This window comes from Lepus europaeus, chromosome 10, assembly GCF_033115175.1.
Source record: "Lepus europaeus isolate LE1 chromosome 10, mLepTim1.pri, whole genome shotgun sequence".
Lineage (NCBI taxonomy): Eukaryota > Metazoa > Chordata > Mammalia > Lagomorpha > Leporidae > Lepus > Lepus europaeus.
In genome coordinates, this window is record NC_084836.1 from 3,780,877 (window position 1) to 3,891,908 (window position 111,032).

General features: G+C 58.3%; 2 protein-coding genes across 5 annotated transcripts; one reads left to right on the forward strand and one right to left on the reverse strand.

The window, feature by feature from the left end:
- The first annotated feature begins 642 nt into the window (after window positions 1-642).
- KIAA0930 (KIAA0930 ortholog) lies at window positions 643-35,794 on the forward strand. Its single transcript, XM_062202703.1, has 10 exons — window positions 643-748; window positions 24,517-24,668; window positions 29,072-29,197; window positions 29,276-29,353; window positions 29,563-29,664; window positions 30,460-30,600; window positions 31,154-31,348; window positions 33,863-34,025; window positions 34,538-34,696; window positions 35,015-35,794. Exons 1-10 carry the CDS (start codon window positions 685-687, stop codon window positions 35,053-35,055), a joined length of 1,221 nt encoding a protein of 406 aa, XP_062058687.1. The 5' UTR covers window positions 643-684; the 3' UTR covers window positions 35,056-35,794.
- A 7,232-nt stretch (window positions 35,795-43,026) lies between these two features.
- On the reverse strand, window positions 43,027-60,902 carry NUP50 (nucleoporin 50). Of its 4 annotated transcripts, none has more exons than XM_062202707.1 (8): window positions 60,564-60,902; window positions 56,023-56,101; window positions 54,224-54,307; window positions 50,381-50,564; window positions 48,510-49,145; window positions 45,854-45,932; window positions 44,212-44,330; window positions 43,027-43,486 (listed from the first exon to the last, which is right to left on the reverse strand). In XM_062202707.1, exons 2-8 carry the CDS (start codon window positions 56,089-56,091, stop codon window positions 43,284-43,286), a joined length of 1,374 nt encoding a protein of 457 aa, XP_062058691.1. In that variant the 5' UTR covers window positions 56,092-56,101; window positions 60,564-60,902; the 3' UTR covers window positions 43,027-43,283. The 4 variants fall into 4 exon arrangements, with proteins under 4 accessions (XP_062058691.1, XP_062058688.1, XP_062058692.1 ...); XM_062202704.1 differs by lacking the exon at window positions 60,564-60,902 and adding an exon at window positions 58,650-58,752; XM_062202708.1 differs by lacking the exon at window positions 60,564-60,902 and adding an exon at window positions 57,875-57,972.
- Window positions 60,903-111,032: the final 50,130 nt, after the last annotated feature.

Below are 111,032 nucleotides of genomic sequence, written 5' to 3' on the forward strand. Positions count from 1 at the left end.
GCGTGGGGGCGCCAGAGGCGGGCCGCTCGAGGGGGCGGGGCCAGACCCCGGGGCGTGGCCTGCCGGCGCTGGGTGGGGCTGCCGGGCCGGGGGGCGGGGCCTTGCCTGAGGGTGGATCAGGGAGTTCCGGAGGCGGAGACTGGCGACGCGGGGCAGGGGCGGGGCCAGACCCCGGGGCGTGGCCCGCCGGCGCTGGGTGGGGCTGCCGGGCCGGGGGGCGGGGCCTTGCCTGAGGGCGGATCAGGGAGTTCCGGAGGCGGAGGCTGGCGACGCGAGGCAGGGGCGGGGACTGGCGCCGGGAGGCGGAGCCTTCCTGGCTGGGGCGGGGCCGGCAGCGGGCAGCGGCGGCGGCGGCGGCGGCGGCGCGGGGCTGAGCTCGGCTCTGGGCTCGGCAGGCGGCGGCGGCGGCGGCGGCGACGCGCACCAGGGCGGATTGTGGCTTCGCTGGTGCTCGCGGCGGGCGGCGGCGGCGGCGCGGGCGCGGCGGGGCGCGCCGAGGGCCCCCGCGGGGGCGGCGCGGGCGATGAGCCGGAGCCCGGCATGGCCTCCGCGCGTCCGCCGGGCCGGGCCTGCGCCTCGGCGCCCGCGGGGCTCCGGGCCGGGCCGCCCGCCCTCGCCGCTCCCGCCGCCGCGTCCCCGGAGCCCGCGGGCGGCGCGGAGGCGGAGGAGCGCTCGCTGCAGCACATGCTGCGTGCCATCGCGGAGGAGCGCGGCCGCCTCAGCCTGCGCCGGGAGGTCTGCGGCCTCGGTGAGTGGGGCGGCCCTGCGTGTCCGCGAGCCTCCGGCCCTGCGCGCCTGGGGGCTCCCGTGTCCTGTCCTCTGGGCGCCCGGGGGCTCCCCGTGTCCTGTCCTCCGGGTGCCCTGGCGTCCCTGCGCATGGGTCCTGTGTGTGTCCCTGGCCCTGGGTCGGGGCCCCGGAGCGCCCGCATCCTCTGCCCCGCAGTCTTTCCGCGCCTCCCGGTGTCCGTCCGTCTGGGTGTGCGTCTCCTCCTCTTCCTCCTCCCTTCCCTGGGAGTCCCAACCCCGGGTTGGGGGAGACCCCCAGCTCTGTGCCCAGCCCGGTAGCCCGAGCCTTTGTCTTTCTGCCCTGCCCAGGGACCTGTTGGGCCTCGGCACCCTGGGCCCACGCCGCTCGGGGCGTGATCTTGCTGGGTGGAGTGGGCTGGGGGTGCCTCCCATTGTCTGAGGTGTGGGACTGCAGGTGTGGGAGGGGTCTCCCGGCCTGGCTGGCTGTGAGGTGATGTGTTCGTGACCGCTCGTGCTCGGGGCCGAGCTGGGGAGGAGCCCCTCTCCTGTAGGCTCGGGGTTGCCATTTAAGCACGAGAAGACCCCTCCCTCCTCTGTGCGAGGAATGACTTCATACCACATTGTCGCCGCCCCCACCCCACCCCCAGTCTGGGCTGGGGATTTCTGAAGGGGCCGGAGCGTTGCTGGGTGGGGCGTGGGGGCCTTCCAGGTTCTGCCAGTGCCCCCTGCATTCACCGCCGGGGAAACTGAGGCCCGCAGAGCCAGGGCGTCTGGCAGCACCAGGGACGTGGCCGCCCCAGGCTGTCCGGCCCCCACCCCGCAGGCCACACCCGGGGGGCTGCGATGAGGGGATCGGATAAACGCGAATCCTTTATTCTGTGGCACGCGGAGCAGGGCCAGCCCGGCCGCTGTGGTTGAAGTTTTCCTCGTGGGCAGGGTGGGGGGTGTAGTAGGGGATGGATGGGGACACAGGCTCCAAAGGCACGCATTCTGGGAAGATTCCGTTTGAGCAAACACACGCCGAGTACCTGCTGTGTGCTGGCCTGGTGGGCGAACCGGACACCTCGCACAGAATGTTTGACCCGGGAGGGGCCTGGGGGCCATCTGCTGAGCAGCCCCTCCCCACACCCCTGTCCACCTGCCCCTTCTGTGCTGACGTGGGGTGGCCCATGGAGCGGAAGGGCCATCCTCTGAGACCAATAATGACAGCACCTGTTCTGTCCGTGAACTCTGACACAGCCCAGGTGTGAATGTTATCTCCCCGTCCTGGGGGAGGAGCAGAGAGGCAACAGGCCGAGGAGGTGGCACAGCCGGGCTTGACCGCTGGCCAGTCTAACCCCAGAGCCTGCCCCTCCCGGGAGCCCCCGCCAGGCCTGCCGTGCCCTGACTTCTCGGGCATCCCCGGGGGTCTCCTGCCCTGGCCTCCCTCCGTGCTCCCAGCCCCGCCCCTGTGGTCCTGGAAGCTCTGCCCTCTATGCTGTTTGCTGCCCCTGCCCGTTTTCCGTGCAGGTGGGAGTCTTCCATCAGGTGTGGGCCCCCATGCTGCCTCCCCGGGCCCTTCCTCCACTCCTGTCTGGACGGTCAGCAGGCGCGTGGCTCTGTCAGGGGCTGTGTGGCTGGCTCCCACTTGGCCAGTGAGCCCCCGAGGGCACACTGCCCCTGTGGCCCGCTCGGTGCCTAGCGTGGGGCACGTCCGGGGTGCTGTCCCAGAGGCAGCACAGTGGTGAAAGAATTCGTTTCCAGGCGGCTGAGGAAGGGTGTGGGTGGCCAAGGAGACCGGCATCTTAACCCTGAGAGCAGCCTTGCCTGTCTCTGGTTTTTCAGATGGGGAGTTAGCTGTTCAGAGACCTTAATAGGGACTTCATGGCCCAGATACTGGTAGGACCCCCTGGTTGGCCCAGACCGGTCTCCTCTGATGTCCGCTCAATCATTCAACCCTCGCAGGCCCTGGATCCGCAGCCGCAGCCATGGCAACCTGTTCGATGCAGGGAGGGATCTAAACCCTAGATTTTTCTCTGTTTAGTCGGTGCTTAGGTTACGCAGAACCTTGCTGTGTCCTGAGGTGGTCTTCAGGGGCCGGGGGAGCCTCCGGTGGAGACTCCCGGCTTTGGGCACAGTGTCGTCCACTCTGAGCTGCTGGCTTTCCCCGTGCAGGAATCGCTGCTCCGCCCTCGTGGTGCATGGCTCCTCGTGGATCCAAACCTGATTTTTGAGTCTCGTTTATGCAGTCTGTGCAGAAGAATTTTTTTTTCGGCAGTCGCCATGTGCCAGGCGTGCTCTGTGCACGAACACGCAGGTGACTGTTGGCTGGAGGCCGCTGGGGCTGCGGCCGCCCTGACCAGGACTTTGGCACTGCTGCCACAGACGCTGCTGGTGGTTCCCGTGACGATGGACCAGGCTGGCCAGCGGAGGGGGCTCGTGCAGAGCTCCAGGGTCCCCGAGCCGGGAAGCCCCAGGCCGTGCGATGTGCAGACGCACGAGGCAGACCCTTCCTCTTGGGGTTCAGGCCTGCCCCTGCACCCTGGACGTCAGCCTGTGTGGGGGCAGGCTGGGTTTCAGGAGAGGCAGCACCTCTGCCAGGTGACCTGGCCCCAGGACCTGCGGGAGGGGTGCATGGGGAGGGGGAGATGGACTCGTGCTGCTGCACTGAGTATCCTGGCAGCGCGTCTGCCTGAAGTGTCCCAGGCTGGAGGAGGGTCTGGGTTCCTTCCCTCTCACCATATCACGCTCTCCTTCTTGTCTAGAGGAGGGAACACAGGTTTGGTGGGGACGGACCTGGAAAGTGGCAGAATCTCTCTGAGCCCACACACGGTCCCTGCTCGGGCCCGCACACGGCCCCTGCCCGGGCCTACACAGAGCTGAGGCCCACCCCGGGAGGAGCGCCACAGAAGAGCCACAGTGCTGTCTGTCCAGGGGAGCTTGTCGCCCACTCAGCCTGAGAGCAGGGCTGTGGCTGGGCGGGGCCGGCCCAAATAGAGGGGCAGAGAGAGGCTCACGGACCGGTGGGGGGCCCCCGGGGCTGCCGGTTCCGTTCTGCCGCTGAGAAGTTGGGACTTAACGGAGCCGGGCCTGGGGAGCTCTGGGTATGAGCTGTGGGAGAGCCAGAGAGCCACGGCTGTTAGCACAGGAGGCTGCCCATCTGCCGCGGGCCAGCTGCCCTGCACCTGCACCTGCAGCTGCAGCTGCCGTGTTTCCTGCCGTCCTGCCCTCGTGGAGGGAGGCTTTGTCATTGCCCCATTCTGCAGGCTTGGAAGCTGTGCTTCAGGCAGGAAGGTGACTCACCAAGGCCATGTAGCTGGGCGGTGGCCAGGCTGGAATTCCAGTGCAAACAGCCGTCCTGGATTGCGGGCATGGCATGGGTCAGAGGAGCGAGGCGAAGGCTACCTGCCAGTAGGCCTGGCTTCTGGACTGCCCAGGCACAGCGTTCCAGGCCCCCAGGACCACCTGTGAACTGGGGCAAGCTCTGTACGTCGGCTGGCCCTCTGCTGCTGTCCTGGGCACGGTGTGGCTGGGCGTCCGTGGCGGGTGGGAGACGTGGGAAGAGACGTGGTAGAGAGGAAGAGTGTGGAGGCAGTGGACTCCGGGAACGTGGGACTGCAGAGACAAGGGGCAGGTAGTGAGTGACACACAGCAGGTGCAGCCCGGCACGAGTCCTACGCTACTGCTGCCGCTGTTGTCCAGGAAACACAACATCTGGCCCGGCGCCTGCTCTTAGAGGCACAGCTGTGTCAGACCGCTTTGCAGTCACCCGGGACGATCTCCCTGGGTCTGCTGGGCCCCGAGTGGCCCCAAACCCTAAGGCAGTTGGAGCTGGTTGTCGGCTACTGCGGTGGGGAGGAAGTGTGGCTGTTGGGAGCAGGGGAGTGGGGCCTCTTTCAGTTCCTGAACCTATTTTAAGGGTTCCGGTCTCTCTTGTGCCGGGGCTGGAACAACTCAGGAGGCTCTCCTGAGCCAGGGACTCTGTGTCCCTTTGGGGAAACTGAGGCCAAGGGCCCCAGCCCCAGGGTGGTCCCTGCAGCCGGCTGCTGCGCTGTCCTGCTCCCCTCTGGCGACCAGCCTGCTCACCTGGGGGTCCCACCTTCATGGGGCGGGGCCGGCTGGGGGTGTCACTAAGCCACCAGGCCACTGAAGAAGCCCCAAGCAGGCACTTGTTAGAAACACCTTCACCATCCCTAAACAAAGGTCACATGTGTATCATAGACACTGGAGAACAGCAGGGGGGAAATTACTCATATCTCCAGTTACCCAGAGACACTCCGTTAGCTTTGCAGAGTCTGGGCCTCTGACCTTTTCAGAGCTTTTTCAAATAATATTTGATATTCAATATAGAAAATTTTTAAAGATTAATTTATTTGAAAGAGTTACAGAGAAAGAGAGACGGGGGAGAGTTCCTTTTTTTTTTCCCCTTTAAGATTATCTTACTAATCTGAAAGGCAGAGACAGAGGTATTCCACCTGCTGGTTCATTCCCGAGCTGCCCGTGACGGACTGGGCCAGGCCAGAGCAGCCAGGCCGCAAACCAGCACTCCTGCGAGATGTTGGTGTGGCACGCAGTGGCTGGACCCACTGCCCCGCCTGCCCCCGAAAAGTAATCAGGCCTTTCAGTTAAAATTCTTCAAATATTTTCTCTGTTGTTCAAGCCCCGAACATTATTTAAATGCACACAAGTTGAATGGACATGACTGTTTACAGAATTGGTCCCACATCTCCGCAAACTTAGCTGGATCCAGTTTTTCTCTGTTCTTTACATTTGGATTCATTCTCTCTCTCTCTCTCTCTCTCTCTCTCTTTCTTTTTTTAAAAGATTTATTTATTAATTTGAGGAGTTATAGAGGAGAGGCAGAGGCAGGCAGAGGGAGATAGATCTTCTGTCTGCTGGTCCACTCCCCAGATGGCTGTGACAGGGCTGGGCCAGGCTGGCGCCAGGAGCTTCTTCCAGGTCCCTCACGTGGGTGCAGGAGCCCAAGCACTTGGGCCATCTCCCGCTGCTTTTTCCAGGCCGAGTTAGCAGGGAGCTGTATTGGAAGTGGAGCAGCTGGGACTCGAACCAATGGCCATACAGGCTTTACCTGCTGCGCCACCGCGCCAGCCCCCAGGACTCTAGACATCGTGCGTGTTGGCTCAGAATCCTGGAAAATGCCCTCGCACACTCGGGACGTGACCGTGATGAGCAGAATACAATTCGGCTGTTCTTCAGGCCGAGAACAACAGCCCGGCTTTGACAAGGTGCTCCCTCCTCTCCACGCTGTCCTCACACAGAGGGCAGGAGGGGTGTTGTCCTCTGAGGGAGCGGGGAGACACGGGGAGTGCGGCAGCCCTGGGCTGGGCATCTGTCTTCCAGTTCTTTCTAGAACATTGCTTCATCGGCACCTCTACAGCATGAGAATCTCGTGCCTCCTCACGTCTCACCTCCTCCGTGACTGCTGCCCCCAGCGCACTTTGTGTCCTTGCGGCCGTGGTCACCTCACTCCTGAAGTAGGGCTGTCTCTGCCTCTGCAGAGCTGCCAGGTTGTCGGAGGCAGAGGGTTCCTGCCCCAGCCCCGTGTCCTGTCCCTACCACCGTGGCACCCACCCAGACACTCCTGGGTCTCCAGGCCCCACTGCCAGTAGAGGGGCGAGTGGTGTTTTTTCTTCCCATTTTAGTTCATGGCCAAGGTCCCTATAACAAGAGGCAGACTAACATGAGGAAATCACACACTGATTCGGTGCAGGGTGTGCCTGGCTTCCCAGAGCATGGCCGGAGCCACAGGGTGAACGCCAGGTTTGGCGCATGTGTGGATAGGTGTGGCGCGGTACTGGGTGAACCGGCGCGAGCTGGCCTGTCTCCTCCGAGCCTTCCCTGGGTCCCTGTGTCTGCAGATGAGGACCTTCTCTTCCCCAGGTGTGTGGACGCACCTGCTCCTCTGGGGGGAGGGTCTCGGGTCCTGCTTCGGGGAGCAGGGCGGGGCGGGGGAGGAAGAGTGGCCTTTCGGCTCCCACTGCCTGCTCCCTTGCCAAGGTGCGTATTTTGGGGGCGGTGTGGCCCGGGTCCTACTGCCACCTGTACTGGGAGATCTTTGTTCACCTGGGTGGGCCACAGGTCGCAGCAGCTCAGCCTGGACTCATTACCAGGCCTGCACGTTCTCTCACTGCGAGCTGCGAAGGGGGCCCCCTCGCCCCTGCCGTCGGCTGCACTGGTCCTGGGCCGTCTCTGGGCCGTCTTCCCGCCCCCACCTGCCTGGCCCTGCCAGATCCACCGTGCTACTCGCGCCTTTGATGGCCTTTTGGATCCCACAGAGCAAAAAGCCTGAGACCCCTGGTGACCTGCCCCTGCCGCCCAGCCGGGCCCAGCCACGGAACTCCTCCCTGCTGTGCCCTCTGCCTGGAGCTGCCGGCTCGCCTGGGTCTGGAAGCCTCGACTCGCCCTCCGCGGCCTCCTCCTTGCCCCTTGATGGAGTCGCCCACTTCCTGCATCTGTTCGCCGGCGGCCCCTGTCCGTTCCTGCCGCCAGCCCTGTGACTGCGCTGTCTCCTCTGTGCGGCTCCTCGCTCTCGCCCTGCTGAGCTCCCCTCCAGGACCCACGCGGCACTGGATGTGACCCTTGTCCCCGCTCAGAGCGAGCCCACAGGAGCAGCGCGGGGCATGCCGGGTGATGGAAGTGAGAGCCCCCACTCCCTCCACGTCACGAGCGCTGGGACTGCACCCCGAGGGCCCAGGTGTCCACACTGGCCCCGCTCGGTCTGCGGGTCCCGGGTTGGTCTCTGGCTGCTCCTGCCTCAGGCCACCACCAGGCTGCCCACCTGTCAGGAGCGGGGGAGGGGCTGGGATTCCAGGGTCCTCCTGCCCCTGTGCACACTGGGTACCTGCTCTCGGCCCTGGGAGCCTCCCTGCCTGCAGCAGACCCCGGTGAGGTGATTCAGCCAGAGCTGTGGTGCTGCTGCAGGTGTGGGGTGAGGTCACCGTCACCCAGAGGCTGCGCCAGGGAGGCTCTGCATCCAGCAGCCTTCCCCGAGCCCAGTTCTCTCCCAGGGACGCCTGGAACCAGAGCACCCGGTGCCGCCTCTTCCGGGGAGCCCAGCACTGTGTCTGGAGCACCTTAGACCGCCGGCGGCCCAGGTCTGGGCGTGCAGACCTGAGACCCAGGGAGGTCGGGTGTCACAGCAGCAGTGGGGCTGGGACCTGATCGTCCTGGCCGGTGGACTGTCCACACTCACACAATGCGTCCACAGAGGGGACAGCTGTGCTCTGGTGGGTGAGCGAGAGCCTGGTGCCCCCAGGAAGGAGGTCTTAGCAGTGCAGATCAAGGAGGGATGTGGAAGAGGAGTGGGTGTTTCTGGGGAGGAAGCTGCATGGCAGAGCCCAGAGCTTGAGCGTGGAGTTGGAGACCCCCAGGTGTGAGGAGCCAGGGAGAGAAGAGGCCGCCTGTGGGTGGGTGTGTTTGGGGTGTCTGGCTCCTGGAGGGATTGGGGCAGGTCGGGGAGCAGCTGCAGGGCGGCACTGTCCCCTGGCGTCTGCCCACGGCCCAGAAAGTGCCCACGGCTCCTCGTCTCGTGTGGAGCGTGATGGGCTTTGCATCTGGCACGTCGGCCCCAGCGCCGAGAGCCTGCAGTGAGCGAGTGCTGGCGCAGCGTGGACACGACGGGCGCACGTGTGGGTGGATCTGTCCCGCCTGTGCCAGGCTCGCAGCTCTGAGCCTGGTGCAGTGAGCTCGGGAGGGCGGCTCTGGCTGGGCAGCTGGGGAGCGAGGGCCCATGTGGAAGCTGACCGGGATGGGGGACGTGGGGTGCCTTGTGTGGGTGCCAGTGGAGGCCTGGGAAATCACTCAGAGCAGGCGCGGCAGCTTGTCGTGGGGGAGAACACGTCTGGCAGAAGAAATCCGTGGACTGGGAGTTGGAAGGAGGAGAGCTGGGGTCTGGGGCTGCCGGTGTGGTTCGGTGATCCAGTCGGGAGGGTGGGCCCGGCTGTGGCAGCGACGGGGCAGGTGCTGGGGTTTTGCGGTCATTGGTACCGTGCGGGGATCCTGAGGACCGCTTTCTGGAGACGGTGACCCGGTGGCTGCTCTGTGAAAGGGTCCTGGAGGTCATGGTCGGGATTCATTCCTTACCACACTGCCCCACGCAGAGCCGGCAGCAGAGCGGGACCCGAATCCCAGCTCCCACGCCGAACCGGCTGGGTTGCCGGACGTAAGGGCCTCGGCTTCCTTAGCTGTGAAGTGGGTTATTAGGGAGGTCACAGGTGTGACACGAGGGTTGGAAAAGCACTTGAAGGATTTCACAAGGGAGCCTGGACTTACTGGCCGCCTCTGGTGGGCCCTGCCCTAGGCCCCTCCCCCGCCCACCAGCAGGGAGGGGAGTTAAGAACCAGGGAGCTTGGTGCTGAGCCGAGGGTGTGGCCCTAGGGGGGCTGTGGGCCGGCCCTGCCCTGGCCTGGCAGGTGACATCAGCCGGCTGCCCTCAGCCCTGGTTTCCTCATAGGGGGATCAGTGAGGCACACGGGTGCCAGGGGTCAGGTCTTGGGTGCAGGTAGCACGAGGCACACCTTGCAGGGTTCCAGCTGGGGGTGGGGCGGTTTATGTGGACCCCAGGTGGCGACAGGGAGGAGGTGCAGGGAGTTTGGTTGGGGGAGGGGGCCAAGGCTGGTGGCCTTGTTGGGGACCGCACAGCAGACTTTGGGGGCTGGCCCGAGGGCCCCGCCGGCCCGACCGAGGAGCCTGGACTTTTTCCCGTAGAAGCCGGAACCGGACGGGGGTTTGAGCTTTGTCCCGTCCGCCCCTCACGTCCTGGAAACCCCATGCTTCCCTCAGGCCAGGGCAGAGGACGCGATTGCTCACGTGGGGCCCGGCTGACCGGCTCTTCCCAGGACCTCGTCAGGGCAGCCGGCCTCCCCAGCGCCTCTTTGTCCTTTGTGCCCGAGGCACTGAGAAGCACGAGTGAAGAAAGGCCCATTGAGGCGCCAGAGAGGCCCATTCATCCTGCCCTGGCCACTCGGACACCTCCCCAGATGCCAGCTGACCCCTCACCCTGGGAGGTGGCCGCCGAGCATGCGTGCTGCGGGGAGGTGTTCCTCATGACCCTTGGCCCACATAGCCCCGGGTGGCCTGTGCTGGGCACCCGGTGTAGAGAAGCAGGGGGCACCCTCTCAGCCCCTCCTCCCAGGCCCTGAGGGTAAACACCAACCCCTGCCCCCGGAGGAGGCCGCGGGGGCGGGCCCGGAATGCTGTCCCCAGCCCCTGCTGCCCTCACCCTTGCCTCCGAGCCCCTGGCTGAAGGGCCCCTCCTCCAGGTGCACAGCTGGCCCTGCTGGGTCTGTGTTACTGACAGCTGCTGCCCTTCTCCCCGCCCCCAGCTGCACCCTCCGGGCCCAGCACTGGACCCAGAGCCTGCGGGCGTGGGTACTCATGGGCGGCTCAGCCGACTGAGGCTGCGTGGGCCATGGGTTCAAGTCCCAGCTCACAGCCGTGTGGGCAGCCGCCTGGCTGCAGTGAGAGTACCTCCTGCTTCAGGGACGGTCGTGAGGGTCGTGAGGGTCGTGAGGTCGAGCCGGGGCTGTGCTTAGCAGGCTTTGGCACGCAGGAAGCCCCCGGCCATGCACTGCCGGTGTTCGGAATTCCTCTCCCTGTAATACCACTATGGGCCCAGCCTTTTGGCCTTTTGCCGTTGTGGGCCCTTGCTGCCCCTGTGCCCCTGGGGCACGTGGCCTTCGGGCCACCCGCCCCATGCTTCCTGGCCAGCATGCTCCTCCACGTGGCTGGCTCCTGGGGCTTGGTGTGAACCCAGATGTCCCTGTGTCTTAGACAGGGCCCTCACTCTCCTATGAATTTCTCTCACTGTATAAAAAGCTTAAAACCTAAAAAAAAAAAAAAAAAAAAAATTCTACTATGGGAGTTTTGCTGTGTGTCCTTCAGTTTTTATTCCTGGGCACTTAAAAAGAAAGATTTATTTATTTATTTATTTGAAAGGCAGAGTTACAGAGAGGTAGGGGAGAGAGAGAGAGAGAGAGAGGGAGGGAGAGGTCTTCCACCCGCTGGTTCGCTCCCCAGATGGCCTCAACGGCCGGAGCTGCGTTGATCAGGAGCCAGGAGCTTCTTCCAGGTCTCCCACGTGGGTGCAGGGTTCCAAGCACTTGGGCCATCCTCCGCTGCACTCCCAGGCCACAGCAGAGAGCTGGACAGGAAGAGGAGCAACCGGGACTAGAACTGGGGGTGCCAGTGCTGCAGGCAGAGGATTAGCCTAGTGAGCCGCGGTGCCGGCCGTGGTTTTACTTTCAACGCTGAAAGTTTAGATCAGTTCAGGTCCCCCATGGCTTGAGCGGGGGCCAGCCAGCTGCTGGTCCCGAGGAACCAGCGTCGTCGGCCTGAAGCCCCGCCGTGGTGCGCGTTTTGGTTCTGTTTCCACACTTCCTCCCCCGTCGCATGGATGGTCTCAGCGTGTCCCAGCAGTGTCGTGCTTTCATTACTCAACTCACTTCCTTTGTGTATTCAGTTGGTGGATGTTTATTGTTTCCTGTACACGAGACGCTGTTCCAGGGTCTGAGTACACAGCAGCGACTTAAACGGTCAGAGAGAAAAAGTCGCGAGTGTGGCGGGGCAGGCGCTGGCACCCTGTGGCCCCAGGAGAGATCTGGGCTATTGCCCATTGTTTTTTTTTTTTTTTAAGATTTATTTTATTTATTTGAAAGACAGAGTTACAGAGAGAGGTCTTCCATCCACTGGTTCACTTCTAAGATGGCTGCAACGGCTGTAGCTATGCCGATCCGAAACCAGGAGCCAGGAGCTTCTTCCGGGTCTCCCACGTGGGTGCAGAATCCCAAGGACTTGGGCCATCTCCCACTGCCCTTTTGGGCCACAGGAGAGAGCTGGATCAGAAGAGGAGCAGCCAGGACTAGAACCAGTGCCCATATGGGATGCCAGCACTAAAGGCCAGGGCGTTAACCCACTGTGCCACAGTGCCGGCCTCGCCTGGTGGCCTTGCCTGTTTTTTTTTGTTTTTGTTTTTTTTGACAGGTAGTTATAGTCAGTGAGAGAGACAGACAGAGAAAGGTCTTCCTACCATTGGTTCACTCTCCTAATGGCTGCTACGGCCAGAGCTGCTCTGATCCGAAGCCAGGAGCTTCTTCCTGGTCTCCCGTAGGGGTGCAAGGGCCCAAGCACTTGGGCCATCCTCCACTGCCCTCCCAGGCCACAGCAGAGAGCTGGACTGGAAGAGGAGCAGCCGGGACTAGCACCGGTGCTCATATGGGATGCCGGCGCCGCAGGTGGAGGATTAACCAAGTGAGCCACGGTGCCAGCCTTGCCCATTCTTATAAATAAGCTTTCACTAGGCCCCGGGCCCTTCTCAGTGTGCTGCTGTGGATAAGTTGTGGCTGAGACAGGCTCGTGGGCGCCCAGAGCCTGAAACAGGTGCCATCTGGACCTTTCCAGGAAACCGGCAGGGGGCACTCGGGCGGGAAATGAAGGTTCTGTGAGTTGCACAGGGGCCGCGCTGCTGCGAGTGGGGCAGGGAGCGTTGGGGTGTTCCTGCAAAGAGCCTGGAGGGGTGAGGAGAGAGGCACAGTGGAGGTTTGGGGCCAGCACTGACACATCTGACCTGGGACCGGGGCAGCTAAGGAGACCCATGAGCAGGCAGCCACGTAGGCTGGGTGGTGGCGGCCGAGCCCCAGGCGGGTGGATTCTGGGTTTGTGAAACCGTGCAGGTGTAGCCGAGCCCGAGCAGGGCGAGGGGACACCCGGCGATGGAAGTGAACAAAGCTGTACAACATCCGGGCTCCGGATGGCGGCCAGCCAGGGCGAGGTGTGGTTGAGGGAGGTTGCTGGGTTTAGGTCTTAGAAGTCGGTGGGTCTTGAATTGGTTAGGAGACTTCTGGTTGCCAGCAACAGAAGAGCAGGAACCCCCCGGCACTAAGGGCTGGTGGGCTGAGCTCTGTCGGCAGCCCCCTCGCCAGTGCCCCCTGGCCCCTTTCTCTCCTGCTCGTCCACCCCGTCCATGCGCAGGGCGGGGGCAGCCTGCAGTCCCGAGACTTCCCCATGACTGTGAGGGTGAGGGAGCCGGGGCTTCAGTGGTGGGAGGCTGTGGCGTGTGGCACGATCAGCCCTGGTAGGAGCCCCCAGCTCACCTTCTGATTTCCCTGGCTCTTCTGGAGTTGTTTTTTTTTTTTTTTAAGACATTCTTTTGTGTGTTAAATTAGTAAAGCAAGCTAAATAGAATTGTTCCCTTGATCTGCGTTTTCCCAGCTGAGCACCTGGTAGACATGGTCATTTGTCCAGGTCTTTGTCTTGTTTAAGTTCTACGCCTAATGCCTGGTGCAGTCATGTTCCCTCACCGAGGTGCTGGTTTGTAGAGAAGCCGTTGGCTCTCCACGTGCTGAGACCTTTGTACAGGCCTCGGGGCGCCCCATTGTCTGGAGGGAACTTTACCTCCATCCGTTCTTGTGTTCCAGGCCGGCTGTGTATCATGTTATCCATAAGCAATGTTACTTTTACCTTCCCGTTCTAACTTCTGTGGTCCTGGACACCTTTGTGTTGTCTCTTTAGAATGGTGCTGATGGCAGTGGGTTCTGGTAACACTTAACTTGTTCCCTTTTCTGGTTGAGACGTGCGTCTCGTTATTTGTTCCCGTTTTATGGAGACTTGAGAAGAGGACCCAAGAGTAAGCGTTGACTTTTATTGCATGTTCTTCCAGCCTTGGTGGAGATGATCGTGTGTTGTCTCTTTCTTGAGCTATGAATGAATGTATTAATAGACTTCCTAATATTGGACTGTTCCTGTGTTCCTGATTAAATCCTGATTGCCCCATGGCAAATCTCTTTAATAGATAGTTGGCTTCTTCTTCTTTTTTTTTTTTTAAAGATTTTATATATTTATTTGAGAGGTAGAGTTACAGACAGTGAGAGGGAGAACAGAGAGAGAGGTCTTCCATCCACTGGTTCACTCCCCAAATGGCTGCAACAGCTGGAGTTGCACCAGTCTGAAGCCAGGAGCCAGGAGCTTCTTCCGGGTCTCCCACGCGGGTGCAGGCGCCCAAAGACTTGGGCCATCTTCTACTGCTTTCCCAGGCCACAGCAGAGAGCTGGATCGGAAGAGAAGCAGCCAGGACTAGAACCGGCTCCCATATGGGATGCTGGCACTGCAGGTGGAGGACTAACCTACTGCACCATGGCGTCGGCCCCTGGATTTATTTTAATAACATATTTGAGGCTTGTTGGAATCCATCTATGAGATTAGCCTGTAATTTCCTGTGTGTGTGTTGTCTGTGTGTGTTGTCTGTGTTGTCTCTCTGTGTGTGTGTCTGTGTGTTGTCTCTGTGTGTGTGTGTGTGTGTTGTCTCTGGCATCAATATTCTGTCTCATCAAAAAGAATCTCCAAATTTCATAAGTTCTGAAAATATATGAGCAGCCTTGGAGCTGTTTCTTTTTATTTTTAATAAATAAAGTTCTTTTTACTTTGATTTTATTTGAGAGAGAGAGAGAAACCTTCCATCCTCTGGTTCACTCCTCAAATGCCCACAACAGCTGGAGCTGAGCCAGACCAAAGCCAGGAGCCCCAAGTTCCATCCGGATCTCCCCGTGGGTGGCAGGGCCCAAGCACTCGACCCATCACTGCCTCCCAGGGTGCACCAGCAGGAGGCTGGAATCTGGAGTGCAGCTAGGATTTGAACCCAGACACGGGATGTGGGCTCCCAAGTAGTCACTCAACTGTTGGACCAAGTGCCTGTCCCCACCCCTGCTTTTAAAAATTGACTTAGTGGGCCGGCGCTGCGGCTCAATAGGCTAATCCTCCGCCTAGAGGCACCGGCACCCCAAGTTCTAGTCCCATTCGGGGCACCGGATTCTGTCCCGGTTGCCCCTCTTCCAGGCCAGCTCTCTGCTGTGGCCCGGGAGTGCAGTGGAGGATGGCCCAAGTGCTTGGGCCCTGCACCTGCATGGGAGACCAGGAGAAGCACCTGGCTCCTGGCTTCGGATCAGTGCAGTGTGCTGGCCGCAGTGCGCCAGCCGTGGTGGCCATTGGAGGGTGAACCAACGGCAAAAGAAGACCTTTCTCTCTGTCTCTCTCTCTCACTGTCCACTCTGCCTGTCAAAAAATAAATAAATAAAAATAAAAATTGACTTAGTTTTGTTTTATTTGAAAGAAAGAGAGAGGCTGGCGCCGTGGCTCAACAGGCTAATCCTCTGCCTAGTGGCGCCGGCACACCGGGATCTAGTCCCAGTCGGGGCGCCGGATTCTGTCCCGGTTGCCCCTCTTCCAGGCCAGCTCTCTGCTGTGGCCCGGGAGTGCAGTGGAGGATGGCCCAAGTGCTTGGGCCCTGCACCCGCATGGGAGACCAGGAGAAGCACCTGGCTCTTGCCTTTGGATCAGCGCAGTGTGCCGGCCACAGCGCGCCGGCCGTGGTGGCCATTGGAGGGTGAACCAACGGCAAAGGAAGACCTTTCTCTCTGTCTCTCTCTCTCACTGTCCACTCTGCCTGTAAAAAAAAAAAAAAAAAAAAAGAGAGAGAGAGAGATGCTCTGTTTTTGGGGGATCTGACAGAATTGCCCTCCTAAGTGCATCCTTGGCTGGCGACTGCTCTTATGTGTGTGTGTATTTTTTTTTTTTTAATTTATTTATTCACTAGGCTAATCCTCCGCCTGCAGCACTGGCATCCCGGGTTCTAGTCCCAGTTGGGGCGCCGGATTCTGTCCCGGTTGCTCCTCTTCCAGTCCAGCTCTCTGCTGTGGCCCAAGTGCTTGGGCCCTGCACCCACATGGGAGACCAGGAGAAGTACCTGGCTCCTGGCTTCAGATCAGCGCGGTGTGCCGGCTGCAACATGCTGGCCTCAGCGGCCATTGGGGGGTGAACCAATGGAAAAGGAAGACCTTTCTCTCTGTCTCTCTCTCTCACTGTCTAACTCTGCCTGTCAAAAAAAAAAATTATTTATTTGGGGCCAGGACTGTGGCATTGTGGGTAAAGCCACCGCCTTCAGTGCCAGCATCCCATATGGGTGCCGGTTCTAGTCCTGGCTGCTCCAATTCCAATCCAGCTCTCGCTGTGGCCTGGGAAAGCAGTAGAAGATGGTCCGGTGCTTGGGCCTCTGCACCTGTGTGGGAGACCCGGAAGAAGCTCCTGGCTCCTGGCTTCGGATCAGCCCAGCTCTGGCTGTTGGAGCCACTTGGGGAGTGAACCAGTGGATGGAAGACTCTCTCTCTCTCTCTCTCTCTCTCTCTCTCTCTCTCTGTGTGTGTGTGTGTGTCTGCTTCTCTATAACTCTGTCTTTCAAATAAAATAAATAAATCTTTAAAAAATTTTGTCTATTTGTTTGAGAGGCAGAGTTACAGACAGAGGGAGAGGCAGAGAGATCTATCCACTGGTTCACTCCCCAAATGGCTACAATGGCCGGAGCCAGGCTGATCTGAAGTCAGGAGCCAGGAGCTTCTTCTGGTTCTCCCACACAGGTGCAGGAGCCCAAGCACTGGACCATCTTCTACTGCTTTCCCAGGCCAACAGCAGGGAGGCAGATTGGAAGTGGAGTAGCCGGGATTCGAACCGGCGCCCATATGGGATGCTGGTACCCCGGGCTCTGGAGGCTTAGCCTGCGCCACAGTGCTGGCCCCTGTGTAGCCGTTGGACAGTTTTATCTTTTGACATGTGACTCCTTTTTTTTTTTTTTTATTCGTTCATTTACTTGAAAGAGTTAGAGAGGGACAGAGACAGAGAGAGAGATCTTCTGTCTGCTGTCACTCCCTAAATGACCAGGAGCCAGGAGCTTTTCCCAGGTCTCTCACATGGGCGCAGGGGCCCAGGCACTGGGCCGTCTTCCACTGCTTTCCTTCGTGCGTGGGCAGGGAGCTGGATTGAAGTGGAGCAGCTGGGACATGCGGGATGCTGGCATTGCAGCAGTGGCTTTACCCACCATGCCACAGTGCTGGCCCCGGGACTGTCATTTTTAATGGCTGCAAACTCTTTTAGGGGTTTTACCATGGCTTTCCCAGCCTGGGTGGTTTAATGGCCTGGAAAAGACTGGTATAGGTTTCAAGGAATACCTCCTAAAATCCGGTCACTGTTATCGCCAAGGTCTGGTTGATGGAAGTGAACAAGTTATTAATAGCAGCAGCTTGGCAGTTGTCACTCCTGGAGTGTTTGGAAAGTGCCCCTTGCTCTCCTGAGCACCTGTGGCCTCTCTTTTGGTTGCCATAGCAACCACGGGAGGTGCCTGTTCTGCTGTCACTGATGGGAGCTGAGGCTGGGAGATGACGTAACCCGGCCAGGGGCAGGGGGTCAGGAACTGGGTCAAGCTGCTCTCAACTCAGGTCTGTCCGCTGTGGCATTCCTGGGAAACGTTCCTCAAAGAAAGCTTCCTCCCTGGGGCCGGCGCTGTGGCACTGTAGTGCCGGCATCCTGTATGGACGCTGGTTCAAGTCCCGGCTGTTCCTCTTCCAATCCAGCTCTCTGCTGTGGCCTGGAAAAGCCGTAGAAGATGGCCAGAGTGCTTGGGCCCCTGCACCCATGTGGGAGAACCTGGGACAGCTGGAGGCCCAGGGCACCGGGCCGAGGGGGCCCGGCTTAGCGTGCTCTCCCTGCTGTGTGCCTCTCCCACTGTCCCGGGAGCCCCTGGTCTGAGGGCTCTGCCGGTTCAGAGCGGCAGGAGCAGGTCACCCTGGGGCTGGGGAGAGTCAGTGTCCCTGCTACAGTCCCCCCTGTCTCCTGTGTTTGGGAGTTTGCCTGCTCCGTAGCCCCAGACTCAGCACTCACGGCGCTTTCGTGGGTAACAGGGACGTTGGAGTCACCTGGCACACGTTGTCCCCCGCAGCTGAGCAAGGTGACCTCTGCTCATGTTCCAGCCTCATCCGGTCCTTCCTGCCGCGCGGTCTGGTGGTTACTAAAAGGGTCCAGGGTGCAGTGCGGAGGAGGGTGCCCCCGGGGAGCCCCGCGTTCGTTCACTGCTGGGGCCGCCTGTGTAGCGCTGTGGGATCCGCAGTCGCTCTTCAGGCTCCCCAGCTGGAGCGCAGAGCTGTCCGTGGTGCTGCCCGAGTGAGTGCCCGCTGCTCGCCTGGGTCTCTTCCTGACTGGCTGGGTGGGGTGGGGGCGACCTGCAGCCCTGGCCGACCAGGTGGCAGGGCGACAGGGACGGCGAGTGTTCTGATCCTAGAGTGCTCTCTGCCGGAGTGGCAGCTCCTGGGGCTCATGACATGCAAGGCAGGCCTGGAGAGGATGAAAGGGGCCTCCTCCGAGAGAGGAGGGAGGGAGGGAGGGAGGGAGACGGCTGTGACATCACGGGCCACACGGAGGGCCTGTTGCCCCTCGTGTTCATTCGCAGGTTTGGGGTCCAGTGGCCTCCTCTGAGCCCACAGAGATGTGCCGAGCAGCGCAGCAGGGGGCCCCACAGGACCGGAGCTCGCCAGGGGCTCTCCAACAGCACCCCCCCCCCCCCGCCAGTGCTCACTGCTGATCCCCGAGGGTGGTGGGCTTGGCCCTGGGACAGATGGCGTCGCTGAGGCCCAGAGAGGTCGAGTGGCTTGGCCGCCTGCGTGGGTGGGGAGAGGAGCTCCTCACATGTCCTGCCCTGGGCCACAGGGTCAGGCCGTGGGTGAGGGCCGCGGCAGTGCTGGCTCCTGTGTCTGCACATGGAGTGTGTCCGTCCCCTCCTTCCTTCTCGGAAGACTGGAAGTCCCTCCTCCCCGCTCTGCCCCTCTCTCTAATAAGCCTTATGATACTTATCACACCTTCACGGGGAAAAGTAGCATAATTTTGGGGCCGGCACTGTGGCTCACTTGGTTAGTCCTCTGCCTGCGGCGCCAGAATCCCATATGGGCACTGGGTTCTAGTCCTGGTTGCTCCTCTTCCAATCCAGCTCTCTGCTGTGGCCCAGGAGGGCAGTGGAGGATGGCCCAAGTGCTTGGGCCCCTGCACCCGCATGGGAGAGCAGGAGGGGGCACCTGGCTCCTGGCTTCGGATCGGCGCAGCACCGGCCGTGGCGGCCATTTGGGGGATGAACCAACGGAAGGAAAACCTTTCTCTCTGTTTCTCACTGTCTATCGCTGCCTGTCAAATAAAAAAAAAAAAAAGTAGCATAATCTCGTTATGGAAAATATTCAGAAAACAAGAGAAAGCACACCGATAAATCCGACCACTTGCGTCTTTCTGATGTGCTGACCACAGTGTCTCTGTGTGACCTGTACGGCCCTGGCCACCGCCCCCACAGCCGGAGAAGAGGGCAGCTGTCAGGGTGCTGGACCCCGTGTGGGTCTGGTCGGGTGGCACATCGGTGCTTCAGCCTGCTAGTGGGGGGGCGGGAATCGGAAGGTGAACTTACTTCTGCGCAGAACAAAACAGAAATCCATGCAGATTCGTGAAAAATGTGTATTACCACAAAGCTAGGAATGGATTTTTTTTAAGGCTTGTTTATTTTATTTGAAAGGCAGAGTTAACAGAGAGAGGGAGAGGGAGGGAGACAGAGCTCTTCATCCACTGGCTCACCCACCAGATGGCCGCAACAGCCAGGGCTGGGCCAGGCTGAATCCAGGAGCCAGGAGCTCCAGCCGGGTCTCCCCCATGGGTGACAGGGACCCAAGCCCTCGAGCCGTCCTCTGCTGCTTTCCCAGGCTTGTTGGAAGGGAACTCGAGTGGACGTGGAGCACTCAAACCCACGCTCACAGGGGCTGCTGGTGTCCCAGGCAGCAGCTTAACCCGCTGTGCCCGGCACCGGCCCCTCCTCTGGTTTCCGTTGTGCCTCTTGGGCGTGAGGGAGTTTTCAGTTTGTGCGGGGCAGACCCTGCCGTGTCCTTGGTGTTCCTCTTGTTCTTGCTGGCGTGTCGGAACGTGCAGGCGTCCCGCGTGTGCTGTGCGTGGGGCCCCTCCGGGAGCGCCTGCCCTCTGTCAGAACGTGCAGGTGTCCCGCGTGTGCTGTGCGTGGGGCCCCTCCGGGAGCGCCTACCCTTTGTGTGTGGGAACGTGCAGGCGTCCCGCGTGTGCTGTGCGTGGGGCCCCTCCGGGAGCGCCTGCCCTTTGTGTGTGGGAACGTGCAGGCGTCCCGCGTGTGCTGTGCGTGGGGCCCCTCCGGGAGCGCCTGCCCTCTGTCAGAACATGCAGGCGTCCCGCGTGTGCTGTGCGTGGGCCCCTCCGGGAGCGCCTGCCCTCTGTCAGAACGTGCAGGTGTCCCGCGTGTGCTGTGCGTGGGGCCCCTCCGGGAGCGCCTGCCCTCTGTCAGAACATGCAGGCGTCCCGCGTGTGCTGTGCGTGGGGCCCCTCCGGGAGCGCCTGCCCTCTGTCAGAACGTGCAGGTGTCCCGCGTGTGCTGTGCGTGGGCCCCTCCGGGAGCGCCTGCCCTCTGTCAGAACGTGCTGGCGTCCCGTGTGTGCTGTGCGTGGGGCCCCTCCGGGAGCGCCTGCCCTCTGTCAGAACGTGCAGGCGTCCCGCGTGTGCTGTGCGTGGGGCCCCTCCGGGAGCGCCTGCCCTCTGTCAGAACGTGCAGGCGTCCCGCGTGTGCTGTGCGTGGGCCCCTCCGGGAGCGCCTGCCCCCTGTCAGAACGTGCAGGCGTCCCGCGTGTGCTGTGCGTGGGGCCCCTCCGGGAGCGCCTGCCCCCTGTCAGAACGTGCAGGCGTCCCGCGTGTGCTGTGGGTGGGGCCCCTCCGGGAGCCCCTGCCCCCTGTCAGAACGTGCAGGCGTCCCGCGTGTGCTGTGCGTGGGGCCCCTCCGGGAGCCCCTGCCCTCTGTCAGAACGTGCAGGCGTCCCGCGTGTGCTGTGCGTGGGGCCCCTCCGGGAGCCCCTGCCCTTTGTGTGTCAGAACGTGCAGGCGTCCCGCGTGTGCTGTGGGTGGGGCCCCTCCGGGAGCGCCTGCCCTCTGTCGGAACGTGCAGGCGTCCCGCGTGTGCTGTGCGTGGGGCCCCTCCGGGAGCGCCTGCCCTTCCGGCTGTGTGTGGGAACGTGCAGGCGTCCCGCGTGTGCTGTGCGTGGGGCCCCTCCGGGAGCGCCTGCCCTTCCGGCTGTGTGTGGGAACGTGCAGGCGTCCCGCGTGTGCTGTGCGTGGGGCCCCTCCGGGAGCGCCTGCCCTTCCGGCTGTGTGTGGGAACGTGCAGGCGTCCCGCGTGTGCTGTGCGTGGGGCCCCTCCGGGAGCGCCTGCCCTTCCGGCTGTGTGTGGGAACGTGCAGGCGTCCCGCGTGTGCTGTGCGTGGGGCCCCTCCGGGAGCCCCTGCCCTTTGCGTGTGGGAACGTGCAGGCGTCCCGCGTGTGCTGTGCGTGGGGCCCCTCCGGGAGCCCCTGCCCTCTGTCAGAACGTGCAGGCGTCCCGCATGTGCTGTGCGTGGGGCCCCTCCGGGAGCGCCTGCCCTTTGTGTGTGGGAACGTGCAGGTGTCCCGCGTGTGCTGTGCGTGGGGCCCCTCCGGGAGCCCCTGCCCTTTGTGTGTGGGAACGTGCAGGTGTCCCGCGTGTGCTGTGCGTGGGGCCCCTCCGGGAGCACCTGCCCTTTGTGTGTGGGAACATGCAGGCGTCCCGCGTGTGCTGTGCGTGGGGCCCCTCCGGGAGCGCCTGCCCTTTGTGTGTGGGAACGTGCAGGCGTCCCGCGTGTGCTGTGCGTGGGGCTCCTCTGGGAGCGCCTGCCCTTCCAGCTGTGTGTGGGAATTGCCCACCCGGGAGGGTGTTTGTGAGTGTGTGGTCCCCTGCTGGTGACATCCGTGATCACAGCCATGCGGCAGCCCCTGTGCACAGGGAGTCCTGCAGCGCTGTCTCAGAGCTGGCCTGCACCGTGTGGGTCTGGTCGGGTGGCCTCCTGGTGCCGGATGGCAGCAGGTGGTCATGGGGAGTGACCTGTCACGGTGCCCTCTCTGGCACACCACCTCCGGGCAGCCCAGGGTGATTTCCCGCCGTGGCAGAGGGGCCCTGAGGTTAAGCGGCCATGGCTGAGCACCAGCCTCTGGGGTGCCATCCTTGCTGGGCCCTGCCTTGTTGTTAAGTTGGGGTAATGCGTTTGTCCAGCCTGCATGTATTGAGTGCCTGCTGTATGCCTTGGGATCTAATGGTGATTAAGGCCAGGCTGTGCCTCCCGGAGGCCTTTGTGCAGTGCGTGGATGGGAGGACTCTGACTGGGGGTAAGGGGCCACTGTGATGGGCAGAGAGGGCCTAGGGGCGCATTGAATGACGGCCAGGAAGGGCTCTCTGGAGAAAACATTTGACTGAAGCTAGAAGGAACCACCTGTACAGAGGCCCAGAGAAGGAAACGAGGTTGTGGGGCAGGTGCGGGAGTGTGCCCGGTGGTCCCCGGGCAGGTACAGGAGTGTGCCCTGTGGTCCCTGGGCAGGTGCGGGAGTGTGCCCTGTGGTCCCCGGGCAGGTGCGGGAGTGTGCCCTGTGGTCCCCGGGCAGGTGCGGGGAGTGTGCCCTGTGGTCCCCGGGCAGGTGCGGGAGTGTGCCCGGTGGTCCCCGGGCAGGTACGGGGAGTGTGCCCTGTGGTCCCCGGGCAGGTGCGGGGAGTGTGCCCTGTGGTCCCCCGGCAGGTGCAGGAGTGTGCCTGGTGGTCCCTCTGGTGGTCCCTCCGGCTGTGAGTTTTGACTGGAGTACCTGTGGGCGGGGCCACCATGAGGCCTGTCACGCTGTACGTGTGCCCTGGCGCTGTCCCCCTTGACCCGCAGGTGGGTGGGGGCCTCTCTCCCTCCCTCCTGGCAGCCCCTGCCAGGCAGTTGGATTAATGATCTGGTGCCCTCCTCTCAGCAGGCTGCTGGGGGTGGGGTCTGCTGCGTGGGGGAATCTGGAGACCTGAGGGCCTGGTCAGCTTCGAGCTCTGAGGGCCAGGGCTCGCGCTTTAGCCTCTTGGGAGCCACTCATTTCTTCTGTGCGCTGGGCAGTGAGACTCTAAGGAGGCACCAAGGGCAGAGCTTGGCCGGAGCTCTGCCTACGACAGACTCAGCAAACCGCGGCTGTCGGTGGTGTTGTCCTTGGCCTCACGGCCACCGCCTGGGTGACCTGGGTTCCACGTGTCACTCTTTCCACTACTTCTGGGGAAGCGCAGTGCTGGAGAGCTCCTGCCTCGCTGTCCCAGGCGTGGGGTTTGAGTCCTGGGCCCCTGAAACCTCCGGGGGCCGAGCAGCAGCCCTGGGGTGCGCCTTGCCGAAAGGCCTCTGTCAAGGGGAGGGGTACTTGGCAGAGTCGGCTGTACCCGGGAGCGGCCATGGCACCCTTGCCTGATTTTACAGGGGCCCGTGGCAGACACGGGGCAGGGCTTTGGGCACAAGGCTGTGGACAGTACACGGTCCATCCTCCCGGTAGCCCCCTGAGGCTGATGAGGCTCCTGCCCCAGCCCCCTCTTCCTCCCTTCACTGCTGGAGCAGCTGAGCTGGGTGGGCATGGGAGAGGGTCAGAGGGCTGAGGTCAGCCTGGCCCCGAGCCTGTGTTCTTTGGTTAGTGGTGTCCCTGGGGTTTCCCGCGGTGACTCAGCCCGATGGCCGGCTCCCAGGAGGAGGGGCACCTGACCTAGTGGTGGTTGGGCCCTTGTAGCAGGGGTCCCAGCAGGGAAGCCCTGGGTCAATGAATGGACTTAGATCAGGGAGAGCTGCAGCTGCCCGGGAAGCTGGTTGGATTGGTCAGGAAGGGAGGGAGCTGAGGCCTCGTTAATCTGCAGCCACATGGGGGGAAGCCGTGGGGCAGCTGCGGGTCACACAGCAAAGTGGAGCGGGGTGGAACCCCAGCGCACGTCTCCGAGCCTGGGCTTTGCTGCCCTTGTGGAAGATTGGGAAGAAATGGCGTCTGCAGTGAGGAGGAGCTGAGCGTGAATGGGCGGGCGCAGGGCTGGGGGTCCGCGTCTCCCGCCTGCCCGCGGAGACTGGCTGCAAAGGGGCGGCTGTTCCTTTAAGTGGGACTCTCCGTGGGAACTGCGGCAGCCTGAGGGGAGGAGGGAGGGATGCCTGCAGAGGGTGGTGCCTGCTGGGGTTCTGAGGATCCCCCTGCCCAGGGATCTGAGGACCCCCCCCCCCGCTGGAGATCTGAGGATCCCCCCCTGCTGCACAGCCTTCCCTGCCAGGGATCTGAGGATCTCCCCCTATGCCCGGGGATCTGAGGATCTCCCCACCTCTGCACAGCCTTCCCTGAGGGTGGTGTCTGCCGGGGATCTGAGGATCTCCGCGCCCCCCCGCACAGCCTTCCCTGCCGGGGATCTGAGGATCTCCGGCCCCCCCCCCCCCCCGCACAGCCTTCCCTGCCAGGGATCTGAGGATCTCCGCCCCCCCCCACCCGCACAGCCTTCCCTGCCGGGGATCTGAGGAACCCCCCCCCCCGCTGGAGATCTGAGGATCCCCCCCTGCTGCACAGCCTTCCCTGCTGGGGTTCTGAGGATCCCCCCTACCCAGGGATCTGAGGACCCCCCCCCCGCTGGAGATCTGAGGATCCCCCCCTGCTGCACAGCCTTCCCTGCCGGGGATCTGAGGATCTCCGCCCCCCCCCCCCCCCCCCCCCGCACAGCCTTCCCTGCCGGGGATCTGAGGATCTCCCCCCTATGCCCGGGGATCTGAGGATCTCCCCACCTCTGCACAGCCTTCCCTGAGGGTGGTGCCTGCCGGGGATCTGAGGTCCCCCCCCCAACAGCCTTCCCTGCCGGGGATCTGAGGATCTCCCCCCACACCGGGGATCTGAGGACCCCCCTCTGCACAGCCTTCCCTGCGTCTCCTTGGGCGTCTCCCCTCCCAGCGAAGCTGCTGATTCCCCCCGCCTGCTGGAGCCGGGCTTGGTGGTGGGGCTGCCGCCGGGTGGGGGGGTGGGCCTGCTGGGAGGGGTCCTCTGGCCTCCCAGAGCCCTGTCCTCAGGTGAGGGACAGCGGCCTCTCGTGGCCCTCCGCAGGCTGTCTGAAGGATGACCGCATCGTCTTCTGGACCTGGATGTTCTCCACCTACTTCATGGAGAAGTGGGCCCCCCGGCAGGACGACATGCTCTTCTACGTGCGCCGGAAGCTGGCGTATGCGGGCAGCGAGAGCAGCCTGGACGGCAGGAAGGTGAGGGCCCCTCCCGCCCGGCCCCCCGCGGTGGTCCCCTGCACCTGCCCTGTCCCGGGAACAGCAGGCTGTAAAATGGTTAGGCCACCTCTGCCAGGCCCTCTAGAAACAAAACACTGGTGGTGGTGGTGGGGGGTGTAGAGTCAGGGCCCTGTGACCCAGCACCGTGTTTGTCCACTGGGACTCCTTCCCTGCCACGTGCCCACGCTCCCACCCCCGCTGGAGCGGCGACCTCCCTGCCAGGCTGGCCCTTGCGTGCAGCCCGAGCCACTGGCCAGACAGGAGAGGGCGGGGGCTTGGGGAAGTGGGTGTGGCCGGAGGGGCTCCCTGGAATCTGAGAAGGAGGGTGCCCAGGCCTAGCCCTGCCATACTGGGGGCGGGTGGGTGGGCACGGGAGCCACCCAGGCAGGGAGGGAGGGGTGCAGGGAGGCGCAGGTGCTGTGTGGGATCCTGAGCCGAGCACCCCTGGAGCCTGGCCCAGGGCCTTGGTGCTGCCTGTCTGGGCGTGCAGTCGGACACAGCGTTCTAGGCCAGCTTTGTCCCGGCGGCGAGCTCTGTGACGCTGTCAGCCATCGCCTCTCTGGGGCTCAGCCTCCCCTCCCATGGGGCACCCCCTCACGGACACGCGGTACAGGGATGTTGAGGGTTGCCACGGCTGTGCATGCCATTGGCAGAAAGGTGGCCAGTGCCCGGGGACCGCCCCCTGCCCGTGACCCCGTGCGGGCACGTCTGCTCTCACGTCAGCCCGGTTCTGCGGTGGGGGCTGCACGCTGAGGCCGGCAGGGCTCCCGCCTGCCGAGGGGGAGCCGCCAGGAGGTGCCAGGCTGTGGGCACACCTCCACCCAGCCACTCGGGCTCAGCCCCTGCTGGAGTCCAGGTCAAGACCCTTGTGTGGCAGAATGAGGACTTTTCCCCAAGGCGGGGTCTGCAGGGACCGGAGGCTCCCGGGAGAGGATGGCGCGCAGGACAGGCACTTGGTCCAGGAGGGTCACGGCCCCGGCCTGAAGGGAGAGGACAGCCAGGACAGGGGAGAGGAACGGCAGACAGCGGCTCCTGCGTGCAGGGCAGAGCTGGGGAAGGTGGGGCCATCCTCAGGAGGCACCCTCCAGTGCAGGCACCAGTGCCGTGGTGGGGAGGGCAGCCATGGTCTGAGGACACCACGGGCCGCAAGGGCACTGCCAGACACATAGACACACATGACAGCGCCAGCGTGGCACCCTGCTGGACTGAGCCCACCTGGCAATGTCCCGCCAAGTGGGCAGGGCCCCTGGCCACCTTACTTGGCATTTTTTCCAGCTCCCCTGGTGCAGTGTGGAGGGCAGCCTGCAGGGGGCGGGCTGGAGGCACAAGCGGGGAGAGGTGGAGGCCAGCGCTGGGCTGATGGGGCGGGGACAGTGGTGCCTGCGCACAGTGAGGCCTCTGCAGCAAGCATCAGTCTGCTCACGGCCCCTCCCCCTCCCCATCCCGGGCATCTGATCACCATGGCAACCAGTGCCTCGCAGAGGAGGGAGGATGGGCAGGGTCTGGAGCCACAGTGTGGGTGAGCAGAGGAGGACACCTGCCCCATGGACAGAACGCTCACTGCTCCCTGGCAACCCATCTTTTCCTTGATAGCCAGGGGACCTGGCATGTTTGGGGGCCTGCTCTGTGCTGGTGGCCCAGGCTGTGTGCGCTGTCACACTGTTACCCTAGGTCTCAGCAGTCCTGGGGTACAGCTTTTCCTGACCCCTGCTCTCAGAAGACCGCAGCTCCGAGACGGGCGGGATCTTGCCCTGGTCCCACGGCCTCCCCACCGCGCTGCTGCGCTCCGGGCTTGGCTTGGTTTCTTCTCCGGTAGAATTGCCTTTAAAAAAATTTTTTTAAGATTTTATTTATTTGAAAGGTAGCGTTAACATACAGAGAGAAAGGTGTTTCCATCACTGGTTCACTCTCAGATGGTTGCAACAGCCGAAGCTGAGCCGATCCGAAACCAGGAGCCAGGAGCTTCTTCCGGGTCTCTCTCGTGGGTGCAGGGGCCCAAGGACTTGGGCCATCTTCCACTGCTTTCCCAGGCCACAGCAGAGAGCTGGATCGGAAGTGGAGCATCCGGGACATAAACTGGTGCCCATTTGGGATGCAGCGCCTACTATGCCACAGCGCGAGCCCCAGCCTTTTTTTTTAATTTTATGATTTATTTGAAAGGCAGAATTACAGAGAAAGAGATAGATTGAGATCTTCCAGCCGCTGGTTTACTCCCCAAATGGCCACACGGCACTTGGGCCACCTCGGCTGCTTTCCCAGGCCGTTCGCAGGGAGCTGGATCGGAAACAGAGCATCTGGGTGCTGGTGTCGCAGGTGGTGGCTGAACTCGCTGTACCACAGTGCCGGCCCTGCGGGGTGGCGTTTCTTCACTTGAATAGACGTGTAGAAAAATGCACATGGCTGGTGCTGTGGCATAACGGGTTAGGCCGTCACCTGCGACGCTGGCTTCCCCTACGGGTGCCGGTTCAAGTCCTGGCTGCTCCACTTCCAGTCCAGCTCCCTGCTGATGTGCCTGGGAAAGCAGCAGAAGATGACCCAAGTGCTTGGGTCCCTGCACCCACATAGGAGACCAGGAAGACGTTTCAGGCTCTTGGCACAGCCCTGGCCGTTGCAGCCATCTGGGGAGTGAACCAGTGGATGGAAAACCTCCTTCTCTCTGTCTCTTCCCTCTCTGCCTTTCGAATAAAAATAAGTCTAAGAAAACTGCACAAGCAGGTGTACAGCTTGATGATTTTTCTCTGTGTGAGGACCTGGTGCCACCAGCCCCCAGATCAATAGACCAGAAGCCCGAGGCTCTGGGCCCCTGCCTGTCCCTGCAGGCCTGCACGCGAGGGGCACGGCTGGGGCCCCGCATCTGCGCCCCCTCTCCACGGTGCAGCTGAGAGAGTGATGCTGCTGACGCGGGGTGTGACTTGTGCAGGTCACTCGTGGCCGTGTGCTGCAGCTGTGTGTGTGTCCCGGGAGCACACGCAGGCACAGCGCCGATGGGGAACCTCTCCTGCCACTCTCCAGTGTACCCTGTCGCCCGGCCCCACCCATGCACTTGTCATTCGTGGAGTTTTGTGGAAAGCCCACCTGCTCCCTGCCTTTCTGCAGCTGTGTTCTCTGGGAGACCAAACAAGATGATATCAGATGCCAAGTGGGAGGCAAGCAAAGCAAAGGGCAGGGCGGGGAGCCAGGGGGACAGCGGTCCTGCGGGCTGAGGTCCCTCTGCTCGGCCCTGGCTGGGGAGTGGGGTGGAAGCCATGCCCCTAAGGGACGTCTCCCACTCTGAGGCAGGGTTACCCTCCCGCTCCTCTCCCTGGGGCTCCCACTTTGCCTCTGGGGTGCACGGTTCACGCACCTGTGGGAGATGCCAGCATGGCTGGCGGGGTGTGGCCGCCACCCCCAGGCCTCCAGCCCAGACAGGCTGTGTCAGATCTGCTTTTTTTGTGTGTGTGTATTTGACAGATAGAGTTAGACAGTGAGAGAGAGAGACAGAGAAAAAGGTCTTCCTTCCATTGGTTCACCCCCAAAATGGCTGCTACGGCCGGAGCTACGCCGATCTGAAGCCAGGAGCCAGGTACTTCCCCCAGGTCTCCCAAGCGGGTGCAGGTGCCTAAGCACTTGGGCCATCCTCCACTGCCCTCCCGGGCCACAGCAGAGAGCTGGACTGGAAGAGGAGCAGCTGGGACTAGAACCCGGGCGCCCGTATGGGATGCCGGCGCCGCAGGCAGAGGATTAGCCAAGTGAGCCACAGCCCGGCCCCCAGGATTGCTTTTGACTTGCCTTAACTAAGCCTTTCCTCCCGAGAAAGGTGAGGACAGATGCTCGGGTCCCTCCCTGAGTTGTGTGTTAACTGATGAGTTCTCTCCTCGGGGTCAGCACTTGGCACGGCGCCTCCCACTGCCTGGAACGTCGCATCCCGCGTTGGGGCGCTCGGGTTCACGACCCGGCTGCACCCCCGATTGCAGCTTCCTGTACTTGGGTCCTGCCATCCATGTGGGAGACCCACCTGGAGTTCCTGGCTCCTGGCTTGGGCCCGTCCTAGCCCTGGCTGTTGCAACTGGGGAGCGAACCAGTGGGTGGAAGAGCTCTCCGTCCATCTTTTTCCATCTCTCTGCCTTTCAAATGCATTTCAAAAATTAAATTAAAAATAAGTGAGTAAGACTCTGGTCCTGTTCTACGCGGGGCTGGTGATGCCCGCCTGGAGGGTGACAGTCTGTAGCAGCCCGGCCCCTGCCGCCCGCCGCGCGCTCCGTCAACGTGTTGTCCATGACGGCACAAGCCGACTTGTCTCAGCACCACAGCACAGAGGGGTGGTGTTCTTACCGCACGGCACAGAGGAGCAGAGCGGGTCATGTGGGGGTGCCCCGGCCGCTCACTCTGCCCCGTGCCTGCAGCTGCCCGAGGCCCAGCCCGAGGTGGAGGTGGAGGTGTACCGGCGGGACTCGAAGAAGCTGCCGGGCCTGGGGGACCCCGACATCGACTGGGAGGAGAGCGTGTGCTTGAACCTCATCCTGCAGAAGGTACACGGGACGGGTGGGCGCGGCTGGCAGCAGCCCCAGGACCGAGGGCCCCTCTCACTGACCTGTGCTCCCCGGCAGCTGGACTACATGGTGACCTGCGCCGTGTGCACGCGTGCCGACGGTGGGGACATCCACGTCCACAAGAAGAAGTCGCAGGTGAGCCCTGCGCAGGAGTTCGCTCGGCCCAGGGGTCGGCCCTGGGGTCGGCCTGCAGCTCTGTCTCCTCCCCCTCCATGCCGTGACTCTGGAAGTCCACGCAGCACCCGGAGCCCCTGGCCGGGGCATCCCAAACGGCCCTCGGACCCTCTCGGGCGGCTGCGTGGGAGGCGCCGCCCCCTGAGCGCTTCTCCTCTGCTCTCCCCCAGCAAGTGTTTGCGTCCCCCAGCAAGCACCCCATGGACAGCAAAGGGGAGGAGTCCAAGATGAGCTACCCCAACATCTTCTTCATGATCGACAGCTTCGAGGAGGTGAGCCGAGGCCCGAGCCGCCCCTCTCTTCTCCACGTCCCCCCTTCTCCCGCAGTCTCCAGGGGACTCGGCTCCCCCGACCTCTGTGTCTGCCTGCCTGCGGGCGAGCGAGTTCACCCAGCACCGAGCCTCCGTTTCGCCTCCGCAGGAGGAGCCGGGGCCTTGTCTCCAGCTCCAATGTCCGGGTTGAGGGTCGCGCGGCCCCTCCCCGGGATGCGGCTGCCCGGCAGGGGAGTCGTGGTGACTGCTGTGAGGGTCTGCCGGCTGCCTGGGCTTGGCCCCCAGGTGGCTTCAGCAGTGCTGTAGGTCAAGGCCTTGTGTCAAGGTCGGGAAACCTCGCTAGGGAGGCACAGGACACAGGCCCAGCCAGGAGGGCAGCCGGGCGTCCCCTTCGCTCGTGGTGGTCCTTGGGGACCTGTGACCTCGGTGCTCAGCCCCTGGGAGCCGGCACTGGGAAGGTGGCAGGACAGAGTCATTCCCTCTGAGTCCAGGGCGGTTGTCCCAAAGCTGCCGGTCGCCTTTGGTGGCCGTGAGCCCGGCCAAGTTCAGGGCGGAGTGGGGCACTAGACTGCGGGCTGACAGTCCTCGCCACCTGCCTCGCCCCTTACTTAGCACAAGGAAGCGAGCTGAGGGCCCCAGGTCTCCTAACCCGGTGCGCAACCCCGTCCCAAGGGAGGCCGCCCTCGGCTGCGGGTCCCTGAGCCCGTGCCCTCGCCTGCTGGGTGAGGGTCCGGGAGCGCCCCCGTGGCCGGGCCAGGCCGTGGCTGACGGCCCTGTGGCCGCCCTGCCTCGCAGGTGTTCAGTGACATGACCGTGGGGGAAGGAGAGATGGTGTGCGTGGAGCTGGTGGCCAGCGACAAAACCAACACGTTCCAGGGCGTCATCTTCCAGGGCTCCATCCGCTACGAGGCCCTCAAGAAGGTGTACGACAACCGGGTGAGTGCGGCCGCCCCTGTCCGTCACCGGGACTGCCCCGCCCAGGGCACTGCCGCCCCCGGGGTTCCTCTCCGTGGCCCGTGGCTACCTCATGTCCCTTCTTCCAGTCACCTGGGCTCACTCCACCCTTCCCTTCGAGACCCGAGTGGCGCTGTCCCCAGGAGGTGACAGAAGGTGGTGCTGTGGACCCTCCCTTTACTCCTGGAACTGGCCTGGGTCCAGCTCAGCTGAGGAGAGGAGGCCTTGACTGCTCCCGTGCCATCGGCACCGCCCTGAGGGCAGTCTCTCTGAGCCTGGGCAGGCAGGGCAGTGCCTCTGTCCTGGGCCTGGTGCACCCCGGCCGAGGGTGCGGGCCCTCAGGGTAGCGAGAAGGGCCGTGGCCGGGGACCGAGATGTGTCCCAGCACCACCTCCACCCCTGGGCTTGGCTGGGCGCCAGCTCCAGACCCCTCCCAGGCACCCTCGGGGACGGTCACCCTGGCTGGTCGTGTCCTGGGGAGGAGGCCCGGCATCCCCACCTGCGCTGACCCAGGCCACGCCCCACGTGCCGACAGGTGAGTGTGGCCGCACGCATGGCGCAGAAGATGTCGTTCGGCTTCTACAAGTACAACAACATGGAGTTCGTGCGCATGAAGGGTCCCCAGGGCAAGGGCCACGCCGAGATGGCCGTCAGCCGTGTGTCCACTGGTGACACGTCCCCCTGCGGCACCGAAGAGGACTCCAGCCCAGCTTCTCCCATGCACGAGCGGGTAAGAGTGACACAGTGGGGGGGCCTCTGTCCCGGGGACGCACTTCCTGTCTCCCAGACCCCAGGGAGGTAGGTGCTGTGGTCCCCACCACTCTGGGGAGGAGACCAAGGTTCAGAGAGGGGAGGTGCCTTGCCCAAGGCCACACAGCGGCCTGGTCCCTCTGGGCCACAGCTCTTTCTACCTCGTTGAGCTGCGCTTGCACAGCCACGCTGTGTCCACGGCGTAGTTTACAGGAGAGACTCACGGAAGCTGGCCTGGCTCCAGCGCCTGCCCCCAGGGACCTGCCGGGGCGTGTGGGGCTGGTGAGCACCCAGCCTGGGGAGTCCGGCAGGGGTGACGACAAGCAGGCCGCCCAGGGGCTGCCTTTGCCTGGTCCATGGCAGCGGTGGGGTGGGGTGGGGGGCGCGGTTCCCACCCTGGGAACCTGGGAACCCTGGCCACTGCCCTGGGCCGGCGCCCTCAGGGGCTGCCCCGGCCGGGCTTCCGCCTGGGGCCCAGGCTGGAGGGGTCTCCGGGTGGAGGGGTTGGAAGCGGACAGGTGAGGGAGTGCTGGGGGCAGCCGTTGTCTGGGAGACACGCGTGGGCTGGAACCCTGGCTCTGCCGCCCGTGGGACCGGGGACGAGCCTCTGTTCCCTCATCCAGAAATTTGGGATGAAGACAGCTCCCCCCCCGGGGGGGGGGTGCAGGTGTCTGAGCCACTCCCAGCGAGACTGCGTGGGGCGGGGCCTCAGGAGGGGCCCCCGAGTGGCAGCTGCTGCTCTGCCGGACCAGTGACGTAGGACGGGGCGCTGGTCGCCGCCGTGCCCGGCGTGGGGGTGCGTCTGCTGTCCTCACACCCGGGGCGCGAGCCTGACCACCCCCTGCTCAGGTGTGGGCGTGCTTTCTCCTCTGTGCGCCTCCTCCTCCTCTTTCTCCTCTTCCTCCCCCCTTCCTCCCCCTCCTCTTCCTCCCCCTCCTCCTCTTCCTCCCCCCTCCTCCTCCCCCTCCCCCCCTTCAGTATCTCCTACAATCAATGTGTTTCATAAGCCAAACAGAAGTGCGGGGTGCGATTTCGGCGGATGGCCGGGAATTCCGGCAGGGGCTTCCCTTGGCCTTGGGAGAGATGGTTCGTGTCTGAGGTTGAGGGGCCGAGGTCCCCTCCCTGTGGGCCTGCGTGTCTGAGGTTGAGGGGCCGAGGTCCCCTCCCTGTGGGCCTGTGTGTCTGAGGTTGAGGGGCCGAGGTCCCCTCTCTGTGGGCCTGCGTGTCTGAGGTTGAGGGGCCGAGGTCCCCTCCCTGTGGGCCTGCGTGTCTGAGGTTGAGGGGCCGAGGTCCCCTCCCTGTGGGCCTGCGTGTCTGAGGTTGAGGGGCCGAGGTCCCCTCCCTGTGGGCCTGCGTGTCTGAGGTTGAGGGGCCGAGGTCCCCTCCCTGTGGGCCTGCGTGTCTGAGGTTGAGGGGCCGAGGTCCCCTCCCTGTGGGCCTGCGTGTCTGAGGTTGAGGGGCCGAGGTCCCCTCCCTGTGGGCCTGCGTGTCTGAGGTTGAGGGGCCGAGGTCCCCTCTCTGTGGGCCTGCGGCAGGATGCCTGTGAGGTCCTAGGGAGGCTGCGGCCCGGGCTCCCGCCTGGACAGATGCCCCGCGGCTGCCCTGCGCCGCCCGAGCCTGCGGCCGCCCATCCGCCCAACGGGCCCGGGGCAGGGGCAGCCAAGCTCGCCGTCCCGCGTCCACTTCCCCAGGGGCCCCGGGGCCAGTGAGGATGCAGGCGGACCGTGTGTGCCGGGGTTCCTGGTGTTTGTCTCTGACCTTTAAAACCTGCCTGGCCTGTGGGAGCACCGCCTGGAGCCGAGCAGCGCCGGGACTGTGGACGTCGGAGCTGCGCAGGCTGAAGGTCTCCCGGAGCTGGGCCCCAGCTCATCGGGCTCTGCGGATTCTTGTTTGCGTGGGGAGGAGGGAGGAGATGGGCCAAGTTCCCTCTGCCTGGAACGCCCTTCCCCCCCTTCTTCACCTGGCGAACTCCTACTCGTCTGTCAAGACCCAGCTCCAGCGGCACCTCCTCCAGGAAGCCTTCCTCGACTGTGCCCTCTGTCTCCGCGCACCTCGCACCCTGCTCTTCCCCTCCTCTGTCTGTGGTTGTCACTGAGACTGGGAGCTCCTTGCGAGCAGGGACAGCGTCGTGTGCCTGTCTGTCCCGGGGCTGTGTCCACCTGGCCCCTCGTGGGTGTGGAGAATGTTCTGTGAACAGCACCCAGGGTGCTCAGAAGGGAGGGGCGGGGCCTGAGGCCTCAGCACGCGGGGACAGAGCTGGGTGCCGACCCGCTGGGTGATGGCCCAAGGCAGGTCAGGGTCGCTGTCCTGCCCCCCATCAGCCCGTGGGCGGTGACGGCAGCGTCACTGTGGCCTTAGGAGCCCATGTGGAGGCCTGGCACGGGGCCCCTCTGCTGCTGGCGGGGGTGGGGGGGGCGCACATTCTGCCCCTGGGTCCGATGGCAGGGACCTGCGGCTGCCCCTCCTGCCCTCTGACAAGGCCCTTTGTCCCCAGGTCACCTCGTTCAGCACCCCGCCCACCCCGGAGCGGAGCACGCGGCCCGCCTTCTTCTCCCCGTCGCTCAAGAGGAAGGCGCCGCGGCACGGGATGACCGAGATGAAGAAGTCGCACTCGGCCAACGACAGCGAGGAGTTCTTCCGGGAGGACGACAGCGCAGGTGACCCTGGGCGCCGGGGCTGTGCCGGGCCGGGACCCCTGCCCTGGGCCACCTGCCACCTGGTGGCGGGGTCCCCGTGACCGGGACGGCTTCCCCTGGTGGCCAGTGTGGGTGTCCGCCACCGACCTGGAGATGGTCTCCGGGCTGGGGTGTGCGGTAGAGCTGGCCCCGTCCCCAGGACCCTCCACAGTGTGCTGGCCGAAGGGAGGGGCGGCAGCCTGCTCCTGCCCCCAGGTGCCTGCCCAGGTCTCTCGCCACAGCAGGAGCAAGTGCTGGGAGCCAGCGGGGCCCTGGGCTGGGGGCGGTGCCAGGTCATCCCAGCCTCGCCACCCGATGGCACTGCACAACATGGGGTGAGCCCTAGCCAGGAGGGAGGGGCTGTCAGGGAAGCCTTCCTGGAGGCGGAGGCGTGGGGGTGGGGGAGGAGCCAGGAGCAGCGGTGTCGTGGCCAGGACTGGGTCCTCTGCTCTCGCGGCCCTGCAGCCAGCCTGACCCGGCCCTCTCTGCCGCAGCCGACCTGCACAACGCCACCAATCTGCGCTCCAGGTCGCTGTCTGGCACGGGCCGGTCCCTGGTCGGGTCCTGGCTGAAGCTGAACCGAGCCGACGGGAAGTTCCTTCTCTATGCACACTTGACCTACGTCACTTTGCCGCTGCATCGGATTTTAACAGGTAACTGGGAAACCACTCCCGCTTCCGTGCTGTCGTCTCCAGGCCCCGGGCCTGCGAGCGGGGCCCCTGAGGGACCCCGGCCTCCTGGTTCGGGTGGGCAGACCGCGGCGTCCCCAGAGCCAAGGGTGCCCCTCTGTGGCAGCCCCGGCCGTCCCTTCTCGGGTGTTCCTGGGCTGGGGCTGCGGCCGGGGAGGCGGAGTCTCCGTGCCCGTGGGGGTGGGCGGGGGACAGTGCCGGCTTGGGAGCTGCAGGGGAGAGGGTGGGGGGCCGCGCGCTCGCCTGCTAAGCTGAGGCCCCCCACCCCCCCGCCGGGCCCAGACATCCTAGAAGTCCGGCAGAAGCCCATCCTGATGACCTAGCCGTGTGCAGAGCCCGCCCAGCCCTGGGAGTGCTGCCAAGTGCCTACTGTCCCCGCCACCGGGCTCTTCTGTGACAAGCCAGCGCCGAGCCGCGGCCGGCCGGGGCCGCTGGACTCTGCCAACACCAGCCACACGGAAGTGCCTCGTCCTGCCCGCCCACCAGCCGGAGGGCGCCGCGGAGGGGGGCTGTGACGCCAGGCGCTTCGGCTCGCCCCTCCCCTGCTCGCCACTTGGTCAGAGCCGGAGCCGGCAGCGCAGGGCGCTGGCTGTGCCCCGGGCTGGGACCCCTCACCCCACGCCGGCACCCAGGAAAGGCCTCCTGCTTCCAGCCAAAGAACACCGCCACCCTGCCGCCCCCGGCCCGCGGACTCCGGCCCAGATGGCGACCCAAGCCCCCCGTGGGGTTTGCGTTCTGAGGGCACCAGCGTCCAGAAGGGCCCCCCAAGCCTGTCCGGCTCTCGTCCCGGCTCTCAGACCAGCTCACTGAGGCCGAGGGAACAGGCTGGCAGCCCCGGGGGAGGGGTCTCCATCTGTGACCCCTCCCCAGGGGGAGGAAGCTGGACGTGGGGTCTCGGCTGCCGTGGATGTTGTTGGGCGTCAGGGTCTCCGTGGGCAGGAGCGCAGGCGAGGAGCGCGCGATCCGTCCGTTTTTACTCCGTGGGCTCCGGGGACAGGGGACTACGTCGGGGCTCTCTCCAGATTTTGTATGTTGTTATTAAAAGCGAGCTATTGCATTTCATTCTGCCTCAGTTTGCCCACCTGTAAAATGGGGCTGCTACCACCTACCTCATCGAGTCTCCAGGGTTCAGCTGCACGACCAGGTCGGGGCACGAGTCATTCACGGAGCGTGGCTCGCGTCTGCTGTGGGCGAGAGGGGTGCCGCCTGCATCGCAGCCCAGCCCAGGGGGTGTGCGGGGGGCCTCGGGACGCTCTCCCTCCCCCAGCAGTTCCCAGCCGGGTCCTAGGGCAGCCCTGAGTCCGGCCGTGCCCCAGGCGTCAGGACAGAGCTCAGGAAGCCGTGGGCGTGGCCCCGCGGTCCGGGACACTGGTGTCCTCCAGGGGTGTCCGAGGTGGCCGGAACTGCTCTCCTGGACCTGCTGGAGCTGGGGTCTTGGGAGAAATGGCCCTGGTGTGACTTGTGTGTGGCAGGCCCCGGGGCAGCTGGGCCCGGCTCTATAAGCGGGACGCACTGCAGCCTGCCATGTGGACGGGTGTGAGCTCACACCTGCTGCTCCACGCAGTGTGCGGGCGGCACACCCCACCTGTGGCTGCTCCACGCAGCGTGTGGGCGGCACAGCCCTCCTGTGGCTGTCCCACACTTAGCACTCATGTAGCACCTGCTGCGCAGGCCCTGACTCCCACGCTACAGACGAGACCCCCAGGCATGGGCCCCCGTGTTCTCTCCAGACCGTGCAGAGCTGTCCAGGTTGGAGGGACAGCGTCTGTGAGTCCTTCTCCCACGGCAGCTCCGATTCTGAGGTTAGGGCGTGTTCCCCGGCTCCCGGCGCTGGGATGGAGGAACGGGGGGCTGGGCCGGGGCCTAAGCCGCAGCTCTTGGCGCCCATAGCTCCGGGTCTCCTGGGAGCTCGCTGGCTCGGCGGCGCGGCCCTGGCCCTGCGTCCGTGCCTCGTAGGAATTGGACGGAAGTGGGGTTCTTCCTTGAGGAGGGCAGGGCGCCCTGAAGCTGCACTCACTCCAGTGGGGGGGGCGCCCCATCTCCGCGACCTCTCACCTGCACGTGCAGGCAGCGGCAGGCGGCAGAGGTCAGAGGCGGGACAGGACGGTGGGGGCGCTCGGAGCGGGTGGGGCCCTGTCCACGCGGCGCTGGCACGCGTGGGCCGCTCCCGTGGTTCCCTCTGCGACTGACGAAGGGCTTCGCTTTAGAATGGAAACTGAGAAGGGATTTCTCGCTAGAAGCCGGGCCGGGGGTGCCTCTGAGACGGACTTTGAGAACTGCGCGCTTGGCGGTGGCGGCTAGGGGCCGCCGCTCCGCCGCCCTGGCGGACTCGGCTCTGAGATGCGCTGTCCAGCTGTCCAGTGTGGCTGAAGTTTGTTCTTCCCGCTCGGGCTGCCCTTCCCGTGTCCGTGCGCCCCAGCCGGACAAAGGCTCAGAGAGGAACATGCCCTGGGCCTGAGCCTGACCGGAAGTAGCCTTGGGGAGCGTCCACCCAGCGCTTCCAGGGGAGGGGGCGAGGGCCCTCCTCTCCATCCGCTTCCTCTGAGCCGGAACAGGCAGTGGCCGTAGGCGGCCCGGGCGTGTGGACTCTGTGCGGGTTCCCGGGGCAGTGGGCGCGTCTTCCGTGCGAGGATCCGGGCACTGCACCCACCCTCCTGGGTGTGGAGCCCCGGTGGGGAGGTGCGGTTTCCAAGTCGGCTCTGTTTCTTGCGTGCAATTCGGTCAGCAGAGGACTCCTGGGGTCAGTCTTGGCTCCTTCGAGGCCCATCTCGCGATTTCTACTGGCGCCTGGGGGTCCTCTCCCGGCAGGACCTGGGGCCTGCTGTCGGCTTCGCTTTCCGGTTTCGCGTTTCTTTTGGAAGCTGATTTGCATGTTAAGTTATTAAATCTTTTTCTTCTGTGTCTTCCTCTAATGCGTGTACGGTGTTTTTCTGTAGCAGCCACATCGGCTTAAATACGGGTATGACAGCAGAGTGGCGGCCTCGTGAGCACAGCTGTGTGCCCCCAAAGATCCCTCGTGCTTTTTGTTCTTTTAAGATTTATTTATTTATTTGAAAGTCAGAGTTACAGAGAGGCAGAGAGAGAGAGAGAGAGAGAGAGATCTAGAGAGAGAGATCTAGAGAAAGGTCTTCCATCCGCTGGTTCACTCCCCAGATGCCCGCAACGGCCAAGCTGTGCCGATCCAAAGCCAGGAGCTTCTGCCGGGTCTCCCACGTGGGTGCAGGGGCCCAAGGACTTGGGCCATCTTCCACTGCCTCCCCGGGCCACGGCAGAGAGCTGGATCAGAAGAGGAGCAGCCGGGACTCGAACCAGCGCCCCATATGGGATGCTGGCACTGCAGGCGGCGGCTTTACCCACCACGCCACAGCGCCACCCCCTTCTCACACATTTCTTGGCACCATCACACAAGCTAGCCTTTTGAGGTGGCCCAGGCCCAGGGGTGGACGGAGACCACACTGCGCTCTCGGCCGTCAGCTTCAAGGGGTCTGGGCGGGGCCGTCACAGGAGCTGCTTGGGCTCCCGTGCACGGCAGATACCCGTTCAGTTTGGTCAGATCACCCAAGGTTTTCCTGGAGAACCCCCGACAAAATGCCCGAGCGGAAGCCGGGAGTGCCGAGTGCCAGCTCTGGGCAGGCTCCGGTGAGCTTAGCTGGTCTATGGAAGCTGAGCTGTCAGACCAAGTGGGAGTCCACGTGTGGGCGCCGAGCGTGGCCCCGTGTCCTGCCTGGCCCTTGCAGCGCCTGCTCTCCGATGTCCCCGTGGGTGGAAGCAGCCTCCGGTCACCTTTCACACAGCGGTCACTCAGCACGCGTTCACCATGGTGACGGCCTGGGCCGTGGACGCTGTAGGAAGTCACCAGAAAGACGGACACACACACGCATGCGCGAACACACCTCTGGGAAGTGGGCACTGCCTCAAACACCAGGCCGGGATTCTGGCACGTGCCCGGGGGATGCTTAGCAAGGGGGCGGGGTGGCAGGCAGCCCTGGCTGTCCGGAGTGGAAGAACACAGTAGGTCGTGGTTAGCTTGGAAGCTGCCGGCCACGTCCTGCGTCCCCTCCCTGGCGACCCACCGTGCCATGCCCGAGCTTGGCAGACAGTGTTGCCTGGGGCTGTCTCCTGGGAGGAGACAGGCTCTCTGAGAACATGATCCAGGCAACCCCAGTGCTCGGGGTGTGCACACGTGTAGGCCAGGAGCAGGCGGTGCCTGGTGGCTTGGCCGGGAAGTGTCCCCAAGGAAGGGGACGGTGAAGGCACCGTGCGTGAGCCAGCAGGGCCACCAGGGATTCCACTCTCAGCTGTGTGGATGAGGGGCCTCACCTTGCAATTTGACCAATAAAACAAGTAGGCTGCTTGGTTTGAAATAGCCAAGGTTTCTAGGGAAACTCAAAACGATTTTGCTTGAAAGATTTCAACCAAGCCTGGAGCCAGCTCAGCTCAGCGAACACGGAGGCGCCGGCCGCCTTGGATGCAGCCCTGAGACCGGCCGAGCTGTCCCGCTGCGGAGCCAGGGCCACCACCTGCCTGTCGGCGGCTGCGGCTGAGCTGACAGGCAGGCAGCCCAGGTGGCCTGCGGGGGCACCTGCGTGGAACCGGGGGGTGACGTGGCTCTGGCTCGGTGAAGGCGCCGACAGCCACTCAAACGCGTTTCCAACGCAGTGTGTGCTGTCGGAAAAGGAGCTGCCTGGGCCGCACCCGAGGCTGTCGGTGGAGCCAGGGCCTGCATCCTGCCAAGTCCAGGGCTGACGTCTCGGCCCGGCTGTGCACCCGACCACCTACGGGCTCATGAAAACCGGAATCAGATGTGGCATTGGTGAGCGAAGCTCAGGGAAAACTTTTCGCATGCTAGGAAACACCGCGGGCCTCTGCATTTTTTTGCACCAGAATGAAACTTCTTTGATTTTCCATTAATTTTTTATGTCCCCTCATGGTGTAGGTGTGGCTGTTTCCACTGATGTCGCTGGGTAACTCACACCCAAACACTTGACAATCCGACCCAAATCATCCCATCCAACCTGGCAGTGCTCTGGTGGGGATTTCCTGTCACCTGTAAAGGCCTGAGCCAAGCCCCCCCCCCCCCCGGCTCAGCGCGAATACGAGAGCACCCAGCACCTGAGCCCCCCGCCCCTGCTCAGTGTGAACACGAGAGCACCCAGCACCTGAGCCCCCCCATCCCCGCTCAGTGTGAACACGAGAGCACCCAGCACCTGAGCCCCCCCACCCCCCCCGCCCCCGCTCAGTGTGAACACGAGAGCGCCCAGCACCTGAGCCCCCCACCCCCGCTCAGTGTGAACACGAGCGCCCAGCGCGGCCTCGCAGGCTCCGCTTATTCACATCGCATGGACCGGCACACTTCCTCCCCGGGGCGTTCGGAACCCCTACAAACTGAGATGCCGCCCCCACGGTTCAAGTACTTCAGCTTCAGCTTCAGAAAACAATTTCCTATCGAAAATAAGCAGCAGACACTTTATCCATCGGACCGCTAGGAGTTACAAGCGTGGCTGCATCACGTGGCCAGGCCCGCTCCCCGCCGTGGTGGCTCCAGGCGCTGCTGGGACGCGGAGCAAAGGGCTCCTGGCTTGCCTGCCCGCCAGCCCGCCGGTCCTGCAGGACAACCTGCCGCTGTGTCAAGCGTCCGCGTCCACCAAGACGACACTCGGGGCTGGGATGAGCACTGGGTCTGCAAAGTCCAAGGGCGTCGCGCTCCCGCCCGGACGCCTCTGAAATAAGGGACCACGGACAGATGCCGAGGCAGTGCACGCCCACGCACACACTGCACACTCGCACACACACCGTGCACGCACATACAGCACACACACACCGTGCACACGCACTACACACTGTGCACACACACACACCGTGCACGCACACACACTATGCACACACTACACACAGCGCACACGCACACACTGTACACACTACACACTGTACACACTACACACTGTGCACACACACACTCTCACACCGTGCACACGCACACACACCATGCACACACTGTACACACACTACACACTGCGCACACACACCGTGCACACACACACCGCACACATGGACGCACTTCACGTTTAAAACCAGACTGAAAAGGCTCTCGTTTTGAACTTGAATAAAAGGAGAAACATCAGGGCTGTTTTTCCCGCTCTACCCCAGAACGGGTAGAACTTTTTGGCATGCAGCGTATAAAAAATATGATTTAGAACTGAAACTCTGGAAGCGAATGAGCCCGTGGACCCGTGGACCGCGGCCTGCGCCTCGTTGCAGCTCGGTTCCCGGGGACGGTGCGAGGCGCCATGGCCTGCACACAGGGATGAGCCGGCCGCATCCCTCCACAAAGGCCACGGGGCCACTCGGCATCGGTCAAGCCACGACTTGATTGGAAGTTATAAACAAAACAGGCCTCACTTCAGGCCACACATAGGACACGATTTACAGAGTTCTCTAAATGTGAAATTCCAGCTCACGTGGGACGTGTCACAGTCTAACCCTAACACGCTGTTAGAAACCAGACTAACATGACCCTGCTCAGTCAGCCGCGACCACACAGGGACACTAGCGGCCGGGGGCCTCCCCGAGCAACACGGCTGTCAGACTTGACCACACCCACACCGTGGCCCTTCCACGCTAACAACGGAAGCGGAAACCCCATTCCTAAAGCCTGAGAGTGGCTGTAAGAACGTCGCGTTTTGAGCTATGGCACCATCCCTTCTCCTTGTGACCGTCACCGTGGCAGCGACAGTCTTAGCGAACTGCTGGAATGTCAGAGGCCACGAGCCACACCCCTCACCGATACCACCTGTCCCCACCTGCTCCCACAGGTGCCCTCAGTTCCCACGCTGCGGGGGGGCCTGGCTGCCGCCTGGCACGGCACAGGGGCGGTTGTTCATGCTGTTTCCCTTACCTAAGATTCGGTTTCACCCACTTCGAACAAGGCAGGGCCACTGTGGTTTTCAAACACTAGCAAACTCCACGTCCAAACACTCAGCACCATTCAGTCCTGAGCTGAACGCCACCCTGCCACTTCGCCCCGGCGCGCACGCGCCCTCTCTGAACTGGGCCAAGTTCTCACTGGAATCTCAACTAGGACAGAGCACAAGAACCCCATGGTCAGTCAATAGCATTGGCCGTAAAACCACTCCTTCTCCATCCGGAGACGGCGTCTCACAATCACTCCACCCGTGGCCGCGCCAGGCCGCACCACGAGCTGGGGCTCATGGTGTAAGGTGGGTGGTTCCAGGACCGTGCCTCCTGCAGAGCCAAGCGGACATTTAAGCACAAAGTCACCTGCTGTGTGTGCAGCGTGCTCCAGGACACGCCAGCTGGTGACGGCCGGCTCTGGATAGGGGCTCGGTTCCAGATGGACACGGTGGTGTCTCAGGAAAGGGACACTTCAGAGACAAGTGTCTACCAGGCTGCCCACAGCTGAGGGCAGGACACACACAGCCCGCGGGCCCTCTGCCCCTCCCCCCAGGGCAGCCACCCTGCCCATGGGAGCCGGAGCTGCCCCAGCCCTGCGGCCACCGCCTGTCCGCGTCCCTGCCGACGTCCCCGTTTCTTCACCGGGGCTTCCTGTCCAGTCCAGAAAGCAGCAAGCCACCAAAGCTGTGCTTTTAAAACCTTTCCTGGCGGCCGGCGCCGTGGCTCACTAGGCTAATCCTCCGCCTTGTGGCGCTGGCACACCGGGTTCTAGTCCCGGTCGGGGCACCGATCCTGTCCCGGTTGCCCCTCTTCCAGGCCAGCTCTCTGCTGTGGCCAGGGAGTGCAGTGGAGGATGGCCCAAGTCCTTGGGCCCTGCACCCCATGGGAGACCAGGAGAAGCACCTGGCTCCTGCCATCGGATCAGCGCACCTACTGCGGCGGCCATTGGAGGGTGAACCAACGGCAAAGGAAGACCTTTCTCTCTGTCTCTCTCTCACTGTCCACTCTGCCTGTCAAAAATAAAAAATAATAATAATAAAAAAAAACCTTTCCTGGCAATCTCCTCCACCCTCATGGTCTTCCCAGGATGAAGTCATGGCGTCTCACAAAGTGAAACCACAGAGCCACCCTCCACAGCCACTCCGCTCCGCTTCAGACGAACAAGCGGTTCCTGAGTCGTTACCGCAGCCCCGAGGCCCACGGCCAGCGCCTGCGAACCCTGCGAACCAACCCTAGGTGGTGACGCTCCTGCTGGAGGCGGGTGCCAGCACGTGTGTTCCGGCTGAAACGACAGCTGACCAGGCACAGGGCCAGCCCGCGGCACGGCATGGCACGGCTCTCTTGGGAAGCAGCCGGCGCTGCAGAGCGCCCACGGACGGAACAGCCCTCGGGAGCGCATCGATACCCTGATTCCAGTCCATAAGAAATCACTTATGGTTAGTTTAATAGAGATGAACATTTAAAAATCTTCCCCCAAACGTCACTCAAGTGGCTTTACGCAGTGGTTCTCAAGAGGGGAGAACACGGTTTGACACGGAACGTTCCAAGGTTTATTGGCCTTATCGATCGTCCTCACAGCAGTCTGAAGTGATGGCTATGCTGAGGACGTCAGAGCAGGAGGCGGCGCCGGGGGCGGGGCTCAGGCGTCCTTCTTCTCCAGCAGAATCCGGTGCAGTTCGTCGGCGTCCTCGCTTGTCTTCACCCGAATCAGCATGGTTGCCGGCGTGCTGGCGCTCTTCTCGTCCAGGGGGGGGTTGGGGACGCAGACGATCAGCACATTGTTTTTCCCTGTCCGGCTGCAGGGCATGTTGGGTAGGATCAGCACATTCAGCAGTATGTTGCCTGCATGGAGACGAGGACAAAGCCCATCAAAACGGCACCCGGCACAGCTGCAGGGGCAGGTCCTCAGCAGGCCACCCCCCACTTCTGATGCAACCTTAGTGGCCCGAGGCTGGGGAGCCTCCGGGAGTCCCCAAACCAGGCCCTGGGCTTCAAGGGCACAGAGGGCAGCTGCGGCGGCCAGAGCCCCGGCAGGAGGAGTGGCCTCCTGTGACCCCTCCCTCACTGCGAACCTGCGGCAGGGCACAGGGTGGCGGCACTGGCACCTCTGTCCCGGGGCCCAGCATGGCTCACAAGGCCGCAGGGAGATCACCGGGTGCCACGCCCATCGGCCAAGCCCACGCGAGCTAAGAATGCCCCCTCCCCCGAGTGTCTTAGGGCACACGGCAGAGTCCACTACCCTGCTGACTTCACCTCCAGCCTGTGGCGCCGCCCCCAGCACTTCCTCTCTGGGGACGGTTTCCAGGGTCACACGCCGGGCAGGGGATGGGTGGACAGCCACGTGTCAGTGACCACTAGCCATTTAAAAAGGACTCCCGTCAATGGTTCACTCCTCTTGGTGTGTATTAAACCCCTAACCTACTCTGCCAGCTCACGTTTAACAAAAGGGGAACTGAGAGCTGTCCTGGAGACAGCGCAGGATGACCTTGGCCTCGATGACCGCTCAACACAGCCGTGAGTGCACCAGGCCCCGGGCCCCCGTCATCGCGGCCGCCTTGCACACCCACCTAGGTTGGTGTCGGCCCGCACCAGCAGCTGTGTCTTCTGATTGGCTGTGGGCTTCAGATGCAGCGTGCCCACACCCTTCTCCTTAAACTCATTGTCTTTCTTGTAAAATAGTTTACACCTGTGGAGAAAGCGCGTCGGCATGAGGAGCCACTCAGCAACAAAGCACGTCCCGCGGTCCTCTCGCGGCCACCACGCGCGCTCCTGGGGACACGCTGCAGGCTCAGGACACAGCTGGAACGTTCCAGAGTGACTGGCTCTGGGACGAAGTGAGAAGCCCTGGCCAGGTGTTGCAGAGCCCCTCCCATCCTCTCAGAGCAGAGCCCCACAAAGCTCCCGCAAGGACATCTTAAAACCATCCTCCCTCCAGCACGCCCGGGTCACAGCCAGGCGCGGCCCGGCTCCCCGCTGCTTCTCTGGCCCTGCTGAGCTCGAAGCCCAGGTGCAAACAGGCGCTCTGTGCGCCTCTCCCCCAGCCCACCGTCACCCCTCTGTGGAACTTCTCAAATTCTCCTCAAGGCACCTTCAGCGCTGATGTCCCCGCATGCTGACATGAATCTGAAAAACACCCTTAGGCAGGGCCCCGCTGGCCAGAGCCGCCAAGTGGCTCCAAGCACCCACGGATCTCCTTGGGGTACTGGTTCACAACAACACCAGATGCTCGTCTGATCGATGCCAATTAGAAGAAATCAGCCACTCCTCATGTCCTCTGTATCATCAAACTTTTTTGACAGTGAGAGACAGAAAGGTCTTCCTTCCGTTGGTTCACCCCCCAAATGGCTGCAACGGTCGGAGCTGTGCGGATCTGAAGCCAGGAGCCAGGAGCTTCTTCTGGGTCTCCCATGCGGGTACAGGGGCCCAAGCACATGGGCCATCTTCTACTGCTTTCCCAGGCCATAGCAGAGAGCTGGATCAGAAGTGGAGCAGCCGGGACTCGAACCGGCGCCCATGTGGATGCTGACACTGCCAAGCAGCGACTTTACCTGCTATGCCAGAACGCCGGCCCCAGTTAAAAAAAAAAAAAAAAAAAAGTGATCGGGGCTGATTTAACATGTGATGAGGTCACTCAACTTTCTTTCAGGATTCTCCTGAGACCAGCAGCTCTCACTGGAAGCAAACTCCACACCAAGCCTCACAGCAGCTCTCCACAGCACAGCAGAGGACGGCTCAGGTGCTTGGGCCCCTGCTCCCATGTGGGAGATCCAGACGGAGCTCTCAGCTCCTGGCTTCAGCCTGGCCCAGTCCCTGCCGTTGCAGCCATTTGGGGAGTGAATCAGCAGGTTTAAGAATCCTTTCTGTCTCTCACTCTCTCTCTAACTCTGCCTTTCAAAAGTAAAAAATAAGCCTTATAAAAACAAATCTTGGAACCGCTAACAGGTGATTTTCTTTGTGGGAGTAGTGGGGTGGGGGAAGACAGGATGAGGTGAGATGAGGCTGAGGGGGGAAGACCGTACCCCCTCCAGCAGGAAACGGTCAGCTACGCCCAGCACATTTCTAGACCTGGTGTGTGTCAACAACAGGCCAAGAATTCCCGCACAGCGGGCCCCAGGACAGAGGGGACCCTGCCAGCCATGCTTTGGTCCAGTGGCCCACCCGTCTCTGCAAACATCCCCGGGAGCTCCTGGTGGTCTGGTTGTCACTTACTTTTTGGAGTAAAAAGCATCTTCCTCCTTCACTTCAGTAACTACTACTTTGGGCGGCTCATCATTCTCTTCTTCATCTCCTTTTTTGAAAACAATGCAAGCTCGGTGAGAGTCACAGCAAGAACTCAAGAAAGTGACAGATACTTGTCACCTACCACCCCAACCTCAATCTGGAACATTCCACCCTGAAAATGCACACCTGGTTTGGGCTGCAGGCACTGGACTTCATTTTGTGAAAAATAAAAATGACTTAAAATGGAAACATCTTTGTGCATTCTAAAATAACTTTCAATGTGTAGACAGATACTAGAATAGGCACCAGTATTGTGGTGCAGTGGGTAAAGTTACTGCCTGTGACGCCACCATCCCATATAGGCACTGGTTTGAATCCCAGGTGTCCCACTTCTGATCCAGCTCCCTAATGGCCTGGGAAAAGCAGTGGAAGATGGCTCAAGTGTCTGGGCCCCTGCACCCACATGGGAGACCTGGGAGAAGCTCCTGGCTTCAGCCTGGCCCAGCCCTGGCTGTTGCAGTCATCTGGAGAGTGAACCAGCGGATGGAAGATCTTTCTCTAACTCTGGTGAGAGGAAGGAGAGACAGAGGAAGAAACAATGCTCATGCTTCTGACGCTGATGGAAGAAGTCAACGCTCAATTATGTGCGTTCCAGTTACCCACTGGAAAAGTAACGCCTCCAAACGTTCTCATGGCCGTATCTCATCAAGCCCAGGAGTAACCACTATCAGCAACGGCCAAAGATGGGGCACATTTTTCACAGGGCAAACTGACAAGAGAAACCGTTCCAAAGCTAAGTGTGAGCAGCTTCAGCTTTGTGTGGACTGACGGCCCACTGCTCTGGCCCCACGGCTGCCCGGCACTGACCAAGCTGGCAGCACCTTCATTCACTGCAGGCAGCCACAGAGGGCGCTAAGACATCAAAACAAACACAAACAGGAAGGATCCTCTTGAAGAGAAAGCCAAGTGCACCCTGGGATTTAAATTTTAAGGTGCTACTTCAGGGCGGTGCTCTCAAAGCTCCTCAGGAGTGATTTTACAACACTCCAGATCTCCAGAGTTAAATGCTCCAGGCCGGCCCCAGGCACGGGTGTGACAACCAAGAGATAAGAGGTGTTCTTATCACTGTGTCCCTGACTGGCAGAGGACCAAAGTCTACTTTCATCTGTTTAGCAGGGCAGAGAGCAAACACAAGGAGAGACCCTTACTCTGCCCTTGCCTCGAGGACCCTCGGCTGAGGACACACTTGAAGAGGGTAAGACAGAGCTATCTCCAGGCAGAGAAATGGAACACTTCAGCGCCCGACTGACAGCTGCAGTTTTCTCGCCAGGATCTTAGTAACTTTTTTTTTTTAAGGTTTATTTATTTCAAAGGCACAGTTGCAGAGAGAAAGATTGCTCTTCTATCCACTGATTCACTCCCCAAATGGCCACAAAAGCCACGGCTGGGCCAGGCTGAGGCTAGAGCTCAAGGTTCAGCAGGGTCTCTGACGTCGGTGCAGAGACCCGAGCACCCACCCTCCACTGCTCTGCCAGGAGCATTAACAGGGAGCTGGACTGAAAGTGGAGCAGCCAGGACTCAAACCAGTGCCCATGTGGGATGCTAGGGTAACAGATGGAGGCCACAGTGCCAGCCCTAAGTTAGTAACTCTTGAGAGGTTTACTTTCAATTTCTTAGATGTGAGGTGTCTCCCCAGACATCATATGTCCACAACGACCAAGCCAAGGTATTATGACCTAGCCCAATTTTTTCAGAGTTAAGAACACAGGGAGTGGAGGGGCTGGGACTAAGGTCCAGCCTTCTGCCTGGTGTGGAGCTCAGACGCTACAGAGAGTGGAACAGTCACACAGACACCATCAAGACCCGTGTGGGCAGGTGGGCTCCGTTTCAGACCTGTAGGAGACACATTCCTCGTTTGTTCTCTACGGCTTGGAAAAAGCCTATCTTGTTAATTTACAGTGGAGAGCTATTCTGCCATGTGACTTTATCCACAAGCAAACCTGAACACAAATCAATGCAATGGGTATCTGAAGCTTTTCCACAAAATACAATTTTCAAAAATCATCAATTCACTTTATAATAATCAAACCTACAAGGCTGGAGCTGTGGTGTAGTGGGTAAAGCTGCTGCCTGCAATGCCAGCATCCCAAATGGGTGCCAGTTCAAGTCCCGGCTGCTCCACTTCCGATCCAGCTCTCTGCTATGGCCTGGGAGAACAGTGGAAGATGGCCCAAGTGCTTGGGCCCCTTAACCCACGTGGGAGACCCGGAAGGAGCTCCTGGCTGGCTCCTGGCTTCGGATCGGCTCAGCTCCGGCCATTGCAGCCAATTGGGAAGTGAACCAGAGGATGGAAGAGCTCTCTCTCTCTCTCTGCCTCTCCTCTCTGTGTAACTCTTTCAAATAAATAAATAAATAAATAAATCTTAAAAAAAAAAAAAAAGCTACGTGTCTGATACCTTTCAAAGTCATTTTTAAGCCTTTTGACGTTACAAAACAGGGCTTCCTCCATTGTATGAATAAGGGAACGGAGGCTGAGCACACGGAGCTCAGTCACCACAGGGGCCAGACCACCCAATCAAGTCTGGCTTTTCCTGCAGAACAGAGAAACTTAGACATACACCTCGGTGACAGACTCCGTGTTTACCTTTGCTTTCATTACTGCCACCTTCTGCTTGGCTCTCTAACGTTTTAGTGGAAAATGGCGAAGCAGCGGGTTTACTCTGGGTACCATCTTTGCTGAATAAACTGGAGTTTCCAGGGGAAAATGAAAATCCAGTCAGGGCACCAGAGCTCAAGGAGCCCAAAACAGAGCTATCAACTTTCTTGCCAAAACTAAACGAGGCACTTGTCGCTGCCAGTGGCGTCTCCACCTTCTTGTCAGACGCGACCTCCATCTTCTTGTCGGACGAATCCTCAATTTTGTTGCCAGGAAACAAAAATGCGGATTCTTGCCCTACGTTTGCTGAATCAAACAGGGAAGGAGGCTGTGTGTCAGCCGACATTCTGTTCATTTCATTTTCGGAATTGCTCCTGCCACGCTGCTGTTCAATATTCACCAAGTATTTCTCGTAGTCTTTGAAGATGGGGCTCAGGTCACAGAGCGGGTTTGTGTTCACGTGCTTCACTATCCAATCCCGAACAGAGCAGTTGAGGGCCGCCAGCTGCTTGTGGTACGCGCTCGCCGCCACGCCGGCAGGCAGCTGCGGGCTGTCGCCGTTCGTTTTGGGATTTGCAATCTTTTTATCGAGCAAAGCAGCAGGGCCATTTGCAGTCACAGAACCTACAGGAAATTAAAGTTTGAAGAATTTATTTTGAAGGGATTTAATTAAACCATCTAGACTTTTATGCCATGCTGTCTTCCTACTTTCTATTTTTGTCAATTTTTGCAATAATGCAAAAAGTATGTGTTCAAGAAGCAGTAGTATGAACTGGTTGTCATAAAAAGCAAATCAAACTTTACCCCAGCACAGCATCCATTACACGGTAGAATGGAGCCTCTTTGTTTTAACAATCTTTTCCTTCAAAAAGACCTATTCTCAAGCCACTGTTAGAATATACTAGCATAAAATATAAGCTCTAAAAGTTGTTGAGACCCACTAAGGCAGCATTTATACATTAATTATATATTAACCTATTATCAGAAAATGCTATTTTAAAATCACACTAAACACGCTGCTTAAATCTAATGGTACCCTGCTCAGATACAACTAAACTGAATTCGGCCAGTCAGGCTCCTTCCAACATTTAACTACGACTGCACTCTCTGCAGCCAACCCCGAGACCTCAACTACCTCCTCACACGGGACCGGGTGGAGGGCAGAGGGTGCCGGCACGTGGCTACGCACCCCGGGGACACCAGCATCTCGTACCACAGTGCCTGGTTTGAGCCCCAGCTCTTCACCTGCTGACCCAGCTTCCTGGGGCAGAGGACGACGGCCTGAGTTCTCCTGTCACCTACCACCCTTGTAGGAGACCCAGAAGGAGCTTCTGGCTCCTGGCTTTGGCCTGGCCCATCTCCAGCTGTCGCAAGCATCTGGGGAATGAACCAGCTGATGGAAGATCTCTCTCAATAAATAAATCTTAGAAAAATTTGAAGCAGGGCCGGCACCCCGCATCAGAACGCAGACTGGAGTTCTGTTGCTCTGCTTCTGACCCAGCTCCCTGTTAATGCACTGGGAAAGCAGCAGAAGGCCCACGTGCAGGGGTCCCTGCCATCCACGTGGGAGACCTGGTTCCAGCCTGGTCCAGCCCTTGGGGAGTGAACCAGAGGACAGAAGATTCTCTGACTCCCCCTCTCTTACTCTGCATTCCAAACAAATTAAACCAATCTGTGAAATAAAAGCCTATGTCCTATCCACGTAACTCTAGGTAGCCAACATCCCCTGAGCTGTATCCCTTCATTATTACTGTTTTTGCTTAGTCTCAGGACCAGAGTAAGTCCAAGAAAAACGTGCATGCAAAGTTGTTTCCAGAGACATATTTAAAGACACGGCTGGGACAGGGCTGTCTACTTACCAAAGACCGCCTTGGGCTCTGCTGCCGCCTTTGCGCTGGTGAGCGGAGGGGCACTTGTGCTGTTTCCATTGGACAGTCCTTCTAGGGGCTTCCCTCCAGGGCCTCCACCAAAGCCAGAAAACCCTCCTCCTCCGGAAGGCACCACCAAGCCTTTAAATCCTTTAAAGGCCCCTCCAGCATCTGGCTGGAATGGGAAGGGGAGCACACGTTAGCAAGTCCGCGCCATCACCCAATGAGTGACACTATTACCCTGGCTAAACAGGAGTTAGACTGTGTATGCGACCTGCATTAGAATGGTACCTTCTGGCACAAGCAGCAACAAGAAACGAGACACAAAGATTGTATTTGCAAGGACAGCTCTGCAAGGGAAAACACTCAGAATTTACGGATACAGGTACTCTTAAAACCCACTCTCCACGCCTAAGACACAGGAGATAAGAGAGACTCATACCAGGAGTCATGTACACACCACCCAGACTCAGTAACTGACAACACTCGACACAGCTCGGCCCCTACTGGGAAACTTCTCATAGGTTCAGCAGACTGCCTAATGAGATCAGATACCCCACCATCCACCCTCCACCGCGTCTCCCAGTGGGACCGTATCCTCCACCCCACCATCCGCCTCCCAGTGAGACCACACACCCCACCATCCGCCTCCCAGTGAGACCACACACTTCACCATCCACCCCACCATCCGCCTCCCAGTGAGACCACACACCCCACCATCACCCCACCATCCGCCTCCCAGTGAGACCACACACTCCACCATCCATCCCACCATCCACCTCCCAGTGAGACCACACACTTTACCATCCATCCGCCTCCCAGTGAGACCACACACTTCACCATCCACCCCACCATCCGCCTCCCAGTGAGACCACACACTCTACCATCCATCCATCCGTGTCTCCTGATGACACTGCACACTCCACTGCGTCTCCTAAGAATGTCAGTGGCTTTCAGTCCACACCAACTCCACTGCGCTCAAACCTCAGATCTAATTCCTGCTAACTGAGCGAGCCAGGGAAATGTCACTCTCTCTCTTGCTGGGTCTTTCTGGTTGGTTTCCTATTGTACTAAGCTTGCTCACACCTCCAACCAGAGATGTTCTGGAAACGTCTGTTGTTACGCATGAAGTCTGAGCTGTGCCTGCTCCAGGAGTCTCCGGAGAAGGCTCCTCAGGTCACAGTGCTTCCCTGAACTCAGGATTTTGTAAAATCTTCTCTTCATTCAAAGTAGTGCTTACACCACAGATGATAATCTGCCTCGAGCCAAACCCCTGGGAGTTCACACATCCCAAGATCCCACACAAACGAACTATAACCATGACCTCACCAAAAATTTAGTTAAACTGGAACCTCTCCTGAGAGCCAGTCTAAATATTATTATCTACCTTTCCAAACACACAAAACTTTCAGTGACATCTACAGAATTTCAGACGTTTATTCAAAATTGAAACTATTGGGGCTGGTGCCTTGGTGTGGAGGGTAAAGCTGCCACCTGCAACACCAGCATCCTGTGCCCATTCAAGTCCCAGATGCTTCACTCCCCAAACAGCGCCCTGCTAACGGCCCAGAGTCTAGACCTGCCACCCCTGTGGGAGACCTGAAAGAAGCTCTTGGCTTAGGCATGGTCCAGCCCCGGCCACTGCAGCCATCTGGGAGTGAACCAGTGGATGGAAGATCTCTGAATTTCAAATAAATAAATCTTCTATACACTACTGATTTCTGTCATTTTTTAAAAGGTTTATTTATTTATTTGAAAGTCATACAGAGAGAGAGGAGAGGTAGAGAGAGAGAGGTCTTCTATTTGGCTCACTCCCCAACTGGCCGCAACGGCCAGAGCTGTGCCAATCTGAAACCAGGAGCCAGGAACTTCTTCCGCGTCTCCCATGTGGGTGCAGGGGCCTAAGGACTTGGGCCATCTTCTACTCTTTCCCAGGCCACAGCAGAGAGCTGGACTGGAAGTGGAGCAGCCAGGACTAGAACCAGCACCCATATGGGATGCCAGTGCTTCAGGCCAGGGTGTTAACCCGCTGTGCCACAGCTCTGGCCTGATTTCTATCATTTTAAAAGAACGATTCATGGATAAGCTGTCAAAATGCAGCAGCCAAGGCTGGCGCTGTGGCGTAGCAGGTAAAGCTAGCTGCTCCTGCAGCATTGGCATCCTCTATGGGTGCCAGTTCGAGTCCCGACTGCTCCACTTTTGATCCAGGTTCCTGTTAAATGTGCCCTGGGAAAGCAGCAGAAGACAGCCCAGATACTTGGGCCCCTGCACCCACGTGGGAGACACAAAGAAGCTCCTGGCTTCAGCCTGGCTCAGCTCTGGTTGTTGCAGCCATTTAGGGGAGTGAACAAGCAGATGGGAGATTCTCTCTCTCTGTCTGTCCCTAACTCTGCCTTTCAAATAAATATATATATATATATTTTGACAGACAGAATTAGACAGTGAGAGAGAGAGACAGAGAGAAAGGTCTTCCTCTTCCCATTGGTTCACCCCCAAGTGGCCACTATGGCTGGTGCGTTGTGGCCGGTACACTGCGCTGATCCGAAGCCACAGTTATGCAGAGAGGCCTTCCATCTGCTGGTTCACTCCCCAGATGGCCGCAACAGCCATAGCTGTGCTAATCCGAAGCCAGGAGCCGGGAGCTTCTTTGGGTCTCTCACATGGGTGCAGGGGCCCAAGGACTTGGGCCATCTTCCACTGCCTTCCCAGGCCACAGCAGAGAGCTGGATCGGAAGTGAATTAGCTGGGTCTCAAACTGGTGCCCATATGGGATGCTGGCACTGCAGGCGGAGGCTTAACCCACTGCGCCACAGCGCCAGACCCGTGATTTTTCTTACATGTAAGTTCAGATGAGACTCAAGGCTGAAAGCAAGAGCTAAGCTCACATGCAGACCTCAACTGCGCACGTGTTTCCCGTCCCCTCCAGTCCAAGGGCTCCTGCCTCCTCTGGCACTCAGCTCAGCTTCAGACTGCTGCCCGGGCCTCTCCGTGACCAACGCGCCTCTGGACCCTGCCTTCCCTTGGCTCGTCTCTCATACTCCGGCCACTGCTTCTCCCTCCTGTCCCCTCCCCCCCAGGCTCCTCCCCTCCACTGCCAAGGCGACAGCTCCCACAGCGGCCCTCGCTGCTATTCACACCTGGTGCTGAGAGCCACACTCACATGTACCTCACGTGGCGCTTCTCAGTGACAGCGCCAGCTAACGTCACTCAGCTCCACACTGACCCGCACCAACCAGTCATCAGAAAAACAAGGAATTAAAAACACCAAAAACGGACTTGGAGACCCCTGCCGTACACTGCTGCGGTGACTCTGGTTAGCAAAGGCACTGGGACTTGAAAACTGCGAGGAGTTCAGTGTGTGAGGCCCCCAGGGCCACACTCGCAAGTCTGAGGGGACGAGATCTTGGTGGGGACTGATGAGTGCTGACCACCTGACTACAGCTCATCTGTTTCTGAGCACGGAAAGGAAACACCACTGTACACTGCACAGTACAATCACTGAGGAAGACATGCACACACGTGTGTACACACACACACAGCACCGCGCATGCTGGACTCCGGACGCGCCAGGCAGTGCACTCAGATGTTCTGACCCCTACCTGATGCCACATCTCCTGCCTTTTGTATTGCTCTACCCGTTTTCCTCTCCATGTCTGATTCGTCTATGCGAATCCCATTTCCTCAAATCATCAGCTCTTTCTTGATTTCCCATGACCCACACACAGGAGTTAACTGCTCAGAAAGCATCCGTGGCGTGCCTGCTGCCTGGTGGCAGTGTCCTGGACCCAGCAATCACGCTAGTGTTAACAGCAGAAGCTGTGAGAAAGCACTCACTTCAAATCCAACATTTCTACGCTTTGCTTTCTTTATGGCTCTATTCTTCAAGACTTCCTCACTGGCCACTGAGAACGTCCCCACCTGTAAGAACGCACAAATTAAGCACTGGAAAGCTAAAGCCAAAAAGGAGATTAAATGCTGAACCAAAAAGCAAACATCTAATTATTAGTTGGGTTTAAAATATCGTCAACGCTGCAAACAAAAACCGTGGGGAAAGCTCACAGGGCAGGTCCGGACACTGCGGCCACTCGGCGGCTCGGGATGCCTGCGCCCATGTCAGCGCTCCAGTCCAAGTCCCAGCTGCTCCACTTCTGACCCAGCTTCCTGCTAATGCACCCGAGAAGGTAGTGGATGATGGCTCAAGTACTTGGGTCCCTGCCACCCACTTGGGAGCTGGAATGGAGTTCCTGGCTCGGGGCTTTGGCCTGGCCATTTCCAGCTGTTGCAGCCGCTAGGAGAGTAAACCAGTGGAGTTTCCCCCTCTCTCCCTGTGTCACGCTGCCTTTCAAAAAAATAAATTTAAAAAAAAAAAAAAAAGTTTAACTATATTATCTTGTAGATTTTAATTCTAGTTAGGCAAATCATGACTCTTCCAGATTCTATTAACCCAGCCTTCAAACCCCACTCCAGATGAGCACAACACAGTTTTGGAAAAGCTAAAGGCAATAAAAACTTAGGTACAAAAATATCCATGATCAATTCTACAACTATTTTGTGTACATTCTGAGACATTGATAAAGTTTACAGAAAACCTGGCTGTAAGACGCACAGGCCGTTACCTAAAGGCTGGAAGGTGCTGGAAGACCACGAATAGCTGACCACCAAAACCGAGACCCAGATGCCTGGATCTACTTTCACTACTACAGCTGTCAAAAACAACCTGTATTTTTTTTAAAGATTGCATTTACTTATTTGAAAGGCATAGTTACAGAGAAAGAGGGAGACACAGAGAGATCTCCCATCCACTGGTTCACTCCCTAAATGCCCCCAAAAGCCAGGACTAGGTCAGACCAAAGCTAGGAGCCTGGAACTCCAGCCAGGACTCCCACATGGGAAGCAGGGGCCCAAGCATCTGCGCCATTTTCCACTGCTTTCCCAGGTGCATCAGCAGGGAACTAGACCACAAGTGACGCAGCCAGGACTCAAACCAGTGTTCATGTGGGATGCTGGTGTGGCAGGCGGTAGCTTAACCAGCTGCACCACAATGGCGGCCCCAAAAATAACTTTTGTATTTAACATACCCATTGTGTTTTAAGAGGGCTGCCCAACTTACCAGCTGTCCAAAAGGCCAGGAAGGCACTTACAACTCTAAGTGACCCATGTGGAAAACTACTACTCTTTCACGGTACGCTAAAAGTACTGGGGTCTATGATCAGAAAATAGCTGAAAAGGGTTGGAGTTACTTCAATCCTTCTTTTATCCTGTAAAGTTGAAACTAAATTATGCCCTGTATAAAAATTCTCATCTATTGTTATTCAGGTCATGTTGAACTTAAAGGGACCCCTACACCCCATCTCACAATTGCCCCAAATTAAAAATCACCCTTCTACACGCTCATTTCACTAGAACCTGTTGATTCCTAACCATCGCCACATCAGAGCAAAGCACTGTGGGAGTCTAGCTCTTACTCTCGTATTTGTGCTTCACGCTAGGATAAATTCTGTTCCTATTAGCACAGCGTCCGTACTGTAAGGGGAGATCTAAGACAGTGATGGTGCGTGGCCTTCCTCGAGGGCTGTGCTAAATTCATGACTGCACCACCAGGACACTGGTCCTTCAGGGGAACCATTTTTTACCTCTTCAGCTTCATCCTCTTGATCCCAATTCTTGTCTGTCAATTCCTTCTCGGCAATTCTTTTGGCCATTTTTTCGATCCTAAATTATAGAAAAGAGAAGTAAAAAGTTCACTTTTATAAACCAGACAAAATTCCTACAAAAATTTTTAAAATGGGCTGATACAAAATGAGAGAAGCATCGCCCACGCTGGTGTACAATGCTTTACCGAGAACCACGCAACACGCTGTAGGTCTGTGTCAGCAACTCAGTAGCAGGTGATTCCCAGAGCCGGTGGGAGATTCCTAAGGAAATCTTGGCACTCTTTCTGAACACCACTCACCACCTCTGTCCAGAACTGCAGTGGAACACTGGCTGATTTTCTAAAATCTGGACTCTAGCCCTCTGTACTACACTTGTACATATACAACCAACAAGTCCTTAACTTATTCCATGCAAACCACACTTTCTGTCTTGCCATAAGACATATTTATAACTTAAAGTTCTTTTAAAGATGATCCATTAACGTTTACCCTCAGTTAAGAATTCTAATAATGCATTGGAAATGCCTCCATAACACACATCCTTTTCTCCAGGGATGACTGATAGAAACAAGTATTTCCCAAGATAGATCTCTTAATCGCCCTCGAATGCACACAGTGCAGACACCATTTCAAAGTGTGATGGATGTGTTAACATTCCGAGAGCTTCAACAACCATCGGATGAACTCTAAAATGCCAACGGGAGGGGCTGCTCCACTTCCAATCCAGCTCCTGCTCAAGCTGCGTCCCTGCAGTCCAGCAGGGAGAGCAGAATGGAGCTCCAGGCTCCTGGCTCTGGCCTGGCTCAGCCCTGGCCACTGTGGCCATTTGGAGAGTGAACCAGCAGATGAAAGATCTCTTTCAAATACATATATAAAAGCTTTGATGTTAGGGAACGGGGCAGTATTATCTCCACAGTGGATTCAAGCACCTGTCCAGAGAGGTGTCTGTATCCATCCCCTAAAGTCGGCAATTTATTTCCTAATCCTAGTACCAAGTTCTTTATTAAACAACCAAAACTACCATAAAAAAGTGAGTTTTAAGCATTACGCAGGCTTTTCCGCAAACTCACCAGCTGAACCCACAAAACATTCTTTTCCATTTCCTCTGTCCTGAGCCCCTGCCAGGGCTCCTTAAACCGCTGACTCCTTCCTGGCCATCTCTCCCCACTGGCGTCTGCCCTGGACATCACAACCCACCAAACTTATGTAACACGGCCTGTTCTGGAGAGCAAACTGCAAACGACGACACTCCAAAGTCCTCCAAAACCTCATCCCGCAGAGCAATCACACAGGGCTTTCAGCTCTCAGTATACCCTGATAATCGTTGACATTTCTTTCTGTAATAACTTCTGATGGGCCGGCACTGTGGCATAGTAGGTTAAGCCTCCTCCTGTGGTGCCGGCATCCCGCAGGGGGCCACTGGTTGGTGCCCTGGCTGCTCCTCTTCTGATCCAGCTCTCTGCTTATGGCCTGGGAAATTAGTAGAAGATGGCCCAAGTGCTTGGGGCCCTGCACCAGCGTGGGAGACCTAGATGAAGCTCCTGGCTTCAGATAGGCCCAGCAGCTGCAGCCACATAGAGTGAACCAGCAGATGGAAGATCTCTCTTTCTATCTCTGTTTGTAACCCTCCCAAATAAATAAATCTTAAAAAAAAAATCTGATTACAGAATAAGTGACTCTAAAGTATACAGGAGATGTAATAAATTCACTTTCCAGCCAGTACTAGGAATTCTTTTTAATGCCACCCTAAAAACACATGGTCAGGTTTTGCTGTTAATCTTTGTCATACAAACAAAAACAAACACAGCCGCAGACATAATTCCTTACTGACCCGTCCAGAGACACAGGTCTGTCTTAAGCAAGTCCTCTTCCGGCAAGTCTCTTGGTCATTAACTGACACCTCCACCAGAGGGCAGGAGAGGCGAGAAGCTGGAATGGTCACGCTTGCTATTAAGGTTAGCTCGGCAGGCAAAGGGGTAGAGCTGACAAAGCAGGACTTTTCCCTTCTAACTGGGACCCACAACTGGCGTGGGAACATAATCGAGATTAATGCAGCTGCTTCCACTTTCTAAAATATCTGTCAAACCCGTAGACCGCTGATGCACTGCAAATGCCCCAGGCCTGCCCAGCTCACAGCAGGCAATATCTCAATGGCCCAGACTAAGACCTATTTCAGAAAACACCGCAAGGGGCCGGCGCAGGGATGTGGCAGGTAAAACCGCAGCCCGCAGGGTCGACACCCCATTTGGGCGCCGGTTTGAGCACCGCTGCTCCTCTTCCTATCCAGCTCCCTGCTACGGGCCTGGGATAGCAGTGGAAGATGGCCCAAGTGCTGGGGCCCCTGCACCCACGTGGGAGACCCGGAAGAAGCTCCTGACTCCTGGCTTCAGCTTAGCTCCTGCCACTCTCTGTAACTACTTCAATTAAATAAAAATAAATCTTTGGGGAAAAAAAACCACTAGCAGGTGCTGGCATTCCACTTCTGTTTTCCAGCTGTGAGCCCCTGGGCGTGGGAATTCTTTGACTCAGATTCTTTACCTGATCAAATATACAGGAAGTTATGAGGGATGAATGGGTTAAAAAACAAAACAAAACAAAAAGCTTACGTTAGAGAAGTACCCGGAGCCGAGGAAGAGCTTATAAAAGCTTGGGGGCCGGCGCCAAGGCACAGGAGGTGAAGCTGCCGCCTGCAGCCCACACGGGCGCCACTTCTGACCCAGCTCCCTGCTAGCACCTGGGAAAGCAGGGAGGATGCCGCGTGCTGGGGCCCCTGCACCCACGTGGGAGACCCGGAAGAAGCTGCTGGCTCAGGATCCGCCCAGCTCTGGCCTCTGCGGCCATTTGGGAAGTGAACCGTAGATGGAAGATCTCTGTCTCTCCCCCTCTCTTTAACTTTGGCTTCCAAATAAAAATAAATCTTAAAAAAATAATAATAGTAAAAGGAAAAACAAAAACCTTGTGTGAAGCAAAAGCTATAAAATCCAATTTTCTTCCTCCTAAACTTAAACGCTGTAGTGTGGAAAAGCAGTGTGACTTGCATCACGACCTAGATTTTCAAGAGATGTGTTTTACGAAATCCAAGTTTTGTTTCCAAACCTGACGCTTTGGGGTGACACAGGCGGAGGAAGTGGGGAATCCCGCAACAGGCCTGCACACCCAGGTGCCTTCCGGCCACCATCATTTTTTGGTTTCAAAACCGTTTGCCCAAGTATGACAGGTGCCGAGACATGGAGCCACGTCCGCGGTAACTGGGCAAAGTTCTGTGGCCCCCTCCCTCCCGAGCAGCCCTGCCCGTGGAGCCGGGCTCGCCAGGTGCCGGGCAGAACCCAGACTCGGAGCCGCCTCCCCGCGGAAGTCCGGCCCGGGCACGCAGCCCACAGCAGCAAAGGATGGGGCGGGAAAACCCGGGACACCGGCCCCCAGCGGGAGGGGACCGCGGGGCCCTGCGCCCTCCTAGCTCCCCGGGACCCCCCGCCCGGGCCCCCCGGCGCCCTCCTACCTCCCCGGGGCCCCCCGCCCGGGCCCCCCGGCGCCCTCCTACCTCCCCGGGAGCCCCCGCCCGAGCCCCCCGGCGCCCTCCTAGCTCCCTCGGGGCCCCCGCCCGGGCCCCCGGCGCCCTCCTAGCTCCCCGGGACCCCCCGCCCGGGCCCCCCGGCGCCCTCCTACCTCCCCGGGCCCCCCGCCCGGGCCCCCCGGCGCCCTCCTAGCTCCCCGGGGCCCCCCGCCCGGGCCCCCCGGCGCCCTCCTAGCTCCCCGGGGCCCCCCGCCCGGGCCCCCCGGCGCCCTCCTAGCTCCCTCGGGGCCCCCCGCCCGGGCCCCCCGGCGCCCTCCTAGCCCCCCGGCGCCCTCCTAGCTCCGCCGGGGCCCCCCGCCCGGGCCCCCCGGCGCCCTCCTAGCCCCCCGGCGCCCTCCTAGCTCCCCGGGCCCCCCGCCCGGGCCCCCCGGCGCCCTCCTACCTCCCCGGGCCCCCCGCCCGGGCCCCCCGGCGCCCTCCTACCTCCCCGGGCCCCCCGCCCGGGCCCCCCGGCGCCCTCCTAGCTCCCCGGGGCCCCCCCCGGGCCCCCTAGCTCCCCGGGCCCCCCTCCCCGGGCCCTATGGCGCCCTCCTAGCTCCCCGGGGCCCCCCCCGGGCCCCCTAGCTCCCCGGGGCCCCCCTCCCCGGGCCCTATGGCGCCCTCCTAGCTCCCTCGGGGCCCCCCGCCCGGGCCCCCCGGCGCCCTCCTAGCTCCCCGGGGCCCCCCGGCGCCCTCCTACCTCCCCGGGCCCCCCGCCCGGGCCCCCCGGCGCCCTCCTAGCTCCCCGGGGCTCCCCCCGGGCCCCCTAGCTCCCCGGGCCCCCCTCCCCGGGCCCTATGGCGCCCTCCTAGCTCCGGGCCCCGCCCGGGCGGGCCGCTCTCTCGCCGGGCGCGGGCGGCCCCAGCGGCGGCTTCACCACAGCCCCGGCCGCGTCGCCGCCGCCCCCCGCCCCGCCCCGCGCGGCTGCCGCCCGCCGCCCCCTCCTCAGGCCGCCCCGGCCCCGCACCTGCCCGGCGGCCGCCGCAGCTCTCGCTGGGTCGTGGGCGCGGCGGCGAGCGGGGCCCAGGTCGCGGTCGCTGCCCGGTCGCTTCCGGTGCGCCGGGAGCCTCGGAGGACGTCGTGGTCAGCAGGCCGGGGGTCCCAAACACCATGTCCCCGGGGCCTCGTCTCTCCGCGCCCCGCAGCGAGGGGACAGCGGCCCTTCAGCCTGAGACCGCCGGGATAACAGCCCCCGACGCGCCCCGCGACGCCATCTTGTAACTCGAACCTGCCCCTCAAAACCAATTCGAAAAAAATGAAAGAAACGCCCGCGTCCGGCTAGTGCGCAAGCGCACGGGCGCCTTCGCCAACAGTTCCTCCTCCGCCGGCCTGCGGTGGGGGGGTGGGGCGTCGCAGGGCGCATGCGCACAGCTCCCTGGCAACCGACCCCCGGAGGAACGCGCCCGTCCCACGCATGCGCGCCGCCTCGGCTGCGGAGCCCGCGCCCGCGTCCTCGGGTCACGTGTCGCCCGGCGCTGGAGGCCGGGTTGGCGCTCCCGGAGTGGCTCGCGAGAGAGTGGTCAGTCAGTGGGCGGCAGCGAGGCCCGCGGTGCCCTCCGAGGGGGCGGCGGCCGGCGTGTGTGTGCCCTGCGGCCCGGGGTGTGGGGGCTGGGGGCCCGTTTAAAGATGCATTTATCTGAAAGAGACACACAGAGAGGTCCTCGTCCACTGGTCCACTCCCCAGGTGGCCGCAGCGGCCGGAGCTGAGCCGATCCGGGGCCAGGGGCTTCTTCCGGGTCTCGGGGGGGGGGGCGCAGGGGCGCAGGGGTCCGAGGACTCGGGCCGTTTCTGCCTTCCCGGGCCACAGCAGAGCTGGATCGGCAGAGGAGCAGGCGGGACTCGAACCGGTGCTCATATGGGATGCCGGGGATTAACCCACTGCACCACGGTCGCCCCCCCCCGCCCCCGTTTATTTATTTATTTATTTTATGCTAACAATTCACAGGGCAGACCCCTCGGGATGATGTAGAACCCGTCGGGGCCATCCCCCTGCGTGGTGGCTGATCGGGGCCGGAGCCCAGGTCTCACCCCCAGCCCAGCGTCGCCTGGCGCACGCTGTGTTGTGTGAATGACGCTGAGTGCCCACTGTTGGAAGCCGCACGGGGCACCGCAGAGCCACGGCTGTGCCCTCGCCTCTCGGTCCTCTGCCTCAGTGCCTGTCGTGAGCCCTGGTCGCACCTCCTCCCCACGCCCAGCCTCGCCTCCTCCCCACGCCCAGCCTCCCCAGCCTCGCCTCCTCCCCACGCCCACCCTCGCCTTCTCCAGGGCCTGGCCGGTTTCGTTCCCTTCCCCCCATCTGGTAACCGTCCGCTGTCTTCCTGTATCTCAGCCACTAGGATCCCTAGAACTGTCCTTAGCAGGCAGAAGGCACTCACTGTTTACACGGGTGAACCCTTCTCTTCGTTGAGACAGACGTCGCATTCCGAGTTCCTTTCTGACGGGTGACTTGTGGATCTTTGTTTGATTCTGTGTGAGGTTCCCAGCTGTTTTTAGTGCTTTCTTACAAATTGGATGATTATTATTATTATTATTATTGACAGGCAGAGTGGATAGTGAGAGAGAGAGAGACAGAGAGAAAGGTCTTCCTTTGCCGTTGGTTCACCCTCCAATGGCCTCCGCAGCCAGCACTGATCCGAAGGCAGGAGCCAGGTGCTTCTCCTGGTCTCCCATGCGGGTGCAGGGCCCAAGCACTTGGGCCATCCTCCACTGCACTCCCGGGCCACAGCAGAGAGCTGGCCTGGAAGAGGGGCAACCGGGACAGAATCCGGCGCCCCAACCGGGACTAGAACCCGGTGTGCCGGTGCCGCAAGGCAGAGGATTAGCCTGTTGAGCCGCGGCGCCGCCCTGGATGATGATTTTCAACTTAAATAGATGTGATCACTACTCAGCTTGCTTTATGGTTTCTAGGTTGTTACCCATGTAAGGGACAGCTAACAGTAAGGTGTGTTTTTTTTTTTTTTTTTTTAAGGTTTATTTATTTGAAAGGCAGAGCTACACAGAGAGAGAGAGAGAGGTCTTCCATCTGCTGGTTCACTCCCCAAATGGCTGCAACTGCTGGCGCTGAGCCGATCTGAAGCCAGGAGCCAGGAGCTTCTTCTGGGTCTCCCACGCGGGCGCAAGGGCCCAGGCACTTGGGCCATCCTCTACTGCTCTTCCAGGCCATAGCAGAGAGCTGGATCGGAAGTGGCACAGCCAGGACTCTGTCACCCATTTGGATGCCGGCACTGCAGGCGGTGGCTTTACCCGCTACGCCACAGCGATGGCCTTGTACAGTAAGATTTTTATATTCAGCATTGAAATGTGGCTTGGTTAAAATCACAACTTTCATTCTTAGAGTAATACAATATTTATCTTGTAAGAGTAAGCAAAAAATAACTTATTTAGTTATTTGCTCCTCATAGCATGAAGTAATCGATGCCTTTTCTAATGCAAATGAAAGATTTGTGCGTATAATAGCGCTGTAGCTGGTGTGGATGGATTTCTGTGCCTGCTGAATGATTGTCAGCTGGGGCGACTCGGGGGAGGAGGCCATTTGCAGGCCAGCAGCTACCTCCATGGAATGAGCTCTTTGTTCCTCGTCTCATGAAACAGGTCCTCCAAGGGTACTAGCTAGTTTTTTCCCCCTGAAATTGCTTTTCAAGAGTCTCCTTTATTTTGCTCGACTCTTGAGAGCCAGAGGATTTTTATGGCTGCTAAGCTGAGTGGTTTTCATACTTCCATTCAGATAAGTGGCGAGGCTGTGGCTTTACCCGCTTTGCCCAATTCCGCCTGCCTGCATGGGGATGTGATCTTGCTAGAATTCCATGACAGAAGCTTCCAGTTTCAAGTTCAAGTCATGTGTGTCTCAGATAATCCAGGTGAGCTTAGCTTAACCTAGTAAAGGAAACTGCAGTGGTGAATTCTGGCTGCCAGTTCCGGCCTTTGTTTTGGGAAGGCTGGAACCTTGGTTGGGGTCATCCTTTACTGGGGTTTGTCAGGAAACCGCCTCAGCAGGGAGGCCGCAGGACCGCGCTCTGCCCCGATGGTGAGGGGTTCAGGCAGGCTGGGGCTTCAGAGCCGGTTGCCCGGGTTTCGTTCTTGGCCGAGCCGCCTACCAGCCAGGCAGCCGTGGACAAGATGGGGAATCTTGGGCGCTCCGGCTCCTTGTCTGTGAAGGGAGGTGATGACGACACCCGTGGTTGTGGGGATGAAATGGGGACACGGAAAGCATGCAGGGAGGACTCAGTGCACGCACTGTTAACGCCCTGGTCCCGGGACTTTTCCCTCCTCAGCACTTCAGAAGGTTTTCATTATTTTTTACTTATTTATTTGAGAGGTAGAGTTATAGACAATGAGAGAAAGAGACAGGCTGCAACAGCCAGAGCTGTGCGATCCAAAGCCAGGAGCCAGGAGCTTCTTCCCAGTCTCCCACGTGGGTGCAGGGGCCCAAGCACTTGGGCCGTCTTCCACTGCTATCCCAGGCCACAGCAGAGAGCTGGATTGGGAGAGGAGCAGCTGGGACTTGAACCAGCGCCCATATGGGATGCAGGCACCGCAGGCAGAGGATTAACCTACTGCGCCACAGCGCCGGCCCCTCATTATTTTTTAATGCTAATACTTGTGTACATCTTGTTTTAAAGAATTTTGTTTATTTGGTATAAAGTTTTATCTATGAAATGCCAACTCTGTTATATCCACTTGTCAGCTAAAATAGAATATTACAAAAACCAGTGATAGTCACACATGAAATGTATTGAAAATGAAAGGCAAGGCAACTGATCGGGCCAACACTCCGTGTCAGAGTGCGTCCCCCAACAGCGAGTTACACAGTTGTTTATAGTATTCTGTCCACTAGGGCTCACAGTTTCTAACCCTTGGTATGCAGTGAACAATTAAAACAAACAAACAAACAGAATACGGTTGTAAGATAACAGTTAATGACAAGCCCAGGAACAATAGCAGATCCAAGATATCTTGTAAGATGTCAGTGCAGGGCGCATTTCTGTCAACTTAGCTCCTGGGACTTTGACCCCCACATAGTTTCACAAGATCCACCCTTAGCCGGTAGCGAGCAAAGCTAGTATGTACAGCAGCAAGAGGTCTGCAGTTTGCTTTTTTTTTTTTTTTTTTTTTTTTGACAGGCAGAGTTAGAGAAAGGTCTTCCTTCCATTGGTTCACCCCCTAAATGGCCGTCACGGCCGGCGCTGCGCTGATCCGAAGCCAGGTGCTTCCTCCTGGTCTCCCATGCGGGTGCAGGGCTCAAGCACTTGGGCCATCCTCCACTGCCTTCCCGGGCCACAGCAGAGAGCTGGATGCAGTTGCCTGTTAGCCACACTCACTCCATTTTGATTTGACTACAAGTCCTTTTCCCTTTTTTTACTAATAAACTGACCTGCATCACCGCCGTCACGACACTGAGTTCCTGTGATTCTGGCTGTAAGCGCAGAGCTGTGATGTCTGACCCGAGCTTTATTGCGGCTCGATTTGTGATTTCCAGTAGGCTTTCAGAAGTGCTGCCCAGGGACCGGTGCCCCTCCCCCTCCCGGATTCTAGACTGGGTCCTTTTCAATCTGCATGCATCGGCACCTTAACAAAGAATGATTGAAGCGGGCTTCAGCTGTGTTCTGTTGAGACTTTGGGCAGAGCATCGCTTGTTTTTTTCCTGGAGATTCCAATCCATTGTGCCGTCAGAAGCTCCGCAGCTGGTGTTTTTCATGTTTTAGGCTTCAGAGCAAAAGGATGAAAACGTAAGTCTACATTTTCTAGCACTACTATTTGTTTCCTCTGGAGGTTTTAGGTTCTGTTGGCACTGAAGTAGCAACAGTATGTGTGTGTAGAAAACCTGTTAAAGATACTGTGAGTTATACAATCATTTTTCTGGGAACAAGAGCTGCTGAAATAACAAAACCATTAAGACATCGACTGGGCCGATGATGGCAAAGGCAGAATCGTCCTGAGTTCAAGGAGGGAGCGATCTCTGCAGGCAGAGGAAGGAAGGGAGAGTCAGGTTCTGGAGACAACGACATGTCCTCTGATGGGAGGGGCGTGGTGAGGAGGGAGGTGGAGCCCACGTGACCTCTGATGGAAGGGGCGCGGTACAGAGGTGCAAGGGAGGTGGAGCTGATGGAAGGAAGCATTTTGGGAAGTGAACCAGTGGATGAAAGATCTCTTTCTCTCTCTCTCTCTCTCTCTCTGCCTCTCTCTCTCTCTGCCTCTCTATGCCTTTCAGATAAAGAAAATTATAAAAAAGATCCAACTTGTTCTCCTTCCATTCCCTTTTTTTAAGAAAAAATTATTTATTTGAGAGGCAGAGTTAAAGAGAGGAGGAGAAGCAGAGGTCTTCCATCGGTGTTTACTCTCCAAATGGCCGCAACAGCTGGAGCTGGACTGATCAGGAGCCAGGAGCTTCTTCCAGGTCTCCTGAGTGGGTGCAGGGGCCCAAGCACTTGGGCCATCCTCCGCTGCTTTCCCAGGCCATTAGAGAGCTGGATTGGAAGAGGAGCAGCCAGGACACAAACTGGCACCCACATGGCATGCAGGCACTGCAGGTGGAGTCTTACCCTGCTTTGCCGCAGCACCAGCCCCCTTTCCGTTCCATGTCAGAAGCATCTGGGACATAACCCTTCCCTCGGGCCTTGCTGCCTGCAGCTACCAGTGACTGGCTGTTTCCCAGGGCCACTGCGATGGGTGCTTTTCTGGATTCTCGGGTATGATGAGTGGCCTTCCTTTAAGGCCTTTGATGAGAGGGGTAATGTAACCAGGACTGCTGAAGTTGATTCGTTCTGAGAGGAGGAGCGTGGTGGGGGCAAGAGGCGCGGAGTCACCACACAGACCCCGGGAGTCGGGTGAAAGCAGGCCAGAGGGAGCAGCCCGCAGACTCGTTTATTTCTGTTGTCCTAAACCAGCGCCCAGGCTGCCAGCACCTGCGCCGTCACAGCTTTCTCCATGTCGCGCGGCGTGCTGCCTCACCCCGGGACTCTTCATGTGCTGGCTGTCTTTCCTGCTGTCCAGCCCTCCTTCACCCGTGCCTGGCAGACCATCACACCTTTCCACTCGCTGTGCAGCGCACTCACGGCCTGGCAGCTGCCTGCAGGGGCCGAGGCAGCAAGAGGTTCCGAGGTGTGTGTGTGTGTGTGTGTATGCGCGCGCGCGCTTTTAGATTGGTTTATTTTAAGGCAGAGTTAGAAAGATCTTGAATCTGCCGATTTACTCCCCAGATGGCTACAATGACCAGGGCTGGGCCAGGCTGAATCCAAGAGCCAGGACTTTCCTTCAGGTTCTCCCACAAGGGTGTCAGGGGCCCAAGCATTCGCACCGTCCTCCGTTGCCCTCCCAGGAAGCTGGATCAGGAGTGGAGCAGCTGGGACCCAAACCAGTGCTAATATGGGATGCTAGCCATTGTGGTGGCTTAACCCAGCCACCACAGTGCCAGCCTCTGTGTACTGTGTAAAACAAGGCCTGTACCCACAGACTTTGTCATGCATCTAGAAACAGAAAGAAAAGAAAGAACTGTGTAAGTTTCCTGTATAAGGAAATAGTAGACAAAATACCACAGAGGGGGCCGGCGCTCTGGCATAGGGGGTAGAGCCACAGCCTGCAATGCCGGCATCCCATATGAGCACCGGTTCAAGTCCCAGCTGCTCCACTTCCGATCCAGCTCTCTGCTGTGGCCTGGGAAAGCAGTGGAAGATGGCGCAAGTGCTTGGGCCCCTGCACCCACATGGGAGACCCAGAAGAATCTCCTGGCTCCTGGCTTTGGATCGGCTCAGCTCTGGCCATTGCGACCATCTGGAGAGTGAACCAGAGGGTGGAAGACCCCCTCCCTCCCCCCACCTTTGCAGCTCTGCCTTTCAAATAAATACATCTTAAAAAAAAAGATACCACAGAGCAGTGCTCATTTACGTGCCAAATAAAATTCCAGCAGGTGGCTGAGAGACGGCTGGGCCATCTCAGGCTGGGGCTTGTTAGTCTGTTCAGGGGGCCAAAGACCCACAGGCCGGGCAGCCTGAACACAGGGGTTTGGTGCCTCACAGCTCTGGAGGCTGCAACTCCGAGATCACGGTGCCAGCCGGCCGCGCTCTCCTGAGACCCCTCCTCAGTTTGTCCATGGCTGGTGCCCTGCGTCTTCACACGCTCGTCTCTAGCGCGTCCGTGTCCTGATCTCTTAGGAGGCTGCCAGTCATACTGGATTCCAGCTCCTCACTGTGACTCAGTCACCCCAAGGCTCTGTCTCCAAGTGCAGTCGCGTTCCCAGGTACTGGGGACTTCAGCATGGGCACTTTGGGAGAACACAGCTCCGCCTGTAACAGGTGATATGCGGGGCGTCTGAAGTGCTCTGTCTCTGTGGGTTCAAAGAATGTATGTTTTGTACTTTGACATTTCTGAAATTATTTCTGACCTTCGATGTATAGTTTTAAAAAGCGTAGTTCCCTGATTGTTCCACTAATGGCCGACAGGGAGGACAGGACCAGCTTTCGCTGGGAAAAAGTGCAGTGTAGATGAACTGGCCTGTGTGCCCACTGGAGGACAGGGCGAGGGCTTTTTCTTCTCTAGACACCTGTCCAGGGGCTGGCGCTGTGGCACAGCAGGGTAAGCCTCCACCTGCGGCACTGGCATCTCCTATGAATGCTGGTTCGAGTCCCGGCTGCTCCACTTCTGATCCAGCTCTCTGCTGTGGCCTGGGAAAACAGTAGAAGATGGGCTGGCGCCGTGGCTTAACAGGCTAATCCTCCACCTTGTGGCACCGGCACACCGGGTTCTAGTCCCGGTTGGGGCACCGGATTCTATCCTGGTTGCCCCTCTTCCAGGCCAGCTCTCTGCTATGGCCCGGGAAGGCAGTGGAGGATGGCCCAAGTCCCTGGGCCCTGCACCCACATGGGAGACCAGGAGAAGCACCTGGCTCCTGGCTTTGGATCAGCGCGATGCGCCGGCTGCAGCGGCCATTGGAGGGTGAACCAACGGCAAAAAGGAAGACCTTTCTCTCTGTCTCTCTCTCACTATCCACTCTGCCTGTCAAAAGGAAAAAAAATAAATAAATAAAAAACAGTAGAAGATGGCCCAAGTGCTTCAGCCCCTACACACATGTGGTAGACCCAAAAGAAGCTCCTGGCTCCGGATCAGCCCAGCTCTGGCTGTTGGGGTGTGAATAGCGGGTGGAAGACCTCTCTCTGTTTCTCCTCTGTGTCTTTAACTCTGCCTCTCAAATAAAATCAAGTTTTTAAAAATTTGCTTGTCTGGAATGAATCTGTCTTAGGTGTGCTTCCTGTCCCCAGCCATCACAGTCCCCGTCTTCTTCATCCCAGTCCTCTGTCTTCCTCTGCCCAGAGCCCCAGCAAGTTGGTTCCGTCCAGTGAAGTTACAGAGCACAGGAGCCTGGGCCCGGCCCTCTGAGCACGCAGGACACGTTTTCCCCCTCTTGTGCTTTAGGGAACGTTATAGGGCACGGCCTGCACCGTGTCCCCTGCCCCCGAGTCCCCACAGGAGCCTGGGCCCGGCCCTCTGAGCACGCAGGACACGTTATAGGGCACGGCCTGCACCGTGTCCCCTGCCCCCGAGTCCCCACAGGAGCCTGGGCCCGGCCCTCTGAGCACGCAGGACACGTTATAGGGCACGGCCTGCACCGTGTCCCCTGCCCCCGAGTCCCCACAGGAGCCTGGGCCCGGCCCTCTGAGCACGCAGGACACGTTATAGGGCACGGCCTGCACCGTGTCCCCTGCCCCCGAGTCCCCACAGGAGCCTGGGCCCGGCCCTCTGAGCACGCAGGACACGTTATAGGGCACGGCCTGGACCGTGTCCCCTGCCCCCGAGTCCCCAAGTGGCTGCATTTGCAATAAGGAGGAACTGAAGTAGATGGGGCCAGGAGCTTGGGCTCTGGTCCAGCAGGGTTAGGTCCAGTGTCCTTACAGGAAGGGACTCCACAGAGAACTCCCCCACACACACCCTCGCGGGGACAGTGAGAAGGTGGCCATCTGTAAGCCAGGAAGCCCCTACTAGGAAGTGACGTTCCAGTCTCCGTAACTGGGAAAATGGTGTTCTGCTGTTTGAGCCGCTCCATCTGGCCTGCTGTCACGGCAGTCCACGCTGACTCCTACTCGGGTGTGAATTCCTCAGAAAGCAGTCAGTGCTCTCAGTTGTCTGGGCTGGCTTCAGGGTAAGCTCCTCCCTGGACCAAAAACAATCACTAGGTTTGGGCTTGGGCCAGTCAAGCTGTGCCCTGGCACTGGGATGGTATCACTAGTAAGGACAGTAAACAGTCATGGGGCCAGCATTGTGGTACAGTGGGTTATGCCACCGCCTGTAGCACCAGCATCCCATATGGGCACCTGTCCGGTCCCAGCTGCCCCACTTATCTAGCTCCGTGTTAGTGCACCAGATGTGGTGAGGTTCCTTGAGATGAGGTGGTCCTGGGTTCTCTGGATGAAGCCTACATGAAAGGACAGGTGTCCTTACCAGAGGGAGGAGGGGAAGACAATGGAATTATGGAGCCACAGGCCAAGACGCACCTGGAGCCACCAGACGCTGAAACGGCAAAAAGTGTTCTCCCCTAGAGCTTCAGGGACCAGGGCCCTGTGGGATTTTGGACTTCCAGCCCCCAGACCTGTAAGAGAAGACGTTTCTCTTATGTTAAGCCTTAAGTTTGTGGTTATTAGAGCAGCCTTAGGAAGCTAATATAGCCAGTGGATTAAAGTCTACTTAATCAGAGACAGCGGTGTTTTAGTCTGCCCAGGCTGCCAGGGGGCCCAGAGAGCAGACCTTGGTTTCTTGCAGTTCTGGACACCATAGGCCCTAGAGGCTGGCAAGGCTGGATCCTAGTGAGAGCTGTCTTCCTGACTTGTGGATGGCTGTCTTCTAGCCTTGTCCTCTGATGGCCTTCCCTTATTGCATAGAGCGAGCACTTCTGGTGTCTCTTAAAAGGACACAAATCCTATTAGAGGTCTTACATACTCTTTTAGTTTTACTTCCTTATAAATTATGTCTCCAAATAAGGTCACATCGGGGATTAGGGCTTCGACATGAGTTTGGGGTAGGGGTGTGTGTCACAGTTCAGTCTTTAACACGTGATCAATCAAGACTCAAACTGATTTAAAACAAAATTTAGTGTCAACAGATTGTTAGTGAACACCAGGCAAGCAATTCTATTTGAGTATAAATAGTATTTAAATTACATGTGGAAATAGAATATTGAAAACCATGAACATAAGTAGAATAAGGTAATCTTGTATTACATGAATATATCTACATAATTACATATGTAGAATACACATGAGCTGTCTTAGGCAACGATGCTATTGTGATTACTCAAATTGGAACCTTTGCCCGAAGAACGTGTTACAGTTCGGATATGTATAATAGCAATGAGTCACTCAAGCTATGACTCAGCCTAATTATGTCTGTAATTATTTTTAGCTTTGGGCTCAGCTTTTTTTTTTTTTTTTTTTTTTTTTTTTTTTTTTTTTTTTGCCAGCAGAACTCACATTTGGCATAGAGAGCTGAATGCAAGAGGTATTTTTATTATTTATAATTGGATAAACTTGATGTGAAAAGTATTTCAGAGCATGTTAGGAGACAAGAATGAAGGGCTGAGTTCCTGAGTTCCGCATTACACAGACTAGGAAATCCCTGTTCGTACTTCACTTTGGGGTTTCTGTGGGGTCATAGGCCAACCCTGTAAGGGGTGTAGTAGAGAGGTGATCAGTTAAGGATCTGAAGTGATCTGAGAATTTAGAGAACTTGAGGGAAGTGAGATACACCATGTTGGAGTTGATGGAGACAAAAGTCCTGATCATGATTTTTCAAAGAACGCAGCCTGGGTGAAAGACACAGTCGACACTGGAGACATGGTCTGTGAATATCACACTAGAAAACCAAAGAGGTCCTTGGGAATTGGTACATTACTTTTCACCTTCAACTTTATCATGGCATGATATCGTGGCATGTTACATGATCTGTTGAATGATAACTTGGGAGAATGAATATAATCATTGTACGTGAACCCTGATGTTGTGCCCCAGAGGCTACTTAGAAACAACATGGATTCTCACTGAAAAGCTTCTACATTCTCTAAGCTCCAAGTAGGTTATCAGTGGTGGAAACACTGCTGGAATGGAATGGCAGAACAGAGACCTCCAAAACTCAGCTCTTCCATAAAAGCTTCAAGAACAAAATACAAGAAGCAAAAAGTGGCAGAATTGAAGGGAGAAATGGGCAACGCAACAGTAACGGAGATTGTCCCACTTTCCGTGGATAGAACACCTAGTCAGAGGGTCAACAAAGAAACAACATTCTAAGCCGGCCCTGACAGACCTCTGCAGAACGCTCCCGCCAAGAACAGCGGGACACACTTTGTTTTCAGTGCACGTGGGCGCTCTCCAGGACAGACCACTCAGGCCACACGACAAGCCCTGTAAGTTAACAGGATTGAAATCACACAGAGTGTATTCTCCAACCACAGCGGAATAAGATGAAAAGTTAGTGAAGTTTGGGAAACTCACAGAGAGGGAAGCTGAATAACAAAGAATGGCTAGAGGAAACCACAGGGGAACGAAAGTATTTTGAGATGAATGAGACAAGGCAGTGGAATAAAGCATGGGGATGGCCGGCGCCGTGGCTCAACAGGTTAATTCTCCGCCTAGTGGCGCTGGCACACCAGGCTCTGTCCCGGTTGCTCCTCTTCCAGGCCAGCTCTCTGCTGTGGCCCGGGAGTGCAGTGGAGGATGGCCCAAGTGCTTGGGCCCTGCACCCCATGGGAGACCAGGATAAGCACCTGGCTCCTGCCTTTGGATCAGTGCGGTGCGCCGGCCGCAGCGGCTATTGGAGAGTGAACCAACGGCAAAGGAAGACCTTTCTCTCTGTCTCTCTCTCTCTCTCTCACTGTCCACTCTGCCTGTCAAAAACAAACAAACAAACAAACAAACAAAAACACATGGGGAGCAGGAGCTGCAGTGCTTCGAGGGAGATTTGTATGCAGAAGAAGAAACATCGCTGTAACCAAGCCAAAGAAATCATAACCAGTGTTCCACCCTTTAAAAACAAACAAACAAAAAAAGCAAGCTAAGCCCAAAGCAAGCAGCAGGAAGAATATAATACAGACAGTGGAGATAAACTAAATGGAGAACAGAAGAATAATAGAGAAAAGAAAACCAAACATTGGTCCATTGAAAAGATCAACAGAATTAATATTTTAGGGGAAAAAAGACTCAAATTAGTAAAATCAGAAATACAAGGGGACATCAGAGCTGACCTCCAGAAACAGAACTATAAGGGAGTATTATGAATAATGATACACCAACATTATATAGCCTAGATGGAATGGACGAATTCCTAGAAATACAGAAAGTACTAAAATTTAAGAAGAAATAGAAAATTTGGATAGACCGTTAATAAGGAGATTGAATCAGTAATAAAAAAAATCTACCAGTAAAGAAAAACCCAGGACCAGCTGGCTTCACTAGTAAATTCTACCCAACACTCAAGAATTAATAACGACCTTCTCAAACTCTTCCGAAAAATGAGAGAGGAATGAATACTTCCTGACTTTTTTTTTTTTAATTTATTTGTTTATTTGAGAGGCAGAGAGAGAGAGAGAGAGAGGTCTTCCATCTGCTGGTTCACTCCCCAGATGGCAGAATGCAGGGGCTGGGCTGTTCTGATCTGAAGCCAGGAGCCAGGAGTTTCCTCCAAGTCTCCCCTGTAGGTGCAGGGGCCAAAGGGCTTGGCCACCTTCCACTGCCTTCCCTGGCCATAACAGAGCTAGATCAGAAGTGGAGCAGCCAGGACTAGAACCGGCACCCATATGGGATGTCAGCGCTGCAGGTAGCAGCTTTACCCACTGTGCCACAGCACCAGCCATGTTTGACTCTTCCTATGGGACCAGTGTTACCCTGATACCAAAGCCAGACAAATACATTCCAATGAAAGAAAATTATAGACTAATATTCCTTATGAGTGCAGATGCAAAGACCCTGGGGAAAATATAGTACTAGCAAGCTGGATTGAGCAGGATATTAAAGCAATTATATGCCATGACTAACTGAGAATTATCCTGGGAAAGCAGGAGTGGTTCAACATGCAAAAGTCAATGTGACACATCAGATTAATAGAATGAAAGAAAAAAAAAAACCCTGTATGGTTATCTCAATTGATGTGGAAAATCATTTGGCAAAATTCAACACCTTGGGGCCAGAGTTGTGGCACAGCAGGTAAAGCCACTGCCTGCGATGCTGGTATCCCATATGGCTGCCAGTTTGAGTCCCGGCTGCTCCACTTCCAATCTAGCTCCCTGCTAATGGTCTGGGATAAGCAGCGGAAGATAGCGCAAGTGTTTGGGCCCTTGCCACCAACATGGGAGACTTGGATTAACCCCCTGGCTTCAACCTGACCCAGTGCTGGCTGTTGCTACCATCTGGGGAGTGAACCAGTGGATGGAAGAGTGTGTGTGTGTGTGTGTGTTTCTCCCTCTCTCTTCCTGTAACTCTGACTTTCAAAATAATGAATAGATATTTTTTAAAAGTCCAACACCTTTTCATGTTAAAAATGTACAGTAGGGGGAAGGTATTTGGCTTGGGATGCCCACATCCCATCTTGAAGTGCAGGGACAAATCCTAGCTACTCGGCACTTCCAGTCCAGCTTCCTCTAACGCACACCCTGCCAGGCAGCAGGTGATGGCCTAAGTACTTGGGTCCTTGCCATCCATGTGGGAGACCTGGATGGAGTTCCTGGCTCCTGGCTTCCTCCTGGCCTAGCCTTGGCTGTTGCAGGCATTTGGGGAGTGAACTAGCTGATGAAAGATTTCTCTCTTATGCCTCTTTCTCTATCTCTCCCTTTCTCCCCCTCTCCACCCCTGCAAAATAAATAAATTAAAAAATATTTTAGAGCTGTGTTTTTTCATTTCTAGGAGGTTAATGTTTGGGGCTAATCCTTGTGGTTTCTTATTCTTTTGCCATTTGTTTGGGGAAGATGGTCTGAACAATTTTTTTCCTTTTAAGATGTATTTATTTATTTGAAAGGCAGAGTTATAAGAGGCAAAGGCAGAGAAAGAGGTCCTCCATCTGCTGGTTCACTCCCCAGATGGCCGCTACGGCCAGAACTGAGCCGATCCAAAGCCAGGAGCCTCCCTGGGTCTCCCACATGGGTGCAGGGGCCCAAGCACTTGGGCCATTTTCTACTGCTTTCCCAGGCCACAGCAGAGAGCTGGATTGGAAGTGAAGCAGCCAGGACTTGAACTGACACCCATGTAGGATGCTGGCACTGCAGGCGGCAGCTTTACCTGCTACGCCACAGTGCTGGCCCCTGAAAAAATTTTTTTCATTGAATCAGACATAAAATGTTTCAAACACACAAAAGAGTTGAATGCGCTTACGTATTCACCATCCAGGTTGAACACAGAGTTAACACTTTGCCATATTTTCTTCAGGTTTTTTGTTAAGGAAGCATAGCATTGCAGCTCAAATCCCCACTCCCATATCCCTTTCTTCCCACTCAGAGTGACCACAGAGGTGTCCAGTGAATTTGTGTCCTGGTGCTCAGCCTTATGGGGTCAGTGGCTCAAAACTTCTTCCCCCTTGTGTTTTTATGGGCTGCAATATTTGGTATTATTTTATAAATTTACAGTTTCTACGGCGTGTACCCTTTGGTGCTTCTCCTTTATCAGATGATTTTGTAATGTTTTATCATATTGTTATATTTAGGTCTCCATAATTTAATAGCAGTATACTATTCTATCTACTTGATTTCTATTTATTCATTCCCCCATACAGTGACAAGCGTGTGACACTTAGTGCATATTAGCTATTATTATTGGTGGAAGTTTCGAAGCAGTAGTTTCTGTTTGTTATTGTGAATAGTGGCTCATTACGCAGCCCTGTCCATGGCGTTGTGCCCACTGCAGGAGAGGTTCTCTCGGGTGGACTCCTGGGAGTGGGACTGTCGGTTGCAGTAGAGGTTGTAATCCCAGGTCACTCCCCACAGCGCTGTGTCCCTCCAGCAGTGTGTTTGGTTGGTCGGTTTTGAATTACGGTGACTGTAGATACGGCCTGCCCTGAGCTGCGTCTGGAGGCCTGGGCTCCAGGCAGGGCTTCCTGAGCTACAGACATCTCCCTGTGAAACCGCCTCCCCAGCCTCCTTCCACCACCCCTGCCCGCCCACCGCGGCCACCGCCCCATGCGCTCCTTCTTCTGCTTAGTACCCGGCACAGGGCAGGCTCCCGCAGCTAAGGTCCGAGAGCCACTCGCCCTGCACGGAGGCGGCCTGCACCTCGCTGCACCTGCCTGCCCCACCCCGAGCCTCTCGTAGGAGCTGCTTGAATCCAGGGAATTAATTCCCCCAGCCTCTGGCGTGGTGCCCGCCACCTGATGTTCATCGAGCAGTCAGTTTGTCTGAACCAGACTGGTGACCTGGGTCAGATCGCTTCACGTTCCCGGGCTGGCTGCCAGCGCGCGCTCCGGGGAGAGACTCGGCACTCGATGCTCTCCGAGATGCGTTTCAGCGCTGAAGCTCTGACGTTCGACATAGGAGGTCACTTCCTAGTAACGCCCGGTCAGCTGTCCACCCCTCCCCAGCCCCAGTGTTTGAGGCTGTTCACCCAATCCCCTAAGAATCCTAAAGGCTTTCCCCCGCTCCTTTGACGTCCGTGACGGGAGTCAAGCTTCTGTCAGCTCATGTGCCGGAGACCCCCACACCCACCTTCAGGTCCAGTGACTGCTGGAAAGACCAAAACTCAGAGCAGCTGGGGCGCTCAGGGCACTCTGGGTGGGCTCGGGAGTGACAGATCACCGTCGGCAGTCATGGGTGCGTGGGGAAGTCGGAGCCCCCAGCTGCCTTTCGGTGACGATGACGGGAGGTGGTGGTATTTGGGCGGAGCTAGGGAGGTGCAGGATTTATCACATGAGGGTGGGTTGGATCATAAGGGTTGCAGAGGGGAGGATGAGGGCGAGGTCAGGTTTCTGTTTGGTGAGGGGACATTTGTGTGTGTGCAGGGGCCGGGGTAGCTGAGCAGTCTGGAGAGGGGAGTGGAGACGGTTCTGTTTGGAATATGTTGTTCGGAGGTGCCTGTGATACAGGCATTCAGGTCTGAAGTTCAAAGTGGGGGCTGGCGCTGTGAGAAGCCCACGACAGCCGGGGCTGTGTCACGATGAAGCCGGGAGCCAGGAACTCTGGGTCTCCCACATGGATGGTGTGGACCCAGATACTTGGGCTGTCATATGATTGGGAGCTGAGGAGGAGAGAAGTGTGGAAAGAAGCACAGGCGTTCCGGCGCTGTGGCACAGCGGGTTAAAGCCCTGGCCTGAAGCACCATCCCATATGGCATCCCCTATGGGTGCCAGTTCTAGTCCCGGCTGCTCCACTTCCAGGCCAGCTCTCTGCCGTGGCCTGGGAAGGCAGTGGAAGCTGGCCCAAGTCCTTGGGCCCCTGCACCCAGATAGGAGACCCGGAAGAAGCTCCTGGCTCCTGGCTTTGGATCGGCACAGCTCTGGCCGTTGCGGCCATCTGGGAAGTGAACCAGTGGATGGAAGACCTCTCTCTCTGTCTGCACCTCTCTCTTTAATTCTGTCTTTCAGGAGACAGGAGAGCGCGAGTAATGGCATCCGTTTTCTCAAAGCCGTGGGATGTTGCCGCGTTTCTGTTCGGTTCAGCTCAACAGCACCACTTGCTCCCTGCTCCCTTGCGCCAGACCCTGCAGTGAGCGGGGGATGCAAGTGAGAATGGATTTCGGGCTCCTCTGGGATTAGAGAGAAGTTGGGGGGTGGTCAGAGCTAACGTTTGTAGAGCATGGACTTGGCCACACAGCCACAGCATTCGGTTCTCAGACAATTCCAGAGCAGTGGGCAGAGGTCCCACGGTGTCCTCTGTTAACAGATGAAGAAGTGGGGGTGGGGAGGGGGGTAGAGGACACCGTGGGACTGGACTGGAGACCCAGGAGGACTCTGGGAGCTGTGCTCTCAGGGCGCCATCACGCACCTGCTCTGTTCGTACACCATATCTCAGAAAGGGGGCTGTCGCCGTGCTCCAGGTCAGTCCGGACTGAGTGTCGTTTTCGTCGATTCATTCGCTTTGCTCGCGGCCGCTCAGAGCTGCAGGTTCCTGTGCAGCCTTCCTGATGCAGCCTCAGCCAGGCTCCTCTCCTCCGCGTGAATCTTCCTCGGTTTTTCATTATAGGCACAAAGGATTTGTTTTCATTTAGGAGCTGTGTGGGAAATCTTACCGAAGTCTGGAGAGAAGATGCCAGGAGATTGGTAACTCTGGCCTGAGCCTCTCGCCTGCATCCCCGCCCACACACCCAGGTGCCTGCACAGCATCACTGTCTGGGTGGCTCACAGGTGCCTCAGACCCTGCAGCCTGAACCCCTGACTCCCACCTTGGACTTGCCTCCCCCTCCTGGGTTGGTGGTGTTCCCGTGGTGCTCCAGGCCTGGGGACAAAGCCTTCTCTGATTCCTGCATTTCATTAGCATTGCGGCATTGGCTCTCTCACAGGTCCAGGATCCAGCCACGTGTGGCAACTTTATGTGCTAACTTGGCTAATGGTACCCAGATATCTCCTTAAACACCAGCTTCGATGTTACTGTAAGACTTTTTTTATTTGGATGAGATTAAAATTTCAAAAATCAGGGGCCTGTGCTGTGGCAAAGTGGGTCAATGCCTGACCTGAAGCACCGGCATCCCGTACGGGCACTGGTTCGAGACCTGGCTACTCCTCTTCCGATCCAGCTCTTTGCTATGGCCTGGGAAAGCAGTGGAGGCCCAGCAGAATTATGACCCCCCCAATCTTTGTGTTATTTCTGCAAATCTAAGACCATCCAAGCCTCCTTGCGAGTGTGTCACCTACAGGGGACGACTCGACTGTCACCTCCCTCGCATCCTGAGTTGGCGTCCTCGGCCCCCTGGGCAGCTGCTGGCTGAGAGCACTTGAGCTGCCTTCCAGGGCACAGCAGAGAGCTGGACTGGAAGAGGAGCAGCTGGTACTAGAACCCAGCACCCATATAGGATGCCGGCGCCGCAGGTGGAGGATTAACCGTGTGAGCCACAGCGCTGGCCCCGGTGCTTCCTGTCTTAACCAACGGGCCCCGTGTCTGCCAGGGAAGCAGTGTCCCACCTTCCGTGCCAACGCTGATACAGCTCACAGCCTAATTTCAGGCAGTTAAGTGTCAGGAGGGCAGAGGTCGCTCGTTTTCAGGCCCTGGCTTTGGAGGCCGATCTCATGGCTAGGCTCCCGGCTCGCCGCGCATTCTAACAGAAAACGGCCGTAGCTGGAGAGAGCCTTAGCACATCACAGCAGGTTTCTGGCACTTACCTGGGCAGTGGGAGACAATGGGTTTTTCTAGTCTGTTTTGAGGAAGCCTGGTAGAGAAAAAGGGAAAGGAGGTGGTGTCGCGTGAACTGCCTTGGGAATACGCAGGCACACTCTCAGATGCGGAGGATGCTCAGGGGCTTCGGCTTCTGACTGTGAGGTGTTCCTTACGACAGAGCAACTCTCTCTGCCCCGGAGCAACAGTGACCCCACAGCACCTCTGTGAAGGCACTGGAGGTGCCGGCAGCCAAGGTGCCACCGCTGTTCATCCCATCATGCTGATCTGGGCACGGAGACAGAGGTACCTGATGTGCTGCCCAGTGCTTAGGGCGGCCTCCGGGTGCTGAGGGACAGCAGTTGCGTGTGCTGCCACCAGAGCACACAGGACATGACAGAAGGTTTGAGGGAGCCAGCATTGTGGCACAGCCGGTGAGGCCGCTGCCTGCGGTGCCAGTGTCCCATGTGGGCACAGGTTGGAGCCCTGGTGCTCCTCTTCCAATCCAGCTCCCTGTTGATGCGCCTGGGAAAGCAACAGAAGATGGCCCAGGTGCTTGGGCCCCTGTACCATGTAGGAGACCTGGCTCCTGGCTTTGGCCTGGCCCAGCCCTGGCCATTGGAGCCCTTTGGGGAGTGAGCCAGAGGATGGAGGTGTGGGCTAGTCCTGCTGTCGGGATGGTGGAGCGACAGCATTCTTGGACAAGAAGCACTTGTCAGTTTCGGTGAACACGTCTGTTTATTAACAGTCAGGCACAAGCTTTTATAGGGCAGGCAAAGGGGCGTGGCTAGCTCAGGGTAGCAACACTAATTCTATAGTATAAAACAGATACGGGCGCCTCTACGCTTCTCCAGTCAGCTTGAAAGTCATGTAGCCCACGGAGCCTTCCAGGTGGTCGCACCTGGGAGCTGTTGACAATTACAAGGCCCCTCAACAGGAAGGTGGGGGTGGGAGAAATGTGCCTGGGGTCCCTGCTGCCTGCCAGCAGTCAGGTCTTATGTGGGGGTCTCAGTGTGCTGAGCCCTCGACCAGGGTTTTTCCCCAGGGGGCATGGTGTGCTATGCCCTCTTGACCTCCTGCATAGGCTAGGCAGGCAGTCTCCCAGCCAGGCACAGGATCACCCACATGGAAGACCTCTTTCTCTGTCTCTCTCTCTGCTCTGCCTTTCAAATAAATAAATCTAAAGCAACAACAACTAAGTGATAAAAAATTGTTTTAAAAAAAAGGTTTGAATGAGAACCTGATTTAGAATTCCAGGTTTATCAGTTAACCATGAATGGGGGAGCCAGCAGTTAATCAGCTGATGACGAATGTGAAGCTTCATTTCTGGGCTCTCAATTCCATTCCATTGATCGCATGTCTGTCTGTAGCGGAAGCCACACTGTCTTGGTTCCTGCAGCTTTGCAGGGAATTGCATTCGGGAAGTGTGCATCTTCTCTTTCAAGATTCTTGTGGCTGTTGTGAACCCCTTGCATATCCATGTGACTCATGCTCTCTTTGTCCCTGTCCTCAGTAAAGCAGCTGGGATTTCGGCAGGGACTGCATTAAGCCCATGGATGAGTTTGGAGAGTGTTGCTTCCTAACAATCCATGAACATGGTGTCATTCCATTTATTTATATCTTCTCTGATTATTCTCCAACCGTTTTATGGTCTTCAGTATGTTACCGGAGAACTGCAGGGTCCTTGTCTTCGCACAAGAAAGAACTCAGGTGTGAGACAGAGAGTAAGTGGAAAGGAAATAGCAAGGTGTATTAGGGCAGGGACATCCATAAGAACGGATGGGCACCTCTCCAGACAGCACCTGAGAGAGAGCGCCCAGTCGCTCAGACTGGGGGAGAGCGGGGTTACGTGGTTGAGTGGAGAGAACACACCTGGCCAGGCCAGGCGGGCGGCTCAGCAGCGAGGCAGAGGGCTGAGTGCGCAGTCCGGTTGAGGCTGGAGGTTTTTAAGGGGATGGGTCTTGCCTCCCCACCTCTGCTCCTCCTGGAACAAAGGACTTTTTGGATGTAAATATGAAAAATTCCTATCTGAGTTTTCCCCCTGAAGTTATCAGACAGGGGGAAGCCTGGCTGGCACTGCCCCGGTTAGAGGAAGGATGGGCAGGACCCCCTGGATGGTCTGGATGGGGCAGGATGTTTGAAGTGCAGATACTGGGCTGCCCCTGGAAGGTTATCAGGGGCGGGGACCCCCACCTGGCAGGTTCAGGCAGTAGGGGCAGGGCAGGATGCAGACACTGGGCTGCCCCTGCAAGGTTATCAGGCAGAAGGGGCAGGGACCCCCACCTGGCAGGTTCAGGTAGTAGGGGCAGGGCAGGATGCAGACACTGGGCTGCCCCTGCAAGGTTATCAGGCAGAAGGGGCAGGGACCCCCACCTGGCAGGTTCAGGCAGTAGGGGCAGGGCAGGATGCAGACACTGGGCTGCCCCGGAAGGTTATCAGGATGACTGGGATGCAGATGCTGACATAGATGTCCCCTTACACCTTTGTCACACACACAGAAGCTCATACCTGACTTCCTCCCTAACAAGAACACAAGTATTACACTTCTGTTCTTAAATGTCGTTCTAAGTATGTTATTCTTACACGTGCTGTTGGAATGGAACTGTCTCCTTCGTTTTATTTTCATTGTTATTGTATAGATCCACCATGAAATTTTGATGCTGATCTTGTGTCTTGTAACTTTGGTGAACTTGTTATTTAGTCCTGATACTGTTTGTGGATCTCTTAGCATTTTCTGTGTGGTCATCTGTGAATAGAATTGGCTTCACCCCACCCTTCCTTATCTGGATGCCTGTTCTTTCTTTTTGGCTGGACCCTCCAGGAAAATGGTGAATAGAAGTGTCGAGAATGGACGTCACTGTCTTGTTCCCAGCCTGCCTTTCCTCTTCAGCGTGGTGTGATGTCATCTTTGTCACGTTGAGCCAGTGCCCTGCTGTTCCTATTTGCTGAGTGTTTTTTTTAAAGGGTTTTGAGTTTTGTGTCTTTTCTGTGTCTGTTAAGGTGATTTTTAAAAAATCCTTTATCCTGTTGACACGGTGTATTACTGTACTTGAGTATTGGATGCTAAAATAGACTTGGATTCCTGGGATGAGAATCCCATTGGATGCCTAGGGTAAATCCCATTTGGTCAAGGGAAATAATCCTTTTTACATGCTTGTGGATTCCACTTGCTGGCATTTTGTTGAGGATTTTTGCATTAGGCAAAAGAGGAACTGGCCTATAGTTTTCTTTTCTTGGGATATCTGGTTTTGGTATCAGAGAGACACCAGCCTCATGGAATGAGTTGGCAGCCCTGTCCAAACACTGTATTTAGGTGTGTTCAGTGTAAGGGTACAGCTGTGGTGTCCAGCACATTTGCAGCGTTGTGCCACCGTCATCATGTGCCTTACAGCACTGTCTCATTACCCCCAGCGGAAACCACGTGCCTGTTACACCTGGTACACAGCTCCATCGCTCCCTCCTCGGCCATGGTGCTTTCTGGTCTACTTTCAATCTTCATGAATTTGCCTGTTATAGGTACCTACATAAGCGAAGTCATAATATTTGTTCTTTTGTATCTGGATTATTTCTGTAAATTCTTTTATTTTTTTGAAGATTGTTTGTTCTGAAAGGCAGAGTGATGGAGAGAGAAAGAGATCTTCCATCTGCTGGTTCATTCCCCAAATGACCATAACAGCAAAGTCTGAGGTAGGCCAAAGCCAGGAGCCCAGAATTCCATCTGGTCTGTCCCGTGAGGGTATCTGCCTTCCCAGGCACATTAGCAGGGAGTTAGATGGGAAGCCAAACAGCCAAGAGACAGACCATCACTAGGATATGGGATGCTGACGTTGCGACTTAAGCCACTGTGCCACAATGAAGACCCAAGTGCATTCTTGCCTGGTTTGCATCCTCAAAGGGGTTCATTTGAAAGTTAGAATTCAAAATCACTCATCTAGAATGCAGCATAGTCTTAAACCTCTGCAGAAATTTAATTAAAGGTGCCTTGGAAACTCGTTTATCTTGTCTTTAATTATCTTGTGGGTTCCTTAATTGTAAAATGGATCTTGTTTTGCCAATCTAAAAAATAAAATGCAGAGACACAGGCTCTCTAGGAAAAAAAGAAGATGAGTTACTCATGGGGTATACCTGCCCTGGAGAACCAAGGGGGCCCGCAGTGTTCCCAAGGAGGCAAAAAGAGGCAGAAGCTTGTTTATTTGTGTTTTGTTTGTTTATTATTATTTTAAGAGAGAGATTTTGGGGCTGGCACTATGGCATAGCGGGTAAAACCTCTGCCAGCAGTTCTGGCATCCCATATGGGTACCAGTTCAAGTCCTGGCTGTTCCTCTTCCGATCCAGCTCTCTGCTGTGGCCTGGGAAAGCAGTGGAAGACGGCCCAAGTCCTTGGGCTCCTGCACCCATATGGGGAACCCAGAAGAAGCTCCTGGCTCCTGGCTTCAGATCGGCACAGCTCCAGCCATTGCAGCCATCTGAGGAGTGAACCAGCTGATGGAAGACCTCTCTTTCTACCTCTGCCTCTCTGTAATTCCGCCTTTCAAATAAATCTTTAAAGAAAGCGTGCGCGCGCGCGAGATCTTTCATCTGCTGGTTGCTGATTCACTTCCCAAAATGGCTACAGTGGCCAGGGCGGGGCCAAGCCAAAGCCAGGAGTCAGGGACTTCTTTTGGGTCTCCCACGTGGGTGAGGGGCCTAAGCACTCGAGCCATCTTCTGCTGCTTTCCCAGACTGTTAGCTGGGAGCTGGATTGGAAATGGAGCAGCTGGGACATGCATGGTGCCCTTATGGGATGCCAGGGTCACAGGCAGCAGCTTCACCCACTATGCCACAGCGCCGGCAGAAGTTTTAAAGGCAAAAAGAGGAGGATTCCACCCATTGTTTTGAAACAATAATCTTTGGCTATAAAAATTAGTAACAGAGATGGCATCTGTCCAAGGTTGGGCAGTGTTTTCTGTTCAAGGTGGTGGTGGCCCGAGCGGCCCTGTGCGCACTGCTGTGGCAGAGCTCTGGCGATGGTTCTTGTTATCACACGTGCATCCGTGACGTTCCCTCCTCGTAGCCTCCCGGCTTGGTTTGTTTTCCTGGTAGGGTTTACCATTCTGTGTCTCCGTTTTGATTCTGACTGCTTGCAGCATCTTACAAAGATCTCTTAATAAAGATATTAATCATTGCAAATTAGAGGCATCCAGAGTTTTTTTAATTATCATTTTCTTTCCTTTGCTATTCCTCTAAGGGTTTTATTTTATTTTATTTCAAAAATGTTTCCTCCCATTCATACCTTCACCAGATTTCTTCTTTTCCTAGTCTTCCCATCGCATTCCAATCTAAACCAATCAGACCACACTTTCTACCAGAAAAATCTTATCAGCTCTCCCTCCGGCAAAGCCCGTCTGCCAACTGAGCACAGATGTTCAGGACTGGCCTCAGGCCTGTGGGGAGCGGTGGGGGGACACCTGTGTGGCCTGGGGGCCAGAAAAGTCCTTCCCCTAAGAGCCTGTTCCTGACCCCGCATGGCAGCCCCAACCCTTTGGCCAAAGACCCAAACCAATCTCCTGGCTGCTCTCTTGGATCGACAGGAACAGTCTCACGTGCCTCTTACTCTTAGGGGTATGGGAACTGACCTCCTACTGCCCACGGTGAGACCAGCTGGCCCTCAGTGGACACTCCTAGTGGTCTGCCTCTGGGCCTTGCCTTCCACCTGCCTGCCTTACTTCCTGCTAGTGGGTCAACGAGCCAATGCTCATGCAGCCCTCTCCTCTTTCACGAGTTAACTCGTTTATCCCCTCGACGAGAAGGTAAAGGGCACCGAGGCAGAGAGGCTGCTCAGTGGTGGAGCTGGCACTGGGCTTGCCCCAGCCCAGCACCCAGTCTGTCTTATGGATGCCTGCGCCCAAGTCCTTAATGTCACTCCCTCTCACTGGGAAAGAAAAGAGCCACTCGGGCCGTTGAAACATTAACTCCACAGCAGTTGCTTTGTCGTGTGCTTTCTTGTGCATACAGCACATTTTACACGATGGGTCCACATTAGCTACTCCCCACGACCCTCCAATCATTAAACACCATGTACCCAAATGTAGTTCCAACACACTCCATCTGGACAGCATCGCGAGTAAATGCGCGTATTTAAATACATGAGTGCAATGGCCAAGGCGCCCTAGGTGGGCACTTAACCTGCTTCCAGAGACTTCCTGGTTCCTACACGTTCCTGGCAGGAAGTCTGAGAGGAAGGGAGCCAGTACCACACCTTTGCATTACAGTTACTTTTGTATTTCCTCTGTTCTTCTAGGAAGTTTCTGTGTTTCCCAGGCCCGCTGTGGCTGCCTGTTGTGTTCCGGTTGTCTGTGAATCCTTCATTCCCCCTAACACGTATCCAGCATCCGGAGAGCAGCGTGGGCTTGGATCCGTCTGTCTGTCCACCCTCCCCAACGTGGTCTAGCACCATATCTTGGGTGCTGCAAGGGCTCAGTAGGTATTGGTGGGTGAGTGAGTGGACAATCCTCTCCCTAAGACTTTGCCTGATGGGGGAGATCTGTATATAGCCACCCACGTTTGTCCCCATGGCCCGAACAAGGGTCACTCAGGATTTCTCACTGAGCTTTTACCTGATCTAAAAAGGGTGAGGTGGCAAAGCAATTGCTTTCAGTCCAGTCCAAGTGAGTAGTGACGGCATACAGAAATGCGAAAGATGATGCTTCATTTGAACAGGAAGGTCCTGCTCCCACTGCCACCACCCTCATTCTCACTGAGTCGCCGAGTTCCAGAGCCACAGGGGCCCCGAGTTGTCTCCAGGGCCTCCCCTGCCTCCTGAGCTGTCCCATAGCCTCAGCCCGGCGTGACCTGAGCTGTGTCATTCCCGAGATCCCACGCAGAGAGATATCTTTCATCACTGGTGCATTCCCCCAGTGGTCACATCTGGGCCACATCTGGGTCAGGCTGAACGCTGGAGCCAAGAACTCCATCCTGGTCTCTGACATGGGTCTCCAGGGGCCCAAGTACTTGGGCCATCATCATTGCCTTCCCAAGTATGTTAGCATGAAGCTGGATTGGAAACAGAGTAGACGGAACCCGAGCAAACACTCTGGTGCAGGATCTCAGGATTCAGAAGCCGGGACGTGGCCGTGGGCTGAGCTGATCTGGGAAGGCTGCACCCAGAAGCGGGTGAGGTTGACCTGCTCTGCTCCCAGCGTGCGGTTCCCCGCCACTCACAGCAGCAGCTGGGCCACTGGTCAGAGAAGACATCGGCTGACCTCCCTCGAGCCCGACAGCCAGATTGCCACAGCTGTGGTGGGAATCAGCGCGTGGAGTGATTTACACGTTGTTCCCCAAGCCAGTTTCTTTCCATTCCTTGATGAGTCCGCGTACTAATTAATAGCTAGTAGTTCATTCTCAGCCGCTTAACCCGCTGCTGAAAATTACGACAGCGCTAAACATGAATGACTGCCGAGATGCACTAATGACGTCTCGAGGGAAAGGCCCGGGTACTTAGACTGTCTTTCCTCCTGCTATGTCACCTTCCCCTGGTGAGTAACTTTGCTCTAACCACTTCTGAAGGGAGCGAGTGAGGTTGTCACTCGAGTGCCCTGGGGTCTGTGGCTGCAGGAGCTCACAGAAAGGTCGGGTTTGGTCTTGGACGCGAGATGTGCTCAGGCGTGACTCGTGTTTTCTCCTGTGTTGGGAAGGAGGCGCTGGCTGCCACCGGCACGGGGCTGGTGCAGGGCGGGCGCACAGTGACTCGGGGCCTCGGCTCTTTCAGGTGGAGGAAGGCGAGGTGGCAGGGGCACCCAGATGCCAGTGAAGCTCAGAGGCACCGATTTGGTGTGTGAGCAGCCAGCCTCTGTGTCAGATACCGTGAGGGCCACCCTCTGACGCCCACAAGCCAGCGGGTCTGAGTAGGTTCAGGGCTGTGGAATTGTCACTGACTCTGAACCTTCTCATCAGCCGCGAAGGACACCTCAGACGCAGGCGCAGTTACTCCTCACGCTGCCTCTCCCTCCACCCCTGCCCGCCCCAGCCCTTGGCAGCCGCCAACCTACTTTTTGCATCTTTGGGTTCACCTGTTCTGGACGTTTCGTGCAGATGGGCTCATGCAATGCGTGGTCTTTGGTGTCGGCTCCTGTCGCTCGGCCGCACGTCTCCAAGCTTCCCCGGCGTCCTAGCGCGTGTCGGCGCCTCGTTCCCCTCTTGCTGAAGAACGTTCCAGAGTTGGTCTCTGCCACGACTTATGGGTCCACGGCCAAGGTGCTGGGCGTTGGAGCGGTTTCCATGTTTTGGCTCCAATGAAGTGTTTGTGTGGACACATGCTTCCACTTTCCCGGTTTTTTGCTTTTTAATTAAAAAAGAATATTTATTTATTTATTTGAAAGGCAGAGAGAGAGAGAGAGAGAGAAGCAAAGAGAGATATTCATCTGCTGGTTCACTCCCCAAATGGTCACAGCGGCCGGGGCTGGGCTTATTTGAAGCCAGGATCCTGAACTCCTTCTGGGTCCCCCATGTGGGTGCAGGGGCCCAGGCACTTGGGCCATCTTCTGCTGCCTTCCCAGGCCACAGCAGGGAGCTGGACTGGAAGCAGAGCAGCGGGGACTCGAACTGGTGCTCTAATATGAGAGCTGTGGCCTACCCTGCCGCACCACGGTGCGCTCCTGGGAGCACCTCTACACTTAATTACCCTTCTCTTCCCCCCAACTCCCTTTGCCCCTCTTCCCAGTCAAACAACTGGACAACTTGGCAGAGGATCACAAGAGCGACCCCGGCCTCCCCTCCCCGCGTGCCGCTGGGCGTGCTTGCTGTCAGTGTGTCACATGGCTGTCGCTGCTCGCCCTGATCTGATGAAGGTGATGTCTTATCCCGCGCTTGCCTTGCCACCGTCTGGTGGGCAGGTATTGTGAAACCCTCACCGGTCTCCACTCCTCATCGAATTCTCAGCATGCTCATTTGTTTACAGCCAGGCCTTGCTTATCGGCCGGGCTGGGTCCTGAGAAGTGCCTCGTCGGACGCATTTGTCATTCGCGGACATCGTGGTGGTGGCGTGCACTCACGCAGACCGAGGTGGCTGTGGTAGTCGCCAGGGGCCGCCGCGGCCTGCATGCTGCATCGGGGCCTGGAGTGCTAGGCAGGGATTACGCCTGTGTGGACCCGTGGCTTCCTGTTATAGCCAGTGAACTGTGATTTTAGGCATGTGCTTTTCTATGTCTGGCTCAGTCTAGATTAGGCCAGATTAGGCCTGCGGTGGCCTTTTCAAAGGCAGCTTCTGTTTCTGACGTGTCCCTGTCACTCTCAGCACTTCCTGTGCTCTGACTCTCCTCCTCCTCTCAAATTCCGGCATCAAAGAGGCATCAGGCCTGTGCTTTTGTCCTGGGCTGCTGCCAGTCACATGACCCGGCATCAGCATCAGTGGGGCCACGTGGGGCCCGGACCCTCGGCACCCAGCCTTGGAACTGGAGAGAATACAGGAAGCTGTGGGACCGTCCGAGGACTCGGGCCAGCTGAGGCGGCAGTCCCTCGTGGCTCCAGCCGATCGTGGCCGTGCCACGTGGAGCTCAGGGCGTGCGAGACGCCCCAGGACGCTCCCGACCTCTCTGCTCAGTCTTCTTGTGCGCGGGCTTCCATCTCAGACTTTCCCTACGCAGCTGCAGAAGTGGGGCTCCAGGCTCCTGCAGTCCTCAGTACCGCGGTACCCAAAAGCCGAGCAGTTCCCTGTCTCCAGGCGTCCAGCTCTGCCCCCAGGCCCCGCGTGTGTGCGCTGGCTAGGCTGCTGCTGGGCCCAGCTGACCCGGGGAGAGCCAGGGAGTCAGAGTGGCCACAGGCAGTACCGGAGGAAAGAGCAGGAAGCTGAGTGGGGAGACAGCGCAGGTGCCGGTCGCGAGGGGTGAGGCCAGCTTGTGCGTCAGCTGGGCGTGTGAATACTGAGGCCAGATCGTAGCTGGGGGATCTGAGGGCTCGCAGAGGAAGGCAGGAGGCAGCCCGTGGGAGCAGAAAAGGCTTTTACTGAAGACAGGACAGCGTGGTGGGGGAAGAGGGTTGCAGCCCCCCAGAGAGAGGGGGGTGGGGATCCAAGAAGAGATTCAGCCCACCAGGCAGTGGGCGACAGATACTTACGCTGTTTTTGGGAGGGGCCATTCAGACGTGCAGACCCACGTCCACTGCGATAAGTGGACTGACGGGGCCAGCACCGTGGCTCACTAGGTTAATCCTCCACCTGCGGCGCCGGCATCCCATAGGGGCGCCAGTTCTAGTCCCGGCTGCTCCTCTTCCAGTCCAGCTCTCTGCTGTGGCCCAGGAGGGCAGTGGAGGATGGCCCAAGTGCTTGGGCCCTGCACCCATGGGAGACCAGGAGGAAGCACCTGGCTCCTGGCTTCAGATCAGCGCAGCGCCAGCCGTAGCGATCATTTGGGGAGTGAACCAACGGAAGGAAGACCTTTCTCTCTGTCTCTCTCTGTCTATAACTCTACCTGGCAAATTAAAAAAAATGACCTGACAGCGCATGAGCTGGTTGGTTTGGTATGTCCAGGGAGAGGGACCCACAGCCGTTGGAGCTGGCCTGGGGTGGAGTTGGGGTGGGGGTACCTGGCAGTAGAATCGTCAGCTTTGAGATGAACTATTTGTGCTCCATTTTACCAGGGTTTTTGGCATTAGCACTTTGTGTCCCAACACAGATGAGCGAGTGACTTGCTTTAGCTCGCATTTGTAGGACAAACACTCAGGTTGCATCTGGTTCTCAACTCTGCCCTTCCGCCTGCACTTTTGAATAGAAGCAGCCGGTGCTGTGATGTCCCTGTCCTAGTGCGATTTGCCGTGGCATCCCCAGACACAATACCCAGATCAGAGTGGGCCTGGAGATTTGTTCTTCCAAATCTTTAACGTTTTTATTTCCCGCAGGCCCATTGTAGCAAATTTTGGGAAAAGCAAAGAATTAGGAAAAGACTCACAGTCCAGTGTCTGAAAGGCAGCCACGGCTGACGGGTTGGCATGGTTCTTTATGCTGTGGCTGGCGTGTGCCCTGTGTACAGTTCCGTGTGTGTTTTTTTCACTAAAAGTCCAAGCTCCTTAAGCTGCTGTGTTGGCAAACCTGAGTGGAGTCCCTGGCCTGGGGCTCTTGGAAGCCTCTGCCTCAGCCAGACCAGGTCAGCCCCCTGGGGTCGGGTGGAGCTCACTGCAGAGGAACCAGTCATCCACCCAGGGCAGGGAGAGAGGGAGGCCAGGCGCTGGGCGGGCCCGGAAACCCTCTCCAGCCACCCAGCCCCCGCTGCCCCAACTCCTGCCTCGGGAGCACACCCTGTGACCGTGTTGACAGGCAGCAGAACACAGCGACCTGCACCTGCCGCCTGTCTTCTCCTCCTGCATGGGCACAGTCTGTGATGAGACGGGGGAGGGAGACGCAGGCGACACACCCGTCCTGGGGCCAGCCGCCGCCCTTTCCTCCTTTGGTTCCGTCCCTGGGCCCCTCCCTTACAGGGAAGGATTAATGCTCGGTGGTCTCCCGTTGAACCCACCAGGCGGTGGGTCCTGAGCAGCGATTCTGGCACATCCCCAGCCCACTGGCGAAACACTGCCACTCAGGTCCCAGGGGATCTGTCTTCATTGTATAAATCGGCGCCTGGAGAGGTTTAGCACACACAGATCACACACTCGGCCAACTGCAATGATTCTCCGCAGTGGAAGTCACACCCACACACACCCATACACCCACACCCACCCACCCACACACACCCATACACCCACCCACACACACCCATACACCCACACCCACCCACACACACACACCCCCACACACACACCCATACACCCACCCACACACACCCATATACCCACACCCCCACACACACACACCCATACACCCACCCACACACACACACCCACACACACACACCCATACACCCATATACCCACACCCACCCACACACCCCTCCACACACCCATACACCCACCCGCACATACCCATATACCCACACCCACACACACACCCATACACCCACACCCACCCACACACACACACACCCCACACACACCCATACACCCACACACACACACCCATATACCCACACCCACCCACCCACACACACACACCCATACACCCACCCACCCACCCACACACACACACACCCATACACCCACCCACACACACCCATATACCCACACCCACCCACACACCCCCCCACACCCATACACCCACCCGCACATACCCATATACCCACACCCACACACACACCCATACACCCACCCACACACACCCATACACCCACACCCACCCACACACACACACACACACCCACACCCACACACACATACCCCCCACACACACCCATACACCCACCCACCCACACCCATATACCCACACCCACCCACCCACACACACACACACACACATACCCCCCCACACACCCATACACCCACCCACCCACACCCATATACCCACACCCACCCACCCACACACACACACACACCCATACACCCACACACACACACCCATACACACACACACACACACACTCATACACCCACCCACACACACCCACCCACCCACACACACCGCTTTGTAAAGTGAATTGTTTTTTCACCTGATCGGTTATAACAGCTCTCGGAGTTGTTAAGGCCCGAACAGTGCATCCACAAGCTCAGGTGGTGGTGGGATAGCGGGAGAGGGGGGATGGGCTGAGAAGGGGCAGCGCCTGGTTCCAGGAAGCTGGGCGCGGTAAGAACCGGCAGGTGACTTTTCCTGGAACTCCAGTTCATGGGCTGGTGAACACCACGGGCTCCTCCCCTGTATTTCCACACGCAGCTTTCCGTCGGCTGACACCCAAACCCCGCTCTTTCTCCTGAACCCCTTGTGACGCAGAGAAGGGCCACGCATGCGTCTGCTGCTGCTGACGCTGTCCTCAGCCAGGACTCTGCTTTGAGCTTGGACTCGAGGCCTACTTCTTGTTGCAGGAAGCCCTTTGATGCTCCCATTTCTTCCAAATCCTGAGGATAGTGACGATGACAACAGTGATGATGGAGCATCACACTTGCACCCGTGGGGCACTGTGTGCCGAGCACCACCCTCTTTGAAACCTTGCTCTACATCCTCTCTTTGTGCTAATCAGTTTCGTAGGACAGTGTGCCAAGGGAGGCCGGCCACTGTCATCCTGTTGTATAAGCAAGGAAGCTGAGGACGCAGAGGCTAAGGGGCCCATCTCACCCGTGCGGCCGGTCAGAAACAGAACGAGCGCCAGGGCCAGGCCATGGACCCCGGGAGTACCCAATGGGCTGGGCGTCTCTCAGGGGTCAGGTCCACTTGTTTGGACTTGTGTCCCTTGTGGCATTGTTAGCCAGCTGCCTCCACTGGTCCGCCAGTCCTGAAGCCAGTGGATGGGCCTTGTCCCCCAGAGAGTGCATAGCAAGCGCTCGGTTAACATTGCTGGCTTGGCAAAGGCTCTGCGGGATGCTTTCATTTCCCAGTAGTAGGTAGGGCCCTGCCCTCTGCCCTCTGCCCTCTGCCCTCTGCCCTCTGACTGGCTGTGGGAGAATGCTAACGTGAGCTCCTGGCACGCAGTAAGTGCTCGAACCTTGTTGGCTGCATGCATGGGTAAATGAATGGACATTCGGGGTAAATAAGGTGGGGCAGAGCCCGGAGGCCTGGCCAGTGCAGGCACGGATGCTCTGAGCAGGTCCATGGACATGTGGGAGGCAGGAGAGCAAGGACTGTAGCTCATGTCGAGCAGCCGGTTGCCTGAACAGACAGGGAGTTCGGGAGGGCCTTTCTCAAAGGGTGGCCCGTGGCCCAGTTGTGTAGCACGTCAGGAGGCCCCGGGAACCTGCGCTTCAACAACCTCTGTGCGTGACTTACACAGACGACAGAGCCTGCGTCTGTGGGAGGCAGGCAGAGAAAGTGCATCGCTGACGATGCTTCTGTCGCTCAGGTGTGTCTCCTTGGATTCAGTTTACTTTTACCTAGCGCGACTTTTTAGTATGTCCTTAAAATTCTTTCAATCTACAAGTTTCCCCTCCCTCCTTAAAAAGTCTTTTTAAGAGGCCAGCATTGTGGTGTAGTGGGTGAAGCCGCCCCCTGCCACACTGGTATCCCTTATGGACACCAAGTTGGAAGCTGGCTGCTCCACCTCCAATCCAGCTCTCTGCGTGGCCTGGGAAAGCAACGGAGGATGGCCTAAGTGCTTGCGCCCCTGTCACCCATGTAAGAGACCCAGATGAAGCTCCTGGCTTCAGATCAGCTCAGCTCTGGCCATTGCAGCCGTTCGGGGAGTGAACCAGCAGCTGGAAGACCCGTGCTGGCCAGTGGTCAAGTTGGCTCCCGGGGCCTGGTGCTCATTCGTGGGTCTCCTTGCCATCTGCTAGGACATGATGGTCCAGGTGCAGGCCCATCTTGGACTTTCTGTTTTGTTTTTGTATTTGCACCACAGTCAGCCATTTCTCCAGGAAGGTCCCCTCTCCTCCCCCTACCCTCCCCACCGCCCCCCACCTCTGTGAAGTGAGGAATGATGTTCCAGACACAGCCTGGGCGCCAAAGGTGCTCAGTGCCCCGGGCTGGCCAGCTTGCCAGAGCCCAGCTGTGTGTCTCTCTCCCCCGGGGGTTCACTCAGGGCAGCGGGGTTTCTTTCTGGATTACCGTGCACCCCTCTCCACCTCAGCACAAGCCCTGGCTCTCCAGGACTCAAGGGATGGCGGGATTCCAACGTCCGACTCCGAGACCCATTCCTTCAGCGAGGTCCTTGGTCTCGCTGGTGTCCTCGGGGCCGGTGCAGGGGCTCTGTCTCCATCAGCAGCCTTTGACTCCTCCTCGAAACACTCTCTCCTGCTTCCAGGAGCCCCACTTTCCCGTGTTCTTTCTGGCTGCTCCTTCCTGGGCTCCTTTGTGGATCCCTTGGCTCTGCCGTGCAGCGTGCCGGGCTCAGTCTGCGCCGTCCACACACGCTTCCTCTGTGAGCTCACCATCGGCATCGTGGCTTCAGGCCCCATCCCTGAGCAGCACAGACGTTTCCAGAGCCATTGCAGACTCTGCGTGTCTTGGTCCGTTTTCTGTCTCCGTAACAGAATGTCTGATACCGAGTAGTCCATGAAGGAGAGCGGCTCATCTCGGCGTCTGGTTCTGGAGGCTGCGAAGTCCCAGAGCAGGGACGCCGTCATCGTCACATGTGGCCTCCCACTGCTTCCTCCCTGTCGCAAGGTGGAGGGGCGAGGCACAGCCGGAGGCAGCCTGGGCAGCCCTGCTCTGGATCAGCAGCTCTGGGGTAACTAATCCGGTCCCTGGAGATGCACAGGAATCCCACTTAACAACCTAATCTCCTCTCAAAGGCCCCGCCCCCTAACGCAGCTGCGACCCTGATCAGATGTCACCCTGAGCTTGAGAGGGAATGGGAGCATAGCCATGGCCAGTCTCCCATCTCCTCCAGACGCCCAGGACAAAAGCCGACCGCTGTGGAGTTCCCCTTGCCTTCTCTTCCTGTCGCCTGTACCCCAGCCATCAGGAAGCCCCAGGTACTTCCTCTGGTTCAGACCCAGAGTTGGCCCCTCCTCACCAGCCCCACCCAGTCTCCCGGGTCACATCCCTATCGCCGTGTCCTGCTGGGTCTCTGCAGTGGCCTCCTTCCAGCTGCCCCGCTGCGTCCCTCTCCCCGAGTCTAAGCTCACAGCAGCGAGGCCGAGCCCGTCAGGTCCTGCCTCTGGTCAGATCCCCCAAGGCGCCCATCCACCTTGCTCGGTCCTCACGGGTGAGCAGGGCCCACGTGATCTGCCCCTGCTGTCTCCACCTCACCTGCTCTGGGGCTTGTGCACCTGCAGGCCCAGGTGCCCAGATGCCCGAGGCGTGTTCCTTCTGTCCCCGGGGTCCTTGGCAAAGGCCACTGTGCCAGAAAACCCTTCCCTCCCTATTTGTTACAACAACCGCAGCCCAGGGCTCTGCTCTGCTCTCTGTGGGAGGTGGCCCTGCCTGGCACGCTAGGCATTTGCTTGCTTAATTGGCTGTTGTCCTTGCACTGGGCAGGAAGTTGTGTCTGGTTTGACCTCAGATGTCCAGTGCCCGGAAGAGTCCCTGACGGGCCACGCGATGGTGTCAGTATTTGCCAGTGAATGAAGAAGTGGATGAGTCAAGAATGAACAACTGTCCTTTTTTTTTTTTTTTTAAGATTTATTTATTTATTTGAAAGAGTTACACAGAGAGAGGAGAGGCAGAGAGAGAGAGAAAGAGAGGCCTTCCATCTAATGGTTCACTCTCCAATTGGCCGCAATGGCCAGAGCTGCGCCCATCTGAAGCCAGGAGCCAGGAGCCAGGAGCTGTAGCAGAGAGCTGGATCAGAAGAGGAGCAGCCAGGACTCAAACCGGTGCCCATATGGAATGCCAGCGCTTCAGGCCAGGGTGTTAACCCACTGCGCCACAGCGTCAGCCCCCAGCTGTCCTCTTTTGGGGAGCAAAATGCCGTTCAGTCTGACCCAACTCTTTGGACCTTATACCTAAATTTCTTTCTCTTCTTTACTGTGGTAAAATAGACATAAAATTTGCCACGTCAACTATTTTTAAGTGTCAGCCTCAGTGACATAAGTACACACAGGGTACACCCTTGCCACCTCTCATTTCCAGGAATTTCTCGTCTCCCCCCATTCAACGCCAGCCCCCGGCGATTCGCCCTCCACCAGCCCCTGGGGAGCCTCAGCGCCACCTTCTGTCTCTGTGACTTTGATGACTCCAGGGACTTCACACACAAGTGGCGTCGTTCAGTATTTGTCTTCTTGGGACTGGCTTGTTTCACTGAGCGAAAGGTCCCCGCGGGTCACCGGTGCCGCAACACGTGTCAGAATTTTGCTCGCCAATACTCATCGTGTATATTGACCGCCTGCTGGCTCCATCATTGGCTGCTGGACACTTGATTCGCCTCCCTGTTGGCCTTGGCTGCTGTGAGCATGAGAGCGCAAGGGTCTCTTCCAGCCCCTGCTTGCCTGGGAGTGGATTCTGTGAGCCACCTGCTCATTCTGTCCCCTCTCTTTGAGGACCTGCTGGGCCTCTTCCCCCTCCCAGTAAAACGCCTGTTCTCACGTGAACGCCCACCTTTCCTGGAGCCCGGCCTCCAGGGTGACAATTCTGAGGCCATCTCTGTCCCAGAGGCTCTTACACAAGGACATTTCAATGCTGTCTCCTGGCTGTGGCCAGCGGTCCGGAGGGATGGGGAGACAGGGAGGAAGCGACACCACAAGGACCTCCTTCTTTAGTTTATTTTTTAATTGAGAGGCTGAGAATCAGAGAGAGGGACACACACACACACTCACTCACACACACACTCACACACACTCACACACACTCACACACTCACACACACACTCACACACACACACTCACATACACACACAGATTTTCCATCTACTGGCTCATTTCCCAAATGACCACGGCAGTTGGAGCCGAGCCGATCCCAAGCCAGGAGCTTCTTCTGCGTCTCCCACGTGGGTGCAGGGACCCAAGCACTCGGGCCATCTGCTGCTGCTTTCTCAGGTGCATTTGCAGGGAGCTGGATCGGAAGTGGAGCAGCCAGGACTTGAACTGGCGCCCATATTGGGTGTTGGCGCTGCAGGTGGAAGCCTAACCTGCTGCACCACAGCACCAGCCCCATGAATGAACTTTAAAATCACTTCACATCGGGCTAATATAGGCTTAACCAAAGCTAGGAGACCCTGCTGTGGCGACTTAGGGGTGGGAGCTGGCTCTGCCTCGGAGAGGTGGACGTTGGGCGTTCACCAAACCTGTCGGTGCCCTGTCTCTTCCTTTGTGAAATGGAGATAGTCATCAGAGGACCATTATCTTGAGCTTGTTGGAGGGTGGAATCGAGTCGGCACATAGCAAGTGCTGGAGTATGTCCAGCCCACAGGAAGTGCTTCGAGGGACCCACGACAAGTCCCATCAAACGAACAGAGCCTGCTCTAGGTGTGTGGGGGGGAGGGGTTGGTTAAAGAACATAGCAGTGAACCCAAAAGATGAGACCCCTGCCCTCATGGGGCCCCTTGTGGATCTGGCTCTAGAGGTGCCTGTTGGGTTCATCACCTGTCTCAGAGGCGGCCCCTGTCTGGGCCTCCTGTCTTGTTGAACTGCTCCATCCATCCCCTGGGTGCTCCCGAGCCTGTGGACACCTGCCATCTGTCCCCCAGCTCTGAGAGAATTTGGTGTCCTCACCTCTTCCCTGCCTCCCCTCTCCATGTGACAACCTTGGTGTAAGGTCCCTTCGCCTCCACGGTCCCTGTCATCGTCACCGTCCTTGTCAGTTCCCTCGCCTCCATGGTCCCTGTCATCATCACCGTCCTTGTCAGCTCCATCACCTCCACGGTCCCTGTCATCGTCACCGTCCTTGTCAGTTCCATCGCCTCCACGGTCCCTGTCATCGTCACCGTCCCCATCAGCTCTGCAGCTCCATTGCCTCCACGGTCCCTGTCATCGTCACCGTCCTTGTCAGTTCCCTCGACTCCACGGTCCCTGTCATCGTCACCGTCCTTGTCAGCTCCATCACCTCCACGGTCCCTGTCATCGTCACCGTCCCCGTCAGCTCTGCAGCTCCATCGCCTCCACGGTCCCTGTCATCGTCACCGTCCTTGTCAGTTCCCTCGCCTCCACGGTCCCTGTCATCGTCACTGTCCTTGTCAGCTCCATCACCTCCATGGTCCCTGTCATCGTCACCGTCCCCGTCAGCTCTGCAGCTCCATCGCCTCCACGGTCCCTGTCATCGTCACCATCCTTGTCAGTTCCCTCGCCTCCACGGTCCCTGTCATCGTCACCGTCCTTGTCAGTTCCCTCGCCTCCACGGTCCCTGTCATCGTCACCGTCCTTGTCAGTTCCATCGCCTCCACGGTCCCTGTCATCGTCACCGTCCTTGTCAGTTCCCTCGACTCCATGGTCCCTGTCATCGTCACCGTCCTTGTCAGTTCCCTCGCCTCCACGGTCCCTGTCATCATCACCGTCCTTGTCAGCTCCATCGCCTCCACGGTCCCTGTCATCGTCACCGTTAACTCTGCAGCTCCATCGCCTCCACGGTCCCTGTCATCGTCACCGTCCTTGTCAGTTCCCTCGACTCCACGGTCCCTGTCATCGTCACCATCCTTGTCAGCTCCATCGCCTCCACGGTCCCTGTCATCGTCACCGTCCTTGTCAGTTCCCTCGCCTCCACGGTCCCTGTCATCGTCACCGTCCTTGTCAGCTCCATCACCTCCACGGTCCCTGTCATCGTCACCGTCCCCGTCAGCTCTGCAGCTCCATCGCCTCCACGGTCCCTGTCATCGTCACCGTCCTTGTCAGTTCCCTCGCCTCCACGGTCCCTGTCATCGTCACCGTCCTTGTCAGTTCCCTCGCCTCCACGGTCCCTGTCATCGTCACCGTCCTTGTCAGTTCCATCGCCTCCACGGTCCCTGTCATCGTCACCGTCCTTGTCAGTTCCCTCGACTCCATGGTCCCTGTCATCGTCACCGTCCTTGTCAGTTCCCTCGCCTCCACGGTCCCTGTCATCATCACCGTCCTTGTCAGCTCCATCGCCTCCACGGTCCCTGTCATCGTCCCCGTCAGCTCTGCAGCTCCATCGCCTCCACGGTCCCTGTCATCGTCACCGTCCTTGTCAGTTCCCTCGACTCCACGGTCCCTGTCATCGTCACCATCCTTGTCAGCTCCATCGCCTCCACGGTCCCTGTCATCGTCACCGTCCTTGTCAGCTCCATCGCCTCCACGGTCCCTGTCATCGTCACCGTCCTTGTCAGTTCCCTCGCCTCCACGGTCCCTGTCATCGTCACCATCCTTGTCAGTTCCCTCGACTCCACGGTCCCTGTCATTGTCACTGTTAACTCTGCAGCTTCCATCGCCTCCACGGTCCCTGTCATCGTCACCGTCCTTGTCAGTTCCATCGCCTCCACGGTCCCTGTCATCGTCACCGTCCCCGTCAGTTCTGCAGCTCCATCGCCTCCACGGTCCCTGTCATCGTCACCGTCCTTGTCAGTTCCCTCGCCTCCACGGTCCCTGTCATCGTCACCGTCCTTGTCAGTTCCCTCGACTCCACGGTCCCTGTCATTGTCACCGTCCTTGTCAGTTCCCTTGACTCCACGGTCCCTGTCATCGTCACCGTCCTTGTCAGTTCCCTCGACTCCACGGTCCCTGTCATCATCACTGTCCCCATCATCTCCACAGCCTCCATCGCCTCCACGGTCCCCATCAGCTCCTGCCTCATCTTGTAGAGGAGTTCTGAGCGCCCTGCTGCCCTCCTGGCCCAGCAGTCTGTCCTAGAAGGGAATTTCTTCCCTGCACACTCTCATTTCCCATAAAGAAAAAAGCACGTCTCCAGACTCCCCTGTAAGGCACGGAGGAGGCTCCTGGCTCCTGGCTGGACTGGCCCAGCTCTGGCCATTGTGGCCATTTGGGGAGTGAAAGAACAGGTGGAAGACCTCTCTCTATCCTCTCTCTCTCTATCCTCTCTCTCTCTCTCTCTCTCTGCCTCTATAATTCTGTCTTTCAAATGAATAACCTTTTTTAAAAAGAAAGATCCTTTCTCAAGTGGAGCTGGGACGATGGCTGGACTGGGGACAGCTGCTGTGAGCTTGCTGGACTTGAAATTGGCCATGCTGTCAACAAGGAGGATCAGAGTTCCCATCTAATCATCAGCTCAGGATGCAGAACACACCGAGCTCCCCAAAAGACCGTCCCCCCTTTCCTGTCAACCACTGTCCCACTGAAGGCGCTGCTGTTCTGACCTCGTCCCCATGGACTGGTGTGGCCCGTTTTCTGGGCTCCATAAATGGCATCGTGTGGTCACTGAGTGTCTGTGAAATCCATCTGGGTGCTCGCAGGTAGCAGCCGATCCTTTCAGACTTTCGCCTGACCTTGCTGTGTGAATACACCACATCTTGTCCGTCCTTTGGGGGGCAGTTAGCCTGTTGCCTTTTCTGGCTGTTGTGAGCGAAGGTGCTGGGAAGCACGTGTGCACCTGTCTTCACGGGCACAGGTGTACCCGCCCCTCCTGTGTGTGAACACCCTGGGGGAATTGCTGCGTCCTGGGGTGGGCGGGCGCCCCGCTTCCCTAGATGCTCACAAAGTGCTCCCTGCTTGCACGGGCAGCGTGCGAGAGTTCCAGGAGGGACAGAGCAGGCCCTGGCAGCTCCTGGCCGCGGGTCTGGAGCCACACATGCCACAGGATCTCTAAGTGCTGTTTAGAAGTGAGAGAGGCAGCCGTGGCCTGCGCTGGGGGCAGGCACGTGAGGACAGTGCTGAGGGTGGCTCCACCCCTTCTTCTGAAAGCCTGGAGGGGGTGCTGTGTCTGCAGGGGCTTCTCCCACCACAGCCAGAGCCCCAGCAGCCCCAGACGCCCAGTGTCACCACAGAGGATCCTGCTTCTTCAGGTCAGCACCTCTGATAGCGGCTACACTCATGTGACCCTGCCCCAGCCCCATCTCTGTGCCAGCAGGGAACCGGGACCTTGTGCAGCGCCCAGCCTCTCCCCCACCCAGGTCAGGAGTGCAGTTGGGGAGCATGGCCTGGGGTGACCCTTGGCCACCCCCACTGCCTCCCCTTGGTGCCCACACTCCCCACTGCTCCCTCTGCCTCCTGTTTCCTGGTCCCATTTTGGATTTCTGCTCAATTGTCCACACAAGGAAACTGAGGTTTGGAGGAGCTGTGTAGCTTGCACAGGTCACACACACACATACACACACACACACTAACCGGCATGGCAGAGCTGGCCAGAGGCCTTGCGGCTGCCCTTGGCCTTCCCAAGTCCTGTCCATCCACTGCCCACCATGGTGGGACACGCCCACTCAGCCCTGCACTGTCTCTGCCTCGTTCTCTCTCTGTCTTCTTTGGCCCTGGCGAAGCAGGAGCCCCTGAGAGTAGGGCTGCTGCATCTCAGACTGGCCACAGTCCATGTTTGTAAGACTTGAATTTACTTGAGCAAGCCCCCGGGGTTGGGGGGCAGAGAAGGCTCCCGGAGCTAACAGGGCATGGGGAGAGGAGGGAAGGGGCTTCGCTGGGGCCAGGGCTCCGCACAGCCTCTGACTGTGGCTACCCCCAAGGCCCGCGGCCAGCTGAGCAGCTGATCGGACAGCCCCCCTGCACTCACACCACAGCGGGAAATCGCTGGGCAGCGACTGTCGAGACCCACTCCAGTGAGGAGGAACAAATCCAGCCTGCCATGGCTCTGTGTGCCACTGGAGCCGGGCGAACGGCGACCTTGGCGCATCATGACCAGCAGCAGGGGAGAGACGCCAGCAATGCGAACGTCACCCTGGGAGGGGCATCCACGGTGATAAGATAGGGGCAGAGCCAGGCCACAGAGCGGGGGCTGGGCTCACTGGGACCAAGCCAAGACACTCCCTGGGCAATGGAGGAGCCTGCACCTCCTGCCTTTCCCTCCCTGTTGGCCGAAAACCAAGATACAGAGACTTGGGCCTCATCTCAGGGATGGACAGAGGGCGACCAGCGCTTTCAGTCCACCTGCTATAGCCTGTTTCCCTGTGAGCTAATCGTCTGTCATCATTGGCCTATGACCCTGTCTGCATGGTGTCCCCACGGTCAGGCTCCTGTCCCCATGGTGTCCCCGCGGTCCAGGCTCCTGCCCCCATGGTGTCCCCACACCAGGCTCCTGCCCCCATGGTGTCCTCATGGTCGAGGCTCCTGCCCCCATGGTGTCCCCTGCGGTCCAGGCTCCTGCCCGAATGGTGTCCCCGCGGTCCAGGCTCCTGCCCCCATGGTGTCCCCGCGGTCCAGGCTCCTGTCTGCATGGTGTCCTCACAGTCCAGGCTCCTGCCCCCACGGTGTCCCCGCGGTCCAGGCTCCTGCCCCTATGGTGTTCCCATGGTCCAGGCTCCTGCCCCCATGGTGTCCTCACAGTCCAGGCTCCTGTCTGCATGGTGTCCTCATGGTCGAGGCTCCTGTCCGCATGGTGTCCCCACGGTCCAGGCTCCTGCCCCCATGGTGTCCCCACGGCCAGGCTCCTACCCCCATGGTGTCCTCACAGTCCAGGCTCCTGTCCGCATGGTGTCCCCACGGTCCAGGCTCCTGCCCCCATGGTGTCCCCACGGTCCAGGCTCCTGTCCTCATGGTGTCCCCACGGCCAGGCTCCTACCCCCATGGTGTCCTCACAGTCCAGGCTCCTGTCTGCATGGTGTCCTCATGGTCAAGGCTCCTGTCCTCATGGTGTCCCCACGGTCCAGGCTCCTGCCCCCATGGAGGTCCTGGGCTCCATGCCACTGTCAGTGCACGGTTCCCGTGCTCCATCCATCTGCATGCTGGGGGGCTCCACAGCAGGTGCCTGCCCAGGGAGACCCAGCCTCCCACCCGTGTGCCTCTTGCTGGCTGGATTCCCTTCCCTGCAAGAAGTCCAGCTTTGCACCGAGCGGTTGACAGCAGCCGTCTCTGTGGGTTTGGGAAGGAGCTGGGCCTTCTGTCTGCCAGACATGTAAGAGAACACACTCATGTTGCTTGAACCCCTTAATGTGGTGCCAGCGTACACACACAACACAGCCAGGGAGGCAGCAGGGCTGGGGGGCAGCCAGGGAGTGACCCCTCTCAGCTCCTCTCCAAGGTGCTGAGGAGGGTGGAGGGGTGGGAGGAGGAGGCCAGAGCTGGCTGCCCAGCTCCGGGGCTTGGCACGCAGACCTGGGAGCTGCACCGCTGTTTTCCCAGTATCTGCAGCCGACCTGAGATGAAGTCGTGTAGGTGTCTCGCCGCCACCGTGGTCAGTGAGTGATACTAAGACGGTGGGGACTGAATCCAGGGGTGACGTTTGGGAGGAGGGAGGCCCTTAGGTCACTGGGGGCATATCCTTGCAAGACAGTCCTTTTGATTTTTCTAAGAGTTATTTTATTTATTTGAAAGGCAGAGAGAGAGAGAAAGAGAGAGAGAGAAACTGAGAGAGATCTTCTATCCGCTGGTTCACTCCCCAAATGGCCACAACAGTCCGGGCTGGGCCAGGCCAAAGCCAGGAGTCAGGAGCTTCTTCCAGGTCTCCTGCTTGGGTGCAGGGGCCCAAGCTGCTTTCCCAGGCTCATTAGCAGGGAGTTGGATTGGAAGTGGAGCAGCAGGGACTCTAATTGGCACCCATATGGGATGCCAGTGTCACAGGCAGTGGCTTTACCCACTGTGCCACAGCGCTGGCCCCGGAAGAGAATTCTTAAGAGAGGGTTGGTTATAAAAACCATGGGGGTGGGGAGGGGTCCGGCACTGTGGCGTAGCCAGTAAAGCTGCTGCCTGCAGAACAGCTCTGGCTGTTGCAGCCATTCAGGGAGTGAACCAGCGGGTGGAAGATCTCTCTCTCTCTCTCTCTCTTTGCTTTTGCCTCTGCCTCTCTGTAATTCTGCCTTTCAAATAAATAAATAAAAATCTTTAAAGTAATTAAAAACAAAAAAATCCCGAGTGGGGCCCGCCCTGCTCTCCGCTTCCTGGCCCCCTGCTCTGCACCTGCTGTGCCATGCCCCACCCCCCCCCAGATTCCAGTCAACGGAGCCACCCGACCTCAGACTAGGACTCTGAACCGAGCAAGCCTGTGTCTCTATGGAGTGAGCGTCTCCCGGTGCTTCAGCGTCACGGAAAGCTGACGGGTACAGCGTCTCTGGGCCACAGGGGAGACACTGGCAGCACTATAGTCCCCGGCAATGGAGCCGCCTGCGTGGCTGGGCGGCAGTCTCTGGCCGGGCGTGTGAACGGGAGAAGTTCTGAAAAGATCCACGCGCCCTGGCCCCGGCCTCCAGGGCTGACGACGGGGCGAGCAGCCGCTGGCCTGCGCTGTGGTGGGCAAACACCTCCCGGTGCTCACCACCTCTCCAGCCTCCCTAAACACTTTTCTCAGCATTCTCTGCTATGAGCCCTCAGTGGGAAGCTGGAGTCGTCAGTGCCACGCGTTGCTGATTTCTGCGTGGGGCTGTGAGGAAGGCTTGCTAACTCATCCATTCATTCATTGTGTGCCTACTGTACACCAGCAGGTAGACTGTCGGCCCTGGGCTGGCTATGCCCAACTCCTGGGGCTTACAATGCAGGCAGGAGACAGCCAGTGAGGGAACCCCAAAAGCATCAAACTGTGACAAGGAGGTGGAGAAGGCGCTTGGGTTCTTATGCGGAAGGGGGCCAGTGAGACCTGATTTCAGTTTGGAGGGGGTCGGGAGAGACCTTGGAGTGGCTAGCGTTCATGGTGTCCCCTGCCCACGACTGTACAGGGCCCATCACCGGGCCTCAGAAACCATCTGTACAGCTAAACGGGCAGCAGCCACACTGGCGGGGCAGCTATGTGCCCGCAGGTTCTGGGGCTGTGGGGCAGAGGACCTGGGAGTGGATCTCTCCACTCATCTCAGCCACCTGCTGATTGTACCGCCTTGCTAAGGTGATACCTTCTGTGTGCTAGTTCACTCCCCAAATGGCCACAACAGCCAGGGCTGGGCCAGGCCAGAGCCAGGAGCCCCATCTGGGTCTCCCACATGAATCTTCCGCTGCCTTCCCAGGTGCACGAGCAGGGAGCTGGAGCAGAAGCGGAGCAGCCGGGACGCGACCTGCACTCTGATATGAGATGCCGGCGTGCAGACCTCAGCTTGCCCTGCTGTGTCACAAAGCAGCCCCTTGCTAAGCCCTCTGCCTCTTGGCCTCAGGTTTGTCACCAGCACAGTGGGGTGCTCACGGAGCCCGCCTCCCAGGGCTGCTGTCGACACTAAATGGGAAAGAAAGCCCTTGGCCGGGTGGGAGCGGCGATGGACAGAGGGGAGCAGGGAGCAGAACAAGTCTGCAGGGCCCGGGGCGCGGGGCACCTGTGGAATCCGGGGACAGCCTGAGTCTCCGAGGCATGACCTCACCTGCACGGCCATTGGTGTTCTGGCTGCGGTGGGTGGGACTAGACTGGACAAGAGGCCAGCAGGAGGCAAGATGGCGGCGTGTGCTGGGGCAGGAGTCCTTGGGGTAAGACGGCCTTGGAAATAGGGGAGCAGGTGGATTCCAGGCCCATGGGGGAGAAGTTCAAGGACCCAGGAGCTGTGGCAGAGACGTGGGGTTGGCTCCCAGGTGAGTCATTGCGTGGCGCTCCCTGTACAGAGGTCGGGGGGCCTAGAGAGGAGCAGAACTGGGGGAGCAGTCTGGAGTTGAGGGGCACAGAAGAAAAATGGAAAACAACTTGGGCAGGGGAGGGGAGCTGTAGAATGTTCAGGATTCCTGGTTTGGGGCATTTGCTTGGGGCTCCTACGAATGTGCAGGGGACGGTGCTGGAGGGAGGCACAGGATCCCCTCCTTGTCGCAGTGTTGAGGAGAGGAGCAACCTGAGAAAGAGGCCATCGCAAGACTCCGGCTGCTCCGGGGCTGAACAGGGTCCCCTGCTTTGTGGGTCCCCAAACCCCTGAGATCTGGGAGAACTGTCCCAAAGGGACTTGGTCCTGGCTCTGGCTGCAGAGGCGTCCTCCCTGGCCGCCTGCAGAGGCTGTGTGCCCTTGGTGTCTTTCCCAAGCACCGTGAAGTCCACCCGAGGGCCTCCGCCGAGCCTGCCAAGCCTGCCAAGCCCGGGAGCAGGGGCCCCTGTTTCTTCCGTCGCTCCTCTCCTGCCGCTTCAAGGACACGGGAGAGCCCCGAGCTGGGAGTTGCGGCCAAGAGGAGCCTGCCGCAGCTGCCGCCACCACCTGTCCCTCCAGATCCCCGCCAAAGGGCGCCTTCCCCTGGGCAGGGTTGGGGGTGGATGGCTGGCCACGGGCTCAGACTGCGGGGCAGCCCCACTCTGCCAGCCAGCACGTGGCTGGCCATCCCGCTGCCCCAGGCCAGCCTGCCAGACAAGGGAACCCAGATCTTCAGGAAGGTCCACCTCCTCGCCGTCCCCTCTTGCTCCTCTTCCTCTTCTGTCGTCCTGCCTGCCCCTCCCTGGACTCCCTGTGTCCCCTGTGCAGCCTCTCTCCCTCCACCCCTCCCTCCCTTTGCACGCCTCCTCCTCCCATCTCTGCCCCCTGGCTCGGCACTCGCGGAGGATCTCATGTGCACTGATGAGCCAGGGCCAGGGGCCAGGGCCAGGGCCAGGGCAGCCACGCCAGGACAGCTGCTGTCCCCAGGTGCTGGCCACCCAGGAGAGGAGAAGAGAGAGAAGTCAAAGAGCGGCAGTGGAGAGACACGCTCAGAGAGCAGGGGGCAGCCACGGAGGACACGGAACAGGGAACCCAGCCTCACCTTGGGTCAGGGCAGGATCCTCAGGGCGGGAGGGGGACCGGATTGAATGGTGTATGGTCAGGAATAAAGAGTTTGATAGAGGCCGGCACCGCAGCTCACTAGGCTAATCCTCCGCCTGCAGTGCCGGCACCCTGGGTTCTAGTCCCGGTCAGGGTGCCGGATTCTGTCCTGGTTGCCCCTCTTCCAGGCCAGCTCTCTGCTGTGGCCCGGGAAGGCAGTGGAGGATGGCCCAGGTCCTTGGGCCCTGCACTTGCATGGGAGACCAGGAGAGGCACCTGGCTCCTGGCTGTGGATCAGCGCGATGCGCCGGCCGCAGCAGCTATTGGAGGGTGAACCAATGGAAGGAAGACCTTTCTCTCTGTCTCTCTCTCTGTCCACTCTTCCTGTCAAAAAAAAAAAAAAAAAAGAGTTTGATAGAGGGGCTGGTGCCGTGGTATAGCGGATAAAGCCGCCACCTGCAGTGCCAGCATCCCGTATGGGAGTCCTGGCTGCTCCACTTCCGATCCAGCTCTCTGCTATGGCCAAAGCAGTGGAAGACGGCCCAAGTGCTTGGGCCCCTGCATCCACGTGGGAGACCCAGAAGAAGCTCCTGGCTCCTGGCTTCAGATCGGCGCAGCTCTGGCCGTTGCAGCCACTTGGGGAGTGAACCAGCTGATGGAAGACCTCGCTCTCTCTCTCTCTCTCTCTCTGCCTCTCCTTTTCTCTCTGTGTAACTCTGACTTTCAAATAAATAAATCTTTAAAAAATTTTTAAAAAAATAGAGGCAGCAGCCAGAGGCAGGGAGCCCTGTGCCAGGGCGCAGCGATGCCTCTGTTTTTATCTGCAGTTGGCAGCCTGGGCCATCCGGGTGTGGAGCAGAACAGAACAGCAGCCCACCCTGGGCCTCAGGTAAAGCCCACAGTCGCAGGCGGCTCCGGCCCTGTGCTGCCGCTCCGTGGTTGCCAGCAGGGCTCTCGCTGCCGGGACGCCGGAGGACGGAAGCTAGGGGTCTCGGGCAGATCCGGCTGCCTTTCCTTTCACCAGGGGGCCTGGGTGTCTGGATCGAGAGCAGCAGCTTGCCACACACGGTCCCGCGAGCCCCGGAGCCCAGCGCAGCGCCTGCTGGCCGCGGAGGAGGGACGCTGAGAGCCACGTGCCCCGGGCAGTTCCTGCAGAAGCCACGTCGCACCCAAGGCTTTCACACGTGGGGCCGGGGTGGGAGCTGGCCCAGACGGGACTTGTCTGGGGGAAGCCGGTCTCCCCGCCTGTACCCCTTGTGGGGTCCTGCCTCGGTACCACAGAGTCACACGTTCCTACCCCAGAGGTAATGCAGGCAGGATGTAGCTTAGCCACTGGAAAGCAGTTCGGTGGTTTTAAACACACACGACGTGCAGCCACCAGAACTCTCCATCTGGTGCAACTCAGGCAGCCCAGGGTTAAGCTGCCACGTGCACACCCTCACCTCGTCTGCAAGTCTCTGGGATCGAGTCCCGCCTCTGCTTCTGATCCAGCGCCCAGCTAATGCACCTGGGAGGCAGCAGAGGGTGGCCCAAGTCCTTGGGCCCATGTGGCCCATGAGGGAGACCTGGATTGAGCTCTGGGTCCAGCAGATCGAAGATCTCTGTCTGAGATTGTCTCTCTCTCTCTCTCCCCCTCCCTGCCCCTCTCTTATTCTGCCTTTCTTTGAAAAATAAATATTTATTTTTATTTATTTATTTTTTTAAAATGTTTTTTATTTTTTATTTTTATTTTTTGACAGGCAGAGTGGACAGTGAGAGAGAGAGAGACAGAGAGAAAGGTCTTCCTTTGCCGTTGGTTCACCCTCCAATGGCCGCCGCAGCTGGCATGCTGTGGCCGGCGCACCGCGCTGATCCAAAGGCAAGAGCCAGGTGCTTCTCCTGGTCTCCCATGGGGTGCAGGGCCCAAGCACTTGGGCCATCCTCCACTGCACTCCCGGGCCACAGCAGAGAGCTGGCCTGGAAGAGGGGCAGCCGGGACAGAATCCGGTGCCCCGACCAGGACTAGAACCCGGTGTGCCGGCGCCGCAAGGCGGAGGATTAGCCTAGTGAGCCGTGGTGCTGGCCTTTTATTTATTTAAAAGACAGAGTGGAGCTGGCACTCAAGTAAAGGCCGCCTCCTGCGATGCTGGCATCCCATATGGGCGCTGGTTGAAGACTCAGTCGCTCCATTTCCGATCTGGCTCCCTGCTAATGCACCTGGGAAAGCAGCAGAAGATGGCCCAAGAGCTTGGGCCCCTGCACCTACATGGGAGACTCAGAGGAAGCTCCTGGCTCCTGGCTTCAGATCGGCCCAGCCCCGAGAATTGCAGCCATTTGGGCAATGAACCAACAGATGGAAGAGTCTCTCTCTTTCCCCACTCTTCCTCCCTCCTCTCTCTGTGTAACTTTGACTTCCAAATAAATAAATTAATCTCAAACAGAAAAGAAAAGAAAGACAGAGGGAAGGAACAACCCCGTGAGAGCAGCAGCCGCGGAAATGGGAGGCGGGCGTTTGTCAGAGGTCGCGACACCGCCCCAGACTCCCTCGCCCCACACCCGAGTGCCTGGGTTTGAGTTCTAGCTCCTCGTGCACTCCTCTCGCTGCTGATGGGCACCTGGGAGGCAGCTGATGCTGGCCTGCGGACTGGGGCCTCTGGCGCCTGCTCGGGAGACCCAGGTGGAGTTCCAGGCTCCTGGCTTTGAGCCTGGCCCAGCCCCTCTGTAGCAGGCCTTTGCAGGGTGAACATCTCTCTGTCTCTGTCTCTTTCTGCCTTTCAGATAAATAAAAATGTTTTTTTCTTTTAATTAGTGAAATAGGAAATACATACGCGAAACAGAAAAATCCACAGACCCTCTCACTGGCTGCTGTTTCAGTTAGAATACAACCCAGGCTCCCTGGCCAGCCCCTCACTGAAGCAGCCACGGTGGCTGACCCTGGCCTGACTCTGGGCACCCATCTGCCACCGAAGCACAGGCAGGGGTTTGCTGTGGGCTGGAGAGGGGCCGGGAATGGCTGACAAAGGCCCCAGTCCCCAGCGCGATGGCAGTGGGAGGCAGGACGTTGGGGCAGCAGCGGGCTGCAGCTGAGGTCGCGATCGTGCAGCCCAGCGGTGGGTTCGGAGCCCCACGGGGAGGAGAGGCCCCAGACTTCCTCCTGCCTGTCACCTGAGGGCACAGGAAGAGGCTGGTGCCCGCCCGCGGGGGAGAGGGCCCTCACCGGGACCGGCCGCCCTGGCTCGCTGCTCTCAGAACTGCACCTCCAGAACCATGGAGGAGACAAGCCAGCACGGCCGGCGCGGTGAGAGGCCGTCCCTCCCTCCCTTCCCTGGGGGATTGGGGCCGCAAGGTGTGGAACTCTGTGTCCAGCCTGGCCTAACCCCGGGGAGTTAGACTAGGAGATGGAAGATCTCTCTCTCTCTCTCTCTCTCTCTCTCTATCTCTCAAGTAATGAAAATTAAACAAAGAGGAAATATGATGAGTAGGCCTATAAGCTCTTGAAATTAAAATCTTATTTTTTTCTAATGTTTGTTTATTTATTTGAAAGGCAGAGTTACGGAGAGAGAGAGAGAGAGAGAGGTCTTCCACCACTGGTTCACTCCCCAAGTGGCCGCAATGGCCGGAGCTGCACCGATCTAAAGCCAGGAGCCAGGAGCTTCCTCTGGGTCTCCCACGTGGGTGCAGGGGCCCAAGGACTTGGGCCATCCTCCACTGCTTTCCCAGGCCACAGCAGAGAGCTGGATCTGAAGTGGAGCAGCTGGGACTAGAACCAGCGCCCATATGCGATGCTGGCACTGCAGGTGGTGGTTTTACTCGCTACGCCACAGCGCCAGCCCCTAAATTCCTGTTTGTAGAGATGTTTGGTGCTGAGACATGAGATGTGATGCTCCAGCCACTGTGTCCATTTCCTTCCTGACAGTCTGCTGAGGATCATGGGAACTCGGGACAGGGGGTCGGAAGACCCCTTTTGAATCACCTGCGGTTGCCCCCGAGGCTGTCGTCTCTTCCTCGGCAGGTGCACAGCACGTGGGGAACGTGTTGTTTTTAACTGGCTGCGTGTGAGCAGATCAGGGCCGTGAACCCGAACCCCAGACAAAAACCCACGCATCCGAGTTGGCGTCCGAGGGGCTTTCTCCTGAGTTACAGGCACGCCCCCAGGATGTGGGTTTGGGGCCTGTCTTTGATGCTTCCCGTTTTAGGAGCTGCAGGTTGGGTCTCCACCGGATCAGGAGTCAGCATGGGGTGGGCTCCGTCCCGGAGCCTGTGCCTGGCTTTCTGTAACTCAGAGCTCATCTTCCTCCCTCCCTCCCTCCGTTTTTTTTCTTTATTTTTAAAAAAATTTTTTTAATTTTTTGACAGGCAGAGTGGACAGTGAGAGAGAAAGACAGAGAGAAAGGTCTTCCTTTGCCATTGGTTCACCCTCCAATGGCCGCTGTCGCCAGCACGCTGCAGCTGGCGCACCGCGCTGATCCGAAGGCAAGAGCCAGGTGCTTCTCCTGGTCTCCCATGGGGTGCAGGGCCCAAGCACTTGGGCCATCCTCCACTGCACTCCCGGGCCACAGCAGAGAGCTGGCCTGGAAGAGGGGCAACCGGGACAGAATCCGGTGCCCCGACCGGGACTAGAACCCGGTGTGCTGGCGCTGCAAGGCGGAGGATTAGCCTGGTGAGCCGTGGCGCCGGCTCTCTCTCTCTTTCTTTCTTTCTCTCTCTGTCTTTTTTATTTTTCTTAAAGATTTATTTATTTATTTGAAAGGCAGAGATACAGAGAGAGAGGGGGAGAGAAAGAGAGAGAGGTCTTCCATCCACTGGTTCACTCCCCAAATGGCCACAACAGCCAGGGCTGGGCTAGGCCAAAGCCAGGAGCCAGGAGCTTCTTTGGGTCTCCCACGTGGGTGCAGGGGCCCAAGCACCTGGGCCATCTTCTGCTGCCTTCCCAGGCTCATTTGCAGGGAGCTGGATTGGAAGTGGAGCCGCTGGGTCTCGCTGGCCCTGCAGGCGGAGGCTTGACCTCTGTGCCACAGCGCCGACCCTCACAGGGCTGTGGAGAAGGGACACTTGCTCGCCACGTCCTCCTGCAGCTGGGAGAGTGGG

Excerpts from the sequence above, each read along its gene's own strand:
- KIAA0930 (XM_062202703.1), top strand. The coding sequence starts at position 685 with ATGCTGCGTGCCATCGCGGAGGAGCGCGGCCGCCTCAGCCTGCGCCGG. Across the intron at positions 29,354-29,562 it reads TCCACAAGAAGAAGTCGCAG|CAAGTGTTTGCGTCCCCCAG; the intron begins GTGAGCCCTGCG and ends GCTCTCCCCCAG. Across the intron at positions 31,349-33,862 it reads CTTCTCCCATGCACGAGCGG|GTCACCTCGTTCAGCACCCC; the intron begins GTAAGAGTGACA and ends CTTTGTCCCCAG.
- NUP50 (XM_062202707.1), bottom strand. The coding sequence starts at position 56,091 with ATGGCCAAAAGAATTGCCGAGAAGGAATTGACAGACAAGAATTGGGAT. Across the intron at positions 50,565-54,223 it reads GTAGAAATGTTGGATTTGAA|CCAGATGCTGGAGGGGCCTT; the intron begins GTGAGTGCTTTC and ends TTCCCATTCCAG. Across the intron at positions 49,146-50,380 it reads AGAGCCCAAGGCGGTCTTTG|GTTCTGTGACTGCAAATGGC; the intron begins GTAAGTAGACAG and ends AATTTCCTGTAG.